At 47.7% G+C, this 144,179-nt stretch overlaps 2 protein-coding genes across 3 annotated transcripts in view; both read right to left on the bottom strand.

Annotated features, from left to right (window-relative positions):
- Nucleotides 1-24,413, bottom strand: part of LOC123762722 (solute carrier family 2, facilitated glucose transporter member 1) — a 366,608-nt gene extending 342,195 nt beyond the window's left edge. Inside the window, exon 1 of the mRNA XM_069332309.1 lies at nucleotides 24,090-24,413. Within this exon, the coding sequence (XP_069188410.1) occupies nucleotides 24,090-24,398 (309 nt within the window). The 5' untranslated portion in view covers nucleotides 24,399-24,413. The remainder of the gene's footprint in view (nucleotides 1-24,089) is intronic.
- Nucleotides 24,414-33,575: 9,162 nt separating this feature from the next.
- LOC123762721 (probable serine carboxypeptidase CPVL) lies at nucleotides 33,576-142,370 on the bottom strand. Of its 2 annotated transcripts, none has more exons than XM_045749434.2 (10): nucleotides 142,266-142,370; nucleotides 136,772-136,986; nucleotides 128,006-128,125; nucleotides 113,179-113,362; nucleotides 90,795-90,941; nucleotides 88,422-88,496; nucleotides 76,040-76,206; nucleotides 54,208-54,315; nucleotides 51,607-51,753; nucleotides 33,576-35,873 (listed from the first exon to the last, which is right to left on the bottom strand). In XM_045749434.2, exons 2-10 carry the CDS (start codon nucleotides 136,946-136,948, stop codon nucleotides 35,577-35,579), a joined length of 1,422 nt encoding a protein of 473 aa, XP_045605390.1. In that variant the 5' UTR covers nucleotides 136,949-136,986; nucleotides 142,266-142,370; the 3' UTR covers nucleotides 33,576-35,576. The 2 variants fall into 2 exon arrangements, with proteins under 2 accessions (XP_045605390.1, XP_069188409.1); XM_069332308.1 differs by lacking the exon at nucleotides 142,266-142,370 and adding an exon at nucleotides 139,556-139,572.
- Between the last annotated feature and the right edge of the window lie 1,809 nt (nucleotides 142,371-144,179).

The raw sequence follows: 144,179 nt of genomic DNA, 5'->3' as shown, positions 1-144,179 counted from the left end.
TGCTCCACAGGTGTTCACAGGTCTGGTGCTCCACAGGTGCCCACAGGTCTGGTGCTCCACAGATGCCCACAGGTCTGGTGCTCCACAGGTGCCCACAGGTCTGGTGCTCCACAGGTGCCCACAGGTCTGGTGCTCCACAGGTGTCCACAGGTCTGGTGCTCCACAGGTGCCCACAGGTCTGGTGCTCCACAGGTGCCCACAGGTCTGGTACTCCAGAGGTGCTCACAGGTCTGGTGCTCCAGTGGTGCCCACAGGTGCCCACAGGTCTGGTGCTCCACAGGTGCCCACAGGTCTGGTGCTCCAGTGGTGCCTACAGGTCTGGTGCTCTACAGGTGCCCACAGGTGTGGTGCTCCACAGGAGCCCATAGGTCTGGTGCTCCACAGGTGCCCACAGGTCTGGTGCTCCACAGGTGCCCACACCAGAAGCAGTGTACGGGTGTCGGTGTATCCTCTTGAAGCTCCGTAATTTAAAATTAGATATATCAGATTGGAGACAAAAAATATCAAACTGGTGCTCATCTGATATTCGTATTGATATTATTATTGTTGTTGATGCATTTATTGCACGACATTGTTGTCAGTGCGCCGCTGTTCTCGTCTTGTGATTCTTGGGGCAAATTGTTGATTCTTGTTAAAACTTGGATATTTGGCAGCTGTATGGTGGGGGCGGAGCCTAGCTGTGACGTCACGCATGCTCTTATGACGTCACCACCCGCCTCCTGACGTCACCACCCGCGGCCTGATGTCGCCACCCGCGGCCTGACGTCGCCACCCGCCTCCTGACGTCACCACCCGCCTCCTGACGTCACCACCCACCTTCTGACGTCACCACCCACCTCCTGACGTCACCACCCGCCTCCTGACGTCACCACCCGCCTCCTGACGTCTCCACCCGCCTCCTGACGTCACCACCCGCCTCCTGACATCACCACCCGCCTCCTGACATCACCACCCGCCTCCTGACGTCACCACTAGTCTCCTGACGTCGCCACCCGCCTCCTGACGTCGCCACCCGCCTCCTGACGTCACCACTCGCCTCCTGACGTTAACACCCGTCTCCTGACGCGTTCACCCGTCTCCTGACGTCACCACCCGCCTCCTGACGTCACCACCCGTCTCCTGACGTCAGCACCCGCCTTCTGATGTCCCCACTGGCAATCCCAATCATTATGGCCGAAGAGGAGGAGGACGAGGGAGAGAATCAGTAATAGCGAGAATCCGTCTTGGATACAAATATCCACGGAGATATGGAATGGAAACAACAGTTGATCAGCGGAGTTGCAGAATCTGTGGTGAGAGTGATGGACACCGCCTTGACCACTATCTACGTGAATGTGAACACCTGAGAGACATTAGAAGTATGTGTAGAATAATAAACCCCACATTGTTTGAGTTATTCTCAAAGTAAAAGATTCCCCCATTTTGCACCGGCAAGATAATGTAAGCTTTTAAGGGTTGACAGATGTTAATCTTCTTGTTTGAGGAGCTGTTCACTTGAGACAGTTAAGGAAGTCCCAGCTGTGTCAGGGAACAAGTGACAGGATGAACAACCCAGCGGGTTTTCTTCCTATTGGGGAGTGTTGTACATGCTGCTATGGCGGTGTGTCCACTCACAGGATGAGTGGTGCTGCCCAATACTGTCACTATGGCGGTGTGTCCACTCACAAGATGAGTGGCGCTGCCCAATACTGTCACTATGGCGGTGTGTCCACTCACAGGATGAGTGGCGCTGCCCAATACTGTCACTATGGCGGTGTGTCCACTCACAAGATGAGTGGCGCTGCCCAATACTGTCACTATGGCGGTGTGTCCACTCACAGGATGAGTGGCGCTGCCCAATACTGTCACTATGGCGGTGTGTCCACTCACAAGATGAGTGGCGCTGCCCAATACTGTCACTATGGCGGTGTGTCCACTCACAGGATGAGTGGTGCTGCCCAATACTGTCACTATGGCGGTGTGTCCACTCACAAGATGAGTGGTGCTGCCCAATACTGTCACTATGGCGGTGTGTCCACTCACAGGATGAGTGGCGCTGCCCAATACTGTCACTATGGTGGTGTGTCCACTCACAAGATGAGTGACGCTGCCCAATACTGTCACTATGGTGGTGTGTCCACTCACAGGATGAGTGGCGCTGCCCAATACTGTCACTATGGCGGTGTGTCCACTCACAGGATGAGTGGCGCTGCCCAATACTGTCACTATGGCGGTGTGTCCACTCACAGGATGAGTGGCGCTGCCCAATACTGTCACTATGGCGGTGTGTCCACTCACAGGATGAGTGACAGCTGCGTGTCTGGCGTCACGTATTGGTGTGCGTGTTGGGCTGTGTTGAGTGCGTGCGTGCGCGCATACACCAGAATATTAACGTGCCGCCCTCACCTGACGGCCCAGGTGCCAGGAGTTACCTCACTGGTGCTATCACGGGCACCACCTGGCACACACCACCTGGCACACACCACATGGCACACACCACCTGACACACACCACCTGACACACACCACATGGCACACACCACCTGGCACACACCACCTGACACACACCACATGGCACACACCACCTGGCACACACCACCTGGCACACACCACCTGGCACACACCACCTGGCACACACCACCTGACACACACCACCTGGCACACACCACCTGACACACACCACATGGCACACACCACCTGGCACACACCACCTGGCACACACCACCTGGCACACACCACCTGACACACACCACATGGCACACACCACCTGACACACACCACCTGACACACACCACATGGCACACACCACCTGGCACACACCACCTGGCACACACCACCTGGCACACACCACCTGGCACACACCACCTGACACACACCACCTGGCACACACCACCTGACACACACCACATGGCACACACCACCTGGCACACACCACCTGGCACACACCACCTGGCACACACCACCTGGCACACACCACCAGGAGGGCTCCTCTCAGCGACCATGGACTTGTCATCATGCTCGACTCCTCAACACTGCCACCACTCGTGTCTGGTTTGGACACACCTGCCTGGCCGCACATCTGGTACGTTCCCCATACTGCCAGTGGTGTCCGACCCAGGAGGATACAGTGGAACACCGTCTTCACTGCCCTAAGTTTCCTAGCGCTCGCGTCAGACTACACAGCGCCGTTCGCGTCAGACTACACAGCGCCGTTCGCGTCAGACTACACAGCGCCGTTCGCGTCAGCCTACACAGCGCCGTTCGCGTCAGCCTACACAGCGCCGTTCGCGTCAGCCTACACAGCGCCGTTCGCGTCAGCCTACACAGCGCCGTTCGCGTCAGACTACACAGCGCCGTTCGCGTCAGCCTACACAGCGCCGTTCGCGTCAGACTACACAGCGCCGTTCGCGTCAGACTACACAGCGCCGTTCGCGTCAGCCTACACAGCGCCGTTCGCGTCAGCCTACACAGCGCCGTTCGCGTCAGCCTACACAGCGCCGTTCGCGTCAGCCTACACAGCGCCGTTCGCGTCAGCCTACACAGCGCCGTTCGCGTCAGACTACACAGCGCCGTTCGCGTCAGCCTACACAGCGCCGTTCGCGTCAGACTACACAGCGCCGTTCGCGTCAGACTACACAGCGCCGTTCGCGTCAGACTACACAGCGCCGTTCGCGTCAGACTACACAGCGCCGTTCGCGTCAGACTACACAGCGCCGTTCGCGTCAGCCTACACAGCGCCGTTCGCGTCAGACTACACAGCGCCGTTCGCGTCAGACTACACAGCGCCGTTCGCGTCAGACTACACAGCGCCGTTCGCGTCAGACTACACAGCGCCGTTCGCGTCAGACTACACAGCGCCGTTCGCGTCAGACTACACAGCGCCGTTCGCGTCAGACTACACAGCGCCGTTCGCGTCAGCCTACACAGCGCCGTTCGCGTCAGACTACACAGCGCCGTTCGCGTCAGACTACACAGCGCCGTTCGCGTCAGACTACACAGCGCCGTTCGCATCAGACTACACAGCGCCGTTCGCAGGCTGAATGTTCCCCGCCTTATGGTTCCCGTTCTCCTTGACGAGGCAGGTGCGGGAGACGAAGCGATAGGCCAACAGTGATTCTACCTCACTGCTAATTATCCGACTTAAACCCCACGTCTTTTTGTTTTTATGGGCATATATAACTATTAGATAGGTTAGTTGGTTAACACCCTTAACACCCTTACTCCCTGGGGTATACCTTACTCCCTGGGGTATACCTTACTCCCTGGGGTATACCTTACTACCTGGGGTACAGCCTTACTCCCTGGGGTACAGCCTTACTCCCTGGGGTATACCTTACTCCCTGGGGTATACCTTACTCCCTGGGGTATACCTTACTACCTGGGGTACAGCCTTACTCCCTGGGGTATACCTTACTCCCTGGGGTATACCATACTACCTGGGGTACAGCCTTACTCCCTGGGGTACAGCCTTACTCCCTGGGGTATACCTTACTCCCTGGGGTACAGCCTTACTCCCTGGGGTATACCTTACTCCCTGGGGTATACCTTACTCCCTGGGGTATACCTTACTACCTGGGGTACAGCCTTACTCCCTGGGGTATACCTTACTCCCTGGGGTATACCATACTACCTGGGGTACAGCCTTACTCCCTGGGGTATACCTTACTCCCTGGGGTATACCATACTACCTGGGGTACAGCCTTACTCCCTGGGGTACAGCCTTACTCCCTGGGGTATACCTTACTCCCTGGGGTATACCATACTACCTGGGGTACAGCCTTACTCCCTGGGGTACAGCCTTACTCCCTGGGGTATACCTTACTCCCTGGGGTATACCATACTACCTGGGGTACAGCCTTACTCCCTGGGGTACAGCCTTACTCCCTGGGGTATACCTTACTCCCTGGGGTACACCATACTACCTGGGGTATACCATACTACCTGGGGTATATCTTACTCCCTGGGGTATACCATACTACCTGGGGTACAGCCTTACTCCCTGGGGTATACCATACTACCTGGGGTACAGCCTTACTCCTTGGGGTATACCTTACTCCCTGGGGTATACCATACTACCTGGGGTATATCTTACTCCCTGGGGTATACCATACTACCTGGGGTACAGCCTTACTCCCTGGGGTATACCTTACTCCCTGGGGTATACCATACTAAATGGGGTATACCTTACTCCCTGGGGTATACCATACTACCTGGGGTACAGCCTTACTCCCTGGGGTATACCATACTAAATGGGGTATACCTTACTCCCTGGGGTATACCATACTACCTGGGGTATACCTTACTCCCTGGGGTACACCCTGGGGTACACCCTTACTCCCTGGGGTATACCATACTACCTGGGGTATACCTTACTCCCTGGGGTACACCCTGGGGTACACCCTTACTCCCTGGGGTATACCTTACTCCCTGGGGTATACCATACTACCTGGGGTATACCTTACTCCCTGGGGTATACCATACTACCTAGGGTACAGCCTTACTCCCTGGGGTATACCATACTACCTGGGGTACAGCCTTACTCCCTGGGGTACACCCTTACACCCTGGGGTACACCCTTACTCCCTGGGGTACACCTTTACACCCTGGGGTACACCCTCACACCCTGGGGTACACCCTTACACCCTGGGGTACACCCTTACACCCTGGGGCACACCCTTACACCCTGGGGTACACCCTTACACCCTGGGGTACACCCTTACACCCTGGGGTACACCCTTACTCCCTGGGATACACCCTTACACCCTGGGGTACACCCTTACACCCTGGGGTACACCCTTACTCCCTGGGGCACACCCTTACTCCCTGGGGTACACCCTTACTCCCTGGGGCACACCCTTACTCCCTGGGATACACCCTGGGGTACACCCTTACACCCTGGGGTACACCCTTACTCCCTGGGGTACACTCTTACACCCTGGGGTACACCCTTACTCACTGGGGTACACCCCTACTCCCTGGGGTACACCCTTACTCCCTGGGGAACACCCTTACTCCCTGGGGTACACCCTTACTACCTGGGGTACACCCTTACTCCCTGGGGCACACCCTTACTCCCTGGGATACACCCTTACACCCTGGGGTACACCCTTACTCCCTGGGATACACCCTTACACCCTGGGGTACACCCTTACTCCCTGGGATACACCCTTACACCCTGGGGTACACCCTTACACCCTGGGGTACACCCTTACTCACTGGGGTACACCCTTACTCACTGGGGGTACACCCTTACTCCCTGGGGTACACCCTTACTCCCTGGGGTACACCCTTACTCCATGGGGTACACCCTTACTCCATGGGGTACACCCTTACACCCTGGGGTACACCCTTACTCCCTGGGGTACACCCTTACTCCCTGGGGTACACCCTAACTCCCTGGGGTACACCCTTACACCCTGGGGAACGTCCTTACTCCCTGGGGTACACCCTTACTCCCTAGGGTACACCCTTACTCCCTGGGGTACACCCTTACTCCCTGGGGTATACCCTTACTCCCTGGGGTACACCCTTACTCCCTGGGGTACACCCTTACTCCCTGGGGTACACCCTTGCTCCCTGGGGTACACCCTTACTCCCTGGGGTACACCCTTACTCACTAGGGTACACCCTTACTCCCTTACTCCCTGGGGTACACCCTTACTCCCTGGGGTACACCCTTACTCCCTGGGGTACACCCTTACTCCCTGGGGTACACCCTTACACCCTGGGGTACACCCTTACTCCCTGGGGTACACCCTTACTCCCTGGGGTACACCCTTACTCCCTGGGGTACACCCTTACTCCCTGGGGTACACCCTTACTCCCTGGGGTACACCCTTGCTCCCTGGGGTACACCCTTACTCCCTGGGGTACACCCTTACTCACTAGGGTACACCCTTACTCCCTGGGGTACACCCTTACTCCCTGGGGTACACCCTTACTCCCTGGGGTACACCCTTACTCCCTGGGGTACACCCTTACTCCCTGGGGTACACCCTTACACCCTAGGGTACACCCTTACTCCCTGGGGTACACCCTTACTCCCTGGGGTACACCCTTGCTCCCTGGGGTACACCCTTACTCCCTGGGGTACACCCTTACTCCCTGGGGTACACCCTAACTCCCTGGGGTACACCCTTACACCCTGGGGTACACCCTTAATCCCTGGGGTACACCGCGTCACACACCCAGGTACATACACCCAGCCCGTCCTCCTGTTTGGGTGGTACTTAAGGTACATATACCATGCTAGAAAAGGGTCAGAAACCAGGAATAAACAGGTTGTGGGCGGCAGGCAAGACATCAGAGAACTCCGGCCTCACGGTCAGGTAACCAGAGGTATGAGTTGATAGCGGGCCAGGCGCTCGGCCAATCAACGTTAATCTTACTGGGACGTCATCGGCGGGCGCCGAGCTCAGGGATTGGAGTACCCGACCACGACGGTATATAAGGGAAGTACCCCACCACGACGGTATATAAGGGAAGTACACCACCACGACGGCATATAAGGGAAGTACCCCACCACGACGGTATATAAGGGAAGTACACCACCACGACGGTATATAAGGGAAGTACCCCATCACGACGGTATATAAGGGAAGTACACCACCACGACGGTATATAAGGGAAGTACACCACCACGACGGTATATAAGGGAAGTACACCACCACGACGGTATATAAGGGAAGTGCCCCACCACGACGGTATATAAGGGAAGTACCCCACCACGACGGTATATGAGGGAAGTACACCACCACGACGGTATATGAGGGAAGTACACCACCACGACGGTATATAAGGGAAGTACCCCACCACGACGGTATATGAGGAAAGTACACCACCACGACGGTATATAAGGGAAGTACACCACCACGACGGTATATGAGGGAAGTACACCACCACGACGGTATATAAGGGAAGTACCCCACCACGACGGTATATGAGGGAAGTACACCACCACGACGGTATATAAGGGAAGTACACCACCACGACGGTATATAAGGGAAGTACACCACCACGACGGTATATAAGGGAAGTACCCCATCACGACGGTATATAAGGGAAGTACACCACCACGACGGTATATAAGGGAAGTACCCGAGCACGACGGTATATAAGGGAAGTACACCACTACGACGGTATATAAGGGAAGTACACCACCACGACGGCATATAAGGGAAGTACCCGAGCACGACGGTATATAAGGGAAGTACACCACCACGACGGTATATAAGGGAAGTACCCCACCACGACGGTATATGAGGGAAGTACACCACCACGACGGTATATGAGGGAAGTACACCACCACGACGGTATATAAGGGAAGTACACCACCACGACGGTATATAAGGGAAGTACACCACCACGACGGTAAATAAGGGAAGTACACCACCACGACGGTATATGAGGAAAGTACACCACCACGACGGTATATAAGGGAAGTACACCACCACGACGGTATATGAGGGAAGTACACCACCACGACGGTATATAAGGGAAGTACCCCACCACGACGGTATATGAGGGAAGTACACCACCACGACGGTATATGAGGGAAGTACACCACCACGACGGTATATAAGGGAAGTACACCACCACGACGGTATATAAGGGAAGTACCCCACCACGACGGTATATGAGGGAAGTACACCACCACGACGGTATATAAGGGAAGTACACCACCACGACGGTATATAAGGGAAGTACCCCACCACGACGGTATATGAGGGAAGTACACCACCACGACGGTATATAAGGGAAGTACACCACCACGACGGTATATAAGGGAAGTACACCACCACGACGGTATATGAGGGAAGTACACCACCACGACGGTATATGAAGGAAGTACACCACCACGACGGTATATAAGGGAAGTACACCACCACGACGGTATATGAGGGAAGTACACCACCACGACGGTATATGAGGGAAGTACACCACCACGACGGTATATAAGGGAAGTACACCACCACGATGGTATATGAGGGAAGTACACCACCACGACGGTATATAAGGGAAGTACACCACCACGACGGTATATAAGGGAAAGTGATCCACAAGAACATTAAGGAGTGGAGAAGAGGAACCTAGTGAGTGATCCACAAGAGGAGCCTAGTGAGTGATCCACAAGAGGAGCCTAGTGAGTGATCCACAAGAGAAGCCTAGTGAGTGATCCACAAGAGGAGCCTAGTGAGTGATCCACAAGAGGAGCCTAGTAAGTGATCCACAAGAGGAGCCTAGTGAGTGATCCACAAGAGGAGCCTAGTGAGTGATCCACAAGAGGAGCCTAGTGAGTGATCCACAAGAGGAGCCTAGTGAGTGATCCACAAGAGGAGCCTAGTGAGTGATCCACAAGAGGAACCTAGTGAGTGATCCACAAGAGGAACCTAGTGAGTGATCCACAAGAGGAGCCTAGTGAATGATCCACAAGAGGAGCCTAGTGAGTGATCCACAAGAGGAGCCTAGTGAGTGATCCACAAGAGGAGGCTAGTGAGTGATCCACAAGAGGAGCCTAGTGAGTGATCCACAAGAGGAACCTAGTGAGTGATCCACAAGAGGAACCTAGTGAGTGATCCACAAGAGGAGGCTAGTGAGTGATCCACAAGAGGAGCCTAATGAGTGATCCACAAGAGGAACCTAGTGAGTGATCCACAAGAGGAACCTAGTGAGTGATCCACAAGAGGAGGCTAGTGAGTGATCCACAAGAGGAGGCTAGTGAGTGATCCACAAGAGGAGCCTAGTGAGTGATCCACAAGAGGAGCCTAGTGAGTGATCCACAAGAGGATCCTAGTGAGTGATCCACAAGAGGAACCTAGTGAGTGATCCACAAGAGGAGGCTAGTGAGTGATCCACAAGAGGAGCCTAGTGAGTGATCCACAAGAGGAGCCTAGTGAGTGATCCACAAGAGGAGCCTAGTAAGTGATCCACAAGAGGAGCCTAGTGAGTGATCCACAAGAGGAGCCTAATGAGTGATCCACAAGAGGAACCTAGTGAGTGATCCACAAGAGGAGCCTAGTGAGTGATCCACAAGAGGAGCCTAGTGAGTGATCCACAAGAGGAGCCTAGTGAGTGATCCACAAGAGGAGCCTAGTGAGTGATCCACAAGAGGAGCCTAGTGAGTGATCCACAAGAGGAGCCTAGTGAGTGATCCACAAGAGGAGCCTAGTGAGTGATCCACAAGAGGAGCCTAGTGAGTGATCCACAAGAGGAGCCTAGTGAGTGATCCACAACAGCATTACTTAAGTAATTTGCCTTGCTTAATAGGATGTTTATTGATACAATTTTATGTGCCAGGATGCATTTAGAGTATATATATATATATATATATATATATATATATATATATATATATATATATATATATATATATATATATATATTTATATGTGAAAGAGTTTATATTACACTGTGAAGAGAGATTGAAGTATAGTTTATGTGAAGAAAAGAAGCCTAATATTATTTGGATGATCTATGAGGCAAAGATTATAATAATAATAATAATAATAATAATAATAATAATAATAATATTTTATTTAGGAAAAATACTACATAGATGCAAAGTTGCAAACATTGATTTACTGAAGGTCTAGATTGTTTATTTTGAAGTTATAAGAGGCAAGCAGAGTCAAGGTACTCAAATTTTGGAGAGATCCGGAGGAGTAGCCTCATACTTGGGAGAGCTGAAGTGATACATCCTCACACAGATGGTACACCCTCACACAGATGGTACACCCCTCACACAGATGGTACACCCTCACACAGATGGTACACCCTCACACAGATGGTACACAGATGGTACACCCCTCACACAGATGGTACACCCTCACACAGATGGTACACCCCTCACACAGATGGTACACCCTCACACAGATGGTACACCCTCACACAGATGGTACACAGATGGTACACCCCTCACACAGATGGTACACCCTCACACAGATGGTACACCCTCACACAGATGGCACACCCTCACACAGATGGTACACCCTCACACAGATGGTACACCCTCACACAGATGGTACACCCTCACACAGATGGTACACCCTCACAGAGAAGGTACACCCCTCACACAGATGGTACACCCTCACACAGATGGTACACCCTCACACAGATGGTACACCCTCACACAGATGGTACACCCTCACACAGATGGTACACCCTCACACAGATGGTACACCCTCACACAGATGGTACACCCCTCACACAGATGGTACACCCTCACACAGATGGTACACCCTCACACAGAATGTACACCCCTCATACAGATGGTACACCCTCACACAGATGGTACACCCCTCACACAGATGGTACACCCCTCACACAGATGGTACACCCTCACACAGATGGTACACCCTCACAGAGAAGGTACACCCTAACACAGATGGTACACCCTCACACAGATGGTACACCCCTCACACAGATGGTACACCCTCACACAGATGGTACACCCTCACACAGATGGTACACCCCTCACACAGATGGTACACCCCTCACACAGATGGTACACCCTCACACAGATGGTACACCCCTCACACAGATGGTACACCCCTCACACAGATGGTACACCCTCACACAGATGGTACACCCTCACACAGATGGTACACCCCTCACACAGATGGTACACACCTCACACAGATGGTACACCCCTCACACAGATGGTACACCCCTCACACAGATGGTACACCCTCACACAGATGGTACACCCTCACACAGATGGTACACCCTCACACAGATGGTACACCCCTCACACAGAAGGTACACCCCTCACACAGATGGTACACCCTCACACAGAAGGTACACCCCTCACACAGATGGTACACCCCTCACACAGATGGTACACCCTCACACAGAAGGTACACCCCTCACACAGATGGTACACCCCTCACACAGATGGTACACCCCTCACACAGATGGTACACCCTCACACAGATGGTACACCCTTCACACAGATGGTACACCCCTCACACAGATGGTACACCCTCACACAGATGGTACACCCTCACACAGATGGTACACCCCTCACACAGATGGTACACCCCTCACACAGATGGTACACCCCTCACACAGATGGTACACCCCTCACACAGATGGTACACCCTCACACAGATGGTACACCCCTCACACAGATGGTACACCCCTCATACAGATGGTACACCCTCACACAGATGGTACACCCCTCACACAGATGGTACACCCCTCACACAGATGGTACACCCTCACACAGATGGTACACCCCTCACACAGATGGTACACCCCTCACACAGATGGTACACCCCTCACACAGATGGTACACCCTCACACAGATGGTACACCCTCACACAGATGGTACACCCTCACACAGATGGTACACCCTCACACAGATGGTACACCCTCACACAGAAGGTACACCCTCACACAGATGGTACACCCTCACACAGATGGTACACCCTCACACAGATGGTACACCCTCACACAGATGGTACACCCTCACACAGAAGGTACACCCCTCACACAGATGGTACACCCTCACACAGATGGTACACCCTCACACAGATGGTACACCCTCACACAGAAGGTACACCCTTCACACAGATGGTACACCCTCACACAGATGGTACACCCTCACACAGATGGTACACCCTCACACAGATGGTACACCCTCACACAGATGGTACACCCTCACACAGATGGTACACCCCTCACACAGATGGTACACCCCTCACACAGATGGTACACCCCTCACACAGATGGTACACCCTCACACAGGTTGTACACCCTCACACAGATGGTACACCCCTCACACAGAAGGTACACCCTCACACAGATGGTACACCCCTCACACAGAAGGTACACCCTCACACAGATGGTACACCCCTCACACAGATGGTACACCCCTCACACAGATGGTACACCCTCACACAGAAGGTACACCCCCGCCCACCTTGTACAGCTTCAGCCTCCACATAGAGTGATCTATATATACCCTGGCCCGCCCTCCCTCACACTGCTCTGGCATAAACAATCCTCCACTCTTACCTACACTACCATGCCCCTACACCCTCCTCTCACACCCCCAGAGAGAGAGAGAGATATATTCAGGTAGTGTAGTCTAGATGTGTGTACTGGGGATCACAGATATTCTTCATCTGAGAGCAACATTATAGCTCCACTACCGGCTGGGAAGATGGCCGCCATAGCCTGGGCAGTTTTTCGAGATTTGAGATATATACAAGAGTTGTTACATTCTTGTAGAGCCACTAGTACGCGTAGCGTTTCGGGCAGGTCCCTGGAATACGATCCCCGCCGCGAAGAATCGTTGTTACAACCAAGTACACATTTTACTGTTGAGTTAAACAGAGGCTACAGTTAAGGATTTGCGCCCAGTAAATCCTCCCCGGCCAGGATACGAACCCATGACAAAGCGCTCGCGGAACGCCAGGCGAGTGTCTTACCACTACACCACGGAGACTGGTAAACAGAGCACAGCTATGCTGATTTGCATTTCCTCGCTGTGTGTCCCTACCATACGCCTAGCCCTGCCACAAGAGCTACTCAGAACGAAATGTGTATGTAGCACGGGCTATAGTGAGCCCGTAATTGAGCCCTATAGTTTCTTGGTTCTGGTTGGAAGATTTATAGTAGGTAAGTTAGGCTAGTTGAAGTGAGGTGAAGGGATGAATCACTGAGGATGATGATGAATGGTGAGGTATGTTGGATGAGGTTGTGCCAAGACATGTGGGATGGGGGAGAAAGATGGCCGCTCCCCTTGGGAGCAGTGCACTGAGTTTGAATTTGAAGTTGTATTTCTATCTTCATTCTTCCTCTGTGATCTTCTTGTGTTTTGTAAGTGCCAGCGGCCATAAGGGGCTCGCACTGGCGACGAGGGCTCCAGTGGAGCAGTGGTGAGTGAGGAGCTCCTGGAGCACGTCCACTCTCGGCGGCGGCTGGCCAGCTTGTGTGACCCGCCTCACATTACCCACATGAAGGGGTCACTGGGCAGTATATTAAGCGACCACTCTTGTGAAGGAATGGCTGGGAAGGCAACTATCAGGAGGGAGCGCCAAGCCATTACGACTCTATAGCACCTGAAAAGATCACGATAAGGATTTGGGATGGGACGGAGGGGAAGGAATGACGCCCAACCACTTGGACGGTCGGGGATTGAACGCCGATCTGCATGAAGCGAGACCGTAGCTCTACCGTCCAGCCCAAGTGGTTGGACGGAATACCTAGGAAGCAGAGCTTTCTGTCACTCTGAAAAAAGGCCATTCAGCTAAGAGATGAAAGGTCTCAAGCAGGCGGGCGGTGGTTCCCACTGACCAGTCCCATGAATATGTTTATTGTTTGTGATGTGTGTCTATGTATGTATTAACATGATGTACTGAACGGGGTGAGAATAGCTTGAGCTACCTCATCCCTTTGTGTGTATTTGACCTCAATAAACGTATGACTAGGGAGTAATCTCTGAAAGGATTGTTTAGGAATCTCGAAAAGGCATATCTGAATGGCCGCATCATCAGCAAGTTCAGTTGAGAAAGGAGCAAAAATGTTATGTGAGAATGTGTGAGAGTAATAGTGGCTTTAGACATTGTATGTACTAGCTCTATCTATAAATCCATCAATCTTTGTAAAATCTCTTGTATGTATGTACCTTACCTAAATGTACCTTACCTGTACCTTTACAGTCTCCGTGGTGTAGTGGTAAGACACTCGCCTGGCGTTCCGCGAGCGCTATGTCATGGGTTCGTATCCTGGCCGGGGAGGATTTACTGGGCACAATTCCTTAACTGTAGCCTCTGTTTAACGCAACAGTAAAATGTGTACTTGGATGAAAAAACGATTCTTCGCGGCAGGGGATCGTATTCCAAGGACCATAGGATTAAGGACTTGCCCGAAACGCTGCGCGTACTAGTGGCTGTACAAGAATGTAACAACTCTTGTAATGTAACAAATAAACATTTATTTATTTTATTTATATTTATAGTAGTGGTGGTGTGGGAGAAGTGAGACGGCCACCCTAGCCCTCCATGCCACCCACCTGGGAACATGCCAACACCACACCAATGTTTCCTCAAATATTCCAAGAACAGTTGCTTGAAAGCAGTACGCCAAGTGTGAACCTCTAGCCTCTTGTCTAATGTGAACCTATAGCCTCTTGTCTAATGTCCTCTAGCCTTTTGTGTGAACCTTTAGCCTCTTGTATAATGTGAACCTATAGCCTCTTGTATAATGTGAACCTATAGCCTCTTGTCTAATGTCCTCTAGCCTTTTGTGTAAACCTTTAGCCTCTTCTCTAACGTGCTCCTCTAGCCTCTTGTATAATGTGAACCTCTAGCCCTTTTGTATAATGTGAAAATCTAGCCCTCTTCTCTAACGTACACCTCTAGCCTTTTGTATAATGTATATACACCTCTAGCCCCTTGTATAATGTTAATCTCTAGCCTCTTGTCTAATATGAACCTCTAGCCCCTTGTATAATATGAACCTCTAGCCCCTTGTATAATATGAACCTCTAGCCCCTTGTATAATGTGAATCTCTAGCCTCTTGTCTAATATGAACCTCTAGCCCCTTGAATAATATGAACCTCTAGCCCCTTGTATAATGTGAATCTCTAGCCCCTTGTACAAATTGAACCCTAAACCTCTTGTCTAGTATGAACCCTAAACCTCTTGTCTAGTATGAACCCTAAACCTCTTGTCTAGTATGAACCCCTAGCCCCCTTGTATAATGTGAACCTATAGCATTTTGTCTAGTGTGAACCCCTAGCCCCATATATGTGAATCTCTAGACTCTTGCCTAGTGTGAACATCTATCCCCGTGTATAATGTGAACCCTATTACTGCGCTCGTTAATATAATAATAACTACCAATTAAGATGCAGGCAAATCAGCAAAATAAGGTGATCCTCCACAATCACGTAACTAATAACAATTATGTGCCATATTTGCGATTAGGAACTTATTTGCAGTAACTATATTGTATCCTTCCGGCAGATCTTCAGTAGCAACCTGAAGAAATAGCGACATCTGCCTGTTGCAACAACACGTGAGACGTGACAAGGCCATAGCCACGAGGGTCATACCTGGCCGCCTGCCCACGTGTACCACACTTGTACCTATACAAGCCTCGAGGCCCCCTATACTAGGGGGCCTCGTAGCCTGGTGGATAGCGCGCAGGATTCGTAATTCTGTGGCGCGGGTTCGATTCCCGCACGAGGCAGAAGCAAATGGGCAAAGTTTCTTTCACCCTGAATGCCCCTGTTACCTAGCAGTAAATAGGTACCTGGGAGTTAGTCAGCTGTCACGGGCTGCTTCCTGGGGGTGGAGGCCTGGTCGACGACCGGGCCGCGGGGACACTAAAGCCCCGAAATCATCTCAAGATAACCTCAAGATACTGAAGCATTCAAATCAGATAAGGCGATTGAGTACTCAAACTAAATTAGTATAAATTTTCCTGTCATTCGATAATTCTCGATTGATAGGCTACAATAACTCGCCCTCCCCCCAAACTTGTGTAGGGATATGACTTGTGGGAGAATTTCAATCCATACATTGCTCTCAATAAAACATACACTCCAATATGCTATCGTAAGAAATAAAAATAATAATTAAATTTCAATTATATATAAGAACATTAATTAACTAATAATAAAAATAAAATCCCAATTCAAGATTCCCCACACCTCTAACCTCTTGTATAATGTGAACCTCTAGCCTCTTGTATAATGTTAACCTCTAGCCTCTTGTATAATGTGAACCTCTAGCCTCTTGTATAATATGAACCTCTAGCCTCTTGTATAATGTGAACCTCTAGCCTCTTGTATAATGTGAATCTCTAGCCTCTTGTATAATGTGAACCTCTACCCTCTTATATATGTGAACCTCTAGCCTCTTGTATAATGTGAACCTCTAGCCTCTTGTATAATGTGAACCTCTAGCCTCTTGTATAATGTGAACCTCTAGCCTCTTGTATAATGTGAACCTCTAGCCTCTTGTATAATGTGAACCTCTACCCTCTTGTATAATGTGAACCTCTACCCTCTTGTATAATGTGAACCTCTAGCCTCTTGTATAATGTGAACCTCTAGCCTCTTATATATGTGAACCTCTAGCCTCTTGTATAATGTGAACCTCTACCCTCTTGTATAATGTGAACCTCTACCCTCTTGTATAATGGGAACCTCTACCCTCTTGTATATGTGGACCTCTACCCTCTTGTATATGTGAACCTCTAGCCTCTTGTATAATGTGAACCTCTAGCCTCTTGTATAATGTGAACCTCTAGCCTCTTGTATAATGTGAACCTCTAGCCTCTTGTATAATGTGAACCTCTAGCCTCTTGTATAATGTGAACCTCTAGCCTCTTGTATAATGTGAACCTCTAGCCTCTTGTATAATGTGAACCTCTAGCCTCTTGTATATGTGGACCTCTAGCCTCTTGTATATGTGAACCTCTAGCCTCTTGTATAATGTGAACCTCTAGCCTCTTGTATAATGTGAACCTCTAGCCTCTTATATATGTGAACCTCTAGCCTCTTGTATAATGTGAACCTCTAGCCTCTTGTATAATGTGAACCTCTAACCTCTTGTATAATGTGAACCTCTAGCCTCTTGTATAATGTGAACATGTTGCTACTCAAACCTGAATCTAAATCATTTATATATATTATAAACAACAGAGGTCCCAGGACAGAGCCTTGAGGCACTCCACTTACAACATTTTCCCACTCTGACTTAACTCCATTTATACTAATTCTCTGTTTCCTTTGGTATAGCCAAAGCCCTTTGGTATAGCCCTAATCCAACTTAATATAGCACCCCCAATACCATGAGCCTCTATCTTTTTAATCAGTCTTTCATGTGGCACTGTATCAAGAGCTTTGGTAAAGTCAAGGTACACAACATCACAATCCTTACCACTATCAACTGCCTCAACTATACTGGAATAAAAAGGTAACAAATTTGTTAAACTTGAACGGCCATTTGTAAAACCCCTGTTGCGACTCATTTATGTTTTTCAAGAAGAAGACGAATTTTATTTGCAATTATCGATTCAAGTAACTTTCTCACAATAGACGTTAGGCTAATTGGCCGATAGTGTGACACAAGAGAATTATCTCCTTTCTTAAAAATTGGTAACACATTAGCAACCTTCCAAGACTCTGGCACTCTGCCTGACTATTGATTTATTAAATATGGTAGACAGTGGCTCGGAAAGCTCCTCTTTGCATTCTTTAAGCACCCTGGCAAACACTTCATCCGGCCCTGGGGATTTGTTTGGTTTGAGTTTAACTATTTGTATTTAACTATTTGAGTTTAACTATTACATCCTCCCTGGTAACTGCTAAACTAGTCAATCTGTCCTCGTCCCCACCCACATAGACTTGTTCGGCTGAAGGCATATTGTTAAGTTCCTCTTTAGTAAATACAGATATAAAATATTTATTAAAAATACTACTCATCTCTTCATCATTATCTGTTATTTGACCTGTCTCAGTTTTTAATGGACCTATCCTTTCCCCAATCTTTGTCGGATATAACTGGATAAATCCTTTAGGATTTGTCTTTGCTTGCTCTGCTATGCGAACTTCATAGTTTCTTTTTGCTTTCCTTATCTCTTTTTTAGTATTTCTAACCAGTTGTACGAATTCCTGTTCTAAATAGACTTCCCCATTCTTAATCCTTTTGTACCACGCTCTCTTTTTACCTATAAGGTTCTTCAGATCCTTTGTTATCCACTTTGGATCATTAGTATTCGAGCTATTCAATTTATATGGTATACTACATTCCTGGGCTTCGCTTAGAATATTTTTAAATAGGTTATATTTTTGAATCCACATCGAAAACCACTTTTACGTCACCTATTGCTGGGTTCACGTCTAGCTCCAATACCGGTCCACACCACATACCCAAAACTTTCCAATCTATTTGACCCAACAAATTTCTTAGGCTATTGAAATCAGCTTTTTGAAAATCAGGCACGTTAGCAGAATTTTCTTCTACAGATCTATTCCATTCCATGCTAAATCTGATTTCATTATGATCACTGTTCCCTAGCTCACTCCCTATTTCGATGTCCTTAATTTGTGTTTCCCTGTTAGTTAACACTAAATCTAAAATATTATTTTCCCGCGTTGGTTCCTTAATGTGTTGCGTTATAAAGCAATCGTCAATTAATTCTTGAAAATCTTCTACTTCATTATTCCCTGTTTTGTTCAACCACTTTATTCCACTAAAATTAAAATCACCCATGACATATATACTGTTAGATCTAGATGCTCTAGATATTTCATCCCATAGATGCTTTGCTTCCATTCTGTCTAAATTTGGTGGCCTATATATAACTCCTATTATAATATTATTTGCTTTTTCGTTTAATTCTAGGAAAATAGTTTCTGTGTGTGGCTCAGTTTTGATTCCCTCTTTGAGACTACATTTCAAATTGTCCCTTATATATTTCAATTGTTAGTTTGAACCCCCTCGGCTTAATGTGAACCCCTCCCCCTTGGCTTGGTGTGAGCCCCTTTCCCTTGGCTTAGTGTGAACCCCTTTCCCTTGGCTTAGTGTGAACCCCTTTCCCTTGGCTTAGTGAACCCCCTCCCCCTTGGCTTAGTGTGAGCCCCTTCCCATTGGCTTAGTGTGAACCCCCTCCCCCTTGGCTTAGTGTGAACCCCCTCCCCCTTGGCTTAGTGTTAACCCCCTCCCCCTTGGCTTAGTGTTAACCCCCTCCCCCTTGGCTTAGTGTAAACCCCCTCCCCCTTGGCTTAGTGTGAACCCCCTCCCCCTTGGCTTAGTGTTAACCCCCTCCCGCTTGGCTTAGTGTGAACCCTCCCCCTTGACTTAGTGTGAACCCTCCCCCTTGGCTTAGTGTGAACCCTTAGCTTAGTGTGAACCCTTCCCCCTTGGCTTAGTGTGAACCCTTCCCCCTTGGCTTAGTGTGAACCTTTCCCCATTGGCTTAGTGTGAACCCTTCCCCCTTGGCTTAGTGTGAATCCTCTCCCTTGGCTTAGTGTGAACCCTTAGCTTAGTGTGAACCCTTCCCCCTTGGCTTAGTGTGAACCCTTCCCCCTTGGCTTAGTGTGAACCTTTCCCCATTGGCTTAGTGTGAACCCTTCCCCCTTGGCTTAGTGTGAATCCTCTCCCTTGGCTTAGTGTGAACCCCTCCCCCTTGGCTTAGTGTGAACCCTTCCCCCTTGGCTTAGTGTGAACCCTTCCCCCTTGGCTTAGTGTGAACCCTTCCCCCTTGGCTTAGTGTGAACCCCTCCCCCTTGGCTTAGTGTTAACTCCCTCCCCCTTGGCTTAGTGTGAACTCTTCCTCCTTGGCTTAGTGTGAACCCCCTCCCCCTTGGCTTAGTGTTAACCCCCCCCCCCTTGGCTTAGTGTGAACCCTCCCCCTTGACTTAGTGTGAACCCTCCCCCTTGGCTTAGTGTGAACCCTTAGCTTAGTGTGAACCCTTCCCCCTTGGCTTAGTGTGAACCCTTAGCTTAGTGTGAACCCTTCCCCCTTGGCTTAATGTGAACCCTTCCCCCTTGGCTTAGTGTGAACCTTTCCCCATTGGCTTAGTGTGAACCCTTCCCCCTTGGCTTAGTGTGAACCCTTAGCTTAGTGTGAACCCTTCCCCCTTGGCTTAATGTGAACCCTTCCCCCTTGGCTTAGTGTGAACCTTTCCCCATTGGCTTAGTGTGAACCCTTCCCCCTTGGCTTAGTGTGAACCCCTCTCCCTTGGCTTAGTGTGAACCCCTCCCCCTTGGCTTAGTGTGAACCCTTCCCCCTTGGCTTAGTGTGAACCTTTCCCCATTGGCTTAGTGTGAACCCTTCCCGCTTGGCTTAGTGTGAACCCTTCCCCCTTGGCTTAGTGTGAACCCTTCCCCCTTGGCTTAGTGTGAACCCTTCCCCCTTGGCTTAGTGTGAACCCTTCCCCATTGGCTTAGTGTGAACCCCTCCCCCTTGGCTTAGTGCGAACCCTTCCCCCTTGGCTTAGTGTGAACCCCTCCCCATTGGCTTAGTGTGAACTCTTCCTCCTTGGCTTAGTGTGAACCCCTCCCCCTTGGCTTAGTGTGAACCCTTCCCCCTTGGCTTAGTGTGAACCCCTCCCCATTGGCTTAGTGTGAACTCTTCCTCCTTGGCTTAGTGTGAACCCCTCCCCCTTGGCTTAGTGTGAACCCCCTCCCTTTGGCTTAGTGTGAACCCCTCCCTCTTGTCTTAGTGTGAACCCCTCCCCCTTGTCTTAGTGTGAATCCCTCCCCCTTGGCTTAGTGTGAACCCCTCTCCCTTGGCATAGTGTGAACCCCCTCCCCCTTGGCTCAGTATGAACCCCTTCCCTTGGCTTAGCGTGAACCTCTCCCCCTTGGCTTAGTGTGAACCCCCTCCCCCTTGGCTTAGTGTGAACCCCCTCCCCCTTGTCTTAGTGTGAACCCCCTCCGCCTTGTCTTAGTGTGAACCCCCTCCCCCTTCGTCTTAGTGTGAACCCCCTCCCCCTTTGCTTAGTGTAAACCCCCTCCCCCTTGTCTTAGTGTGAACCCCCTCCCCCTTGGCTTAGTGTGAACCCCCTCCCCCTTGGCTTAGTGTGAACCCCTCCCCCTTGGCTTAGTGTGAACCCCTCCCTCTTGTCTTAGTGGGAACCCCTCCCCCTTGGCTTAGTGTGAACCCCTCCCTCTTGTCTTAGTGGGAACCCCTCCCCCTTGGCTTAGTGTGAACCCCTCCCTCTTGGCTTGTGTGAACCCCTCCCCCTTGGCTTAGTGTGAATCCCTCCCTCTTGGCTTAGTGTGAACCCCTCCCCCTTTGCTTAGTGTGAACCCCCTCCCCCTTGTCTTAGTGTGAACCCCCTCCCCCTTGGCTTAGTGTGAACCCCCTCCCCCTTGGCTTAGTGTGAACCCCTCCCCCTTGGCTTAGTGTGAACCCCTCCCTCTTGTCTTAGTGGGAACCCCTCCCCCTTGGCTTAGTGTGAACCCCTCCCTCTTGGCTTGTGTGAACCCCTCCCCCTTGGCTTAGTGTGAATCCCTCCCTCTTGGCTTGTGTGAACCCCTCCCCCTTGGCTTAGTGTGAACCCCTCCCCCTTGGCTTAGTGTGAACCCCTCCCCCTTGGCTTAGTGTGAACCCCTCCCCCTTGGCTTAGTGTGAATCCCTCCCCCTTGGCTTAGCGTGAACCCCTCCCCCTTGGCTTAGTGTAAACCCCTCCCCCTTGGCTTAGTGTGAACCCCTCCCCCTTGGCTTAGTGTAAACCCCTCCCCCTTGGCTTAGTGTGAACCCCTCCCTCTTGGCTTGTGTGAACCCCTCCCCCTTGGCTTAGTGTGAATCCCTCCCTCTTGGCTTGTGTGAACCCCTCCCCCTTGGCTTAGTGTGAACCCCTCCCCCTTGGCTTAGTGTGAACCCCTCCCCCTTGGCTTAGTGTGAACCCCTCCCCCTTGGCTTAGTGTAAACCCCTCCCCCTTGGCTTAGTGTGAACCCCTCCCCCTTGGCTTAGTGTGAACCCACTGCCCCTTGGCTTAGTGTGAACCCCTCCCCCTTGGCTTAGTGTGAACCACTCCCCCTTGGCTTAGTGTGAACCCCTCCCCCTTGGCTTAGTGTGAACCCCTCCCCCTTGGCTTAGTGTGAACCCCTCCCCCTTGGCTTAGTGTGAACCCCTCCCTCTTGGCTTGTGTGAACCCCCTCCCCCTTGTCTTAGTGTGAACCCCCTCCGCCTTGTCTTAGTGTGAAACCCCCTCCCCCTTCGTCTTAGTGTGAACCCCCTCCCCCTTTGCTTAGTGTGAACCCCCTCCCCCTTGTCTTAGTGTGAACCCCCTCCCCCTTGGCTTAGTGTGAACCCCCTCCCCCTTGGCTTAGTGTGAACCCCCTCCCCCTTGGCTTAGTGTGAACCCCTCCCCCTTGGCTTAGTGTGAACCCCTCCCTCTTGTCTTAGTGGGAACCCCTCCCCCTTGGCTTAGTGTGAACCCCTCCCTCTTGGCTTGTGTGAACCCCCTCCCCCTTGGCTTAGTGTGAACCCCTCCCCCTTGGCTTAGTGTGAATCCCTCCCCCTTGGCTTAGTGTGAACCCCTCCCTCTTGTCTTAGTGGGAACCCCTCCCCCTTGGCTTAGTGTGAACCCCTCCCTCTTGTCTTAGTGGGAACCCCTCCCCCTTGGCTTAGTGTGAATCCCTCCCTCTTGGCTTAGTGTGAACCCCTCCCCCTTGGCTTAGTGTGAACCCCTCCCCCTTGGCTTAGTGTGAATCCCTCCCCCTTGGCTTAGTGTAAACCCCTCCCCCTTGGCTTAGTGTGAACCCCTCCCCCTTGGCTTAGTGTGAACCCCTGCCCCTTGGCTTAGTGTGAATCCCTCCCCCTTGGCTTAGTGTGAACCCCTCCCCCTTGGCTTAGTGTGAACCCGTCCCCCTTGGCTTAGTGTGAACCCCTCCCCCTTGGCTTAGTGTGAACCCTCCCCCTTGACTTAGTGTGAACCCTTCCCCCTTGGCTTAGTGTGAACCCTTCCCCCTTAGCTTAGTGTGAACCCCCTCCCCCTTGGCTTAGTGTGAACCTTTCCCCCTTGGCTTAGTGTGAACCCTTCCCCCTTGGCTTAGTGTGAACCCCTCCCCCTTGGCTTAGTGTGAACCCCTCCTTGTCTTAGTGTGAACCCACTGCCCCTTGGCTTAGTGTGAACCCTTCCCCCTTGGCTTAGTGTGAACCCACGGCCCCTTGGCTTAGTGTGAACTTACTGCCCCTTGGCTTAGTGTGAACCCTTCCCCCTTGGCTTAGTGTGAACCCACTGCCCCTTGGCTTAGTGTTGCCAGGTCTTACGTCGATCACTTGAAGGTGAATTCTCCCCTCTAGTCATGACCTCTGGCTCAATGGCTGCCAATTTTGTGCATCACTCTTCAAAACTGGCCGTGACTCTACTGATACTCCGTGTCCATATAATCAGGGTCCTCAAGACTGGTACGGTATAGTCGCTCCGTGTCAGAGTTAGTTACGTACCCCCTACATGGGTACATTATAGCCACGTATCCCCCAGATGGGTACAGGAACAGCAGACAACAACAATCACGACAGGAAGAATAGACAGTAACCATCGCAGCAGGAACAGCACTGGTAATAGAACATTGACGAGACAATGGAGAAATAGTATTAGAGAAACTGCAGCAGCAGCAGGTGGGAGACTTACCTTGAGGCCGGAGCTGCTGGGGGCGGTGTCGTAGAGATTAGCCGTCATGTCGCAGGTGGAGGAGGCCAGGGAGGAGGAGGCGGAGCCCTGGGAGCCCCGGGTCCAGTTGGTGTCGGGCACCTCCAGCAGGTTGAGAGACGGGTCGTGCGGACTTGTGAAGTCGTCCATGTCCAGGTCGGCCAGCAAGCGGTCCGGGGACATGCCTCGTGCCGGCGACCCTTCAGGAGAGTCAATGGGCGACAATCCCCGCACAGGAGACTCCTCCGCGATCAGAGGGTGATGAGGGACGTTGGAACGCGTATTAGACATGACGACGGCGGCACAGGTGGTTAGCGAGAGTAATTAAAATATGCGTTGACCGGTTGTTAGGCGTCACTCTCCAGCAGGAGTAGTATACCTGAGGACGTGAGACACTCCGGCGGCGCTCGGGGTCACCTGCTTAGCACGAGACAAGACGCTTCTAACTTATAATTATAAATAATGTGTATGACTGGTTAGACAGGTGGGTGATGGCACAGAGGTGCGGTGCGGGTGGCTGAGAGTACGAGCGACCACTGCGGGTGTCTGCGTCTGCTTACTGCCCGGGTGACCGGCTCTATGCCAACTCCCCTTCACTGGGCTGCCCCTTTCCCCTCTGGCCCGCTACCCTCTCACCTTCCGGCTACGTACCCCGGCTCCTGGGGCCAGATTCACGAAGCAGTTCCTCAAGCACTTACGAACCTGTACATCTTTTCTCAATCTTTGGCGGCTCTGTTTACACTTATTAAACAGTTAATGAGCTCCGAAGTACCAGGAGGCTGTTTAAAACAATAACAACAGTTGATTGGCAAGTTTTCATGCTTGTAAACTGTTTAATAAATGTAACCAAAGGTGTTAAAGATTGAGGAAAGATGTACACGTTCGTAAGTACTTGCGTAACTGCTTCGTGAATCTGGCCCCTGCTCTGCCCAGCACCAAGCCAAAGTACGTCAAAAGTAGGTTAATGTGGAAACAACTTTAGGATGAAAGGTGTTGCCTAACGCTAGTCTAATGCTATTTCCACCGGGTTGTGTAAGGACCGGTCCCAGGAGGGTGTCGACGGTCACACATCTTTACTTCATTCTAGAATTCCTAAAGATAGCGATTGAGCGACGACTATGAGAGAGGCGTGTGAGGCAAGTCGAGTGAGGGTGAACACAAACAAGTTTTATGTATATCCCGTGACATATTGACTACAATCACGTACAGGCCTACACCACCTGCAGCAGGCAAACTCTGGGTAGTCTGCCAAGACCCAAGCCTTACTTAAGCTAAGCAATATATAGTGTTAAACAAATTTCATTTTATTAATTTTTGGCTAAATATAGTAGCCTATCCCACACACTTTCGCAACATTTAGGTATATCTGTATGTTTGCAGCTGTCAAATGCTAAGACTGCACTCCTCGCAGGATGGTTGATCATACAGAGGCATGTGATCAGTAACCCACCACTCTTAACTTTGGATACAGTACGAGGATTTTCTCTAGAATACAAGTGAATTAATAAAAATACTGCAGATACCTCACACCGGCAGGTCCAATGACTGGCGACCCCATAATATAGTATGTGAGATTATGACCCAGTTCATGCTCACAGAGTTTGTATATGGATTGCTCACGGTTGAGAGATCCGCCCCTTGTAGCCACCTGACATAGGTAAGGGCAGTCCTGCCTGATCCTGACAGCCAGTACATCGCACTCTGGCGCACTCTTTTGTGGTGCTCGTATACCTAGATTTCAGATCTAAACAAATCATAGCTTTTTATACTGGTACTTTCTTGTCTTCGAGCGATTATGATTTCTCTCCTATCAGACCTGAATGTTTGGAGCAATATTGTCTTAATATCATAGATGGGGGATACCTAGGTCTAGTTCAACTTTATTCTTGTTGCATACTAGGCTTCTGCGTCTGTGCCATGGTGATGTGTTATATGAGAGATGGAATCCATATCAAATATATTTTAAACCCTTTATTCTGTGCATTGAGCAGGTTATTTATATTTGCTAATATGAAGTTTTTGCTCTCTGTCTTGCAGAAGTCCTCAAATGCTTGAAGAGCAGACTTTGAATCCTAGAAAGCAACATTTCTTAGTGTGAACAAATCCACAAAGGCTGTGATGAGGGTTCGAATCTGCGTCCGAGAGGATCCCAGATGCGCCTTAGTCGACTGTGCCAAGACATGCAAAATTGCAACCGGGAGTGCCACTGCCCTCTCGCGGATCCTGTAGCCTCTCCGAGACACAAACCAGAGTTTTACACAATTCCCCCATGCACCCGGGCTCTGTCAACAAGCTATTCCACCTCTTCCCCCCCTACTTCATTACACACAGAAATCACAATAGCGAGATGCATCTAATGAACAAATCCACAAGGCATTTGTTCAAATCCATAAATCCCTCGTGGATTTGTTCATTTGATGCATCACGCTATTCTGATTTATGTGTGTACTTCTACGTGTGATTTTTAGCGTACTAGTAGCTAGGCATAGTGCAGGAAGCTCAGTTAGTGTAGAGTTGAACTAGTTGTTTAGTCTGACACATAGTTTGTGTATAAATATTATTTCCACAAACCCTACAGGCTGCTGCTGAGCGTCCTGGCGACGACTGCACTCAGCCACCAGAGTAGACTCAGTGCTCGTGAGGTAAGAGTTTTATGACAGAGAAGGCGATTGTTTCAAATGTGAGAGCTTCTTGAAGAGCAGGATTCTCATTGGCTTTCTTGGTGTTGGGTGTGTATGGTACTTAAATGGTGAGGTAGAGATAAAGAAGGATATCAGTGTTAAGTAGATAACATTTAAAAGGTGTGTTCAAATTTGTGAAAAATTTTACTTAATCATTTATCATACAATGAGTGAGTTGATCTGCTAGTATCACTCAACAGAGTATTTTTGGCACAAAATAGTTTATCTTTTAGCAATGGTTATGTCGGATTTCTCATGACTTTAATGCAAAAGGTGGTGTTGACTTGCAGGATTCTCTCTAGTATGGATGGAAGCTTCCGTTCTTCCCTCATGTTACAACCCGTCCTCGACTCAAGTCCATTACATTCAGCGGTCAACCCCACAGACGCATTCATATATTTTAACATGCTGTTCATTCAAAACGGGAATTTTCTCAAGTATAAATTAATATTATAATATATTAGCATATTGTGTATATATAGGCATAGCTTAGGTTAGGTTAGGTGTTTAGGTTCTGTTGGCGATTATTTGTATTTGTAGTACGTGGGTGGAGCATTTATAGCATTGTGATTCGAACAAAATTCGTCAGTGAAGCACTTGTTCCGGATATGTTCGAACGTCAGCAGTTGTGAGTCGTGTGTAAACCGCTTTTCATTCATAAACAGGGGGTTTGGCGGGTGCATGGAATCACTTTTGGATCTTTGTTTGGAGGACGGGCTGCATGTTAATGGTTCATATGCAACCTTGGGCACCAAGAATCATCCTCATGGCTTCATTTTATATTACTTCTACTTTGTTCACAATAGAGGTGGTGAAATTAATTAAGTGCAAGGTACGCAATTAGGGATCTAATGAACATCATGTAAAAATACTTTAGCTACTCCAGAATATTTAACATTGATACAATAGTCTTATCAGTAAGTGATTTCAGTGGTTTAAGGCTTTCCAAGAGTTTAACCACCACTACCCACCTAGACCCGTCCTGTGAGTGAGGGCAGGTATACGGAAGTCGCACACACACACACACACACACGCACACTCATCCTCTAGGTGGGCAGGAAATTCTCATAAATTTTCAAAACGTTATGAAAAACGTTAAAGTGTCCTTTCCTAACCTCTGCGCGTACGCCGGACGACTCAAATAGAAAACGGAACAGAACGTCACTTTTGTGAGTCGATTTCATTTCAAATTACGTCCAAATTTGGCCATAGTGCGCATACGAGCCAAAAGTGACGTTATTTTTAAGAGGACGGGTTGATTGAGATACATTACAAGGATTTTGAGTAATATGTAATTTGGGACGCAATATTTGTAAATATCTTAAATACTAGCTATAGAGTAGGCTCTATAAATTCTTGGATAGTGTTCATATTAAATAACATGGCAACAAGATAATGGAGAGGGCGAGAGAGTGCAGTTTTGTTGGCAAAATTAACATTTGGTCAAAAATTACCTCAACAGTCGGTGGTAACTCCCAGAGACACTCACACCCGAGCCTAAGCCGAGCAGTAGTAATACTTAAATGCTTGATGATCGTATGAAGACGGGGACAGGAAGCCAGGGGCTAGTCAGTGATTCGCAAACCCCCTACCCCCTCCACCCAATTAGTCCTGAGGACGAACTAAGTGTTAAACTGAAATTCTGTATTGTCTTGACTTCTTCGTCTTTGGCGAGGTGATTCGATGGGTTTAAACCCAATGGGTGATAAAGAACATACAGATTATTCTCCTACATTGTGGCTTGATGAGCTTAAAGTTTGTAGCCCTTGAGTGAGTTAATCTGCAACATTTAAAGAAGTGGTTTGGATTAGTATCTTCCAAGTTGTTTAAGATGTTAAACAATTCAATGAAATCAGGTTTGTCGTTTCTGGTATGTAGTGTCAAGGTTCTCACCCCTTCCTACTTTATATGGTTAGGGCCGCTCCCACGGGTCTTCGCCCCTCTGTACGCCACTGCTCGCCCCGGGGGCTCCCCAGTCTACCAAGGGCTGGCCTTATATGCCCCTAGCCCACCTGTCTCCCAGCTAAACCTTCCTGTCTTGACACTGGGATACTCTCTCTTAGATATCGAGTCTATTCCAGGTCGCCAGCTGGGTGTTCATGCTCGTGTCCCAGCAACACGTCAGTGGTCTCTCTCATTAGTTGTCTTAAAGCAAGGATGCAATCTCATGTGCAATGTGAGGTGACATAAATGGTTTCACTCAAAATAGCCCTAGAGAATGGAGGCTCACACATTGGTAACATTAAAAGTTTACTGAAGAAAACATATAAACTTGCATAAGGAAATACTACATAATATAGGTGGAATTGTCCGGTGGCTGCAACACGCCTCTCGTCGCGCCTCAGGCAACACGATCAGCTGGACTATTCAAAGTTTGTTTCTGACCTCTTGAAAATCCAGCCATTTCCAGATACACTAACGTCACTGCATCTACACATTTATGTTCACACACAGACATGATCACAACCTACAAAATCCTCAGAGGAATCGACCGGGTAAACAAGGATAAACTATTCAACACTGGTGGGACGCGAACAAGGGGACACAGGTGGAAGCTGAGTACCCACATGAGCCACAGAGACGTTAGAAGGAACTTTATCAGTGTCAGAGTAGTTAACGGATGGAATGCATTAGGCAGTAATGTGGTGGAGGCTGACTCCATACACAGTTTCAAGTGTAGATATGATAGAGCCCAGTAGGCTCAGGAACCTGTACACCAGTTGATTGACAGTTGAGAGGCGGGACCAAAGAGTCAAAGCTCAACCCCCGCAAGCACAAATAGGTGAGTACACACCAACTCCTGCCTACATGAGCTCCTAGCCTAACACTCTATCATATAGACAATAAATGGTAACAAGAAATGTTCACGATATACAGAATATCCTAGCTCGCCTAGATCAAAGGGGTAAAGGGAGGGATAATTATCTACCTTAGTTCATTCCGTTGCGAAGCCGACTCGTCCTCTGGCGAGGGATGTTGAGGTTCCTGGTCCTGGCGTCTGGTCTTCCGTTGATCAGTTTCCCACACACACACACACACACAAGTTCCTCAGTCATCCTTGTTGTAGCGCGTCTTCGCTGTCCTCACACCCGGCAGGCATGGCCCTCCTCCTCTTCTTTGGGGTGCTGGAGACAGGTACCTGCACCGTCGTCCTCTTCCTTCTCTCACTGGCACTGTAGACACAACTTGCAGTCCAGTACGGCTTCCCCTTTCCTCACTTAAAGTAGATTTGGCCCGGCCGTCACTACTCGCTTGATATGTAGAACGTGGTCCGCTGGGCGTCCCAGACGTCTCCAGCGCAACGTTTGTCCCTGCTACAGACTCTTGATAATAGAGCTCCTGACTCTCTAACCCGGCCAATCCTTGCTTCTTGGCCCTCCGCGGATGTCGAGTGACCTTCCAGAATGTCCGTAGTATCAAAGCGATGCTTAAATCCATTGGTAGGGGCTCTCTAGCCTCTAGATCCGGAGCTCACTAGAGCGCGCCCACACTCTATGACGGTCCGTGACGTACTCTGCCCGCCCGGGCGCCAGCCGCCCCGGGAGCCCTCCTCCTCGTGACGTCACACCGCCTGAGGGCTCTCGTCATTGGTCCCTTCCGGCACATGACCCTACCTGGCCAATCAGGTGCCGGCAGGCGCCGCGACGCTTTGGCGGGAAACAGAGTGGCCCGGTGCCATTTTGTGGCACAAAAGGGCGTAAGCCCCTTGCATAATCAAACTTAAATGGCAATTTTACAGTCAACCTGATAACGCTCCACACTCTCACACATATGAAAATATTCCCTGAATATCAGAGAACGCTCTGGTTATGGAGATATGACTCTTTGAGTTGGGTTAGGAGAAATATAAGGGTGAGACACCGTCACAGTAGGCCTATGTCTGTCCTATGTCTAGTGTTAGTCCTTTCTGGCCTGTTGTCGTCGTGAGGGGGCTTGGTAGGCGGCTGCTGGAGTGCTATGCTCCACGAGTCAGTCGTCTGTCCTTTTGTGGCCTTATGCTCCTGCTGCTGTCTTCACCAATTGCCCAGAAATCTTTTCCTTTTTCTTGTGTTTCATTTTTCTCCCCCCCCCCCTCTTTTCCTTTCTAATCGTCATTTCCTGCCGACCTTTTGCCAGTCTTGATTATTTTTTCGGACTTCCTTCTGTTTTGATGCCCGGGTGTTTGAGGAGGCATACTCTCTCACCCATAGAACTGTAGTACTCAGCGTCTCGAGTGAGGGGACCCTTTTATTGTCAATCCTCCTTTCGTTGCTGAACCCGATCTCGACGGACTGACGGTTCTTAAGGTGGCGATTGTGGGGCGTATACTCACTATACTCCTCTGCCGCAGATCTGGATGAAGATCCGCAAGAATGCAGGTAAGTTCGTTCCAGATGTCTCGCCGGTTCTTCACCTCCGTGGTACTCTTGTGGCAGACCCAGTGACGGTCGCGACCGAACTGGGTTCCCACTTTTCTTCTGTTAGCTCTGGTTCTCATCTTCCTCAATGATTCCTTATTCGTAAGCCCATTCTTGAATCTCATCCTTTAGATTTCCACCCTCATCTCTGCCTTCCCTATAACGATCCCTTCTCTCTCTCTGAACTTCAGTCTGCCCTGGCCCTCTGTGGTTCTATGGCAGCAGGCTTGGATGACGTTCATTATGAGATGCTTCGCCATCTCCCTCCTTGCACGTCTCGGTATTTACTGAGTTTGTATAACCAGGTCTGTGAGCCGTCGTCAGTCCCTGAGGACTGGTTCGATGCCGCTGTACTTGCTATTGGGAAACCGGGGTCTCTCCGGACATGCAGCTTTCTCACATATACTGTGTGTATATATATATATATATATATATATATATATATATATATATATATATATATATATATATATATATATATATATATGTCGTACCTAGTAGCCAGAATGCACTTCTCGGCCAACTATGCAAGGCCCGATTTGCCTAATAAGCCAAGTTTTCCTGAATTAATATATTCTCTATTTTTTTCTTATGAAATGATAAAGCTACCCATTTCATTATGTATGAGGTAAATTTGTTTTATTGGAGTTAAAATTAACGTAGATATATGACCGAACCTAACCAACCCTCCCTAACCTATCTTTATAGGTTAGGTTAGGTTAGGTATCCGAAAAAGTTAGGTTAGGTAGGTTAGGTAGTCGAAAAACAATTAATTCATGAAAACTTGGCTTATTAGGCAAATTGGGCCTTGAATAGTAGGCTGAGAAGTGCGTTCTGGCTACTAGGTACGACATATATATATATATATATATATATATATATATATATATATATATATATATATATGAAATAATGCTAAGGAAAAAAAAAAAATATATATATATATATATATATATATATATATATATATATTTATATATATAAATATAATATTTATATATATATATATATATATATATATATATATATATATGAAATAATGCTAAGGAAAAAAATATATATATATATATATATATATATATATATATATATATATATATATATATATATATATATATATATATATATATATATATATATATATATATATATGTCGTACCTAATAGCCAGAACGCACTTCTCAGCCTACTATTCAAGGCCCGATTTGCCTAATAAGCCAAGTTTTCATGAATTAATGTTTTTTCGTCTACCTAACCTACCTAACCTAACCTAACCTAGCTTTTTTTGGCTACCTAACCTAACCTTACCTATAAATATAGGTTAGGTTAGGTTAGGTAGGGTTGGTTAGGTTCGGTCATATATCTACGTTAATTTTAACTCCAATAAAAAAAAATTGACCTCATACATAGAGAAAAGGGTTGCTTTATCATTTCATAAGAAAAAAATTATAGTAAATATATTAATTCAGGAAAACTTGGCTTATTAGGCAAATCGGGCCTTGAATAGTAGGCTGAGAAGTGAGTTCTGGCTACTAGGTACGACATATATATATATATATATATATATATATATATATATATATATATATATATATATATATATATATATATATATATATATATATATATATATATATATATATATATATATATATAATGTGTGTGTGTGTGTGTGTTCTTTATCCATTTTTTCCTCATGTCCCTTTCTATTATTTCCAGTTCCTTCCTCTCTAATCACAAGTTGGATGTACTCACCTAATTGTGCTTGCGGGGGTTGAGCTCTGGCTCTTTGGTCCCGCCTCTCAACAGTCAATTAACTGATGTACAGGTTCCTGAGCCTTTTGGGCTCTATCATATCTACACTTGAAACTGTGTATAGAGTCAGCCTCCACCACATCACTGCCTAATGCATTCCATTTGTCAACTACTCTTGACACTAAAAAAAAAAATCTAATGTCCGGCTTATTTGGGCATTCAATTGCCACCAGTGTCCCCTAGTGCATGTTCCCCTTGTATTAAATAATCTGTCTTTATCTACATTATCAATTCCTTTGAGAATCTTGTATGTGGTGATCATGTCCCCCTAACTCTTCAGTCTTCCAGTGATGTGAGGTTCAATTCCCGTAGTCTCTCTGCGTAGCTCATACCCCCCCATGTGTTTGGTGACTATAGTCTAGACTTTTTCTTTCACGGTGAGCTAGTAACAACAACTTTGCTTTGGCAATAGCCAAGCAAATAAACTGAAAAATTTGGCAAATGTATGATGTGTTAATAAAAACTATTTAGTTCAAGAGCTATGTATTTAACATTGTCTAACATATACAAGCACTGAAGGCATACCATGAATCAATATTCTACATACTGAGAGGAAATGATAATGATAATCATATCAAAAGATAAATGGTCTTTAATTTTGTGTCACATGAAAAATTTAATCAATTTCATAACATATTTAAGTAAAAAATAATTTTATATATAATCTAGGAACCTTAAAGCTATAAAGTTTACATCTTAGCTTAAATGATTTAAAAACATGTTATAATGCAGTGTGCAATCAGAAATTATGCTAATTTTGTTTTAAACTATATTTTATACCCAACTGTCATTTTTACATTGCTATGGCAATAAACAGTAGTTCTTTATTTCATATAAAAATACAATATCAGTGATCTAATTTATTTTTGTGCCATTAAATTTAATGCAATTTTAAAATATTAAGATAAGTTAAGCTGGTAATAAACACTCAAGGCATACAAGAAAAACTTGTTTATATGACTGATATGATGTATTTTAATACATCAAACTTTACTATACTATACTGAGATTCAACATACCAGGTTAAAATCTTTATATTTTTATTTCTACCACCTTGAGGAGTATGTCATGGATGTTCAACCCAACAGTACAATAATGACTTATTGTTTAATATTAGCGGCTCAAAAAACAGGTTATTGATTATTTAATTAATAGTAATATAAACTTCAGGACTGCATCATTCTGGGAACATAACTGAAAAGAACAAATCCACAAGGGCCGTGATGAGGGTTCAAATCTACACCTGAATCATCACGCCATTGTGATTTCTGTGTGTATAACTGAAAAGCATTGATGTGAGATGTGCACATGTAGGTGGGATGTGTACATATAGGTGGGATGTGCACATGTGGGTGGCATCATGACAGCTGATCATTTTCTCCACTGCCATGTATGAGGGATGTCACTGATTATTTTAAAAAGTAACTTCTTCAGTAGAGTGCTAATTATTATTTCATGTCTGTTTAACAATGCTAGAGTCAACGAAGATAAATTACACAGTAATTTTTCAAGAGACATTTTGAATCATAAATTTTGCTGAATGATTTGTATTGTGAAATGAACACTTCTATTAAGAAGTGCCCGAAACGCTATGTGCGTTTAAAGTTCCGCTATTGCCAAAAAAACATTGATATTGCCCGAAACGCTATGCGTACTAGTGGCTTTAGGTATTGTATATACTAGCTCTATCTATAAATCCAACATTATGTTTGTAAAACAACTACGTATGTACTTTCCTGAATAAACTTTACTTACTTACTTCTATATGGAAGTAATGATGTCACTTACATGACTCACCTGTTACTGTGATCAGTGCAACACTAAATACTGTATTTATTGGCACTTAATGCAACAAAAGAGAATTAATCTATGGAATTAGTTTGACTGCATATTACATGTGACTTTATTTTTCTTCTGACTTTGATTGGCTTGGAGTGCTACATGCTTTCTGCCCAATTGGCATCTTTGAAATACCAATGTCCTTGTCCTTGAAATTTTTGTGTTTTTCTTTCTGTGGTTCTACTGCATGTGTATGTATACACACATGCATACACAGTATTTAACACAGGATTTAACCTGTACACAGTATTTAAATTTAAAAATAATTTTATATGCAAATCATGTCTGTCAAAAGAGAAACTACTGTAAGTATCTGTCTTGGAAACGTTTAGGCAACTCACATTCTCATTTCAATAATACTGTGTAATTCTTAACCTTATTAACTTTGAATCAAATCCATTAAGTTTCCATAACTCACTTGAATTAAGACAACCACAAAATATAAATTAGCACAAATACACAAAAGTACATCACATTTGATTACATTTATTACAAGTATATGTCTCTATTGCTGCTGAACGAAGCAGCAACACTAAGTCTGGTCAACCAAGTTAATTATAAGATGCATCCAATAGTAGAACCAACCTCTTGCCTGGGGGTAAAACAGCATACTTCATCTTAAAAGACAAAACAAAAATCTAGCAGCTTGATGCAGAACCTAAAATTCAAATGCAAAAAAAAAAAAAGGCTAAAATCTCAAAAGTGCTGTATTGAGCTTTAATTTTAATAAATCAGTGCTTAATGAGATGAAAAAGATTTGACTGATGTGAATCGAGTAATCATGTCAAACGCCCACTGTGGCTGGTCGTGAGGTATCATATGCCCAGCATTGCGAACAAGGACTTGAGCAAAGCCAGGAACCTCTCTCACATAACCAGCAACAGTGCCATTCACACGCCACACAAAACGTGGTGCTTCTTGGTACTTGGCAGCATTCTTCCATTTCAAGGAGTTAAGGAAGTTCTCAGTAAGTGTATATGCAATGATCACATCCAGCTGGCCATTGTATATCAATACTCTGTAGTTATCCAGCAACTGTGGAGAAGAATACAAATGACTACATGCTTATTATAAGAATTTCTGAAAAAAAATTAATGGACATTTAAAAACATCATTGATGGATATGAAGGATTTTTTCTTAAAGGACCATGGGAAGCAACAATACGTTCAGGAAGATATCTGTAAGTGAATTTACAACAAATCTGCTGTTACTTCAAAACCATAGTGTTCCAGAACCCATGCTGAATGCCATGATACAAGAATAATAAATCCAACACTAAACTGCCTTAGTAAATATAGTCATGTTCAGAATTTAAGCCGTGAAATAACCTAGCATACAAACATAACCACTCAGTTTGGAGACGGGCAACAAAAAAAAATTAGGAAAGGCAGTGGCATTGCTGTGCTGATGAAAGAACACCTAAAGGTAAACAAAATAATGATTGCCAATCCACGAGAAGTTGACATAATAGCACTAGAGATCTGCAATTAGGATGATAAACTATCATAAATACATATAGTCCACCGCCATGCAGCACATGGTCAAAAAGGGAGCTAGATAATAAACGTGAGGGTCTCATAACAATAATGAGAGAGATTATAGCGGGATTTGATGAAGATAAATCCCGACTGTTGGTAGCCAGCGACTTCAACTTGAAATCCATAGACTGGGAGGCATATGAAGCTAGAACAGAGGATTTTTGGACTTATAGATTTGTAAACCTCATCCTGGAAACATTCTTGTTTCAACATGGTAAACAAGCTACGAGGATGAGGGAAGGGGATGTTCCCTCCATGCTGGATTTGATATTTACCAGGAAAGAGGAAGAGGAAGAGATATTTGACATTCAGTACCTTCCTCCCTTGGGTAAAAGTGACCATGTCTTTTTGGGAATAAAGTATGCAATGATTATAATCTGGAAGAAAATGAGGTTGAAGCAGTTGAAAAACATGATTTCAAGAGAGGTCATTATGGGTATCTCAGACATTTCTTTAAGGAATTTGACTGGAAAAACTTGCTGTTATGACATGAAGTAAATGCAGAACAAGGAAACAGGATTGGTTCAACAGAAATTGTGAGAGGGCCAAAGACCAAAAAACACAAAATTGGAATCAATAAAGGAAAACACATACATACAAGCGATACAAAGATACGAGAAACAACTACACAACAGTGAGGAGAGAGGCAGAAAGAAATTTTTAAAAAGGAATTGCGGACAAATGTAAAACAGAACCAGGTCTATTCTATAAATTCATAAACAACAAATTGCAGGTAAAGGATAATATTCAGAGGTTGAAAATGGGAAACAGATTCACGGAAAAAGAAAAGGAAATGTGTGAAACGTTAAATGAAAAGTGCCAAAGTGTGTTTGAACAAAATGAAATCTTCAGGGAACCAGACACAATAAGAATTCCAGAGAACAACATAGAGCACATAGTGGTGTCTAGAGACGAAGTGGAAAAAATGCTCAAGGAGCTAAGTAAGAACAAAACAGTTGGTCCAGATGAAGTTTCACCGTGGGTTCTGAGAGAATGTGCACCTGAGCTCAGCATTCCACTTCAACTGATTTTTCAGGAATCCCTGTGTAATGTATCAGAAGCAATGTATCGGATTGTAGGAATGTCACAAGTGGAGTACCACAGGGTTCAGTTCTTCCACCGGTAATGTTCACTGTCTACATAAACAATCTACCAGATGGAATACAGAATTATTTAAACATGTTTGCTGATGATGCTAAGATAATAGGGAAGATAAGAAACTTAGATGATGGTCATGCCCATCAAGAAGACCTGGACAAAATAAGTATATGGAGCACCACTTGGCAAAGGGAATTTATGTGAATAAATGCCATGTTATGGAATGTGGAATTGGGAGAACATAGATCCCCACACAACCTATAAATTATTTGAGAAATCTTTAAAGAAATCTGACAAGAGAAAAAGATCTAGATAGAAAACTGTCACCTGAGGACCACATTAAGAATATTGTGCGAGGAGTCTATGCTATACTTTCTAACTTCAGAATTTATTTTAAATACAGAGCACCACTTGGTTTCCGAACTTTAGTTATCCGAAACTTCCAGTTTCCCGATTAGGATTGGGGAGTCATGCTACCCGAACTGGGTGGGAGATGGTCCAGTTTGCCCACTGTGACTTCACAGATTCACGGCCTATTATTCCTATTATTTTGAATTGTCATAAGGCTGGAATGTTTATTCTGTGCTTTTGTTTTACATATCTGCACAATCAAGAAACATCTGTGCACCATGTTGGCTCCAAATGCACGCATTGCGTCAGTGATGGCTGACTGGTGGGTGGGTGGATGGGAGAGCTTAGGTGGGAGGCAGTATGAGAGAGGGGGGAGAATCAGTGAGAGAGGGGAAGAATTAGTCAAAGGGAGGGAGAGATGCTGGGAGGTAGGAGGAGGGGGGGAGGCCTGCCAGCGAGGTGAACCACATGACCTTTGAGAGAGAGTGTGTATGGGTTGGAGGGGGTGTCGGTGGTGGGGGGTGGGACCAGCTGACTAACCATGCAGATGACACAAAAATCAGCATGAAAATTACCTCTGCTGAAGACATTGAAAAACTACAAGCAGATGTCAACAAAGTTTTCGATTGGGCAGCAGAAAATAACATGATGTTTAACAGTGATAAATTTCAGGTACTCAGGTACGGCAAAAATGAGGATCTGAAACATAATACAGGGTACAAAACACAATCGAATCTTCCCATGGTAGAAAAACAGCATGTCAAGGATTTGGGAATAATGATGTCCGACGATCTAACGTTTAGGGAGCATAACCAAGCAAATATCGCGTCAGCCAGAAAAATGATCGGATGGATTACGAGAACTTTCAAATCCAGGGATCCCATCACAATGGTTGTACTCTTCAAGTCACTTGTGTTGTCCCGTCTCGAGTACTGCTCAGTACTCACTTCCCCCTTCAGAGCAGAAGAGATTGCTGAAATAGAGGGAATACAGAGAACATATACGGCACGCAAAGACGATATAAAACACCTAAATTATTGAGATCGTCTCAAAGCTCTCCAAATGTACTCTCTAGAAAGGAGACGAGAGAGATACCAAATAATATACACATGGAAAATGCTGGAGGGTCAGGTCCCAAATCTACACAGTAAAATAACAACGTACTGGAGTGAACGATATGGAAGAAAATGCAAGATTGAACCAGTGAGGAGCAGAGGTGCCATAGGCACAATCAGAGAGCACTGTATAAACATCAGAGGTCCGCGGTTGTTCAACGTCCTCCCAGCGACTATAAGAAATATTGCCGGAACAACCGTGGACATCTTCAAGAGAAAACTGGACGGTTTTCTAAGAGAAGTTCCGGATCAGCTGGGCTGTGGTGGGTACGTGGCCCTGCAGGCCGCTCCAAGCAACAGCCTGGTGGACCAAACTCTCACAAGTCGAGCCTGGCCTCGGGGCCGGGCTTGGGGAGTAGAAGAACTCCCAGAACCCCATCAACCAGGTATCAACCAGGTAGGGAGAGATGCTAGGAGGTTGGCAGGGAGGGAGGGAAGTAGTGAGAATTAGGGAGGGAGGGGAAAGGCAGGCAGGCAGGCAGGCAGGCAGGCAGGCAGGCTGGCTGGCTGGCCTGCCAGCGAGGTGAACCACGTGACCTTTGAGAGAGTGTGTATGGGTTGGAGGGGGTGTCGGTGGTGGGTGTCGGTGGTGGGGGAGGGACCAGCTGACTTCGTAAGCCTAACCATACTGACAAACCTGTGACCCAGAATTGTTTCTTAAATGTACATCATTGTATATTTTTGGCAGGCAGGCAGGCAGGCTAGATGGCAGGCAGAAAGGGAGGCAGACTGGATATGGCAGGCAGAGAGGGAGGCAGGCTGGATGGCAGGCAGAGAGGGAGGCAGGCTGGATGGCAGGCAGAGAGGGAGGCAGGCTGGATGGCAGGCAGAGGGAGGCAGGCTGGATGGCAGGCAGAGAGGGAGGCAGGCTGGATGGCAGGCAGAGAGGGAGGCAGGCTGGATGGCAGGCAGAGGGAGGCAGGCTGGATGGCAGGCAGAGAGGGAGGCAGGCTGGATGGCAGGCAGAGAGGGAGGCAGGCTGGATGGCAGGCAGAGAGGGAGGCAGGCTGGATGGCAGGCAGAGAGGGAGGCAGGCTGGATGGCAGGCAGAGAGGGAGGCAGGCTGGATGGCAGGCAGAGAGGGAGGCAGGCTGGATGGCAGGCAGAGAGGGAGGCAGGCTGGATGGCAGGCAGAGAGGGAGGCAGGCTGGATGGCAGGCAGAGGGAGGCAGGCTGGATGGCAGGCAGAGAGGGAGGCAGGCTGGATGGCAGGCAGAGAGGGAGGCAGGCTGGATGGCAGGCAGAGAGGGAGGCAGGCTGGATGGCAGGCAGAGAGGGAGGCAGGCTGGATGGCAGGCAGAGAGAAGCAGGCTGGATGACAGGCAGAGAGGGAGGCAGGCTGGATGGCAGGCAGAGAGGGAGGCAGGCTGGATGGCAGGCAGAGAGGGAGGCAGGCTGGATGGCAGGCAGAGAGGGAGGCAGGCTGGATGGCAGGCAGGGAGGGAGGCAGGCTGGATGGCAGGCAGAGAGGGAGGCAGGCTGGATGGCAGGCAGGCTGGATGGCAGGCAGAGAGGGAGGCAGGCTGGATGACAGGCAGAGAGGGAGGCAGGCTGGATGGCAGGCAGAGAGGGAGGCAGGCTGGATGGCAGGCAGAGAGGGAGGCAGGCTGGATGGCAGGCAGAGAGGGAGGCAGGCTGGATGGCAGGCAGAGAGGGAGGCAGGCTGGATGGCAGGCAGAGAGGGAGGCAGGCTGGATGGCAGGCAGAGAGGGAGGCAGGCTGGATGACAGGCAGAGAGGGAGGCAGGCTGGATGGCAGGCAGAGAGGGAGGCAGGCTGGATGACAGGCAGAGAGGGAGGCAGGCTGGATGGCAGGCAGAGAGGGAGGCAGGCTGGATGGCAGGCAGAGAGGGAGGCAGGCTGGATGGCAGGCAGGATGGCAGGCAGAGAGGGAGGCAGGCTGGATGACAGGCAGAGAGGGAGGCAGGCTGGATGGCAGGCAGAGAGGGAGGCAGGCGGGATGGCAGGCAGAGAGGGAGGCAGGCTGGATGGCAGGCAGAGAGGGAGGCAGGGATAGTCATGTGGTTAAACCGCATGACCTTGAAGAGAGAGTATGGGATGTTAGGAGGGGGGGTGTTGGTGGTGGGGTGGTGGGGGAGAGACCAGCTCACTCCCGAATTTTAAGCCTAACACACTCGACCCGTTAGCAGGATGGCAGGGAAGGAGGCAGGCTAGCAAGCTGGCAGGATGTTCCTGCAGGCTGGCAGGATGTTCCTGCAGGCTGGCAGGAAACATCCAGAGGATGGTTGCCAGACGTCTTAATAATCAGCTAGGAACAATTAAGGACTTTTATAAAGCGGATCAGGACTTCACTTATTGGTGAGTACAAACAAAATAAGGTCGCATTTACGCTATGAACCTGTCGATTTTTTCCCCTAAAGTTTTTTCGTATTTTTTCGTTTTTTTTTTTTTTTTTTTTTTTTTTACATTTCTAGTTTATTTTTGCCCTTTATTTCTCGTTTACGAACATACATGTTAACCGACGGGTCTCGTCCCCAAGGGGTTCGGAAACCAAGTGGTGCTCTGTACATGGATGGAGAAATACTAAAGAAATTGTTCACGACTTTTTTAGATCAAAGCTGGAATATGCAGTGGTTGTATGGTGCCGTATCTTAAAAAGCACATCGACAAACTGGAAAAGGTGCAAAGACATGCCATTTAGTGGCTCCCAGAACTGAAGGACAAAAGCTATGAACTATCCGATAGATATATCGGATACGAACTGATAGCTACCCTATCATTGCTAAATAAATAGGCATTAAATATGCAAAACTAGAAGATAGAAGACAATGAGGCGACATGATCACTGCGTACAAAATAGTAACAGGAATTGATAAAATTGATAGGGAAGAATTCCTGAAACCCGGAACTAAGAACAAGAGGTCATAGTGTTCAACCCTTGTGTTGCTAAGGGCAATTTGGCGTTTGACACCCACTGGCGCATAATAAAAAAAAAATTCTTAACCTGTTAATTTGTGTTCCCTGATCACGGGAAAAATAATAAAAAAATCGTAAGTGGCATATTTTGGCCGCAATTGGTTGGGGAACTCAAAAAAACAGCGTTGAATGTAATGAAACTCCATTTTCTGAGTGAGCCCCAGAGGCTCCCTGGAGCTTATCGGGCTAATGTATGTTATATTAGACCGGGACATTAGCTAAGGAGTTCAGACCTACCAGGGACCAGCACAGAACCTGGCCCCTTCAAAGAGGTTTCAGGGAGCAATGGCCCTGGAAAACCCTCTTGTGGTTGGGGTTTTCCTTATCTGCCATCGACCGGGATCAGGCACCCAGAAAGGTAGGCATGACAAAACAAACCCCACATGGTAAAACACTAAATAAAAAAAACGAACAGAGAGGTAGAAACTCCCTACAATCCCAAGGAAACGAGCAAACATCACACTTTACTGCCGCGCCGATCGTCTGTGCAGCCCTCCCCGCCCCGAGAGGGGGAGGGGGGAGCCCTGGCCAAACCAATCAAGCATCAATAACCCAAGAACCCCTCCGGAAACCAGCCGTCTCGACCGTCGCCAGGACGGAGAAAGGCTGCACATGTACAAATCTACCGCCAGTACCAAGAAGCAGAAACCTGAACTGAAGGGGCTACCACAAACTGAGGAGAAGATAAGAAGGCACCCTGATCAAGGACTAGGACTGCGCAGGCAATGCATGAGCAGGCCGGAGGTGAAACAAAACACGAGAAAGCGTACGAAACGGGGCAGATGTGATGTCCACCCCGAACGCAAGCCGGAGCGGCTCCGCCAGCGCCGCACAAAACGAGGCAACAATAAGAAACATCAATTTACTGTAGTCCTGAAAACCCAAGAAAGGACAAGACAACCCGATGCGAAAGAGAAGACAACGTACAAAGAGCAAGAAAAAGTGCATAGAAACACCAGGAATGTCATACTGTCGCCAAGACGAAGCTCGCAGGTGGGACACCATCAACAAGGCCACCTGAACACCACAAAGATGGTGATACTCGCGTCAAAATACCAGACGCGAAGACCCGAGGAGGAAACTGCAGGCCGGAGGAAACGACCCGAAATGCCCACGAATTCGTGGGACCAGGTGAGAGCAAACAGCGCGAGCCTCCCCCCTATCACCCCGTCAATGAGGCAACCCGCGAAAGGGTCAACAACCTTTTCAAGAACCCAACCGACGCTGAGAGAATGTCTATCGCAGTGGACCAGACGCCGACGGCTCCAGAGGAGGTACCGGCCCCGAATCTGGCACTACTGGCTTACGACAACCGAAGGAACCCCGAGATCTGACACGACCCTTCCGGGCAGGACCTCCATGATCCCCCCGGAGAACCTACAGGACCGCCAGGAATTTCATACTGCCGTCTAGACAAAACTCTTTGACAGTCGACAAAGGCCGTCAACTAAACGAAGTCGCCTGCAGAAAATGCACCACCGCTGACTCTGCAAACAGCAACGGACAAAAAAAAAGGGGGGATGAAAATCTATCAGAGCCCAAAACGATTCCAAAAAAATGGACGAGCACCGCCTGATAGCATGCGAGGCGAGAAGTGAAGAACAGACACCGCCTCCCTCAGAAACGGTGCATACAACCTCACCAAAGCAGCTGGCACCCGAGCTGCTGAAGCAAGCCCACCAGACCCTGGCCCGGAACCCAGATCCTCCACACCCAGCACGAGACAGTCCGAAGACAGCTCCAGCAGGGAAAAGAAGCGCAAGACCGAGGCCAAGTGCCCATGGGTGCACAAATCCTCGGCCATCAGGGATGCTAAAAGGAAGGGAACCTGCACGTGAAGTCGCACCTGACCGACTTTATAAGGAAAGACAGGGGCGAACAAGAATGCCTAGAGGTGCTCCAACTCACCTCCCGGAAAAACTGAACGACTGTAGGCAACTCTCGCTATTCAAGTGCGCAGTCCTACAAAATGAATGCCAAGCTCCCCATGAAGAAAAAGCAGTCTGCCAGCCAGGAAGACTCCGGCACCTTGTAATGCACCCAATAAGGAAATGAGGAGCCAACTCAAAAAGAAGGCGGCTTCAATATTGAGGCATAATCCGGGTCTCGCAGGAGGTAAGCCACAATGGGCCTCCCACACCTTCCTCAGTGGGATGCAGGAAGCCAAAAACCTCCAGAAGAAGGGAACCGAAGAACCCAAGGGAACTTGGAACCCAGGGAGGAGTCAAACACATAACAAAATCATACAGGGAGGGGGGATAGGAAAACCCCTCCCCCCTGTAACAACAAGCCCCACACTGAGGGTACCAAACACCCAAGCAGGGACCAGTGGGGCCCAGGCCCCCCGAAGTCAACTCCTCCCCAGCCCCGGAATCCTCCACGTCAGGACCCGGGGCTGAGCCGTCCTCCAAACCCTCTGCCTTTGGAGAAAAAGCAGAGTCCACCGGAAAAGCAGGGATGAAGGGGGCTCGCTGGCATGGCCCAAAAGCTCCGGCAGGAGGACCAGGCTCAAATGCCTCCGCCACCAAACCGGAAGGGGCAATCCCCGAGGCCGCCTGAGCCTCACTACCAGTATAAATCAGCGGGGCATCCAGAAAGGCAACCAACCTCGCACGTTGCTGCAATCTAAACCTTGCATGCAATGCTAAAGCTGCCTGCACCCGAATATCAGTCTCAGTTGACTGGGTGAATGGAGTACAAGCAAAGAACACCACTTACAGGACTACGGGTCATAGGTGTCATTGACACAACAAGCAGCATGGCAGAGGCAGACAGTGAGTGTCACCCTGAGACAAGGGGACAGAGCAACCTTCAAACTTGCACAAGGTGAGGTGGAACTCAAGGTCTCCTACAATGGATCACTGAGCCCCAATGGGGGTTTCCAGGGCCCTTAGACTGACTGCTAAGGGAAGCCCAGGCGAGGTACTGCTAACCGGTTATCTCAGAGCTACCAAGCAAACAATCTAAAAGCTGAACCCCCTGCGACATGTGCAAGTATGGGGACCTAGTGGAGGGCCACTAAAAACTTACTAGTGGTCCTACCGCCACACCTGGCAGACCCCCCGCCAGGCAAAACAAAACAAAAACAAAAGAAAAACCCTGCACAAGCACGTCTCCAGGTGAACAGAACTGGTCTTTATGCATATATCAGACAGCTGCACAGTACCTCGCGCCCCAGCCAGCAACGAAACTACCTCCTGCCCAAGGGAAAACAGGAGTAAAAACCACCTCAGCTGAATCCCCAAGAGCAGGCAATCACCGAGCAGCGACAGAACCACACAGAGGTAGCTGCTCCTAAACGGCTCATGGAAAATAACCCGAGCTGCAAAGGCAGTACTTACGGGGCACCTAGGGAAGGTAGCCCTAGGTGCATGAAGCCCCAGTACTCATGTGTTACTCCTGGCTCACACACCACAATACAGAGCAACAACACCGCACTGCGCAAAGAGTGGAGCCAGAGCGATCGACCGTTCGACCGTTCACCAACACAACAGCCTTTGAACTGAGGAGAGTTGCCGGCGTGGAGGTCTGGGACCCCCCCCCCCGTCCCTCTCCCAGGGAGGGGGGGGGGGGGTGTTGAGCAGACGGATGCACGGCAGTTGTAATGACGTCATGTTTGTTTCCCGTTTTTGATTGGAGAGGTCTGTTTGCTTTTTCGGCTTTCGGTTGGCAATATTTTGGCCAACAGTAGTTTGTTTTTAAATTCCTACCTTTCTGGGTGCCTGACCTGGTAGATGGCAGACAAAGACTGCTTCCAAGTACACTGGGGGGGGGGGGGGGAAGAATGTCTTTAGGCCATTGCTCCTTGTGCCTCTCTTGAGGGGGGCCAGGTTCTGACTCTGGTCCCCGGTAGGCTTAGAACTCCTTTGATTGACTGTTGCCACTGTGTAATATATACACATCAGCCTGGTATAGCTCTGGGAAGCCGAAGGTGCTCTCCACAGAAATGAATGTCACTGCTCCGTGTGAAATAAATGTCACTGCTCCATGTGCCTCTTTAAGTGGACCAGTTTTTGGCACACTGATACTAAGTATTTTTACAGAACTCTGTAGCTGATGTGACTTAGTTGCTGTACGGCCGACCGGCTCCCAGGTAGGCGCCAAGGCACTGAACCCTGAAAAACCTGAAGAAGAAGAAACCAGTGACACAGCAACCAACGCAAAGTCCCCAGAGGCTAAACCCAGTGATCGCAAGAGAGGCGGAAGGGACATCTCCAAAGGAACTAGAACAGCCGACGAAGCCACACCCGATCTGGTGAGTAGACCATCATGGCAAAGTTCAGGCTCCTGCACAAACCCTAGAAAAAGAACAGACGAAGCCGGAAACGCAGGCGAAGCAGAGCCGCTGGAGGAAGAGACAGGGAAGCGGTCTGAGTGTTCCACACACGACCCAGCCAATACCGAACTTGAGAGGGAACCAGACGGGACTTCCACCAGTTCACCAGGAACCCGAACCCGGCGAGCTGGGAAAGAACCAAATCCCTGGCGAGCAGACACACAGACTGACTGGGAGCCCAAAAATGTGAATTGTCAAGGTAGGCCAAAACCCGAACACCTGACAGATGCAGGCGGGTTACCACGACCTGAGTAAGGTGTGTGAAAATGCGAGGTGCCAGATTCAAGCCAAATGGAAGGCAACGAAAGCAGTAACTTGATGCCCCACAACAAAACTGAGCCAGTCCCTGAACCTCGGATGAATTGGGACGAGCCAATATGCGTCCTTGATGTCCAGGGACACCATCCAAGTGCCTGGCTCCAACAGAAGATGGACCTGGAACAGAGTAGTCATCCGAAAGGAGGGGCATTAAACCCATAGGTTCAGAGGGAACAAGTCCAGAATGATTCGGAGGTCATTGCAGTCCCGTTTCGGGACCGGAAAAAGGCGGAACCCCACCTGAGAGATGAGGTCATTTTTACCATGCCCAAGCAAACCCACTCCGAGATAACAAGACAGCGCAGGAGAAGAGGTGTGCCCCACCAGCCCCGAACCCCTCGGAGGAGGAGGAGCCACCCAACGCCACCGCAGGCCACACGAAACGACCCAAAAAGCCCACAAATCGTGGGACCAGGCACGAGCGAACAGAGCGAGTCTCCCACCATTGTCCCATCAATGGAACAAACAGCGAAAGGGCAGACGCACCTTATGAGAACCTAAGCAACGCACCAGAGGATCCCCACGCCGACCAGAAGAAGACTGAACCGAAAGCTGCACCTGCCCCGAATCTGGCACCACCGGCCTACCATGATGGGAAGAGCCCCAAGCCCTGGCATGACCATTCCTGGAAAGGCCTTCACAAGGGCCCTTCCCCCTCCCCAGAGAACTAACAAGTCAGACATAAGACGGCAACTAGCCGAAGCCGCCTGCAGATACTGCACAACCACAGACTCTGCAAACAGCAGCGGACAAAAAGGCAAAGACAACCTAAGAGCCAGGGCCCAAGCGGATTCCAAGGAAGAAGCAAGCACCGCCTGCCAATAGGCGAGCCAAGAAGCAAAAAATCGTGAAACCACATCCCGCAGAAGCGGCGTGAACAGCTTCAACAATGCAGACGATGCATGCACCACCGAGGGCCCCGCACCAAACCCAAAAGCAGCCCCAAGCTCCTCCACATCCAACTCAAGCCAATCCGAGGACAGCTCGAGGAGGGAGAAGAAACACAGGCCCGAAGCCAGCAGGCCACGTCTACGCAAATCCTCTGCAACCAAGGCAGCCAAAAGGAAGGAATCTGCATATGAAGCTACATCACACCAACGTTCCACAGAAGGGACGGGAAGAACAAACATGCACTGAGATGCTCAAATTTGCCACCCAGGAAAACCTGCAACGCTGTCTGAGCTTCCTTCCACACGCATTCCACTCAAGTGCGCAGGACCGACAGAATGTGTGCCACGCCTCTAACGAGAAGAAGGGGCAGTCTGCCAACCAGGATGAATCCTGAACTCCATAACGAACCCAGCACGGACACGAAGATCTATACACATACATACTTTGTTTCCAGGCGTTATATGACAAAGAGTGTTGGGAAGACGGGACACCACGAGCATAGCTCTCATCCTGTAACTACACTTAGGTAATTAGAAAGGAACGCGGATCCATCCAGAAAGCATAATCCGGGTTGTGCAGAAGGTAAGATGCAAGAGCTTTCCGTACCACATGAGTCGGGACGTGGGAAGCTGAAAACCTCCAGAAGGATGGGACCGAGGAACCCATAGGATCATGGAACCTCACCCGGGAAGGGGTAGACGCCAAATCCAATTCGTACGAGGAGGGAGCGAAAGAGAACCCCTCGCCTTGTAACACCAAGCCCCACTCCGAGGGTACTAAAACCCAGGCAGGGTCCAACAGGGCCCAAGGCCCCCAAGTCAACCCCTCACCCACCTCAGGAACCTCACCCTGATGATCTGGGGCCGAGCTGTCGTACACCCCCCCCCCAACGCCTCTCTGGTCAGACCCAGAAGCTCTGGCTGGAGGACTAGGCTCAAATGCCTCCGCCGTAACTCCGGAAGGGGACTCCCCGAGACCGCCCAAGTCTCAACACCAACTAAACCCCTGCCCTACCACTGAAACCGTCAGATGTTTCAGTGCCGGCAGCAAGGGGGAGGGGGGGGGGGGGGCTGAATGAACCACTGAAGGAGAACAACAAGGAGGGACGGATGGAACCAAAGTTGAAGCGACACCCACCCCAAGTCCAGGCCCCTATAACCAAAACGGAGCAGCCTTGGGGCATCTGGGTAAAGCAACAAACCTATCACATTGCAACAACCTAAACTGCACGTGCAATGCCTCTGCTGCCTGCACCTTTAAATCATGTTCAGTACATGTAGGGTACATATCATGTACCCTGCATAGGCTTGCTAAAGGAAGCCCAGGCGGGTACTGCAAACCAACGCCCAAAACTACCGAACAACCTTCTAAAGCTGAACCCCCAGGATGTGTCCACTCACAGGGGCCAAGCAGGGGGTACCACCAAGAACACAGAGATGTCTAGAGAAAAGACCCCCAAGTATAAAAAGAGGCAACCAACCAAAGGCAGACCCCCCTCCACCAAGCAGGGAAACTAAAACAAAAGAAAAACCCTGCAAGAGGACAAATTACCCAGGCAAAACAGAGCCTGCTGCTACAATAGGTGAAAACTAGCTGTGCAGTACCCTGCACCTCCAACCAGTGATAAAAATACATCCTACCCAGAGGCAAGCAAGGACAACAAAAACCCCAGCTGACTCCAAGGGTGGCCTAGTACCACGCAGTAAAAGACACAACGGAGTGTAACGGTGTCCCACCCCTATATTTCTCCTAACCCAGCTTAAAGAGTAATATCTCCATAACCTGAGTGTTTTCTAATATCCAGGGAACATTTTCATGTGTGACAGTGTGGAGCGTTATCAGGTTGGCTGTAAAATTGCCATTTAAGTGTGATTTTGCAAGGGACTTACGCCCTTTTGGGGCACAAGATGGCGCCGAGCCATTCTGTTTTCCTCCAAAACGTTGTGACACCTCCCGGCATCTGATTGGCCAGGTGAGGTCACGTGCCAGAAGTAACCAATGACGAGAGCCTTTGGGAGGTGTGACGTCATGAGATGGAGGGCTTCCAGGGCGGCTGGTGCCTGGGCGGGCAGAGTAAGTCACGAGCTACCCTAGAGTGTGGACGCGCTCGAGTGAGCTCCAGATCTTGAGGCCAGAAAGCCTCTACCAGTGGATTTAAGCATCACTTTAGTACTGCAGACATCCCGTGGAGTGCCAGGAAGCAAGGATTGGCCGGGATAGAGAGTCAAGAGCTCTATAATCAAGAGTTTGTAGCAGGGGCAAACGTGGGGCTGAAGACGTCTGGGACGACCGGCGGACCACGTTCTACATATCAAGCGAGTAGCGACGGCTGGGCCGAATCTACTGGAAGTGAGGCAAGGGGAAGCTGTGCTGAACTGCAAGTGTGTCTACAGGGCCAGAGAGAGGAGAAGGAGGATGACGGCACAGGTACCTGACTCCTGTACCCCAAGTGAGAGGAGGAGGAGGAGGAGGAGGACCGTACCTGTGGTCATAGGTAACGAGTAACGTGAGCCTCGTTACCTATGTATTTGAGTGAGCCTCCATTCTCTAGGGCTATTTTGAGTGAAACCATTTATATCACCTTGCACTGCACATGAGATTGCATCCTTAAATTAAGATAACTAATGAGACCACTGACGTGTTGCTGGGACACGAGTATAAACACCCAGCTCGTGACCTTAGAGCAGACCAGATATCAAAGAGAGAGGGTCCCAGTGTCAAGACGGGCAGGTTCAGGTGTGTCACAGGTAGACTTGAACCTCTCCACTCGCTAGGGGTATATATAAGGCCAGCCCTTAGTTAACTGGGGGTGCCCCAGAGCGAGCAGTGGCACCTGGTACTGAGGGGCAAAGACCCGTGGGACGACTCCCAACCATAGGTAGGAAGGGGGTGAACCTTGACAGGAGGTAGGCCCCAAGGTGATTTGTGGAAGGTGGCCCCAAGCCCCAAGGAAAGTACTTACAGGGCACCTACGGAAGGAAACCCTAGGCGCCTGCAGCCTGAGTACTGTAGAAAATTACTCCTGGCTCACACAACACCGGTAGAGACAGACCAAGCCAAAGGGCACAGGAACTGAAAACAAAAACTGGAGCCAGAGGCACTCGACTAGCCAGTATCACATCAGCCAAGAACTGCCGGTTGGATTGCCAGCGAAGGGTCTTGGGGGCTCCCCCTTCCCCTGCTCGGGGAAGGGAGTGGGCGGTTTGCACAGACAGTGGCGTGGCAACATGTCATGCTCATTTGCTAATTTTCGTTGGGGGAGTTCTGTCCACTAGTTCGGCTTTCAGTAGCAATATTTTTCCCCGAATAGGGTTTTGTTTTGGGGCACCTACCTTTCTGGGTGCCAGACCCGGTCGATGGAAGGCATAGAATGCTTCCAAACACACTAGGGTTTCTATAGGCCATTGCTCCTCGTGCCCTTCTGAGAGGGCCAGGTTCTGGCTCGTGGACTCTGGTAGGCAAGAACTCCATGCACATTGACTGATGCCAGAAAGCTAATAGTGACATATCAGCCTGGATAGCTCTGGGGAGCAGATGGGGCTTCCCTCAGAAAAGCAGAAAAACAATTAAATTCTTTATAAAGAATTCAAGTGTCACTATGTGGGATACACTGGTAAACAAATGAGTGTGCCTCGCCCTGTGCCCAGCACCACGTGCTCACTTGACCCATACAAGTATCAATAGACGTTGTATTCCAAGGCAAATGTCGTACACCAATTTAAATTTTACGATGAATCTGACGTCGTATACCAAAAAAATCGGACTCTAGGGCAGTCATACACCAACATACCACTGTACATATATACTATATACGCTTACAATTCTTTGCCAATAAAAAAATACTGAATTTGTGTTAAAAAATAATGAAAAACAGCTTAAATTACATGAAATGGAAATGACCTGCATGGAGCGTATCTGTCTGTTCAAGCAGGTTTCTGAAGTACAGGTGCAGGTCTCACCTGGCATACACACTTTGCTCATAACTGGCAAATTTACCAAATTTGTTACAATAATTATGGATCATTCAAGTCATGTGAAAGAATCTATTAACAATGACTCCCTCTAAGTTGAGAATAAATTTTAGTGAATAAAGACTCCAATTCCATCTCACTAACCAATTTTTTAAGGAAAATGTAGAAGTAATCAAAAGCATGAGACTTAATAAGACACAAATATTACATTACCTCTTCAATCCATGGCTTAACACTCTTCATGATATCTTCTTCAAGATATGTCTCAACCAGTGAGCCATCATTGAACGTCAAGTTTCCAACATGGATGGCCTTGCGTACAGTAGTTTTGTTGATGAACAGCGTCCAATAATCCATATCCTACAAATATAATTTTATTTATAAAATCTATAAATATATATATATATATATATATATATATATATATATATATATATATATATATATATATATATATATATATATATATATATATATATACTGGGAGAATACTGTTGAATTCCCTATGCTGAGGTGACTTCATATTTGCCAAACAGAAGGGTTTAGTCTTTGCTGTAGCCTGCTGACACAAATGGGAGAATGCTTGGGCAATGTTCCTGGACTGCAGTGAGGACTGCTTTCCTTTTGACCGAGTTGAAAGCATTTTTAAAATCTAATTTTACTACTGCCTGGTCTTCAGTAAGAGAGCTAATGTAGGCTCGTGCAGCATGGGCCACGCTTTACAGCCTTGGGGGACTCCAAACCCCAGCTGGATGGGTTGCAGCATGGTGGCTACTTCCATTCGGATACTTCTGAGAGCAGCCCTTGCAACTAGGCAGCGAAGGGTATTACCAACGGCAATGGGTTTGACCCCCCCACCCCTACTTTTTCAGGGCACATAGGAATGCACCAAAGAAGAATGGTTTGATTTCATCAGGGATTAACCCGGCGAGGCAGTTGTTGACAAACATTGTGATTTCTGTCAGGAGCACTTCTGCAGCTGGGCCAAGAACAGGGGTTCACAATTTCCTTCACATGTTGAGGTCTGACCCCTGCGTAACCTCCTGAGGAGCCCGGGGGAAATGAAACAATAGCTTTATAAACCTCTGACTCCCGGAGGACGAGAGGTTCCTGGTTAGGGGGAACCCCTGACCTGTGGGGGAGGTCCCCCAACGGCCCTGAGGGGGTGTTTTTCTCTCAGTGCTTGGGCTGTGGTTTCATCCCTGGGCAAAATTTTGTCCTCACTTGTGATCAACCTGAGTGCCCCGACTGTATTGCCCTCTTCAATTTTCTTGCTGACTTGGGTACCTAATTTTCTGTTGTCACTGATTGTCGTACTTGGTCTGCCTCGGCAGTGTTTGGTGTGTTTGGGGAGGCGGACTAGGTTGTCAGCCCTAAGAAAATCCCTAATTGCTTTATTGACGGATGAGGCCAGTGTCTTGCCTCCTCTGTCTGGTACACCTAAGCATGCATTGCCAAAAAGTAACAGATTGTGCCAGGCTTTGATGGTATCAGGTGTATCAAGGTTATTTGACCCTCTGTTGACTTTTCCGTTGAGGTCCATGTATTTCCCGGCAGCAAATGGGCAAGAGGCCTTTGGGATGTGGGTGAGTGTCCTGGTTGACGTTGCTTTAATTGCCTCTAGCAGGTCGTCTGTTGCAATGTAATCTATTGCGATTTGTACTGGTGCAACAGGCTCCTGAGTGCTGCCTCCTCCCACGGGAGGCCTCCCTGACCCAGGACAGTCACCATGTTGGCGTATGACTCTGGAGACCGAGTTGATGCTGATGTTGCTCCCACAAACACTGCAGGTGCCTCTCCTTTGATTGGCTTCGGGAGGGGTGAGCTGGCTGGTAGCGGCCTCTTCTGCCATCCCCTTAGGTGAAGTGACTGTCACCTTACACTGGAGTATTTGTCTCTCCCTCCTGGCTGGGGGGAACGAGGTTGTCCTCTATACCATGCGTCATGTCTAGCCAGATGTCTGGGTTGGGTGGGCTCATGGAGTCAATCTATCGATTGACTGTTACCATGGTCTAATATATACTGTATACACATCAGCTCAGTATAGCTCCGGGGAGTCAAAAGGGTTCTCCACAGAAAAGAATATCATCCTAAATTCCTCCCTTGGAGATTCCATGAAATTCTAATCTATTGCCATCACTTTAATGCATTCATAGTTTTCTCTTCAGAATGAAAGAGATGTCTCATAATTTACAGTAAAGAGCACCCTTGTACATCAGTTGCCTAATGTGGACATGAAGATCAGCTAAGCAACACACAGTATGGCTGAAAATGTACAACCAATAAACTGAAGGGTGCAATAATCACAGACATCATGGTGATAACAAAGTTTTAAGACTTTTGAAATACTCAATATTAGAAACACTGTTGATACCACAAAAAACTTTAAAGAGAGAACTTGACAATATCTTCCGGTGCTTGCATAGCCAGGTTGAGATGATTATGCTTGCCGGCAGGCAGCAAGTAAAAACCACTTTACAAAAACCACAATAAGTAAATTGGAAGCCTGTTCTCATATCAGGCTTTAAGAATGACAACATGTCAGAATGATATATGGTTAATGTAAGTAAAAAATTAAACAAATTGTCATGAATACCAACCTTTCATATTCCTGGTCACTAATACAGCTAAGATATTAAGCAATAATATTGTCTAAGTTTGACAAGCGTGTCTGTGAAAAATATCTTAACGTTTTATGATAAAGTACCAGAAATGTACCCATCACTTTGTTTATGAAATTCACATCTTCACTCACTTTCAAGATACTATACTAGGTATTTTATACATTAATATCCAAAACAAATATTAACTGACCTTAGGCTCTCCATTGGCAATATAGTTGTAGTAGTTAGTAAGACCAGTTACATTGGTGAAGTATGATGGCTGACCCGATTTGTCTCCATTCAAAAGATCATCAAATACCTGCAAGTGATAAAAATTAATGGGCACATTATATATATATATATATATATATATATATATATATATATATATATATATTAGTATATTTTGGTAGCAGTCTTTCCTGTAGACATATATTATTAAATATGACCGAAAAGGTAAGATTAATAATTCTAACACGAATTTTCTCAATCTTTCGTACATTACGCTTCACTGTTGGAGGTAAATAAAAAATCACTTCTCCAAAATTCAAAAAATGAAATAAAAATGAATTTTGGAGAAGTGATTTTTGATTTACCTCCAACAGTGAAGCGTAATGTACGAAAGATTGAGAAAATTCGTGTTAGAATTATTAATCTTACCTTTTCGGTCATATTTAATAATATATATATATATATATATATATATATATATATATATATATATATATATATGTATATATATATATAATATATATATATATATATATATATATATATATATATATATGTATATATATATATAATATATATATATATATATATATATATATATATATATATATATATATATATATATATATATATATATATATATACTGTATATATATATGGGGTGTGAGTTTTCAGTTGCATATTGTCCTGGGGACCATTCAGGCTTGTTCGCACTTGTTCGCATATATATATATATATATATATATATATATATATATATATATATATATATATATATATATATATATATATATATATATATATATATACACACACACACACACACACATAAAATGAATTAATTCTTTACTTTAGCCAATTAAATCCGTACGCCTCCTGTTTTATTATAAAGAGTAGCAGCAAAAAATTACCAACTAAAGCTAAATTATGATAGTAACCTATATGGACTAATACAAAGATACCTGCTTGATGGGGTTTTGGGAGTTCTTCTACTCCCAAGTCCGGCCCGAGGCCAGGCTTGACTTGTTTGAGTTTGGTCCACCAGGCTGTTGCTTGGAGCGGCCCGCAGGCCCACATACCCACCACAGCCCGGTTGGTCTGGCACTCCTTGAAGAAAACTATCTAGTTTTCTCTTGAAGATGTCCACGGTTGTTCCGGCAATATTTCTTATACTCGCTGGGAGGATGTTGAATAACCATGGACCTCTGATGTTTATACAATGTTCTCTGATTGTGCTGTGATATGAGATCATAGATTCTAGAAACTTTCAGTCACCTTAATCCAAATTACTGGATTACCTTTCAATTACCTTTCGACCAAGCCTCCTATTTGGTAGTCTGGTCAACCAGGCTGTTCAACACTGCTGCTCACAGCCTGATTGACCAGATATCCTTCAATGTATTTATCAAGTTCCAATTTTAATACTGCGAGAGGTTGGAGACTTATACCCTTTTTTAACACCGGGTGTTGCCACAAATATATTTTCAATTATTTGTTTTATGTATTTCCAATGCAGTTTTATTTGTTTTTTTATCGTATATGATGCATATTTGTGTCCTTTACAATATGTATACAGTAGAATGTTCATATTGTTCCGTGGAACTGTGATACATGTGTCAGTAATGTGTCCACAATAAATGTTAATTGTCTCAATATTACCTGTTAAAAATTCACTAAAATTACAATATGTACAGTTTCACACACTATTTACACAGTAACACACTGTATTACACACTCAGTACTTCGGAAGTGAGTAATAATCAACGAAGTAGTCCACTGGTGCACAGCGCAACTTCGCTCTCAGTGTACCAGGTACAGATAAATTTTCGCTTCCTATTTCATCATTCTGTGTGCTTGCAAATAGAGCACTCACATACACCCTTGGCTTTAGTACTTGTAGGTTGTATGTAGCCAAGCTTGTAAAGCATAAGGTAGTATTGAAAAGATTATAGGAAAAGATCAATTTGTAAGGTAGTCTTGAAAAGATCGCTTTGTATGGTCCCACACAGGAAAAAATTCAGCTAGCCTCAAGAGTGTCCGTCAGTCAGGAAGAGATTCAGCTAGCCTCAAAGAGTGTCCGTCAGTTAGGCAGAGATTCAGGTATTCTTGAAAATATCTATGGAAAACACCACCATGGAAGCCGCTAACACTGTTCATCTATGCTACTTGTATCAGATGCATCATCACTGAACACAGAAAACGATTCATCTATGTATCATTTAAATAAATTGGAGATAGCATAGGATTGCAAGGGTGACGTGCAGAGCTACAACTGGATACGCTCGCTGTATTGTCCTCATAGGTGCTGTATCACTTGCATCCGACCTTTGTGTTAGGTCCTTATTGCACCTAGCTTCACCAATATTATGACCCTTACGTTCTTCAAACAATAAGGTTTAAATTTCACCGACAGAGCATTATCTTTCAACACTGCGTCGAACAGGTGTTTGGGAGCCAGAAGCGCGTGCACCACTCATGGTTGCTCATTCAGTACTAACTCAGCCAGCAGCCCTAGGGCATTCTGGGATTTTTTTCAAAGTTGGCTGCCTCTCACTGGAGGTCCTAAGAGACCATTTCGTACACAACCAACCTCGTACACATTTAGAATTGGTACCAAAAAATAAAAAAGAGTTTTCTCGGTTGACGCAGTTTCCCACCGACCGAGAATACTCGGTTGGTGCAGTTAAGTGGTTAATCGACTGAACTACAACATGGAAAAAAAAAAAAAAAGAGTTGAAATGTAATGTGTGTTATACCCTTTTTAATACTGTGAGAGGGTAGAGACTTATACCCTTTTTAATACTGCAAGAGGTTGGAGACTTATACCCTTTATTATACTGCGAGAAGGTAAAGACTTACACCCTTTTTAACACTATCGCCCTCAGACTTTGACTTCATGGGGCTAATGGTGCGGGCAAGTGTGCGGCGACGCCTAAATGTGTATACTTGTTTCAGTTTTCACACCTTAATTCTTGTGCTACGTCGTTCGTTTTGGTATCATTGTGTTCGCAATTAAATTCCCTACAGATGTATATGCATATGATGTCCAAAAGCCTGGTGAGACTCCCCACAGCAAAGCCTAAAGTCGGCAAAGTTACCCGTGAGTGCACAAAATCAGTAAAATATGTGTACTCGTTTCAGTTTTCTCACCTTAATTCTCGAGCCATGTCGTTCCTTTTTGTATCATTGTGTTAGCAATTAAATTCCCTGCAATTAAATATTCATATAATGTCCAAAAGCCTGGCAAGACTCCCCCGCAGCAAAGCCTAAAATTACCCGTGAATGAGCACCAATATGCACACCACAACCTAATGTGTATACTCGTTCAGTTTGATAAAATCAATTTTCATGTTACAGCGCTCGTTTTGGTATCAAATTGTTTGCAATATAAAGGCGCACATTTTAGTACTAGTCTCATAATAATAGAGCAATAACTGGAATTTTAAGAAATATTTTAATTTTGGACGCTCATCATCAAAATTATTTATATCTTTCCAGTGTTCTGACATCAATTTTCATGTTACATCGCTCATTTTGGTATCAAATTGTTCGCGCGCATTTTAAAACTAGTCTCATAATAATAGCACAATCAATAGAATTTTAACAAATATTTTAAAATTTAAAATTTAGACCCAAAAACGTATTTATCTTTCAAGTGTGCTAACATCAAGTTTCGTGTTACATCTTTCATTTGGTATCAAATTGTGCGCATTCTAAAGGCGCTTATTTTGAAACTATCCTGAAGTTGTTCGGATAAAAAATTAATTTTATACAAATATTTTTGTGGTGGACACGAGTCCTGTCCATGGCTAGGACTCAAGAGAAAAAAAATGGACGTGATCGGTGTCCAAAGCAAGTGATATTGTTAATACTGCGAGAGGTTGGAGACTTATACCTTTACTGGGAGGAGCCCTGTCAGCTCCCCGGAGCTATCCAGGCTGAATGGATATGTATAACTGTCTTTCATCATTCAATGTGCATGGAGTTCTTGCCCAGGTTCTGACCACGAGCCAGAACCTGACCCCTCAGAGAGGTGTGAGGAGCAATGGCGTATAGAAACCCCAATGTGGATGGGAGCAAACTGTACCCAAATGGATCCATGAGTGTTGTCGGGGGTTGATCAGTCAGGGAGTTTAGTTAATAAGCACCAGGACTGACCAGTCCTTATAGACGATCATTGGTGCTCCCCTCCATCCCTCCTTCCGTCCCCTCTATCCCTCCCTCCATCCATCCATCCTTCCCTTCATCCTTCATTCCCTTCATGTGGCGCCCTTACCCGCCTGCGAGGCGTTCACTGTAGATGCCTTTCGGCAGGACTGGTCAAGGTGGGGGTACCTGTTCCTCTTCTCCCGGTTCAGCTGTTGCTTCGAGTTCTGGCTCGGTTGGAGTCCATTCCCAAGAAGAGTAGTCCTCATAGTCCCTTGGTGGCTGGCTCAGCTTTATTTTCAGACGCTGCTTGATAGGTGTCCAAACCCGGGGTGTTTTCCCACGGCTCCGCCTCTTTTGGCAGGTTGGACCGGTCCAGTACGTGGCTGGTTCGGCCTTCTCCTCGGCTCTTCGGGTCTGGTATTTTGACGCGGGTATCACCATCTCTGTGGTGATCAGGTGGCATCGTTGATGGTGTTCCACCTGCGAGCTTTGTCTCGGCAACAGTACAACGTTCCTGGTGTTTCTATGCACCTTTTTCTTGCTCTTGGTTGGTTGTCTTCTCTTTTGCATCGGGTTATCTTGTCTTGTCTTGGGTTTTCAGAACTACAGTTATTTGATGTTTCTTACTGTCGCCTCATTTTGTGCGGTGCTGGCAGAGCCGCTCCGGCTTGTGTTCAGGGTGGACTTCACATTTGCCCCGTTCCGTACGCTTTCTCGTGTTTTGTTTCACCTCTGGCCTGCTCGTGCGTCACCTGAGCCATCCTGGTCCTTGATCAGGGTGCCCTCTTACCTTCTTCTCCTCAGTTTGTGGTAGCCCCTTCGGTTCAAGTTTAGTTTTCATAGGCCATATTTTGTTGGCATGGGCCTCTGTGGGTCGAGTCAGGGAGCTTCTGGCTCTTCCGGTGCAGGGGTTTTCTGCTCTTTGGTACAGTTGGTAGGTTTGTATGTTTGCAGCCTTTCTCCGTCCTTCTGGCGACAGTCGAGACGGAAGCTTTCTGGCAGGGTCCTTGGATTATTGATGCTTGATTGGTTCGGCCGGGGGTGTGTCCTGTGTTGTCCGGTTGCGCCTCTTTGCCGTTACCTGCGTACCACGTCTCGGGCTGCGTTTTGGGGTGATCCGGTTCCCCTCGTTCCCTGTTTCAATGCTCGGGTCTCCCAGGTCGTCCTCAGAGTTTTTAAGTCTTCCAGCCTGCAGTCTATCCTTCCGCCTGTGCTGTTCGGACGTTTGCAGCTTTCGCTGTTGTGTTGTTGACGTCTAGGGCTCATTTCGGGCGCGAGGATTTGTGGGTCACACAGGTTCCTGGCCATCCGTTCTTCATGCCTTGGGTCGCAGGTTGCAGCCTGTTGCCTTGGGTCGCAGGTTGCAGCCTGTTGCCATGGGTCGCAGGTTGCAGCCTGTTGTCTCGGCTTCGCGTTGTGAAGTTTGTGGCGACTGCCTCCTGGGTCAGCCCTTTCTTTTCCTTCTCTTTGGGTATGAAGCTCCAGGGAGCCGTAGGGGCTCCCCACAGAAAACCAGCGTTGAATGTAATGAAACGCCATTTTCTGGGCGAGCCCCGGAGGCTCCCTGGCAACCCTCCCTCCTACCGGTCGGCGTTTTTTTCGTGTTGGTTAAAGCTTAGCTTCCGAACTGATGCTAGGCAGCCAGCGTGGTGAGGTCCGGGGCTCCCCCCTCCCCATCTCGGGGCGGGGAGGGCTGCACGGACGATCGGCGCAGCAGTAAAGTGTGATGTTTGCTTGTTTGCTTGTTTTCTTGGGATTGTAGGGAGTTTCTACCTCTCTTGTTCCATTTTCTGTTTTAGTTTTTTACCATGTGGGGTTTGTTTTGTTATGCCTGCCTTTCTGGGTGCCTAACCCCGGTTGATGGCAGATAAGGAAAACCCCAATCCCAAGGGGGGTTTTCCAGGGCCATTGCTCCCTGAGACCTCTCTGAAGGGGCCAAGTTCTAGCGCTGTCCCTGGTAGGTCTGAACTCCTTAGCTAATGTCCCGGTCTAATATAACATACATTAGCCCAATGAGCTCCAGGAAGCCGTAGGGGCTCACCCAGTAAATGGCATTTCATTACATTCAACGCTGGTTTTTTGGGTTGTTATTTTTTCTTGATTTCATTTCAACACATATTGACCTACAAACTTGACATTCTTGAGAATGAATGCCAAACAATGTTTATTAACCACTGTGGTGCGCTGAGTTTATTGTGACATTCCCCCTGTGCACAAAAAATCGAGTGTTCATAAAATTTTGTTTGTTCTTTGTAAAATGATAAATTCCGTTCCATGAACACATACATGTAAAAAAAAAAAAAAAATCCATTTACTTTGGCTGTGGGGTTATGGAGAAGGGGGGAAGGGGGGGGGGGCATCATGGGCTGGTTGCCAGTGCATGAAGCTCCCTGAGGTGGCCGCGTGTGCCACTCAAGCACCACAAGTTGGCACACATATATTTTCAATTATTTGTTCTGTGTATTTCCAATGCGGTTTTATTTTTATTTTTTTATCGTATGACGCATATTTGTGTCCTTTACAATATGTATATAGTAGAACATTCATAATGTTCCATGCAACTGTGATACATGTGTCAACAATAAAACCAGCGTTGAATGTAATGAAACGCCATATTCTGGGTGAGACCAGGAGGCTCCCCGGACTTATACTGGGCTGATGTGTATATATTAGACAGTGGCAACAGTCAATCAAAGGAGTTCTAAGCCTACCGGGGACCAGAGCCAGAACCTGGCCCCCGTCAAGAGAGGCACGAAGAGCAATGGCCTAAAGACACCCCCGTGTTATTGGAAGCAGTCTTTGTCTGCCATCTACCAGGTCAGGCACCCAAAGAGGTAGAATTCTCAAAACAAACTACTGCTGGTCAAAAATTGCAAACCGAAAGCCGAACTAGCAAACAGAACTCCCCAATCAAAAACAAGGAAACAAACATGACATCACCACAACCGCCGCGCATCCATCTGCGCAACCTCCCCCTCCCTGGGAGGGGGGACGGGGAGGTCCCAGACCTCAACGCCGGCAACTTTCCTCAGTTCAGAGGCTGAGTATCAAAATCGCAAAAAAATGCCAACCGGAGGGAGGGAGGGATGCCAGGAAGCCTCCGGGTCTCACCCAGAAAATGGCGTTTCATGTTTCATTACATTCAACGCTGGTTTTCTGTGGAGAGCCCCTTTGGCTCCCCGGAGCTACCTTACCAAAGATAAGAAAAAAAGGTACCCACCTAGGAGGCAGTCGTCACTCACTCCTCAACTCAAAAGTCGAGACAACAAGCCGCAACCTACGACTCAAAGCTATACACGCCCGAGAAGGACTAGGAACGTTAACAAGGTCATGTGCAGCCAGGACCCTGTTCGACCTTCAATATCCCCGTGCCCAAAAGATAGGCCAGGACATTACCAAATCAGCAGCCGAATGCCAAACTTACAAACGGCGTGGGCACGGGGAAAGACCACAGGCTGGCTGGACCGAATAATCCTGAGGACAACCTGGGAGACCCTGCGCCTTGAAATAGGGAGGGGGACACTGGTTCACCCCAAAGCTCGTTCTCTGCCACCGAGGCTGTAATGCACAAATAACAGCGAAGTGCCACAGACACAAAACAAGACGCACCCCCGGCCGAACCAACCAAGTATCAACAACTCAAAGACCCCTCCAGAGAGCAGCAGACTCATTCTTCGCCAGAAAAGGAGACGACTGCAAATGAAGAAATGACTACCAGGACAGAAAGAGTAGAAACCCCTGCGCCGGAGGAGAGCATGAAACACTCCGACCCGACCCTCAGAGGCCAATGCCAACAAGAAAAAGAGCCGTAGAAAAAGTCCTGAGCCGAGGGGGCTACCCCAAACCGAGAAGAAGAGAGAAGAGAGCACCCGGTGCAAAGACCAGGACAGCTCAGGTGGTGCATGAGCAGGAAGGAGGTGAAAACAACGCCGGAGAAAGCTTGTGGAACGGAGCAGAAGTGAAATCCACCCCAAATGCAAGCTGCAGCGGCTCTGCCAGCGCCACCCGAAACAAGGCGACAGTATCTGGCATAAAAAGATGGTCCTGAAACAACCAAGAGAGAAAGGACAAAATCGACCAGAAATCGAAGACAACCTACAAAGAGAAAAGTGCTGAAAGACCGCCTGGAAATCTCATACTGCCGTCAAGACAAAACTTGCAGGTGGGACATCAACTAAGCCATCTGATCGCCATACAAGTGGTGATAAACCTGTGTCAAAAAGATCAGACACGAGAAGCAAGAAGATCGAACCAGCCACGTACTGGAAAGGACCGATCTGCTGAAAGAGGCGGGAGCTGCGGGAAAACCCTCGGGTTCGGACATCGTGCAAGAAGCGCCTGAAACCAGGCTGGGCTGACCACCAAAGAGCCAACAGGACTACTCATCCCTGGTAAGTCTCTCTAAGCTAACCAGGACCCGGAGCAATAACCGAACTGGTGGGAAGAGGGACAGGTAACCCCAACTCGACCTGTCCAGCCGACCCCGAGGGCCTCGCAGTCTGTGAAGGGCGCCTCGACCAAGTCGATGCGAAGAGGTCCACCTTCAGGTGCTCGTACGTCCGGCAGAGCCAACTGAACGAGTCTGTGTCGACCGTCCATTCCGTGGATAGGTGAATGAACCGAGACAGGTCATCCACCAGGAAGTTTAACACCCCCTGAACGTGAACCGCCAGGAGAGCCAAACCCCGAGAACACAGCAGACGAGTCACCTGAAACGACCAGCCCCAATGAGCCAAGGACTGCATCGAACAGTCGCGATTAAGACAATGAACCACCGGGGAACAGTCCAAATGGAGCCGGATCATTGCTCCATGAACAACACGAACCCTCTGAAGCGAATGCCACACCACTGCGAACTCCGGCGCTGTGCTGTGAGCCTGACGGAAGGACGGACCCCACTGACTCTGGCCGGCCTGGTGAGCACTGGTCACAAAACCCCAGCTGAAAGATGAGGCATCCGTGAATACATCGAGCGAGGGCTCAGGGAGGCATCAGGGTACAGAACCCTGAAAAACCCTCAGAGGAAGCCAGTGATGCAGCATCTGACACAAGGCTCCCGGGATCCGAACACAGCGATCATGAGAGCGGTGAAAGGGACGCCCCCGAAGAAACCAGAACATCCGCCGAAGCCAGATCCACCCCAACGGGTAGACCAGCACATCTAGGATCAGGCTACCGCACAGCCGCCCAAACAACCGACGTGTGACCCGGGTGCCCTCCAAAAACAGTCGTAAGCGGGACAATAGCCGCAACAACGCCGCCAGAGGGAGACAAGAAAACAGTTTGAGACTCCCACACATGACCCAGCCCACTGCAAACCTGAGAGGGAACCAAATGGGACTTCCTCCAGTACACCAAGAACCCAAACCCGGTGAGCTGAGAAAGAACCAAATCCCTGGCAAGCAGACACGCAGATTGGCTGGGAGCCCATACCAACCAATTGTCGAGGTAAGCCAGAATGCAAACAGGTCACCATGACCCAGTTAAGGCGTGTGGACACGCGAGGTGTCAGATCTAAACTGAAAACGAAGGCAACGAAAGCAGTAAGAGTGTCACTCCACAACAAAACCGAGCCAGTCCCTGAACACCAGATGAATCGGGACGTGCTAATACACGTCCCGGAGGTCCAGAGACACCATCCAGGCACCTGGGGACAAAAGCAGCTGGACTCAAGACAGAGTAGTCATCTGAAGGAGGGGCAAAAGACCCAGGGATCAGACGGGACAAGTCCAGTATGAATCACAGATCTGCCCAGTCCCGTTTCGGAACTGAAAACAGGTGGGAAACCCACTCCAGGATGACCTGACCGAGCGCAGGGGAAGAGGCCTGCCCAACAAGCCCCAATCCCCCTGAAGGAGAAGGAAATAAGCAAGCCACCGCAGGCCAGAGAAAAAAAGACCCGAATTGCACACGAATCATGAGATCAGGCAAGAACAAACAGTGCAAGCCTCCCCTCTATTGCCCCACCAACAGCGCGAACCGTGAAAGGGCCGATGACCACTATGAGAGCCTGACTGACGCTCAGAGCCAATGACCCCACATGAGGGCCAGTCCTGAATCTGGCACTACTGGCTTACAACGACCGAAGCCCCGAGACCTGGCATGACCCTTCCGTGCAGGACCTCCACGGTCCCTCCCGGAGAACCTACCAGTCCAATATAGGCTGTCAACTAGACGAAGCTGCCAGCAGAAAATGCACCACCACAGACTCTGCAAACAGCAATGGACAAAAAGAGGATGAAAATCTATGTGCCAGGGTCCACTTCTATACTTCCCTTCACCTATGCCTCTCCTTCCTCTTTACTCCCCCCCCTCCCAAAAAAAGGGCCCAAGACTATTCAAAAAATGGAGGAGCACCGCCTGTCAGCATGCGAGGGGAGAAGCGAAGAAAGGATACCGCCTCCCTCAGAAACGGCGGATACAACTTCACCAAGGTAGCCGGCGTCCGAGCTGACGAAGCAAGCACACCGGACACTGGCCCAGAGCCCAGCTCCTCCACACCCACCACAAGCCAATCCGAAGACCGCTCCAGCAAGGAGAAGAAGCACAAGACCGAAGCAAAGTGCCCACGGGCGCTCAAAGTCTCGACCACCAGGGATGCCGAAAGGGAGGGAACTTGCACGTGAAGCCGCACCTGGCCAACATCAAAAGGAAGGACGGGGGTGAACAAGCACGCATTGAGGTATTCCAACTCACCCTCCAGGTACCTGAACAACTGTAGGCAACTCTCGCCATGCAAGTGCGCAGTTCGACAGGACGAATGCCAAGCCCCCAACGAAAGAAAAAGCAGTCTGCCAGTCAGGAAGACCCTGGCACCTTGTAACGCACCCAATAAGAAAAAAAGGAGCCAAACTGAAAGAAGAAGGCTTCATTATCGACGTGCAATCCGGGTCTCGCAGGAGAAAAGATGCAAGGGCCTCCCACACCTTCTTCGGTGGGATGCGGAAAGCCAAAACCTCCAGAAGGAGGGAACCAAAGAACCCAAGGGAACTCGGAACCAAACCCGGGGGAGAAGTCAAACTCATAACAAAATTGTACAGGGAGGAGGATAGGAAACTCCAATCCCTATAACAACAACAAGCCCCTTGCCGAGGGTACCAAACACCCAAGCAGGGACAAGTGGGGCCCAGGCCCCACCAAGTCAACTCCCCAGCCCTAGAATCCTCCACGTCAGGACCCGGGGCTGAGCCGTCCTGCAAATCTTCTGCCTCTAGAGAAAAAGCAGGGATGAAGGGGGCCCACTGGCTTTATCAAAAGCTCAAGCAGGAGGACCAGGCTCAAATGCTTGCGGACCGATCCGGAAAGGGCAATCCCCGAAGCCTAACACAGTGGGGCAGCTGCGGGGTATCCAGAAAGACAACCAACCTCGCACGTTGCTACAACCTAAACCTCACACATTGCTGCAACCTAAACCTTGCATGCAACGCTAAAGCTGCCTGCACCCAAATATCAGTCTCAGTGGACTAGATGAATGGAGTACAAGCAAAGAACACCACTCACAGGACTCCGGGTCATAGGTGTCACTGACGCTAACAGGCAGCATGGCGGAGGCAGATGGTGAGTACTACCCTGAGACAGGGGGACAGAGCAACCTTCAAACTCGCACAAGGCGAGGCGGAACTCAGAGGTCTCCTACATTGGACCACTGAACCCCAAAGGGGGGTTTCCAGGGCCCTTAGGCTGACTGCTAAGGGAAGCCCAGGTGAGGTACTGCTAACCAGTTATCTCAAGAGCTACCAAGGAAACCACTAAAAGCTGAACCCCTGTGATGTGTGCAAGCATGGGGACCTAGTGGAGGGCCACCAAAATCCTACAAGTGGTCCTACCGCCACACCTGGCAGACCCCCGCCAGGCAAAACAAAACACAACAAAACAAAAACCCCGCAAAAGCACAACATCTCCAGATGAACAGAACTGGTCGCTGTGCGTGTATCAGATAGCTCAGTACCGCCTTCAGCCAGCGACAAAACTACCTTCTACCCAAGGGCAAACAGGAGTAAGAACCCCTCCAGCTGAACCCCTGTGGGCAGGCAATCACCAAGCAGCGACAGAACCACACGGAGGTACCTGTTCCTGAACGGATCATGGAAGATAACCTTGAGGCTTCAAAGGCAGGACTTACGGGAAACCTAGGGAAGGTAGCTCTAGGCCCATGCAGCTCCAGTAATCCAGTAATCTTGTATTACTTCTGGCTCACACACCACCAACACAGAGAAATAACACCGCGCTGCAGCACTGCGCAAAGAGTGGAGCCAGAGTGATCGACCATTACCAACATAGCCTCTTGAACTGAGTAGAGTTGCCGGCGTGGAGGTCTTGGACCCCCTCCCAGGGAGGGGGGGGGGGGTGCACAGACGGATGTAATTACCTAAGTGTAGTTACAGGATGAGAGCTAAGCTCGTGGTGTCCCGTCTTCCCAGCACTCTTTGTCATATAACACTTTGAAACTACTGATGGTCTTGGCCTCCACCACCTTCGCACCTAACTTGTTCCAACCGTCTACCACTCTGTTTGCGAAAGTGAATTTTCTTATATTTCTTCGGCATCTGCGTTTAGCTAGTTTAAATCTATGACCAATTGTTCTTAAAGTTCCAGGTCTCAGGAAATCTTCCCTATCGATTTTATAAATTCCTGTTACTATTTTGTATATAGTGATCATATCACCTCTTTTTCTTCTGTCTTCTAGTTTTGGCATATTTAATGCCTCTAACGTCTCCACGTAGTGGTTGTGGTGACATCATGCGCGGCGGTTGTGGTGACATCATGTTTGTTTCCTTATTTTTGATTGGGGAGTTCTGTTTGCTATTTCGGCTTTCGGTTTTGAATTTTTGACCAGCAGTACTGAAATTTGTTTTGAGATTCCTACCTTTCTGGGTGCCTGACCCAGCATAATGTAGTCTTGAAAAGATTATAGGAAAAGATGAATTTGTAAGGAAGTCTTGAAAAGTTCGCTTTGTAAGGCACTCACTGGAAGAGATTCAGTCATTCTGGAAGAGATTCAATCAATCAGGAAGAGAATCAGCTATTCTTGAAAATATCTATGGAAAACACCATCATGGAAGCCGCAAATACTGTTCATCTATGCTACTTGTATCATCCCTGATCCCAGAAAACAATTCATCTATGTATCATCTATGAAAATTGGAGATTACATGGGTGGGCAAGGGAGGCACTCTGAGCTACAACTAGATATGCTCGCTGTATCGTCCTCGTCTGTGCTGTATCACTTGCATCTGAAATTTGTGTTAGTCCTATTGAGTCCCTAGTCCTATGAGCCAGAACCTGGCACCCTGAAGAGAGGCACAAGGAGCAATGGCCTAAAGACACCCCCGTGTAATAGGAAACACAATATACTTAGCTCTTGTCAATATGGCTTCAGACCCAAAAAAAGCACTAATGATGCACTTATTAGTATGATTAACTTGATACATGCAGCTCTTGATAAAAATGAGTTCCCTGTTGGGTTACTTGTGGACCTGAGTAAGGCTTTTGACACTGTCAACCACCAAAACCTTCTTCTTAAATTACATCATTATGGAGTCAGAAGTCACTCCCTGCAATACTTTAGCCCTTAATAAATACAGTATATAAATATATATATATATATATAGGACAAATGCCTAAAGGTTATGGATCTCTTGAAGCTCCTCCGCTTCTGGACAGGAACCGAGGACGCAGCAAGCATTTCCCCTCTGGATCGCCACACTGAGACGCTGAAACAAAAAACTGGAAGCCCTTGGGTCTCTGGTGACGTCAATGAGCTTGGAACCCAATTCCTTGAGAAATCCCAAGGCACTCTTGCCCCAGGGACCATGCGTCTCAGACGCTATGGGAACAAAGAGGTATTGACCTTCCAGTCGCCTGTACTTGAGTGATTTAGCTGTTTCCCTGTGGTTGGCCACGCCACCTGCTTGATCAGCTCCGAAGTGTACATAGGTGTCAGCCAGGGTGGATACACATGTGTAGTCCCACACCAACTGTCTACCCTCCTTCCATGAGTATATGGTGATGCCATCAGGGCGAAGTGCGGGGAAATCCGGGTTTTGGACCTCTAGGATGCGAGGTTCTCTCTCCGCTGGGCACCTAGCTGAGACGAGGCTTCTCTTGATGATGTCATTGACCTCGTTGTGTCTTGCCTGCCAGCCCTTTGTGCTTCCGCAATGCAACCCATGCAGTCCATATTGGTCTGCTTCCATCCTGTTGCAAATACACTTGTATTCAGTGTGAATTGGGGCACCAAGGCGGAGGGCCACTGCTACACGAAGAGATTTTGGATCTAGGCGCGTGCCCATTGCTGACATGGGTACTGCCAAGAGGAAGTCTCCTGCATGGGGGGCATGCACTGCTCTGAGGCGGGCTTTCTCCTTGTCTGATGTTGCGACGCTGAGCATGGCATCAGCTACTTTTTCCACTAGAGGGTGGTCCCAGCCAGACTGTTTGTGTTGTTTTGTTGGCTCTATAATGGTTGCTGGGGCTGCAAGAACATCCCACTGATTTGAACATTCAGTGAAAGCAGGATCGTGTATTCCTGCTAAATCTCTCAGGGTTGCAGGTAAAATATCTCTGACAAGGTCAGAGGTCGTGCGATGCATGGGAGGAGGAAAGGAAGGCTGGTAGAGTAATTTGGGAGGCTGTGCGGACACCAAGGCCGCCGAGTCTTACAGGAAGGGTTGCTTGCTCCCACTGAGTCGTCCAATGGCAGGTTCAGGACTTTCACCAGCATGGACCTCAGAAGGGTGTCATACACATTTAACGTAGGGATGCTGTAGGATGGAGAACATCTCAGAAAGTAGGTCAACTTAGGGAGAGACAGGCATCTTGTGAGGAGAAAGAGAGCATCATGGGCATCAATCTTGTCAATCCTGTCCAGCATTCTCTTTAGGTCAGTGATTTTTGCAGCCAGGACCTCCTCGATTGCTCGTGGGCCAATGGGGGCACCCAGGAGAGTGCAGTCCGGTGGCTCGACAACGAGAATGAAAAAAAAAATATATATATATATATATATATATTTATTGGTGTATACTGGCAGCAGGTTTTCTTTCAAACATGTTTCATTGAATATGACCGCATATTCTGTATTTATTATTTTCTGGTTTAGGGCTTCTATCCCTCTAACTATTTTCTTAGCATCAGGGCTTAATTGAAATAGGAGTTCTCCAAAACTCATTTTCGTACTTTTAAGGTGAAGAAAAGAAGTGATTTACTATAGAGTGTATTACACTTATTTGTATAATTTGCACGACGTTTCGAACCTCCATGGTTCATTCTCAAGTGAACAGATCTTACAATACTAGTTGATTTTATACCCGCATTAGGTCAGGTGATAATACAATGAAGGTGAAAACATGGGGGGATACATAAGGGATAAACATAGGGGCTGCAGAAGGCTTATTGGCCCATACGAGGCATCTCCTATCTACACACAAAGATTAATCCAGTGTAATTGGCCTGTTATGTTGGACATTGTCTTCTGTGTTGGCATCGATATGTTCTTGTCTTGTCCTTACTCTCATGGTGGGTAGAGTAAATAGTTCCGTGATTTGGGTGTTCATGGTAGGTCGCTCTATTCTTATGTGAATTGCCTCAAGAATTTGTAATCTTCTTGAATCTTGGGTTTTGTCTATTATGCAAGTATTCTTGTTCAACATTTCTCTTGTTAGAGTAATGTCATGGGCTTGTCTCATGTGATTCCTAGGGGCACCAGATTGAAGATGGCATGTCAAACGCCTCGTCAGCTTGGTCGACGTCATACCTATGTACTTACATTGAAGGTTACATCCTTCGTGGGGGCAAGTGTACATGTATACAACGCTTGACTGCTGTAGAGGGTTCTCCGTCGGCTTCGGGCTGTTTTTGATAAGGAGTTCGGAAGTCTTCTTGGTTTTGTAGAATATTATCAGGTTTATGTTTTGGTTAGGAGTAGTGCTTTTTACTCCTTTACGGATTATTTCTTTCATTATTCTTTCCTCTTTTATATGTTCACTGTGCATGGTTGATTTGTAATATAATTTTATTGGGGGTGTTGTGGTTTCTGTTCTAGGTTCTGAATTATACCAACGGTCCAAGTGTCTTCTTATAGCAGCGTTTATTTCCGCGTTGCTATATCCGTTGTTCACCAATACCTGAGTTACTCTTTCAAACTCTCTACTCACGTTGCTCCATTCAGAGCAGTGGGTAAGCGCTCGACGAATATAAGCATTGAGAACACTGGCTTTGTATCTTTGGGGGCACTCACTTCTACCGTTCAGGCATAATCCTATGTTGGTGGGCTTGGTATATACGTTGGTGCTTAAAGAGGTTCCTGTTTTTGTTATTAGTACATCCAAGAATGGCAGACTGTTATTTTCACTATTTTCATGTGTAAATCGGAGTACTGACTCTCTCTCTAGGTGTCTTTTTAGGTCAATTAGTTCATCTGAGTCTTTTACTATTACGAATATGTCATCTACATAACGGCAGTATACAGTTGGTTTTTGTCTGCTACTGAAGACCCTGTCTTCGATGGTTCCCATATAAAAATTAGCAAATAAAACTCCAAAGGGGGAGCCCATTGCTACTCCGTCTATTTGTAAATACATGTCTCCTTGTGGACTGATGAAAGGGGCTTCCTTTGTACATGATTCGAGAAGACTTTTCAAGTGTGGCTCAGGTATGTCTAATTTGGGGGTGCTCTTGTCTCTGTATACTCTGTCCAGTATCGTTCCAATGGTTGTGTCGACTGGGACGTTGGTAAATAGGGATTCAACGTCCAGGGAAGCGATGATTCCATCGGGCTGGGTAGATTTGATCAATTCTAGGAAATCTGCTGATGATTGTAGACTAAACTTACTTGGAGTGTATGGAGTTAGGAGTTCACTGAGTTTCTTTGCCAGGTGATAAGTTGGGGTTGGTATTTGGCTGATTATAGGGCGTAGTGGGTTACCTGGTTTATGCGTCTTAACATTGCCGTAGGCATATCTTAAGCCATAGTCGCCTTGAAGTTTATTGAAATGCACACTACCTTTCTTTGCGTTGATTGCTGTAATTGTTTTGTTTACTTTCCGCTTAAGGTCTTCTACGGGGTTCCTCGTGATTCGTTGAAATTTGGAGTCGTCACTTAGGATGTCGCTAATTTTGTTCATGTATTCATGGGTAGGAATCAATACATATGCTGCTGTTTTGTCGGCTTTTCTTATTGTTACGTCTTTCAGATTTTTTAGTTGTTTCGCTGCTTCTTTGAGTCGTGGGGTTAAGATTGTAGATGAATATGTTCCTCGTTTTTTCCCTGCTTCTGCAAGTAGTTCAGCTTGAAGTGTGTCAGTGGTGATGACTTTTTTGTTGTCTTCTAGCTTATGGATATCGTCCAGAAGCATTTCGATTTCCAGGCGTTTTTGATGCATCTTTGGTTTAGATAAGAATTGACAATTTAGACCAAGATTTAAGAGGTCTCGTTGGTCCTGGGTAAGATCATAAGAAGTCAGGTTAAAGTAGCCATCTTTAGGACGAGGGATTTTTAGCTGTCCACCGTTTAGGGATGTTAACTTACGGAGTGTCTTTGTTTCTACAAGAGTTTTATGTTGTTGTTTCAGGTTAAATAGTTCACTGTTGATGGTTTGCTTGAGTTGGATAGGGATGTCGTACTGGGTCCATTTGTTTAACAGATGCTCCGCCTTTATAGAGCAGGCGGAGCATCTGTTAAACAAATGGACCCAGTACATATATATATATATATATATATATATATATATATATATATATATATATATATATATATATATATATATATATATATATATATATATATATGTTCTCAATGCTTATATTCGTCGAGCGCTTACCCACTGCTCTGAATGGAGCAACGTCAGTAGAGAGTTTGAAAGAGTAACTCAGGTATTGGTGAACAACGGATATAGCAACGCGGAAATAAACGCTGCTATAAGAAGACACTTGGACCGTTGGTATAATTCAGAACCTAGAACAGAAACCACAACACCCCCAATAAAATTATATTACAAATCAACCATGCACAGTGAACATATAAAAGAGGAAAGGATAATGAAAGAAATAATCCGTAAAGGAGTAAAAAGCACTACTCCTAACCAAAACATAAACCTGATAATATTCTACAAAACCAAGAAGACTTCCGAACTCCTTATCAAAAAGAGCCCGAAGCCGACGGAGAACCCTCTACAGCAGTCAAGCGTTGTATACATGTACACTTGCCCCCACGAAGGATGTAACCTTCAATGTAAGTACATAGGTATGACGTCGACCAAGCTGACGAGGCGTTTGACATGCCATCTTCAATCTGGTGCCCCTAGGAATCACATGAGACAAGCCCATGACATTACTCTAACAAGAGAAATGTTGAACAAGAATACTTGCATAATAGACAAAACCCAAGATTCAAGAAGATTACAAATTCTTGAGGCAATTCACATAAGAATAGAGCGACCTACCATGAACACCCAAATCACGGAACTATTTACTCTACCCACCATGAGAGTAAGGACAAGACAAGAACATATCGATGCCAACACAGAAGACAATGTCCAACATAACAGGCCAATTACACTGGATTAATCTTTGTGTGTAGATAGGAGATGCCTCGTATGGGCCAATAAGCCTTCTGCAGCCCCTATGTTTATCCCTTATGTATCCCCCCATGTTTTCACCTTCATTGTATTATCACCTGACCTAATGCGGGTATAAAATCAACTAGTATTGTAAGATCTGTTCACTTGAGAATGAACCATGGAGGTTCGAAACGTCGTGCAAATTATACAAATAAGTGTAATACACTCTATAGTAAATCACTTCTTTTCTTCACCTTAAAAGTACGAAAATGAGTTTTGGAGAACTCCTATTTCAATTAAGCCCTGATGCTAAGAAAATAGTTAGAGGGATAGAAGCCCTAAACCAGAAAATAATAAATACAGAATATGCGGTCATATTCAATGAAATATATATATATATATATATATATATATATATATATATGTATATATATATATATATATATATATATATATATATATATATATATATATATATATATATATATATATATATATACATATATATATATATATATTTTTTTTTTTCTTATAACTTTGTTAATTAGCCTTGAGGAAGATTCAAACCAACTCACTTGGTACTCCCAATCTAGCTAGCGCCCAAGACCACCACACCACAACGTGGTCAAAAGCAGTGCAACTTGAGATTCCAATGAATTCTTTAAAATTCCTGAGGTTTACAACCGAAGCCCAATTGGGGTTTTAAGCATTGTCCCCATGCACTCTGGCTAATGTCTAGTAGTTCTTCTTCAAGACTTTTCTGTCAAATGCACAATAAAATCGCATTAATGAGAAAATCAGTAGGAGCAATGAGAAGGATTCGAACCCACTCACTTGGTTTGGAATCCCAGGTTGCATTACTTTTGGCCATGTTATGGCATGGTGTTCTAGGGTGCCAGCTTGGGAGTACCAAGTGAATAGGTTCGAATCCTCCTCGTGACTCCTACTGATTTTTGCATTTAATACATCACATTAATGTGATTTCATTAACACTTTGCTGTAATTTAATGGAGAGACCTACAGACAACTAAAGGAGACGGTGATAGAAGCCTCAAACAGCATTGCGATTGCAGAAATCTTTGTCCGCACGGTTTTTGAAATGGGGAGGCAACGCTTTACTCTGGCGCCACTAGTTTGCCTAAGTATGTATCTATTATGTACATTGATGACTTTTTGAGATTATGACAGGAGGCAACCAGTGCCTAAACAATTTCTTCACATGGCCAAACTACATACACAGTAATTTGAAGTTTGCCTTGGAAACAAGTGAGGCCAGCTTGTTTTCTTTCTGGATATGTTGGTCTGTCTAAATAGGGATAGGAGACTGCAAAAAACAATTCATTACAAACCCACTAACCTACATTCCTATCTACTTTTATCATCCAGCTACCCACCCACCAGCTTTAAAAAGAGCGCTGCGCTATTCTAGGGCCATCCTTCTTAAAGAATTGCAAGTGATAACACTAAGCTACAAGAGGAACTCTCATCCCTGTTGGAATATTTCAGACGAAGAGGATACGACTCAAAAAATCCTAGAGGATTCCAGACAGAAAGTCGGACAAAAAGAAAGACAGACCCTGCTACAAGAAATAGAGAAGAAACCCTATGGAGAGACTCATTCTCCCAACTTTATACATTCCAGGTTTGGAGGGCCCACTACAACTTGAGCTAAACAAACTATGGATGTAGTTGTCCGACACGCATACAGGAACCACCTGGCTTGGCATAGGTTCCCTGGGGTGCCACCCATGACAGCCTGAAAGAGGAGTCAGTCAACAAAGGAGTCCTTGGTAAGGGCTAGACTTCCAAGGGCTAAGCTTTTTTACAATTGGTGTGTCAGGGATGAAGAGGTCCCATAACTAACTAGACACACGTCCTCTCATAAGTCGAGCCTGGCCTCGGGCCGGGCTTGGGGAGTAGAAGAACTCCCAGAACCCCATCAAGCAGGTATCAAGCAGGTACACATGAAGTTATGCTAAATTTGGAAACAATACACTAAAGCAAATGCCCCCATGCCCCCCACAGAACATGTCCAAGGATGGCCAGCATTTAGCTTGAAGCTTTGGGGGCTTTCCCCATGAGCTGGCATGACCAGAAGCACAACAAGTTGATGTGACATCAACAGAAGAAACAGAACTGACTTGGGGGGGCCAGCTGGGAGCTGGGGCCGAGCCATCTGGTGGTGATAATCGGTACTAACGAGTTTCGTACTTGTTTGAGTAAATCCCTTGTTCCTTGTGACTCATTTGCAGTAGCTGTTTGCCAGTTTTTCAGGGCTTTGTTTTCTGTGAACCTTAGAGTTGTCTGCAAAAAGCTGTGCTGACTTTCTTGAGACTTTTTCTGGTGAGATGGTAAACTGTCACCTGCTCCCTGCACCTCTGAGAGGAGGGGGAGGGGGGCCAGGTTCTGGCTCAGTTTCCAGTAAACCAAACATACCTTCATACTAAAAGGTCACAGATTCAGCCACTGTGACCTTTTAATAGGGACCAATCTCAGGAAGATAGAAAGCCACACAGGGGCTCCCACCAGAAAAACCATATCTATCTCTGGCTGACCTCCAGAAGGATCATTCCCCAACACTAAAACCCCCTAAAAAGGATGTTCAGCATTCAATGACTGCAGAGTAGAATTTTGGTAACTACAAGACCATCACCAGATGTCATCACTTACACTGTCATCAGAGTAGCAAGGAGCTCCACGCCCCCGATGTATCCTCACTTTCCACCAGCACTTGCCTCACAAAGCTGATGCATAAAATGTAAAACTTACCATTCTGTCACTCAAACAAAAGAACAGTAGATATTTTAGTGTCGCAAATTAAATTTGAAACAACTGTTTAGATGATGGAAAGTTTTAACATATATCATGAAGCATAGGATCATGAGCAATAAGAGTGATGTGGATTCAGTGTAGAAGAAAAGTGATTAATAAAGTAGGAAATGATATCAGTAGTGTAATATAGATTCTTGTAACACCAACATTCACTGAGTGAATGTGAGAGTAAAGCTAAACTAGCACGAAAATGTGAGAACAGAGATAAGGAAGAAAATCTTGAGATGAGTGCTTTGAAGAGAAAGGAATATTAACAGACAAAATGATCTACAGTACCTTGAAGGCTTCGAGCCACTGCTGCTGATTGATGTAAGTTACAACCAGTTGACTCTGTTGCTTGAAGTACCTTTGATCAATCTCATCAATCAATCCAACATAATAAAGGAAGTCCCCATAATCAACCATTGTAAGTGGATCACACAGACCATCACCTATTGCTATTCCTGAAAGACATAAAATATACTTACATTATTGAATTAAAAAACTTCATTACTGATTATATATTATTAAGAACAAAATACAGATGTTAAAGAATATATAATAACCAGATAAAAATCCAATGTTGAATGTAATGAAACACCTCTTCCCTGGAGGAGCTCCACTAGCTCCCTGAAGACATTTTCCGGAGAGTGCTTCATACCAAAAGGTCACATAATTTGAAGTTAGTTCTTGTCGGAAAAAAAAAACATCATTTACTAAAATTTAATTATATATGCAGATAATATTTCTGCTAATTATGTACTGTACTAACAAATTAACCTAAAGTATATTCTTAATTCATTCAAAGAAAACGAGTCCAGTGGAATTTTCCCTGGAAGAAAACGGGGATAACATTGCCACGTCGCTATTAACCCTTAAAACTGCGCAACGTGTCATATGACGTGTTGAGTAACTAACGCAAAAGTGCGCATCACTTCATATGACGTTTTGGAGTACTATACTATGCAAGATTTAAACGGCCCGCGGATACACAGGGTTCACATCACCTTCCTCAGGGCTCTTGTAAACAGGTGTCACTTAAAAAAAAAATCGGGGGCAACATTCCCGGGTGTGAAGGCCTCAGTACTGAGTGAGCCACCAAGGCTGGTGCACACAGCATGAGCTCACAGCACTGCTGTTCAGCTTGTGACCACAGCATTACCTAAAAATGTAAAAAACAAGCGCTGAATGTAATAAACGCCATTTTCTGGGTAAGCCTGGGAGGCTCCCAGGAGCTTATCGGGCTAATGTATGTTATATTAGACCAGGACATTAGCCAAGGAGTTCAGACCTACCAGGGACCAGCGCCAGAATCTGGCCCCTTCAGAGAGGTTTCAGGGAGCAATGGCCCTGGAAAACCCCCTTGTGGTTGGGGTTTTCCTTATCTGCCATCGACCGGGGTTAGGCACCCAGAAAGGTAGGCATAACAAAACCGCACATGGTAAAAAACTGAAACAGAAAGCTGAACAGAGAGGTAGAAACTCCCTACAATCCCAAGGAAACAAGGAGACAAGCAAACATCACACTTTACTGTGGCACCGATCGTCTGCGCAGCCCCTTTCCGCCCCGAGAGGGGGAGGGGGGGGGGGAGCCCCGGACCTCACCGCGCCGACTGCCTAGCATCAGTTCGGAACCTAAGCTTCAACCAACATAAAAAAACGCCAACCAGTGGAAGGGAGGGTTGCCAGGTAGCCTCCGGGACTCGCCCAGAAAATGGCGTTTCATTACATTCAACGCTGGTTTTCTGTGGGGAGCCCCTGCGGCACCCTAGAGCTTCATACCCAAAGAGAAGGAAAAGAAAGGGCTGACCCAGGAGGCGGCCGCCACAAACGCCACAACGCGAAGCTGAGACAGGCGGCAACCTGCGACCCATGTCAACAAGAATGCACAGGAGCAGACACGCGCACAAAGAACAGGCAGCCAGGAACCTGCGTGACCCTCAAATCCTCGCGCCCGAAATGAGTCCTAGACGTCACCAACACAGCAGCAAAAGCTGAAAACGTCCAAACGGCATGGGCGCAAGGATAGACCGCAGGCTGGTAGACTTAAAAACTCTGTGGACGACCTGAGAGACCCCGAGCCCTGAAACAGGGGACGAGGGGAACCGGATCAACCAAAAGAGCATCCCTAGACACAGTACGCAGGTAACGGCAAAGAGACGCAACCGGACAACACAGGACATAGTCCCGGCCGAACCAATCAAGCATCAATAACCCAAGGACCCCTCCGGAAAGCAGCCGTCTCGACCATCGCCAGAAGGATGGAGAAAGGCTGCAAACGTACAACCCTACGACCAGTACCAAAGAGCAGAAACCTCTGTAACGGAGGAGACGGAAGTTCCCCGACCCGACCTGCAGAGGCCCATGCCAACAAAATATGGCCTATGAAAACCAAACTTGAACCGAAGGGGCTACCACAAACTGAGAAGATGATATGAGGACACCCTGATCAAGGACCAGGACGGCTCAGGTGATGCATGAGCAAGCCGGAGGTGAAACAAAACACGAGAAAGCATACGGAACGGGGCAGATGTGACGTCCACCCCCGAATGCCAGCGCCACATAAAACGAGGCGACAGTAAAAAACATCAAATAACTCTAGTCCTGAAAACCTAAGAAAGGACAAGACAACCAGATGCAAAAGAGAAGACAACCAACCAAGAGCAAGAAAAAGGTGCATAGAAACACCAGGAATGTCATACTGTCGCCGAGACGAAGCTCGCAGGTGGGACACCATCAATGAAGCCACCTGATCACCACAGAGATGGTGATACCCGCCTCAAAATACCAGACATGAAGAACCGAGGAGAAGGCCAAACCAGTCACGTACAGGACCGGTCCGACCTGCCGAAAGAGGCGGAGCCGCAGAAAAACGCCCTGGCTTCGGACTCCTATCAAGCAGCAGCTGAAAATAAAGCTGGGCCGGACACCAAGGGGCCATGAGGACTACTCTCCTTGGGAATGGACTCCAACCGAGCCAGAACCCGAAGCAACAGCTGGACCGGGACAAGAGGAACAGGTACCCCACCTCGAGCAGCCCTGCCGAAAGGCATCCACCATGAACGCCTCGCAGGTGGGTAAGGGTGCCACATAGACTGGGCGATGCCTAGACCACGCCAACCCAAAGATGTCCATGGCCAGGAGTCCATACGTCCGGCAGAGCCAGCGAAATGAGTCGGCGACGACTGTCCAATCCGTGAACAGAGGAATGAACTGAGACAGGCTGTCCGCCAGGATGCAGGACACACCCTGGACATGAACTTCACGGTTAGCCAAACCCCGAGAATCCAGCAAACGAGCCACTCGACGGGACCATCCCCAAAGGTCAAACACCTAAGAGAAACCCTGTGGTTCCAGCAAAGAACTGTAACAGAACAGTCTGAATGGAGCTGGATGGTAGAGCACCGACTGACCCGAACCCTCCGAAGCTCAAATCAGACAGCCACAAACTCCCGAACCATGCTGTGAGCCCAACAGACGGACAGACCCCACCATTCCTGGACGACCTGGTGAGCACTGGTCACAAAGCCCCAGCCGAGAGATGACTTGTCCGTGAACACATTGAGCGAAGGCTAGGGGAGGTGCCAAGGCACGAAACCCTGAAAACCCTAAAGAGGAAGCTTGTGACGCAGCACCAATACTAGATTCCCGGAGGACGAACCCAGCAATCGTTGGGTTCGTCCTCCGGATCTTGTGTTGGTGCTGCGTCAAGAGAGGCGGAAGGGAAGTCTCCGAAGTAACCAAACAGACGCCGAAGCCAAACACGACCCTGCGGGCAGACCAGCACATTGAAGTTCAGACTCCCCCACAACCGCTCGAGCCACCGCCGAGCAACCCGAGACCCCCTCATAAACAGCTGAAGGCGGGACCACAGCCACAGCAACACTTCTGGAGGGAAAGACAAGGAGTGGCCCAAGAGCCCGAAACAAGACCCAGCCAGGTAAGAACCCGGGATGGAAACAGATGGAACGACCTCCAGATCACCTGGAAACTGAACCCGGCTATCTGGACAGAACCACACCCCTGGCGAGCAGACAAGCGGACCAACTGGGAGCCCACACCAGCCAGTCGTCGAGGTAGGCCAGACACCGAATCCCAAGCCGACTCAGATAGTGCACCAAGATCCGGTAAAGATGCGTAAATACACCAAGTGTCAATTACAAACCTGGAAAGGAACGTGCCAAGAAGTGACCTGGAGGTCCTGGGCCACCATCCAGGCACCCGGCCCCAACAGAAGCCAGACTGGAGACAATAGTCCTCTGATGAGGGCATAGAATCCAGGGCGAAGACTGAACAAGTCCAGAAGAACCGCAGATCCACCAGGCCCGTGTCTGCATAGAGCAGACGGGAACCCCAGAAGGATGGGGCGGATCGACCACGTCCAACACACCACTAAGATGACATGACGAAGCGCAGGGGAAGAAGCCCACCCTGCCAGCCCCGAACCCCCCAAAGGGGGAGAAGCCGTCTGCCATCACCAGAAGCCGGAAGACGACTAAAAATGCCCACTAACTGCGGGACCAAGCGAGAGTCAACAGAGCAAGCTGCTTCCCCAGTGTCCTGTCAACAGCAAAGGAAACAGAGCCCCTTCCAAAAGAAAAAGTATATATATATACATATATAAATACACACACACAAGGTGTATTACACAGTGCTAAGAAATGCCAGGAAACTGCAGAGTGATGAGGTTGGCAAATCTTGGTCAATAAGACAAGACCTCTCCAAGGAAGACAGAGAAAAGCTGAAAATGAACTTAATTGAGGCAAAACGGCTAAATGGGGATAGAAATGAAGAAGACAGAAATTCTTTTTTTACAAAGTGACAGGGACTGGAAAGCTTGTGAAATGGTACATAAAAACAAAGCAACAAGATCAGTAGTGGAAGGGGGAGTAAAGAGCAAAGGAAAAGGGAACATGTTCCTGAAAATTGTATATACCAACATAGATGGAGTGAGGTCAAAAACTTTGGAGTTGCAAGATATAATCCAGCTTAGGGTCCCAGATATTGTTGCATTATCAGAAACGAAACTTGAAGGAAATATAATAAATGAAGTCATATTCCCAAGAGGCTACTCAGTTTGGAGACGTGACAGGAAAACTAGGAAGGGAGGAGGAGTGGCTGTACTGGTGAAAAAACACCTGAAGGTAAAAGAGTTAATATTTGAAAACCCTCGAGATATTGACATAATGGCATTGCAGGTCTGGAATCAGGATGATAACCTGATAATTGTAAATACCTACAGCCCACCAGCAAGCAACACGTGGACAAAGGAAGAACTGGATGACAAACGAGAGGGCCTCATAATGGTCATGAGAGATATTATTGTACAAGCAGATAAAGATAAATCACGACTGTTGATACTGGGGGACTTCAACTTTAGAGCAATAGACTGGGAGGCCTATGAAGCAAGAACGGAGGACTTTTGGACATGCAGATTTGTGAACCTCATTCTGGAGACATTCTTGTATCAACACATAAAGCAAGCCACAAGAATGAGGGAAGGAGATATACCGTCAGTACTGGATCTAGTATTCACCAGGAAAGAAGAAGAGATTTTTGACATCCAGTACCTTCCTCCCTTGGGAAAGAGTGATCACGTCCTGTTAGACATTAAATATGCTTTAAGATATCATCTAGAAGAAAATGGGGACATTGAAACAGTTGATAAACTCGATTTAAAGAGAGGCAACTATGGGGAACTTCGAAATTTTTTTAATGAGTGTAATTGGACAGAATTGTTGCTAGGCAGGGAAGTAAATGAAATGTATGCCAAATTTTTAAAACTATACGAGGAAGGCACACAAACATTCATACCAAAACAGAGATGCAGGACCAGAAAACAGGATTGGTTCGACAGAAATTGTGAGAGGGCAAGAGACCAAAAGACACAAAAATGGAATCAGTATAGGAAGAGGCCAAACCCCCAAACATACCAGCGATACAAAGATGCGAGAAACAATTATACAGCAGTAAGGAGAGAGGCAGAAAGAAATTTTGAAAAAGGGATAGCAGATAAATGTAAAACAGAACCAGGCCTATTCTACAAATTCATAAACAACAAATTGCAGGTAAAGGATAATATCCAGAGGTTGAAAATGGGAAACAGATTCACGGAAAATGAAAGGGAAATGGGTGAAACATTAAATGAAAAGTTCCAAAGTGTGTTTGTACAAAATGAAATCTTCAGAGAACCAGACACAATAAGAATTCCAGAGAACAACATAGAGTGGATAGAGGTGTCTAGAGATGAAGTGGAAAATATGCTAAAGGAGCTCGGGAGGAACAAAGCAGCTGGCCCAGATGGCGTTTCACCATGGGTTCTGAGAGAATGTGCATCTGAGCTCAGCATTCCACTTCACCTGATCTTTCAGGCATCCCTGTGTACAGGAATCGTAGCAGACGTGTGGAAACAGGCTAACATAGTTCCAATCTACAAAAGTGGCAGCAGGGAAGACCCCCTCAATTATAGACCTGTATCATTGACAAGTGTAATAGTGAAAGTATTGGAAAAGCTAATCAAAACTAAATGGGTAGAACACCTGGAGAGAAATGATATAATATCAGACAGACAGTATGGTTTTCGATCAGGAAGATCCTGTGTATCGAATTTACTCAGTTTCTATGATCGGGCCACAGAGATATTACAGGAAAGAGATGGCTGGGTTGACTGCATCTATCTGGACCTAAAAAAGGCTTTCGACAGAGTTCCACATAAGAGGTTGTTCTGGAAACTGGAAAATATTGGAGGGGTGACAGGTAAGCTTCTATCATGGATGAAAAATTTTCTGACTGATAGAAAAATGAGGGCAGTAATCAGAGGCAATGTATCGGAATGGAGAAATGTCACAAGTGGAGTACCACAGGGTTCAGTTCTTGCACCAGTGATGTTTATTGTGTACATAAATGATCTACCAGTTGGTATACAGAATTATATGAACATGTTTGCTGATGATGCTAAGATAATAGGAAGGATAAGAAATTTAGATGATTGTCATGCCCTTCAAGAAGACCTGGACAAAATAAGTATATGGAGCACCACTTGGCAAATGGAATTTAATGTTAATAAATGTCATGTTATGGAATGTGGAATAGGAGAACATAGACCCCACACAACCTATATATTATGTGAGAAATCTTTAAAGAATTCTGATAAAGAAAGAGATCTAGGAGTGGTTCTAGATAGAAAACTATCACCTGAGGACCACATTAAGAATATTGTGCAAGGAGCCTATGCAATGCTTTCTAACTTCAGAATTGCATTTAAATACATGGATGGCGATATACTAAAGAAATTGTTCATGACTTTTGTTAGGCCAAAGCTAGAATATGCAGCTGTTGTGTGGTGCCCATATCTTAAGAAGCACATCAACAAACTGGAAAAGGTGCAAAGACATGCTACTAAGTGGCTCCCAGAATTGAAGGGCAAGAGCTACGAGGAGAGGTTAGAAGTATTAAATATGCCAAAACTAGAAGACAGAAGAAAAAGAGGTGATATGATCACTACGTACAAAATAGTAACAGGAATTGATAAAATCGACAGGGAAGACTTCCTGAGACCTGGAACTTCAAGAACAAGAGGCCATAGATTTAAACTAGCTAAACACAGATGCCGAAGAAATATAAGAAAATTCACCTTCGCAAATAGAGTGGTAGACGGTTGGAACAAGTTAAGTGAGAAGGTGGTGGAGGCCAAGACCGTCAGTAGTTTCAAAGCGTTATATGACAAAGAGTGCTGGGAAGACGGGACACCACGAGCGTAGCTCTCATCCTGTAACTACACTTAGGTAATTACACACATGAGTATGCATATGCACATACACACATGTGCACACACACACAGTGTACACATGTACATGTACATGATTACACACACACATACACGTGAAAAGAAAATTACAAGCCGCCGACCAGTGCGCAGAGAGCACCACGCCAGCCAGGCGAAGAAGGCACAAAACTGCATCAAAAGGCCCACCTTGACAACAAAACCCAAAGCCCCGGCACGACCACAACATATGCCAAGACCCAAAAAGATCAGCCTGCAAACCAGGAAGACCCCGGAACCCCAGAAGGCAGAACCGGGTCACACACGAGAAAACAAAGCCCCTTGAACCCACAAAAGGGGCCCAAGAGGAAGAAACCTCCGGAACGAAACCAAAGAACCCATAGGAACCCGGAATTGAACCCGGTGGGGGGGCCCAAACCACCACATTTGCCGGCGCAGATAAACCACAGAAAGGCAAAGCACAGCCCCCAGACAGAATCCCCAGGGAAACGGTCAAAACAGACCGAAAACCGAGGGACAAGGTGTGGGAACAAGCATAAACAGACAGGGACACTGAGCCCAAACCCTAGGGCCCAGACCCAAAACAGATAAAACTGAAATCCTGGTGTAGAGTCAACACCCAAACATTCCCAGAAGAACAGAAGATGGGCAGAAAATACCAGAAAAGCAGAGAAACGACAATAGGAGAATAAAACCCCTGAAAAGGTGAAAAAACTCACCCAAGACGCTCACTCACACACCCAGATGCATGTAAACAAACCGCAACGCCGCCTTGGTGGCCACACCAAGAAACCGACAGAAGAAAATGGCCACCAGAACAGGGGGCTGTGACCGACACAAAAGATACGAAAACACGCCAGCAAAAATGGGAAGCAAGCAGACTGGATGGGCGCAAAACTCCGCCCAGAAGCAGAAAACCCCGGCAGGGGCAAACAGCCCCAGAACTGCTAGCAGGCATCCCCCACAGCCCCGGGACCCCCCACAACAGAGGCCCCGGAGCAGAGCCGTCCTCCAAGCCCTCTGCCGTTTAAGAAATGGAAGAGTCCATGGGAAAGGCAGCAAGAAAGGGCAACTGGTAAGACCCAGAAGCCTTGGCAGGAGAAACAGGCTCGAAAACCTCCGTCCCCAACCCAAACAGAACAGCCCCCGAAACCACCCGAGTCTCGGCCCCAACTAAACCCCGCCCCGACCCCGAAACCCACAGATGGTCCAGAGCCGAGAACAGGGAGGGGAAAGGGGCGAACAGCACCTAACCAAAACGGGGCGGCCCTAGGGTATCCGAGTGGGAAACCAACCTAGCGTGTTGCAGCAACCTAACCTAGCTTGCAACACGGATGCCGCCTGTACTCTGAACAGTAATAACATCAGGAGAGTACTGGAGAACAAGCAGAGAATATCTCTCGCAAGATTCCAGGTCTAGGTATCAGGGACCCAACAGGCAACATGACGGAGGTAAAAGTGGCGACTGTCACCCGGAGAGAAGGGCACAGCAACCAACGAACCCGTACATGATCGGTTGGAACCTGGAAGACACATTCAATGATCCACCGAGCCCCGACGGGTTTCCAGGGCCCGTAGGGTAACAACTACGGGAAGCCCGGGCAAGATGTTGCTAACCTGGTTGATACCTGGCTGATACCTGATTGATGGGGTTCTGGGAGTTCATCTACTCCCCAAGCCCGGCCCGAGGCCAGGCTTGACTTGTGAGAGTTTGGTCCACTAGGCTGTTGCTTGGAGCGGCCCGCAGGCCCACATACCCACCACAGCCCGGTTGGTCCGGCACTCCTTGGAGGAATAAATCTAGTTTCCTCTTGAAAATATCCACGGTTGTTCCGGCAATATTTCTTATGCTTGCTGGGAGGACGTTGAACAACCACGGACCTCTGATGTTTATACAGTGTTCTCTGATTGAACCAGTTAAAACCAAAAACTAACAAGGGGGTAGAGGACTACACTGAAAACACCAGCGATGTGTACAATCACAGGGGAATAGCAGAGGGCCACCAAACACTACCAGTGGAACTATAACCACACTAGGCAGACCCCCGCCAGGCAAATGAAAAACCCAACAAAAGTACACCGTCCCCAGAGGCAGCAGGAACCGGTCGCCGCTTAGGTGGTAGGTCGCGCAACATCTTGACGCCCTAGCCAGCACAATACCAGTCCCTTCCCAAGGCCAAACAAGAGCCCCAAGCCCCAGTTGGCCCTAAGGGCGAGGTAAATGCAGAGCAGCAAGAACCTCTACGGGAATGGTTCCCGAACGCCCCAGGGAAGATAACCCTGTCACGCAGGGGCAGTACTCACAGGACGCTTAGGGAAGGAAGCCTCTAAGCGCATGCAGCCTCGGTACTGATGAGGAACACCTGGCCACCGCACAACACAACACACGGCAGTGAACACCACGAAAGGCAAACACCGCCTAGGAAACTGAGGCCAGAGAAGCGTCTATCCCGGTTGACATTAGCTTACGAACTGATGCTAGGCAGCCTGGGTGGTGAGGTCCGGGGCTCCCCCCTCCCCCTCTCGGGGCGGGGAGGGATGCGTGGACGATCGGCGCGGCAGTAAAGTGTGATGTTTGCTTGTTTCCTTGGGAATGTTGGGAGTTTCTACCTCTCTGTTCAGTTTTATGTTTTAGTTTTTTACCATGTGGGGTTTGTTTTCTTATGCCTACCTTTCTGGGTGCCTAACCCCAGTCAATTGCAGATAAGGAAAACACCAACCACAAGGGGGTTTTCCAGGGTCATTGCTCCCCTGGAACCTCTCTGAAGGGGCCAGGTTCTGGCGCTGGTTCCTTGTAGGTCTGAATTCGTTAGCTAATGTCCCAGTCTAATATAACATACATCACCCCGATAAGCTCTAGGGAGCCATAGGGGCTCCCCACAGAAAAAACATATTTACTACAAGTTTCAAGCAGCGAATGCATATACAGTGGAACCTCTATTAACGAGTTTAATCCGTTCTGGCACCGAGCTCATTACCTGGAAAACTCGTCTTAAGAAACAAATTTCCCCATTTAAAATAAAGGAAATAAATTTAATCCATTCCACTCCCAAAAACATCCATACTTGTATGACTTTTTTATGTAAATATAATACTGCACATGTAAATATAAATGTTTTGTTGTAGTGTTTTAATATTTACTTTACCTTATGAAGAGTCATTGCTAGCTGGAGGGAGACGATGGAGAGGTGGGAAGGAGGAGAGGGGTTATGGTGTGGAAGGAGAATCCACCTCTGAGTCAGGCGGACTCTCTCTTCTTGGGAATTTCACCCAAATTTCATTTCAAATGTCACACAAGGATGCGTTAGACCAGCACCAAATAAAACACTACGTCGATTACACTCGTTGTGTCAACAATATAATAGTCTTACCACGAAGATACAATACAATGCCGTTTTCTCAAATAGGCAATGTGGTTATTAAAGAAAACAGAAATTTCATGGCAAACATGTATACAATCCCCGAGTCGATCGGATAAGAATTGGATTTTATAGAAATATTTGCTCAAATGACGCTTGAGCGCGGTGTTTGGGTGCATTCAAGAGAAAAAAGTGTGCCACGTTCAAGCGACATATACCTGCGAAAGTGATAACACTTTCATAAAGTGTTATCACAAAGTGATAAATTAATTAAACATTTTCACACACCGGGTTGTCACTGCTTTATCAGAGCAGCTTTTCCAAGAATGCGTTCACCTTTTCAAACATTCCAAACACTTCCCTGATCTCAGTGGAAGAGGCAGCATCCTCCCTTACCTCCTCATTCCCTTACTAATGGTGTAAATTGTTGATGAGGACCTGCCATACTCCCTTGTGAGATCAGTCACACAGACACCACACTCATGCTTTGCTATAATTTCCTTCTTCAAATCCACAGTAATTGTGTCTTTCTTCCTCTTGACAACACTATCTTTAGCAAGCAGCTTCTTTGGAGACATCGTGTGTTACAAATTGTAGTCGCAAAACCACTAAAAACCCAAAGAAAAGCTCAAATAAATCCAGAGGGATGCTTGTCGAGTGCGATACAACAACAACACTGGCGTCAGAGGTGTCCGAGAATTTGCGAGAACCCGCGAGATGCTAGGAAGCACCATGTGGTTTTGCTCGTTAATAGAGGTGAGCTCGTCAATAGAGACAAATTTGCTGCGAGTGGCTTGCTTGTTACTGGAAAAACTCATTAATAGAGCCACTCGTTAATCGAGGTTCCACTGTATAGTTAAACACGAAGGCCGCCTCTTGACGAAACTCTCCTGCTAAAATGTTTTGTTATTATAAAATCAATCCTCCATGTTGTGTAGTAGAGAAAAATTGAGTTATATCCAGTTTACGTAAAGCTACGAGTGGTCGATAGCCCTCGTAGCGCGACGGAGCATACCTACGAAGATTTTCCTTCTTAAATGTTTACCTGAATACTGAAGTAGCCGCTACGAAAGTGCTAAGAGGGAAAAACATTCGTAAGAGCCTTCGTGAATCTGGCTCGTGGTCCCTGGTAGGCAAAGAACTCCTATGACTGATGACTCCAAACTAATATAGCACTATATCACTTCGGATATGTTGACCAGACCACACACTAGAAATTGAAGGGACGACGACGTTTCGGTCCGTCCTGGACCATTCTCAAGTCGATTGTGAATGGTCCAGGACGACTTGAATCCACAATCGACTTGAGAATGGTCAAGGACGGACCGAAACGTCGTCGTCCCTTCAATTTCTAGTGTGTGGTCTGGTCAACATACTTCAGCCACGTTATTGTGACTCATCGCCTCACTTCGGATAGCTTCAGGAAGTCTCCGGGGCTCACCCTGAAACTAGTGTTTCATTACATTCAATGCTGTTTTTTTTTAAAGGCATCAATTCTTTGTGGAAAAAACAAAAAACAGAAATTCCTTCCAATATACCTTTAAGATTGATCTTCAGCTTTGCTGTGGGATTTTCCGTGTGAATGGTATAAGCCAAGGCTGGAACATACTTTCCTGAAATAGTTAATATAAAATATTAGAATTTAAAACAAAAAAATATTACAACTACATCTATTACATACTAGATCAAATATTGTTTTAAATTTATTTTTCATTATTGATATTTGTAATTTTCTTAGTATTTTTCACAGAAACAGTTGCAAAATATTTGGAGGCTAAATTAAAGTCCGTCCCCAACCTGAACGGGGCAGCCCACGAAACCGCTGAGTCTCGGCCCCAATTAAACCCTGCCCCGACCCCGAAACCCGCAGATGGTCAGGAGCAGCGAACAGGGAGAGAAAAGGGCGAACAATACCTAACCAAAACGGGGCGACCCCGGGGCATCCGAGTGGGAAACCAACCTAGCGTGTTGCAGCAACCTAAACCAAGCTTGCAACGCAGATGCCGCCTGTACTCTGAACAGTAATAACATCAGGAGAGTACTGGAGAACAAGCCAAGAACACAACTCGAAAGACTCCGGGTCAAGGTGTCAGTGACCCAACAGGCAGCATGACGGAGGTAAAAGTGGCGACCCCTGAGACAAGGGCACAGCAAATAACGAACCCGCACAAGACAACTTGAAACCCAGAAGACACATTCAATGGTCCACCAAGCCCCGACAGGGTTTTCCAGGGCCCATAGGATAACAACTACGGGAAGCCCGGGCAAGGTGTTGCTAACCAGTTAAAACCCAAAACTAACAAGGGGTAGAGGACAACACTGAAAACCCCTGCGACATGTACAATCACGGGGGCCTAGCAGAGGGCCACCAAACACTACCAGTGGAACTACTCTGAACTATGCCTAGAACTCTACCCACATCGACTGATGCCAAAGTTAGGGATATCCATATCAGCCCGAATAGCTCCGGGGAGCCATAGAGGCATCCCTCCAGAAAATGGAGGGAATAATTTTTTATGTACACTATAGAGTTGTCATATTACTGTATACTAATGAACAGTACTTGGGATAAGGCAGGGCTGTTCTAAATACATGCAGCTCGAGGTGAAAAACCAAATCCAAGCAAAATGTTAGACTTGAAAAACTAGCTCATAAAGCAAATACCAAATTTGAGAATAGCACATAAGCAAATAGCCCCCCACAAGACAAGTGTTCGAAGGTAGGTTTACACCTAGCTTGAAAAGTGGGACCAGCAACTTGGGGAGGTCTGAATGCAAGGACAGCAGCAACAGGACTGAGGCTCAAGTGGCATGGAAGCTGGGAGATCCTAGTGGTGTTGCCATCTGCTGGTGACCATCCACAACTTTGGGGGGGATACGAAGGGGGGGGGGGAGTTGCCCTAGTTTTCTGAGTCATTTGGCTGCTTTTATGGAACATTCCCTTTGAACCTTGTAGTTGACTGTATTGCTTCACTGGCTTTCTGATAACAATTCCCTGCTTCCTATACCTGGTTACCTGGTTGATGGGGTTCTGAGAGTTCTTCTACTCCCCAAGCCCAGCCCGAGGCCAGGCTTGACTTGTGAGAGTTTGGTCCACCAGGCTGTTGCTTGGAGCGGCCCGCAGGCCCACATACCCACCACAGCCTGGTTGGTCTGGCACTCCTTGAAGGAAATAATCTAGTTTCCTCTTGAAGATGTCCACGGTTGTTCCTGTAATATTTCTGATGCTCGCTGGTAGGACGCTGAACAACCGTGGACCTCTAATGTTCATACAGTGTTCTCTGATTGTGCCCATGGCACCTCTGCTCTTCACTGGTTCTATTCTGCATTTTCTTCCATGTCGTTCACTCCAGTACGTTGTTATTTTACTGTGCAGATTTGGGACCTGTCCCTCCAGTATTTTCCATGTGTATATTATTTGGTATCTCTCTCGTCTCCTTTCTAGTGAGTACATTTAGAGAGCTTTGAGACGATCCTAATAATTTAGGTGCTTTATCTTGTCTATGCATGCCGTATATGTTCTCTGTATTCCCTCAATTTCAGCAATCTCTCCTGCTCTGAAGGGGGAAGTGAGTACTGAGCAGTACTCAAGACGGGACAACACAAGTGATTTGAAAAGTACAACCATTGTGATGGGATGCCTCTATGAAGGGGTCAGATTCTGGCTCTGATCCCCTAGTAGACCATACATTGCTCAGAATTGGTGTTACTCAGTAAGAGGCAGTGGAGGGAGCTACCTCAGTGAGCTTGCTTCAGGGACCCGGTGTTTGGCGGCTCTAGAAATGATTTACTTATTACTGAACTGTTCATATTCATTTTATCCAGTTGTATTTATGAAAAATAAGATAAAAGTACTAACACACATAAGTACACTGGACCTCAATCCTTTAATTTAGCTTGGGAGCACCTTACCTGCATAAGATTCTCCTGTGACGTAGAAGTCATTGCGCTGCAGCTCAGGAAACATCACAAAGAACTGCACAAGGGCATTATACAGGTCTCTGCCCACATCAGTCTGGTTCCTAGCATATCCAGCAGCATTTTTTGTAAAGCTGAATCCTGTTGATAAAAACCCACAGAACGTCATAAAAATTATGATTTAGTTTACAAGAACATAATTTAAAAACAAAAGAAAGTTGTAATAATACTGTACTGTCTGAAGATATCAAAGGTGGGCACAAAATCCTTTTGCAAGGAGAATATTCTAATACTGTACCTTACTTTTTCTTTTCATTTGCAGGTAGTGCATTAATTTGAGACAAGTGAATTAACCTTTAAACTGCGCATCCTTTGAGGTCAATTTGCAAAAAATATTCGAATTATGTAAAAATTACTTTAAAATGTTAAAACAAATCTCCAATTTATTGGTTTCAGAGTCGTGAAACTTTCATCAAAATATTTTCAGAAATTGATTTTAGATTAATTTTTTAAAAAGAAAGTTTTGTTGATAAGAAGAGCTCCTATTAACTGGAACCGAGGGATAATGCAGTAATAAAGAGATGCAAACACCTGTCCAACACACAAAGAAGAATAGTAGTAAGAAGTGCTCACAAAGTGGATATGCAGCTGGGACCCTGTATATCAGATGCATTGCTTCTGGCAGTATGGGTTCGAGTCACTTCTGGGATGTGAGTTTTCAGTTGCATATATGCCTGGAGACCGTTCAGGCTTGTTCGCATATATATATGTGTATATGTACATAATATATATGTATGTATGTGTATATAAGTATGTATACTTTTTCTTTCGGAAGGGGATCTGTTCCCTTTGCTATTGACGGGGCGCTGGGGGGGAGCGGCTTGCTCTGTTGACTCTTGCATGGTCCCGCAGTTGGTGGGCGATTTTGGTTGTCTTCCCGCCTCTGGTGGCGGCGGCGGATGGCTTCTCCCCCTTTGAGGGGTTCAGGGCTGGCGGGGTGGGCTTCTTCCCCTGCACTTCGTCATGTCATCTCAGTGGGTGCGTTGGACGTGTTCGATCCGCCGTATCCTTCAGGGGTTCCCGTCTGCTCTATGCAGACACGGGCCTGGCGGATCTGCGATTCTTCTGGACTTCTTCAGTCTACACCCTGGAATCTATGCCCTCATCAGAGGACTGTTGTCTCTGGTCCGGCTTCTGTTGGGGCCAGGTGCCTCGATGGTGGCCCTGTACTTCCAGGTCAATTCTTGGCACGTTCTTCTCCAGTTTTCCGGGATTGGTGGGGTGGTGGGGTTTCAGGCTTGCCGGTTTTGTTGCCTTCCCTAGTTTGTAATTGGCATTTGGTGTATTTACGCATCTTTACCGGATCTTGGTGCCCTGTCTGAGTCTGCTAGGGATTCGGTGTATGGCCTACCTCGACGACTGGCAGGTGTGGGCTCCCAGTCAGTCCACTTGTCTGCTCGGCAGGTATGTGGTTCTTTCCAGATCACCGGGCTTGGTTTCCTGGTGATCTGGAGGCCGTGCCATCTGTTTCTGTCCTGGGTTCGGACTTGGCTGGGTCTTGTTTAGGGCTCTTGGGCCGCTCCTTGTCCTTCCCTCAAGAAGTGTTGCAGCGGCTGTGGTCCCACCTTTGGCTGTTCAGGAGGGGGTCCTGGATTGCTCGAGCAGTTGTGCGGGAGTCTGAACTTCGACATGCTGGTCTGCCCGCAGGGTCGGGTTTGGCTTCGGCGTCTGTTTGGTTCCTTCGGAGACTCCCCTTCCACCTCACTTGCAATCAGTGGGTTCGTTCCTCCGGGGATTTTGTGTTGGTGCTGCATCACCAGCTTCCTCTTTGGGGTTTTCGGGGTTCCATGCCTTGGCACCTCCCCGAGCCTTTGCTCGATGTGTTCACGGACGAGTCATCTCTCGGCTGGGGCTTTGTGACCAGTGCTCATCAGGTCGGCCGGGGATGGTGGGGTCTGTCTGTCCGTCAGGCTCACAGCACGGTTCGGGAGTTCGTGGCTGTCTGGTTTGAGCTTCGGACGTTTCAGGTCATCTCGTTTGCTGGATTCTTGGGGTTTGGCTAACAGTGAGGTTCATGTCTGGGGTGTGTCCTGCGTCCTGGAGGACAGCCTGTCTCAGTTCTTTCCTCTGTTAGCGGATTGGCCAGTTGTCACAGACTCGTTTCGTTAGCTCTGCCGGACGTATGGACTCCTGGCCATGGACGTCTTCAAGTTGGCATAGTCTAGGTGTCGCCCATTCTATGTCGTGCCCTTACCCGCCTACGAGGCGTTCGCAGTGGATGCCTTTCGGCAGGACTGGTCGAGGTGGGGGTACCTGTTCCTCTTTTCCCAGTCTAGATGTTGCTTCAGGATCTGGCTCGGTTGGAGCTTATTCCCAAGATAGTGGTCCTCATGGTCCTTTGGTGGCCGGCCCAGCTCTATTTTCAGACGATGCTTGATAGGTGTCCGATTCTGGGGTGTTTTCCCGCGGCTCCGCCTCTTTCGGCAGGTCAGACCGGTCCTATACGTGACTGGTTCGGCCTTCTCCTCGGCTCTTCGAGTCTAGTATTTTGACGCGGGTATCACCATCTCTGTGGTGATCAGGTGATTTTGTTGACGGTGTCCCACCTGCGAGCGTCGTCTAGGCGACAGTATGACGTTCCTGGTGTTTCTATGCATCTTTTTCTTGCTCTTTGTAGGTCGTCTTCTCTTTCGCATTGGGTTGTCTTGTCCTTTCTTGAGTTTTCAGGACAACAGTTATTGATGTTTCTTACTGTCGCCTCGTTTTGTGCGGCTCTGGTGGAGCTGCTCCGGCTTGCGTTCGGGGTGGACGTCACATCTGCCCCGTTCCATACGCTTTCTCATGTTTTGTTTCACCTCCGGCCTGCTCATGCGTCGCCTGAGCCTTCCTGGTCCTTGATCAGGGTGCCTTCTTATCTTCTCCTCAGTTTGTGATAGCCCCCTCGGTTCAGGTTTCTGCTCTTTAGTACTGGTGGTAGGATTGTACATTTGCAGCCTTTCTCCATCCTTCTGGCGATGGTCGAGACGGCTGTTTAAAAAACCCAAGAAATGCTAGGCAGCCAGTGCGGTGAGGTCCGGGGCTCCCCCCCTCCCCCTCTCAGGGTGGGAAGGGCTGCGTGGATGATCAGCGCGGCAGTAAAGTGTGATGGTTGCTTTCTGGGTGCCTAACCCCGGTTGATGGCAGATAAGGAAAACCCAAACCACAAGGGGTTTTCCAGGGGTCATTGCTCCCTGAAACCTCTCTGAAGGGGCCAGGTTCTGGCGCTGGTCCCTGGTAGGTCTGAACTCCTTAGCTAATGTCCCGGTCAAATATAACATACATTAGGCCGATAAGCTCCAGGGAGCCGTAGGGGCTCCCCACAGAAAACCAGCATTGAATGTAATGAAATGCCATTTTCTGGGTGAGACCCGGAGGCTTCCTGGAGCTTATCGGGCTAATGTATGTTATATTAGACCGGGACATTGGCTAAGGAGCTCAGACCTACCAGGGACCAGCGCCAGAACCTGGCCCTTTCAGAGAGGTTTCAGGGAGCAATGGCACTGGAAAACCCTCTTGTGGTTGGGGTTTTCCTTATCTGCCATCGACCGGGATCAGGCACCCAGAAAGGTAGGCATGACGAAACAAACCCCACATGGTGAGAAACTAAAACAAAAAACCGAACAGAGAGGTAGAAACTCCCTACAATCCCAAGGAAACAAGCAAACATCACACTTTACTGCCGCGCCGATCGTCCACGTAGCCCTCCCCGCCCCGGGAGGGGGAGGGGGGAGCCCCGGACCTACTGTGCCAGCTGCCAAGCTTCAGTTCGGAAGCTAAGCTTCAACCAATGCATAAAACTGCCGACCGGTGGGAGGGAGGGTTGCCAGGGAGCCTCCGGGGCTTATCCAGGAAATGGCGTTTCATTACATTCAACGCTGGTTTCTGTGGGAAGCCTCTATGGCTCCCTGGAGCTTCATACCCAAAGAGAAGGAAAAGAAAGGGCTAACCCGAGAGGCAGCCGTCACAAACTCCGCAACGTGAAGCCGAGACAACAAGATGCAACCTGCGACCCAAGGCAACAAGAATGCACAGGAGCAGAAGCGCATAAAGAAAGGGCGGCCCAGAACCTGTGCGACCCTCAATTCCCTGCGCCCAAAATGAGCCCTAGATGTCACCAACACAGCAACAAAAGCTGCAAACGTCCGAACAGCACGGGCGCAAAGACAGACTGCAGGCTGGAAGACTGAAAAACTCTCCGGACGACCTGGGAGACCCAAGCCCTGAAATAGGGAACAAGGGGAACCAGATCAACCAAAGCGCGTCCCCAGACATGGTACGCAGGTAACGGCAAAAAGCACAACCAGACAACACAGGACGCACCCCCGGCCAAACCAATCAAGCATCAATAACCCAAGAACCCCTCTGGAAACCAGCCGTCTTGACCGTCGCCAGGACGGAGAAAGGCTGCACACGTACAAATCTACCGCCAGTACCAAGGAGCAGAAACCTGAACCGAAGGGGCTACCACAAACTGAGAAGAAGAAGGCACCCTGATCAAGGACCAGGACAGCGCAGGCGACGCATGAGCAGGCCGGAGGTGAAACAAAACACGAGAAAGCGTACAAAACGGGGCAGATGTGACATACACCCCAAACACAAACCGGAGCGGCTCTGCCAGCACCGCATAAAACGAGGCAACAGTAAGAAAATATCAATTAACTGTAGTCCAGAAAAACCCAAGAAAGGACAAGACAACCCGATGCGAAAGAGAAGACAACGTACAAAGAGCAAGAAAAAGTGCATAGAAACACCAGGAACGTCATACTATCGCCAAGACGAAGCTCGCAGGTGGGACACCGTCAACAAGGCCACCTGAACACCACAGAGATGGTGATACCCACGTCAAAATACCAGACGCGAAGAGCTAAGGAGAAGGCCGAACCAGTCACGTACAGGACCGATCCGACCTGCTGAAAGAAGCGGAGCTGCGGGAAAACGCCCCGGGTTCGGACATCTATCAAGCAGCGTTTGAAAAGAAGCTGGGCCAGCCACCAAGGAAACCATAAGAACTGCTCTCGTGGGAATGGGCTGCAACCGAGCCAGAACCCAAAGCAACAGCTGGGCCAGGAGAAGAGGAACAGGTACCCCCACCTCGACCAGTCCTGCCGAAAAGCATCTAACGTGAATGCCTCGCAGGCGGGTAAGGGCGCCACATAAAATGGGCGACGCCTAGACCACGCCAACTCGAAGAACGTCCATGTCCAGGAGTCCATATGTCCAGCAGAGCCAACGAAACGAGTCGACTACGACTGGCCAATCCGCGAACAGAGGAATGAACCAAGACAACTTTCCGCCAGGACGCAGGACACACCCCGGACATGAAATTCACGGTTAGCCAAACCCCAAGAATCCAGCAAACGAACCACTCCAAGGAACCAACCCCAAAGGTCAACACCTAAGAGAAACCCTGTGGTTCCAGCAAGAACCACCAGAGAACAGTCCGAATGGAGCTGAATGGTAGAGCACCGAGTGACCCAAACCCTCCGAAGTGCAAACCAGACAGTTACGAACTCCCGAACCATGCTGTGAGCCCGACGGACGGACAGACTCCACCATCCCCGGCCGACCTGGTGAGCACTGGTCACAAAGACCCAGCCGAGAGATGACTCGTCCGTGAACACATCAAGCCAAGGCACGGAACCCCGAAAACCTCAAAGAGGAAGCTGGTGACGCAGCACCAACACAAGATCCCTGGAAGAACGAACCCAACGATTGCAAGAGGCGGAAGGGGTGTCTCCGAAGGAACCAACCAGACTCCGAAGTCAAATCCGACCCTGCAGCAGACCAGCTTGTCGAAGTTCAGACTACCGCACAACCACTCTTAACAACCCAGGACCCCCCTCATGCACAGCCGAAGACGGGACTACAGCCGCAGCAACACTTCTGGAGGGAAAGACAAGGAGTGGCCCAATAGCCCTAATCAAGGCCCAGGTCCGAACCCAGGTCGGAAACAGATGGAATGGCCTCCAGATCACCAGAAAACCAAACCCGGCAATCTGGAAAGAACCACACCCCTGGCGAGCAGACAAGAAGACCGACTGGGAGCCCACACCAGCCAGTCGTCAAGGTAGGACAGACACCGAATCTCAAGCAGACTCAGACAGGGCACCAAGATCCGGTAAAGATGCAAAAAAGCAAAAAAAAAAAAACAAGTGCCAATAATTGACCTGGAGGTCCAGGGCCACCATCCAGGCACCCAGTCCCAACAGAAGTCAGACAGGAGACAACAGTCCTCCGAGGAGGGCATAGAAACCAGGGCACAGACTGAAGAAGTCCAGAAGAACCGCAGATTCGAAGGCCCATGTCTGCAAAGAGCAGACGGGAACCCCAGAAGGATGGGGTGGATCGACCACGCCCAACGCACCCACCAAGATGACATGACGAGGCGCAGGGGAAGAAGCCCACCCCGCCAGCTCTGAACCCCCCAAAGGGGGAGAAGCCGTCCACCACCGCCACCAGAGGCCGGAAGACAACCAAAAGCGCCCACCAACAGCAGGACCATACGAGAATCAACAGAGCAAGCTGCTCCCCCAGCGCCCCGACAACAGGAGGAAACAGAAGGAAACAGCCCCTTCCGAAAGAAAAAGTACATATATACATATCATGTATATACACATACACATACACACAAGGTATGTGACACACACACACAGCGTTATATGACAAAGAGTGCTGGGAAGACGGGACACCACGAGTGTAGCTCTCATCCTGTAACTACACTTAGGTAATTACACTTAGGTAATTACACACGTGCATATGCACATACACATGTCCACACACACAGTAATTACCTAAGTGTAATTACCTAAGTGTAGTTACAGGATGAGAGCTACGCTCGTGGTGTCCCGTCTTCCCAGCACTCTTTGTCATATAACGCTTTGAAACTACTGACGGTCTTGGCCTCCACCACCTTCTCACTTAACTTGTTCCAACCGTCTACCACTCTATTTGCGAAGGTGAATTTTCTTATATTTCTTCGGCATCTGTGTTTAGCTAGTTTAAATCTATGACCTCTTGTTCTTGAAATTCCAGGTCTCAGGAAGTCTTCCCTGTCGATTTTATCAATTCCTGTAACTATTTTGTATGTAGTGATCATATCGCCTCTTTTTCTTCTGTCTTCTAGTTTTGGCATATTTAATGCTTCTAACCTCTCCTCGTAGCTCTTGCCCTTCAGTTCTGGGAGCCACTTAGTAGCATGTCTTTGCACCTTTTCCAGTTTGTTGATGTGCTTCTTAAGATATGGGCACCACACAACAGCTGCATATTCTAGCTTTGGCCTAACAAAAGTCATGAACAATTTCTTTAGTATATCGCCATCCATGTATTTAAATGCAATTCTGAAGTTAGAAAGCATAGCATAGGCTCCTTGCACAATATTCTTTATGTGGTCCTCAGGTGATAGTTTTCTATCTAGAACCACTCCTAGATCTCTTTCTTTATCAGAATTCTTTAAAGATTTCTCACATAATATATAGGTTGTGTGGGGTCTATGTTCTCCTATTCCACATTCCATAACATGACATTTATTAACATTAAATTCCATTTGCCAAGTGGTGCTCCATATACTTATTTTGTCCAGGTCTTCTTGAAGGGCATGACAATCATCTAAATTTCTTATCCTTCCTATTATCTTAGCATCATCAGCAAACATGTTCATATAATTCTGTATACCAACTGGTAGATCATTTATGTACACAATAAACATCACTGGTGCAAGAACTGAACCCTGTGGTACTCCACTTGTGACATTTCTCCATTCCGATACATTGCCTCTGATTACTGCCCTCATTTTTCTATCAGTCAGAAAATTTTTCATCCATGATAGAAGCTTACCTGTCACCCCTCCAATATTTTCCAGTTTCCAGAACAACCTCTTATGTGGAACTCTGTCGAAAGCCTTTTTTTAAGGTCCAGATAGATGCAGTCAACCCAACCATCTCTTTCCTGTAGTATCTCTGTGGCTCGATCATAGAAACTGAGTAAATTCGATACACAGGATCTTCCAGATCGAAAACCATACTGTCTGTCTGATATTATATCATTTCTCTCTAGGTGTTCTACCCATTTAGTTTTGATTAGTTTTTCCAATACTTTCACTATTACACTTGTCAATGATACAGGTCTATAATTGAGGGGGTCTTCCCTGCTGTCACTTTTGTAGATTGGAACTTTGTTAGCCTGTTTCCACCCGTCTGCTACGATTCCTGTACACAGGGATGCCTGAAAGATCAGGTGAAGTGGAATGCTGAGCTCAGATGCACATTCTCTCAGAACCCATGGTGAAACGCCATCTGGGCCAGCTGCTTTGTTCTTCCCGAGCTCCTTTAGCATATTTTCCACTTCATCTCTGGACACCTCTATCCGCTCTATGTTGTTCTCTGGAATTTTTATTGTATCTGGTTCCCTAAAGATTTCATTTTGTACAAACACACTTTGGAACTTTTCGTTTAGCGTTTCACACATTTCCTTTTCATCTTCCGTGAATCTATTTCCCATTTTCAACCTCTGAATATTATCCTTTACCTGCAATTTGTTGTTTATGAATTTATAGAATAGACCTGGTTCTGTTTTACATTTGTCCGCAATCCCTTTTTCAAAATTTCTTTCTGCCTCTCTCCTCACTGCCGTGTAGTTGTTTCTCGCATCTTTGTATCGCTGGTATGTTTGGGGGTTCGGCCTCTTCCTGTATTGATTCCATTTTTGTGTCTTTCGGTCTCTAGCCCTCTCGCAATTTCTATTGAACCAATCCTGTTTCCTAGTTCTGCATCTCTGTTTTGGTATAAATTTTTTTGTGCCTTTATCATATATTTCACAAAACTTGCCATACATCTCATTCACTTCCTTGCCTAGCATCAAGTCTGTCCAATTATACTCACTAAAAAAATTTCTAAGGTCACCATAATGTCCTCTCCTGAAGTCTGGTTTTTCAACTGCTTCAACCTCCTTATTTTCTTCCAGCTTATAACGCATTGCATACTTTATTCCCAAAAAGACATGGTCACTTTTACCCAAGGGAGGAAGGTACTGAATGTCAAATATCTCTTCCTCCTTCCTGGTAAATATCAAATCTAGCATGGAGGGAACGTCCCCTTCCCTCATCCTCGTAGCTTGTTTAACATGTTGATACAAGAATGTTTCCAGGATGAGGTCTACAAATTTACAGGTCCAAAAATCTTCTGTTTTAGCTTCATATGCTTCCCAGTCTATGGATTTCAAGTTGAAGTCACCGACTATCAACAGTCGTGATCTATCGTTATCCGCTCTCGCTATAATCTCTCTCATTATTGTTATAAGACCTTCACGTTTACTATCTAGCTCCTCCTTTGACCATGTGCTGCTTGGCGGTGGACTATATGCATTTATCATCATTAGTTTATCATCCTCATAGCAGATCTCTAGTGCTATTATGTCAACTTCTTGTGGATTGGCAGTCATTATTTCCTTCACCTTTAGGTGTTCTTTTACCAGCACAGCAACGCCAGTGTACACATGTACATGCGTACACACACACACACACACCTATGAAGCAAGAACGGAGGACTTTTGGACATGCAGATTTGTGAACCTCATTCTGGAGACATTCTTGTATCAACACATAAAGCAAGCCACAAGAATGAGGGAAGGAGATGTACCGTCAGTACTGGATCTAGTATTCACCAGGAAAGAAGAAGAGATTTTTGACATCCAGTACCTTCCTCAATTGGGAAAGAGTGATCACGTCTTGTTAGACATTAAATATGCTTTAAGATATCATCTAGAAGAAAATGGGGACATTGAAACAGTTGATAAACTCGATTTAGGGAGAGGCAACTATGGGGAACTTCGAAATTTTTTTAATGAGTGTAATTGGACAGAATTGTTGCTAGGCAGGGAAGTAAATGAAATGTATGCCAAATTTTTAAAACTATACGAGGAAGGCACACAAACATTCATACCAAAACAGAGATGCAGGGCCAGAAAACAGGATTGGTTCGACAGAAATTGTGAGAGGGCAAGAGACCAAAAGACACAAAAATGGAATCAGTATAGGAAGAGGCCAAACCCCCAAACATACCAGCGATACAAAGATGCGAGAAACAATTATACAGCAGTAAGGAGAGAGGCAGAAAGAAATTTTGAAAAAGGGATAGCAGATAAATGTAAAACAGAACCGGGCCTATTCTACAAATTCATAAACAACAAATTGCAGGTAAAGGATAATATCCAGAGGTTGAAAATGGGAAACAGATTCACGGAAAATGAAAAGGAAATGTGTGAAACATTAAATGAAAAGTTCCAAAGTGTGTTTGTACAAAATGAAATCTTCAGAGAACCAGACACAATAAAAATTCCAGAGAACAACATAGAGCGGATAGAGGTGTCCAGAGATGAAGTGGAAAATATGCTAAAGGAGCTCGGGAAGAACAAAGCAGCTGGCCCAGATGGCGTTTCACCATGGGTTCTGAGAGAATGTGCATCTGAGCTCAGCATTCCACTTCACCTGATCTTTCAGGCATCCCTGTGTACAGGAATCGTAGCAGACGTGTGGAAACAGGCTAACAAAGTTCCAATCTACAAAAGTGGCAGCAGGGAAGACCCCCTCAATTATAGACCTGTATCATTGACAAGTGTAATAGTGAAAGTATTGGAAAAGCTAATCAAAACTAAATGGGTAGAACACCTGGAGAGAAATGATATAATATCAGACAGACAGTATGGTTTTCGATCTGGAAGATCCTGTGTATCGAATTTACTCAGTTTCTATGATCGAGCCACAGAGATACTACAGGAAAGAGATGGTTGGGTTGACTGCATCTATCTGGACCTTAAAAAGGCTTTCGACAGAGTTCCACATAAGAGGTTGTTCTGGAAACTGGAAAATATTGGAGGGGTGACAGGTAAGCTTCTATCATGGATGAAAAATTTTCTGACTGATAGAAAAATGAGGGCAGTAATCAGAGGCAATGTATCGGAATGGAGAAATGTCACAAGTGGAGTACCACAGGGTTCAGTTCTTGCACCAGTGATGTTTATTGTGTACATAAATGATCTACCAGTTGGTATACAGAATTATATGAACATGTTTGCTGATGATGCTAAGATAATAGGAAGGATAAGAAATTTAGATGATTGTCATGCCCTTCAAGAAGACCTGGACAAAATAAGTATATGGAGCACCACCTGGCAAATGGAATTTAATGTTAATAAATGTCATGTGATGGAATGTGGAACAGGAGAACATAGACCCCATACAACCTATATATTATGTGAGAAATCTTTAAAGAATTCTGATAAAGAAAGAGATCTAGGAGTGGTTCTAGATAGAAAACTATCACCTGAGGACCACATAAAGAATATTGTGCAAGGAGCCTATGCTATGCTTTCTAACTTCAGAATTGCATTTAAATACATGGATGGCGATATACTAAAGAAATTGTTCATGACTTTTGTTAGGCCAAAGCTAGAATATGCAGCTGTTGTGTGGTGCCCATATCTTAAGAAGCACATCAACAAACTGGAAAAGGTGCAAAGACATGCTACTAAGTGGCTCCCAGAACTGAAGGGCAAGAGCTACGAGGAGAGGTTAGAAGCATTAAATATGCCAAAACTAGAAGACAGAAGAAAAAGAGGTGATATGATCACTACATACAAAATAGTAACAGGAATTGATAAAATCGACAGGGAAGACTTCCTGAGACCTGGAATTTCAAGAACAAGAGGTCATAGATTTAAACTAGCTAAACACAGATGCCAAAGAAATATAAGAAAATTCACCTTCGCAAATAGAGTGGTAGACGGTTGGAACAAGTTAAGTGAGAAGGTGGTGGAGGCCAAGACCGTCAGGAGTTTCAAAGCGTTATATGACAAAGAGTGCTGGGAAGACGGGACACCACGAGCGTAGCTCTCATCCTGTAACTACACTTAGGTAATTACACTTAGGTAATTACACACTTGAAAAGAAAATTACAAGCCGCCGGCCAGGCAAAGAAGGCACAAAACTGCATCAAAAGGCCCACCTCGACAAAACCTCAAAGTCCCAGCACGTCCATAACACATGCCAAGACCCAAAAAGATCAGTCTGCAAGCCAGGAAGACCCCGGAACTCCAGAAGGCAGAAACCGGGTTTCCCAGGGGGTCCTGTCTGGGGGCTGTGCTTTGCATTTCTGTGGTGTTTCTCCGCCTGCAAAATGTGGTGGTTTGGCCTCCCCCTGGTTCGAATCCGGGTTTCTTTGGGTTCGTTCCGGAGGTTTCTTCCTCTTGGGCCCCTTTGTGGGTTCTGGGGGCTTTGTTTCTTCGTGTAATTACCATCCTGTAACTACACTTAGGTAATTACACGAGGAAACAAAGCCCCCAGAACCCACAAAGGGGCCCAAGAGGAAGAAACCTCTGGAACGAAACCAAAGAACCCGGAATCGAACCAGGGGGAGGCCAAACCACCACATTTTGCCGGCGGAGAAAAACCACAGAAAGGCAAAGCACAGCCCCCAGACAGAAACCCCTGGGAAAAAGGTCATAACAGACCGAAAACCGAGGGACAAGGTGTGGGAGCAAGCATAACAGCCAGGGGAAACCCCTGAAAAAAGATGAAAACTCACCCAAGAAGCTCGCTTGCACACCCAGTCGCACGTAAACAAACCGCAACGCCGCCCTGGTGGCCACGCCGGGAAACCGGCAGACGAAAATGGCTGCCAGCAGGGGCTGTGACTGACGCTAAAGATACAAAAACACGCCAGCAAAAGTGGGAAGCAAGCAGACTGGATGGGCGAAAAACGCCGCCCAAAAGCAGAAAACCCCGACAGGGGCAAACCGCCCCAGAACTGCTAGCAGACATCCCCCACAGCCCCGGGAACCAACAACAGAGGCCCCGGGGCAGAGCCATTCTCCAAGCCCTCCGCCCTTAAAGAAAAGCAAGAGTTCATGGGAAAGGCAGCAAGAAAGGGCCGCTGGTAAGACCCAGAAGCCTTGGCAGGAGGAACAGGCTCGAAAAATCTCCGTCCCCCAACCCGAACAGGGCAGCCCCCGAAAACCGCCCGAGTCTCGGCCCCAACTAAACCCCGCCCCAACCCCGAAACCCGCAGACGGTCCGGAGCCGGGAACAGGGAGGGAAAGGGGCGAACAGCACCTAACCAAAACGGGGCGGCCTCGGGGCACCCAAGTCGGAACCAACCTAGCATGTTGCAGCATGGATGCCGCCTGTACTCTGAACAGTAATAACATCAGGAGAGTACTGGAGAACAAGCAGAGAAAATCTCTCACAAGACTCCGGGTCAAGGTGTTAGTGACCCAACAGGCAGCATGACGGAGGTAAAAGTGGCGACTGTCACCCGGAGACAAGGGCACAGCAACCAACGATCCCGTACAAGACGGGTTGGAGCCCGGAAGACACATTCAATGATCCCCCGAGCCCAGACAGGGGTTTCCAGGGCCCGTAGGCTGACTGCTACAGGAAGCCCGGGCAAGGTGTTGCAAAACCGGTTGGGGATAGCACTGAAAACCCCTGAGAAGTGTACAATCACAGGGGCCTAGCAGAGGGCCGCCAAACACTACCAGTGGAACTATAGCCACACTGGGCAGACCCCCACCAAGCAATTGAAAAAAAAAAAAAAAAAAAAAAAAAAAAAACGCAAAAGTACACCGTCTTCAGAGGCAACAGGAACCGGTCGCTGCTTAGGTGGCAAGCTGTGCAACACCTTGACGCCCTAACCAGCACAATACCAATCCCTACCCAGGGCTAAACAAGGGCCCCAAGCCCCAGCTGGCCCCAAGGGCGAGGCAAATGCCGAGCAGCAAGAACCTCTACGGGAATGGTTCCCGAGTGCCCCAGGGAAGATAACCCTTTTACGCAAAGGCAGTACTCACAGGGCGCTTACGGAAGTCAGCCACTAAGCGCATGCAGCCCCGGCACTGAGGAGGTACTCCTGGCCACCGCACAACACAACACACGGCAGTGAACGCCACACAAGGCAAACACCGCCTAGGAAACTGAGGCCAGAGAAGCGTCTATCCCGGTTGACATTAGCTTACGAAATGAAGCTTGGCAGCCGGCGCAGTAGGTCCGGGGCTCCCCCCCCCCTCTCGGGGCGGGGAGGGCTTCACGATTGGCACGGCAGTAAAGTGTGATGTTTGCTTGTTTGCTTGTTTCCTTGGGATTGTCGGGAGTTTTCTACCTCTCTGTTCGGTTATTTGTTTTAGTTTTTACCATGTGGGGTTTGTTTTGTCATGCCTACCTTTCTGGGTGCCTAACCCCGGTCGATGGCAGATAAGGAAAACCCCAACCACAAGAGGGTTTTCCAGTGCCATTGCTTCCTGAAACCTCTCTGAAGGGGCCAGGTTCTGGCGCTGGTCCCTGGTAGATCTGAACTCCTTAGCTAATGTCCCGGTCAAATATAACATACATTAGCCCGATAAGCTCCAGGGAGCCGTAGGGGCTCCCCACAGAAAACCAGCGTTGAATGTAATGAAATGTCATTTTCTGGGTGAGACCCGAAGGCTCCCTGGAGCTATACTGGGCTGATGTCCATATATTAGACCGTGGCAACAGTCAATCGAAGGAGTTCTAGGCCTACTGGGGACCAGAGCCAGATCTTGACCCCCTCAAGAGAGGCACGAGGAGCAATGGCCTAAAGACAGCCCCCGTGTAATTGGAAGCAGTCTTTGTCTGCCATCTACCAGGTCAGGCACCCAGAAAGGTAGGAATTCCAAAACAAACTACTGCTGATCAAATAATTTGCAAACCGACAGCCGAACTAGCAACAGAACTCCCCAATCAAAACTAAGGAAACAAGTATGACGTCACCACAAATGCCGCGCATCCGTCTGCACAACCCCACCCCCTCCCCGGGAGGGGGATGGGGGGGGGGTGTTTGTGGTGACATCATACTTGTTTCCTTAGCTTTGATTGGGGAGTTCTGTTGCTAGTTTGGCTTTTGGTTTGCAAATTATCTGATCATCAGTAGTTTGTTTTTTAATTCCTACCTTTCTGGGTGCCTGACCTGGTAGATGGCAGACAAAGACTGCTTCCAATTACACGGGGGCTGTCTTTAGGCCATTGCTCCTCGTGCCTCTCTTGAGGGGGCCAAGTTCTGGCTTTGGTCCCTGGTAGGCCTAGAACTCCTTCGATTGACTGTTGCCACGGTCTAATGTATACACATCAGCCCGGTATAGCTCCGGGGAGCCAAAGGGGCTCTCCACAGAACAAATCGTAGGTGACATATTATGGCCATAATAGGGTGGGGAAGTCTGGCAAAATTGGGGCATTGACGGAGCAATCGTCGGAGGCGTCTGCTCCGCCCGAGCTGTCAGGCGGGAGTTGCCACAAAGATATTATTATCTAATTATTTCAATGTCACTAATTGATTTTTTCTCTGTGATTTTGCCAAAATATTATTCAACAGTGTGTGGTGTGATATATTTATATAATAAAATGTGTGAATCATTGCTATACTCAAAAGTATTGTATGCATAGTAGTGATCCAATTATTATGTTCATAAAACAATAAACAAATAGTTTTGCTGTTATTATACTATATACACAAGTTGAATATAGTGTAATGTGTATAAGTATAAGTTTAGTGTATATAAGTATCTCCATGTTTTGTTCATCATAATGAACCACTAACTTGGTATGGTGAATCAAAAAGCAACGAGGAGTGGCTACCACGCCAGCCAGCCAGCCAGTCCCCAACACTCCTCCTCCCAACATACTACTTTTATTTCACTATATACAGACATTTGCTTTTATTCACTAAATACAGATGTTATATATAAGCATCTACCTCTTTTGTTCGTCATAAATGTACAACTAAGCAATAAACTCTATACACATGTTATATATAAGTAACTACATTTGTGTTCACCATAGTGAACTACTAAGCTGGAATGGTGAGTCCAGACAATAAAAGGTGGCCACACAGAGTCAGAAGACAATGCCATCTCCCTCCCTCCCTCAGCCTAACTCCTTCCACCATACAGCACAGCGCTAATTATCACAACAATCATGCAATTATAAGAATCCTGGTTATTTTTATCATAGTCAGGGGGTCTTCTGTAATACTATCATCGCTAAATAACACCTGTTACATATAATTTTTACATATAAAAAAACCAGCGTTGAATGTAATGAAACGCCATTTTCTGGGTGAGACCCGGAGGCTCCCCGGAGCTTTACCGGCTGATATGCTAATGTCAGACTTTGGCATCAGTCATGTGTATGGAGTTCTAGGGCCTACCGGGGACCACGAGCCAGAACCTGGCCCCCTCAGAGAGGCAAGGGGAGCAATGCCCTATAGAAACCCCCGTGTGGTTGGAAGCATTCTATGTCTGCCATCAACCGGGTCAAGCATCCAGAAAGGTAAGCATTCCAAAACAAACCCCTATTCTGGTGAAAATTGCTACCTAAGCCGAACTAGTGGATAGAACTCTTCAACAGAAAACAAGGAAACTAGTATGACGTCATACGTCACCGCGCCGCTGTCTGCGCAGCTCCCCCCTCCCCGGGAGGGGGAAGGGGGAGCCCCAGACCTCCCACGCCGGCTATCCACCCATCAGTTCTGAGGCTGGATGTCAAAACACGCGAAAAACGCCGACCGGAGGGAGGGAGGGTTGCCGGGGAGCCTCCGGGTCTCACCCAGAAAATGGCGTTTCATTACATTCAACGCTGGTTTTCTGGGGGGAGCCCCGTCGGCTCCCCGGAGCTAACTACCCACAGAGGAAGGTCAAAGGGACAAAACCGGGAGGCGGACACAACGCACCCCCCAAGGAGGCGAGACAACCGGCAGCAAACGCCAACCCAAGGCACCACAGCCCCGAAAATCCCGGGAACAACACGAGAACCACGAGCAGCAAGGCCCCTGCACGAACACCAAAAATCCATGCCCGAAAGACTGCAAGGCCACGTCGCCCAGACGGCAGCGAAGCCACGAACGCCACAGGCATGAGGGAAGAACACAGGCAGCTTAGCCGCAAGAACACGGCTGACCACCCGGGACACCATCACCCGCGAAACGGGAAGAACAGAACCGGACCAACCCAAAACGCACTCCGGACCCAAACACCGTGGCACGCAAACAACAGCGGAGGGCCGCCACTGAACACAAAAACGACACACCCCCGGCCCGACCAACGAAGCACCAACAAACCCTGGACCCCTCCAGAATGCAGCAGCCCCACCCCGCGCCAGAAAAGATGGAGACTGCTGCCATCAAACAACCAAAATGCTAAAACCGAAGGAGCAAGAAAACTCAGCGAACTGACCCCCAGAGGCAAAGGCCCAAAGGAAAGAGCCGACGAAAAAACACACTGGAACCGAAGGGGCACTACCAACCGAGAAGATAGAGCACGCTGACCAGAGACCAGGATGGTGCAAGCGGCGCACGAACAGGCCGGAGGTGAAACGACGCACAAGACAGCTGACTAACGGTGCAGAAGCAACACCAAGACCGAAAGCAAGCTGAAGCGGCTCCGCCTGCGCCGCACGAAAAGAGGCGACAGTATGTGGCAAGACGACGGCCCCCAACCCCCACGAGAAAACCAAGCCGAGAGTAAACCAAGCTAACCAGAGTAACCACCTAAGAAGGGACAGGAAAAGGAAGGACCGCCAAAATACCCATACTGCCGCCAAGAGAAGCACGCAGGTGGGACACCTACCACGAAGCCACCCGACCACCAACCGGAGGCAAGACCACGAGGCAAAACATAAGCAGCCCCGACAAGGCTCCCCCGAGCCCAGGAAAAAGGCGGAGCCACGAGAAGATCTCGGGCGCGACCACCGAAACCCAGGCGGCACAAGGAGATGGAACGTCTGCCGAACAGAAAAACTCCCCAAAGCATGCAAGCCCGCCAGGAGTTCAGAAACGACGGGTCCGACGCGAGACATCGCAAGAAACCCCCCCCCAAAAAAAAACAAAAAAAAACAACAACAACCGGCAGGGCAAGCTAGGAAAACCAAAGAAGGCGGAAGGGTCGCCGCCAGAACAGGACCCGAACCAAGGGGCACGAACAACTGCAACAGACCGAGACAAAGAAGCACACCACAGGACACAGGCTGACCAACGCCTAAGAACACACGCAGAACATCCCTGCTGCAGAGGAGGCAGGAAGAAAGAGCAGAAGCACAAAAAACCCCAGGAGAACAACCAGGGGTGGACAATCAGGCAGGGACAAAAACCCCACGCAATCCCCAGGCACAAAACGACAGCAAAGTGCCACTCCACAACTGGACACAGGAACAAGGACACGCCACCGTGAAACACAGTACCAATGCACACGTGCAGCAGTAGCAACAGGCACCACTGCAACATGCAACATGTAAATAGCAACTCCCCTCTGCAAAGGCAGAGAACGGAGCAGGCAGACCCCAGACAGGGCCAACGGAGACACGACAAAACCCTGCAGGCCCAGAAACCTGCACCAGGCGACCGACGGCGGAGAAACCCCGCTCGATACCTGCTGGATGAGGTACTGGGAGCTCTTTTACACCTGAAGCCTGGCCCAAGGTCAGGCCAGACCAGCCAGAGGATGGCCCACCAGGCAGCTGCTAGGAGCAGTCCACCAGCCCACATACCCCCACAACCAGGACGGGCCGGAACTGCCATACGAAAACAGGCCAGTGCGCCCTGGAAGTCCACGGACGAACCAGCAAGAAGGCTTATGCTCGCAAGTAGGTCGTGCAACAAGCACAGACCACCGATGGTAATACAGTGTTCCCCAAAAGTGCCAATAGCACCACTGCACTCCACTGGTACTATCCCGCAAGTTCTACCAGATAGGCGGGACCCAAGAGCCAGAGCTCAAATCCTGCAAGCACAGCCAGGAGCCTCACCAGGTGAGTACAGAACCAACCCTACAACCCCCACACCTCACAACATTAAAAAAAAAAAAAGGAGGGTCCCCTGAATGACCCCAGCATGGGTTGGACATGCACATGAGGGGGACAGGAAGGGGTGATAAAGGGACAGTCACTGGTGTGCGAACGGTCTCAGTCGTACAAAAATATACCTAAATAAAGACAGGTATATAAACACCGCCGCATCCAGCGCCCGGCCAAAAGACGCCAGACCGCAGAAACTCACCTGGCGAATGGTGGCATGAACTTGACACGACTCAACCGTGCCCAGAAGAACTTGGGAGCACCGCCAGGTGAAGACGCCAGAGCCGGACCCTGCTGGACCCGCAGGAGAGCAGGGAGAGGCAAAGGAGGCGGTCCACACCCATGACACAGGGAAAACCGCGGTGTCCTCCCCACAACTGGGAACCAGGACACCCCCGGCGCGAAGGGGCACATACCGCAGCCAGGGAGAAGAACGAGAGGCGAAGCACTGTAGCAAAAAAGGGAGCAAAACCCCAGCACTGAAACACCGCCCAGACCAAAACAAACTCCACGGCGCATGCGCACAACACGCTGGCCGAACCGCACACCCTCCCTGCAGGAAGGCGCCAGCCAGGACTACTGCACGAGAAAAGTAGCCAAAAGAGGAAGCAGGAACAATAAAAGCGGCCAAAGAAGCAAAGAGCCCAAAAAGGAACCCAACCGGGCGACAAGTAGCCCAACCGGGCGACAAGTAGCCCAACCGGGCGACAAGTAGCCCAACCGGGCGACAAGTAGCCCAACCGGGCGACAAGTAGCCCAACAGGGCGACAAGTAGCCCAACAGGGCGACAAGTAGCCCAACAGGGCGACAAGTAGCCCAACAGGGCGACAAGTAGCCCAACAGGGCGACAAGTAGCCCAACAGGGCGACAAGTAGCCCAACAGGGCGACAAGTAGCCCAACAGGGCGACAAGTACGAGGAGCCGACAGACGTTCCAATAATGCGGGAAGTAGCGAAAAACCTTCCCGTACCCTCGAGAACACAGAAGCCAACACTAGTCCCGAAGGCACACGAAGGCGCACCCGAGATCAGAAGTCACGCAGAACCCCATCGAACGGGGAAACATGACAAAACACCGTCCCAAAAAGGGGGGAAGGAAACATCCACCCACAGGACGGAACCAACCGACTCAAAGGCCAAGGAACCGAGCCCGGGGAGGGGCCGACGTCCAACAGCACGTACGGCGAGTGGGGAGGAAAGACCCCACTCTGCGTAACCACAAGCCCCGCCTAGAGGGGGATAAAAACCCCTACGGGGTCTAACGGGGCCAAGGCCCCACCAAGTCAGCCCCTCCCCAGCCCCGGGAACCTACACGACAGGCCCCGGGGCCAAGCCGTTCCCCCAAAGCCCCGGCCGTACCAGAAAACTGGGGCAGCCGTGAAAACACTAAGGAAGGGAGCCCACTGGCAGACTCATACAACACGGCTGGAGGAACAGGCCCAAATGCCCCCGTCACTACCCCGGAAGGGGAATTCCCCGAGACTGCCCGAGTCTCAACACCACCAAAAACCCCGCCCCGAACCTACAGACGGTAAGGAACCGGATGCAGGCAGGAAGGGTGAACCAGGGGAAAGACAAGGGGGCGTGGATGGAACCGAAGCAACCAACACCCCCAAGTCCCAAAACGAACTACAACGGGGCAGCCCCGGGGCTCCCGGGGAGGAAACCACGAGAACGTTGCCACCACCAAGGCTCAAGTGCAACGCCCCTGCTGCCCGCACCCGCTTTGTTAGCACAACTGGGTAACCGAGCCACAACGAGCAACCAAACTCGCAGGACTCCGGGTCGAAGGTGTCACCGACCCCACAGGCAGCAGACGGAGGCAAAACAGAGAGTCACCCAGAGACAAAAGGTGAGAGCAACCCTCAAACTCGCTGGAAGCGAGGGGGGGGACTCTGGGGTCACATCCATCGGACCCGCGCGCCCCCAGGGGTTTCCCAGGGTCCCGAGCGTTTACTTTAAGAGGACTCGCGCTCAGGTAATCCCAGGCACGGTACTGCTAACCGGCACCCAAAGCTACCAAACAACTTTCTAAGAGCTGAACCCCCGGGACGTGTACACTCACGGGGACCTAGCAGGGGGTACCACCAGAAAATACTCAGAACACAAGGGACACAAGGCAAGAACGAAGGCAGACCCCCCCACCAGGTAGATAAACAAAAAGAAAAAGAAAACCCCACAAGAGGACAGCGTACCCAAGCGGAACAGAGCCGGCCGCTATGATTGGTAAAGACAAGCTGCACAGTACCCCGCGCCCCACCAGTGCAAACACTGCCCCTTACTCTAAGGCGAACAAGGGAGACAGAACATCCGAGCACACAAAGAGCGGCCGAAAACCAAGCAGTAAACGGCCAAGCAGGGGCAGGACCCAAGGAACTTGTGGAAGGTGGCCCCAAGCCCCAAGGGCAGTACTTACAGGGCACCTAAGGAAGGGAACCCTAGGCGCATGCAGCCCGAGTACTGAAGAATCACTCCCGGCTCACGCACCACCTAGAAAAACAGACACCACACTCTAGGTACAGTGCTGAAACAACCACTGGAGCCGGAGCACATAACCATTGCCTATAGCATCAGCCAAAGAACTGATGGGTGGATAGCCGGCGTGGGAGGTCTGGGGCTCCCCCTTCCCCCTCCCGGGGAGGGGGGAGCTGCGCAGACAGCGGCGCGGTGACGTATGACGTCATACTAGTTTCCTTGTTTTCTGTTGAAGAGTTCTATCCACTAGTTCGGCTTAGGTAGCAATTTTCACCAGAATAGGGGTTTGTTTTGGAATGCTTACCTTTCTGGATGCTTGACCCGGTCGATGGCAGACATAGAATGCTTCCAACCACACGGGGGTTTCTATAGGCCATTGCTCCCCTTGCCTCTCTGAGGGGGCCAGGTTCTGGCTCGTGGTCCCCGGTAGGCCCTAGAACTCCATACACATGACTGATGCCAAAGTCTGACATTAGCATATCAGCCGGTAAAGCTCCGGGGAGCCGACGGGGCTCCCCCCAGAAATGACCACAGGCAATGCTGTGGTCACAAGCTGAACAGCAGTGCTGTTAGTTCATGCTGCGTGTGCCAGCCTTGGTTGCTCACTCAGTTCCGAGGCTCTCACACCCGGGAATGTTATCCACGATTTTTTTCCAAGATGGCGTCTGTTTAATATCAGCCATGGCTGGACTATAGCTGCCCCTATCCCTCATTGGGCATTTAAAATCGTGTGCTAGATCCTCATTCGCATATGTACAATGTGCGAGATTCCATGACAGTTACTCCCTACATACATGTATGTTTTGTGCAGTTTAAGGGTTAATGCCCTATAATGAAGGAATGACTCACAGGTGCAGGTAAATATCTGCCAGTCAGTCAGTCACTGCTAGTACAAGTTATACTTATGACTTATCTAAATTCTTTGTCTCTCCTAAGCCTCACATAACTTAGAGATGCTAAGTTATCCATTTCATACTATGCTTTATGTTCATATACTGTAAATAAATACTACACTCACCTGTGCCAACTGGATTATCAATGTAAAGGACATTATGGTTTGAGTTCCAGGAGTAGTTCCGCGGCAACATATGCAAGCTGGAATCAATGCTGAAAGGTCCGTGTTCAGTAAACAAGCCAAAGAGTGAGGAACCGCCAGGTCCCCCTTGAAGCCACAGCAGCACCGGAGCATTAGCCGACCCAGTCTGAGACGGGACATACAGTACTTAATGGAATTATGTTGACTATGGAATTTCAAGAACTGAAGACAATGAAATATGCTGGTAACATCCAGTGCTAAAAACAACTATACTCATGTAATCATTATCTTGTGCTCAGGTCTGTTGGGCAAAATTTTTTTACTCTGAAATCACAACTCATCCTAAAATAATAGTATTTATAGCAACTACAGTGGCACCTCGACTTACGATTGCCCCGACTTACGATAATTTTGAGACAAAATATCAATTTAAATCAGCAAATGCGACTCGACTTACGATAATTTTGAGACAAAATATCAATTTAAATCAGCAAATGCGACTCGACTTACAATAGTGTCATCGACTAACGATATTTGTTGATACAGATTCGAGTCGACCAAGCGCACGGTTCCCGGTCACACGGGCCGACCTGCCTCAGTTTACTAGAGCCGCCCGCTTAGTAATGATCACGCTTATAAGAAATTCTTTTTTTTTTTGTGATATTTTGCTTTTTGAACATAAACTGATTATTATGTATCATGCCATGGGTCCCAAGAAATCAGTGGAAAGGTTCAACATATGAAAACACATGTGAGGATGACCATAGAGGCAGTACAGAATATCCCTTTCTCAAATATTAAGAAAATGTGTACAGCACGGGAAGAACTGTAAACTTTTGCTGAAACGACTCACCCAAATCAAGCTGCAGTAGGCCGTTGCCTTAACCTTTTCAGTGACACTATGATGCATCACTACAGACAAATGTTAAAACGAAGGGAAAAACAAGTGTCGCTAGACAAATTTTTAATGAGACAAACAAGCACTGAACCACAACCAGGTCCTAGTGGTATGCAGGCAAAATGTAGGAGTGAGTGTGCCCCAGAGAAATCATCACTGCCTGATGTTATAATGGAAGGGGACTCCCCTTCCAAACAGTAACACCTCTCCTCTTTCCCCTCATCATCATCTTCCATACGCCATTAACCCTTAAATGGTGCATAGCTATATACCATTTGACACCCACAGGTGCATACCAAAAAAAAAAAAAAAAAAAAAAAAAAAAAAAAAAAAAATTCTTCCTAACCTGTTAATTTGTGTTCACTGATCACGGGAAAAATAATAAAAAAAATCGTAATTGGCTTATATTGCCCACTATAGGGCGGGGAATTCTGGAAAAAATCAGGCGCTGACTGAGCGTGCGTCCCAGGCGGTCTGTTGATCACCAGCTGTCAGGCCAGAGTTTCCACAAAGAGATAATTACCTAATTATTTCAATGTCTCTGATTGATTTTTCGTAGTTTTTTTGCTGTAATATTATTCAATAGTGTGTAGTGTGATATATTTATATAATAAAATGAGTGAATCATCGCTGTACTCAAAAATATGGTGTGCATATTGTTGATTCAATTATGTTCATCAAACAGTGAATAAATACTTTGTCGGTTATTACACTATATACACAGGTTATATATAAGTATCTGCATGTTTTGTTCAACATAACGAACCACTAAGTTGGTATGCTGAGTGGCAGTGGCAGTGGCAGGCAGTGACTGGCTGCCACTGGCTGCCACTCCCTCCCTCACCTCACCTCACCCTGACTTGCCACCATTCTCCACCCACCATACTGTTTTTGCTTTTATATACAGACGTTATATATAAGTATTTACATGTTTTGTTCACCATAACTGTACATCTAAGCTTGTATGGTGAGTAAAGGCACAAAGACGTAGCTACACACACAGTCAGCTGGTGGCGGCCGCCCTCAAGGCCAGACGCACTAATATTTCTCCTACAACAATACTGTTTGTGGTGTTATTACGCTATATACACATATTATACATAAATATCTACCTGTTTTATTCACCATACTTGTACAAGTAAACTGGTATGGTGCCCAAAGACCATCGTGGTCATCAGTAAACAACATGGTAAGTCCTGCAGACGACGCTCCTCCCTCACCAAAATTGCGGCTCCCAACCTCCTACTCTCGCTGTTATCTCACACTATACACACGTTATATATAAGTATCTACATTTGTGTTCACCATAGCGAACCACTAAGCTGGTATGGTGAGTGCAGTCAATAAAAGGTGGCCACACACACTCAAAAGACAACGCCACCATCCTCCCTCCCACAGCATTACTCCTCCCTCCATGGCGCACAGCGCCAAATATCACCACAATCCTGCTATTATCAGAACCCTGGTCAGTTTTATCACAGTCAGGGTCTTCTGTAATAACCTCATCGCTACATACTGTAATAGCATGAACAAGTATATTATGGCATTTTTAGGCGATGCTATGGTCACAAGCTGAGCAGCAGTGCTGTGAGTTCATGCTGCGTGCGTCAGGCTTGGTAGCTGACTCAATACTGAGGCCCCTAACACCCGGGAGTTTGGCCCACGATTTTTTTTTTAAATGGCGTCTGCTTACAAGAGCCCTGATGAAGGTGTGGTGAACCCCGTGTATCCGCGGGCCGTTTAAATCTTGCGTAGTACTCCAAAGCATCACATGATGCGATGCGCAATTTACTGCAAGTCGGTCAAAGCATCATATGATGCGATGCACAATTGAAGGGTTAAGAGTCCTCCATAAAGTTAAGATAAACATATGTACTGTAGTTAGAGAAAAACATTGTATTCAGTATAAAATGTATTTTTTAGTTAATATTTTTGGTGGTGTGGAACGGATTAATTCAATTCCCTTTATTTCTTGTGGGAAAAATCATTTCGACTTACGATATTTCAACTTACGATACGTCTCTGGGAACGGATTACCATCGTAAATCGAGGCCCCACTCTATATGGTAAAATGTAAAAAAAATCCAACATTGAATGTAATGAAACGCTATTTTTTGTGGGAAGCCCCAGAGGCTCCATGAAGCTATATGAACTGATATGTGCTATATTAGTTTGGGGTCATCAGTCAGTGGAGTTCCTAAAGCCTACCGGACACCAGCACCAGAACCTTGTTTCCCTCAGAGAGGTGCAGGGAGCAATGATGTATGACCACTCTACATTTAGAGTACAGTACAGTATGTCGTATTCTGCCATCGACTAGGGTGGGCATCCAGTAAGATAGGCAAGCCAATACAAACAACTAGCTAGAAAACTGTGAACTACAGAAAATTGCGAACTACAGCCCGAAAAAGCAAAGAAACTCCCATTAAAAGAAAGAAATTAACCCTTAAAGTGCGCATCACGTCATATGACATGTTGGACGTTGTTCCAGTCAACTGCGCATCACGTCATATGATGTGTTGGAGTACTACGCAAGATTTAAACGGCCTGCGGATACACGGGGTTCACCACACCTTCATCAGGGCTCTTGTAAACAGACGCCATTTAAAAAAAAAATCGTGGACCAAACTCCCGGGTGTTATTGGCCTCAGTATTGAGTGAGCAACCAAGCCTGACGCACGCAGCATGAGCTAACAGCACTGCTGTTCAGCTTGTGACCACAGCATCGCCTAAAAATGCCAAAATATACTTCTTCATGCTATTATGTAGCGATGATATTATTACAGAAGACCCCTGACTGTGATAAAACTGACCAGGGTTCTGATAATAGCAGGATTGTGGTGATATTCAGTGCTGTGCGCCATGGAGGGAGGATGGTGGCGATGTCTTCTTGGCGATGTCGATGGCGATGTCGCAATAACTTGCCCGAAACGCATTGCGTAATAGTGGCTTTAGGCATTGTATGTACTAGCTCTATCTATATATCAATCCATTAATGTAACATCACTTGTATGTATGTATGTACCTTACCTGAATAAACATATTTATTTATTACTTATTTATTTATTTCTGACTGTGTGGCCACCATTTATTGACTGCACTCAGCATACCAGCTTAGTGGTTCGCTATGGTGAACACAAATGTAGATACTTACATATAACTTGTGTATAGAGTGTATAAACAGCAAGAGAAGGTTTGGAGCCGCCATTTTGGTGAGGGTGGTGGCATCGTCTGCACGACGCCACCGTGCAGACGACGGTGGTGTTTACTGGTTACCACGATGGTCTTTGGGCACCATACCAGTTTATTTGTACAAGTATGGGGAATAAAACAGGTAGATATTTATATATAATGTGTGTATATAGCGTAATAACACCACACAGTATTGTTGGAGGAGAAATATTAGTGCGTCTGGCCTTGAGGGTGGCAGCCATCAGCTGACTGTGTGAGGTCCTACGTCTTTGTGCCTTTATTCACCATACGAGCTTAGATGTACAGTTATGGTGAACAAAACATGTAAATACTTATATATAACATGTGTATATAAGATATATAGCGTAATAACACCACACAGTATTGTTGGAGGAGAAATATTAGTGCGTCTGGCCTTGAGGGCGGCAGCCATCAGCTGACTGTGTGAGGTCCTACGTCTTTGTGCCTTTACTCACCATACAAGCTTAGATGTACAGTTATGGTGAACAAAACATGTAAATACTTATATATAACGTCTGTATATAAGATATGTAGCGTAACACCACACAGCATTGTTGGAGGAGAAATATTAGTGTGTCTGGCCTTGAGGGCGGCAGCCATCAGCTGACTGTGTGAGGTCCTACGTCTTTGTGCCTTTGCTCACCATACAAGCTTAGATGTACAGTTATGGTGAACAAAACATGTAGATACTTATATATAATGTCTGTATATAGTGAATTATAGAAAAAACAGTATTGTGGGAGGAGAATGTGGGTGAGTCAGATGACTGGAGGGAGGGCGGGAGTGGCTGGCTGGTACACGGCGGTCACTCCTCGTTACTTTTTGACTCATAATAGCTACTTAGTGGTTCGTTATAGTGAACAAAACATGCAAATACTTATATATAACCTGTGCTTATAGTGTAATAACCGACAAAGTATTTGTTCACTGATTGATGAATATAATTGAATCAACAATATGCACACCATATTTTTGAGTACAGCAATGATTCACTCATTTTATTATATAAATATATCAAACTACACACTATTGAATAATATTACAGCAAAAAAAACTATGAAAAATCAATCAGAGACATTTGGGAGCCGGTTGGCTGAGCGGACAGCACACTGGACTTGTGATCCTGTGGTCCCGGGTTCGATCCCGGGCGCCGGCGAGAAACAATGGGCAGAGTTTCTTTCACCCTATGCCCCTGTTACCTAGCAGTAAAATAGGTACCTGGATGTTAGTCAGCTGTCACGGGCTGCTTCCTGGGGGTGGAGGCCTGGTCGAGGACCGGGCCGCGGGGACACTAAAGCCCTGAAATCATCTCAAGATAACCTCAAGAAGATAGACATTGAAATAATTAGGTAATTATCTCTTTGTGGCAACTCCGACCTGACAGCTGTTACGGTGCCCTCTCCTATTTCTTTCGTTTGCCGGCTTAAAGAGTCATATCAGCTCTCCCTACTGATTCTCTGAGGTTCAGGGAGTCTAATGATATATGTGGCGACCAGACCGGCTGCCAGTTAAGGCATGGAAGTTATATTATAAGTTGTAAATAAAGGAAAATTGGCGCCCTGTTATAAAATGAAACAGTATCCCCTACGGCAGATGTGACCTTTTGGAAGGGACATTAGTCGATCGCGGATTGGTCGACGTAGGTCGCGGGCGACAAATCAGGGCCCGCCATGACGTCACCGAGTGCCCCGGGCGGCGCCAACGTCAGAGTTGTACTGACCGTGGAAGCGACAGGACGCGCCTCGGTCTGCTCTCAGGGATTGGAGGCTCTGCAAGCCTTGTTCAGTGGATTGAGCTGGCCTGCGCAGCCTACCACCGTTATTGGAGACCCTGCGCTTCTGGGAAGCAAAAGAGGAACCAAGTTCAGTGAGCAGAGAAGTGCCCAAACTTGGAAAATAGTCGGCGACGACGCTGGGCGGCGCCGCTGGCTGGACGTTGAGGTCTGGAAGGTGGGCGAGCAAGCTAGCTGTGACTGGGGTCACATCCACTGAGAATCTTGGAAGGACGACACCGTGCCTAGGACAAGGAGCGACGCCCTGTGGGAGAGGCGAGTGTGGGGAAAAATAGTGATTAGCTCAGCGCCCATCGATGAACCAGGATTGGGGCAGCTGAATCTCAGGGATTGGAACGGCGACGACGCGAAGGCTTCACGACACCTGAGGACCTGTGGAACGCCCTGGATCGTCGAGGATTGACCCAAGGAAGCGTGGGAACCTCACACCATCGAGGGACAGGCGTCGTGAGCCAGGAGTGTAAGGTAGATCATTTTTCCCTCCCATTACCCCTTGTATGAGTAGGCTAGTTAGGCCACAATATTTACTCGTGTATGTGGCAGCAAGACTTTATTACTTTAATAGTAGAGTAGGCTGCAAGGCAGCTTGTGTCCAGGACTGTCAGGGAGGACAGTGTGTGTGGATGGCAGGACAGGGAAGAAGAGGTGCCGACGTGGTGAAGAGGCCCTCCTGTGAGAGTGTGAGACTCCGGTCTTCCTGCCCATTTGAAGGAGTGTTGGAGGTCGTGGAAGAAGAGGCTGACGATCTCCAGACTTATTATCCATATTCCCATATTCATGTATTACTTGTGATTGTGTGTGTGTGTTCATGTAATTTGCGTCAGTAAATCCACACATTTTATTACTGTGTTTGAGTGTGCCTCCATTTGTGATATTTCTCTATGAGCATACATTTCTGGCTACAAACGATATATGATACACCCACTGAACTGCATTGCTGGGGTGCAGATATAATAACCCAGCTGGCGACCTTGCTAAGAGGAAGATAGAGAAGACAGGCGGGAAAGGAGTTCCTGCAACCTTTTTTTGTCTGGCAGGCAAGACTCAGGGAGGTTATGGTTATAGGTAAGCCTGAGTCTTCCTTCACTCCCCCACGGGTCTAGGCCGGAACTGTTAACAGCAGTTTCCCCGTGGTTGACTGAAGGGCTTCCAGGGTGAATCAGTGGCACCCCTTTGTGGTGGAAGCAAAGACCTGCGGAGGTGGGCATTGTTGGTCCTATCTTGTGTGACCAAGGAGACTCCGGTGAATCCAGGGAGTCGGAGGGGCTGAGTATTTGGGCCCTTTGAGCCCCTAGCAGCCGAGTGTTAGCAGAGCCCCGGACCGCCCACCCCCACGTGACACAGCTGGCGAGCAACAGACCACCTGGGACGCATGCTGAGTCAGTGCCTATAATTTGCCAGACTTCCCCGCCCTATAGCGGGCAATATATGCCACGATTTTTTTATTATTTTTTCCCATGATCAGTGAACACAAATTAACAGGTTAGGAAGAAAAAATATTTTTTTTTTTCAAAATGACATGCGCCTGTGGGGATGACAGGATATTAAATCCCGAGCATGTTAAGGGTTAAACAGAAAAAATTAAACTGGTAACCCTGCCGTCAACTAGTACTTCCGCTCGTTAGCATATCTCCCCCTTATATGGGGAGGGGAGAGCCCGCCTAGGCGAGTCGGGTTCCATGCCAGCCCATTGCCCTGTCTGAGCTCCATAACCCCTTCACGGGCCCCAAATGGCCACCTAAGACACGTTACCAAAAACTTCGGACTTCCGTACATCACGGGCACGAGGGTAGACCGCAGGCTTGCTGCGGTCTTGCTGTCTTTAATGATACAGCGAACAGCTGGATACACGAGCCCTGGAACAGGGAACCAGGGAATCCGGAACCACCTAAAAAATGTCCACCGGCTCAGAACTGGTGGCACGCAGGCAGCAGCAGAAAGCTGCCACCGGACACAATACATGATGCACCCCTGGCTGAACCAACCTAACAAGAACCACCACAGACCCCTTCGAAAGCCCGCTGTCTCATTCTACACCAGAAAAGAAGGCAGCAACTGAACAAACCAACCACCCAGACCAAAGTAACAGAACCCCCAGCACCGGAGGAGAGCATGAAGTTCCCCCTCCTCGTGCACCAGAAGCCAAGGCTAACAAGAAGGCGGCCTTACGAAAGCAATCACCAACCCAAGGGGCCACCACAAAACGAAAAGAAAGAAAAGAAAGCACCCAAACCAAAGACCAGGAAGGCTCAGGTAGCGCAAGAGTAGGCTGGAGGTGAAAACTTGTGGAACTTGTGGAATGGAGCAGAAGTAACATCCACCTCGAACGTAAGCTGGAGGAGCTCCATGATGCGCCATGCGATATGTAACGACAGTATATGGCATGAGACGCCAGTCCAGAAAATGCCAAGAGAGAAAGAACAAAACAACCTAGTCTGAGATCAACAAAAATCCTTGAAGAGAAAGGAACTGACAGAAAGACCACCAAGAGTATGTGGCAACAGTATGTGGTCTTCCAGACCACATACTGTCACCTGGAAGACCACAGGTGGTACACCATCAAAGAAGCCACCCGAACTCCATAGAAATAGCGATACACCCACATCAGAAGGACCAGATGTGAAGTACAGAGCAGGAATGGAAATTAGCTAGGTGACTCACTGGCCCAATCTGCCAGTAAAGGCAGAGCTGCGGAGAGACGCCCGGGTTCGGACACTGAGCAAATAGCACCTGGAACCAAGACCGGGCTGGCCACTATAGCCAGGATAAGAACCCTTCCCTGAAAGGATTCTAAGTGAGCCAAGACCTGGAGCAACATCTACCGCGACACCCTCGCAGGCAGGGAACGGCACCATGGACTATGGAAAATACCGAGCCCATACCAACGCGAAGAGATCCACCTCTGAGCAGCCGTACACCCGGCAAAGTGAAAGGAAGGAAGCGGCATCGACTGGCAACTCCAAGGAAGGAGGAAGGATCCTTGACAGACTGGCCGCCAGAACAATGGACAAGCCCGGAATGCGAACTGCACAGAGAGCGAAACCTCGATAACACAGTAGAAGCTCAACCCAAAGGACCACGAACCAAGGCTCCCTCCAGGGATAAGAAACAACGGGGAAGCAGCCCGAATGGAACCAAAACAAGTGGCCCTGAGGAAGCCGAATCCTGCTGTGTTATCGAGGTTTCGCTCTCCGTGCGGTTCGCATTCCGGGCTTGTCCATTGTTCTGGCGGCTGGAATGCGCCAGAACACCCGGCAAAGTGAAAGGAAGGAAGCAGCATCGACCGGCAACTCCAGGGAAGAAGGAAGGACCCTAAACAGACTGGCCACCAGAACAATCGACAAGCCCGGAATGCAAATTGCAGAGGGCGAAACCTCGATAACACAGCAGAGGCGCAAACCAAAGGGCCACGGACCAAAGCTCCTCCCAGAGACAAGACAAGGAACAACGGGGGAGCAGCCCAAATGGAACCAGAACAAGTGGCCCTGAGGATGCCGAATCCTGCTGAGCGCCTGCCATACAGCCGCAAACTACCGCACCTGGCCGGGAGACCGACGAAGGACCGCCCCCCTGGTGACCCTGGGTTCGACTGGCGAGCGCCAGTCACAAGCACCCAACCACGAGACGAGGCGGCCATGAATACATCGAGTGAGGGAAGGACAAGGTACCATGGCACCGAAACCCGAAAATTCCGAACAGGAAGCAGGTGATGCAGCAACCAACGTAAGGACACCAAGGTGTGAAGCCAACAGTCGTGAGCACTGGGAAGAACTCCAAGGAAGCATTACAACCCAGAGGACCAGAAAGTCACGGCCATCACGTTTCTGCAAGCTGGGCAGCACAGTGCACCCCAACCAGCAACAATCACTCCCTATCAAGAGCCAAACAAAAGTATCGAGACCTAAGCAGACCCCCAAGGGTGAGGCAGAAACCCAAGCAGCTGCTACCTCTACAAGATTGGGGACCTATGGACCCAGTAAAGATAACTCCAAAGAACATCAAGGGGTGTACTCACAGGGCGGTTAGGGAAGGGAGTCCAAGGTGCATGCAGCCCTTGGTACAAACTCCTGGCTTCTGCCAATTCACAGCAGGAACACCAGCAGAGTGAAGCCAATCAGACAATTGATACCAGAGCAGACGTCCACCCCATGTACAGCTTCAGCCGACAAACTGGTGGTTCGTCTGCCGACTCTGTGGGCTCGGTCTTCCCCCAGAGAGGGAGGGGGTCAGCAAAAATGAGTGGCGCGCGGTGTGATGACGTGTTGCTTGTTAGCCTATTTTTCTTTGGAGGAAGTTTCTACCCTCTGTTAGGTCTCAGGTTGCAAATTTTCGACCAGGCAATACTTACGGAGCACTCTGGGAAGGGTACCCAGGGCGCATGCAGCTGGAAGTACCAAGAACACCTGGCCACCACACCACTACTAAAGTTCAACTCAGGAAAGTGTAAAGTAATGAAATTAGGCGAAGGGAGAAGGCTGAACACAAGGTACCATCTGGGAAGTGAAATCCTGCAAGAGTCAAATAGAGAGAAAGATCTGGGGGTTGATATCACACCGAACCAATCCCCAGAGGCCCACGTCAAAAGGATATCATCAGTGGCATATGCTAGATTGGCCAACATAAAAACTACCTTTAGAAGCTTGTATAAGGAATTGTTCAGGAACTTTTATACCTCTTATGTCAGACCAATCCTGGAATATGCGGCTCCAGCCTGGAATCCATACCCAGTTAAAAAAAGACAAAGTTTGAGAAGATTCAGAGGTATGCCACCAGACTAGTCCTGGAACTGAGAGGTATGAGCTATGAGGAAAGGCTAAGGGAACTGAACCTCATATCCCTGGAAACAGAAGAGTAAGGGGAGACATAATAACCACCTACAAAATTCTCAGAGGGAATTGGCAGGGTGGACAAAGACAAACTCTTTAGCATCCGTGGAGCATGAACAAGGGGACACAGGTGGAAACTTAGTACCCAGATGAGCCACAGAGACATTAGAAAGAATTTTGTCTGTGTCAGAGTAGTTAACAAATGGAATGCATTAAGCAGTGATGTGGTGGAGACTGACTCCATACACAGTTTCAAATATAGAATTGATAGAGCCCAGTAGGCTCAAGAATCGGCACACCAGTTGATTGACTGTTCAAGGGCAGGACCAATAAGCCAAAGCTCAACCCCTGCAAGCACAAATTGGTGAGTACAACTAGGTGAGTACAGACACAGCTGGCACAGTTGCACAGGGCAAAATCCAGACAGGAAAGCGAGGCCAGAGGTGACAAGTGACCGCCAAGCACATCAGCTGAGAATTGGGCTGGAAAAGAGCCTTCTCACCTGGGCAGGCTCCCCCTCCTCCCTATGAGGAGCAGGAGTACTAGATGACAGCACGGTTGCCACTTTTGGTTATTTTCCATTAAATTTCTTTCTAGCTACTCCTAGCTACTAGGTTGCATTATCATGGAGTTCTTAGGCCTACCAAGGACTGGAGCCAAAACCTGGGACCTTCAAAGAGGCACAGAGTGCAGATGACACTCTGCCACCTCACCAGAAAAGGCATACAGAAAGTCAGTTAACAAGCAACTGCTGGATTCAAAAAGAGGCCAAAGCCTCGCAACCTACCTAATGAACTCCTCCAACTATGTGAACAAATAATTGAAACTACTTTGCACTCATTCACCACCTCCTCACTCAATTGGGGAGGGGGGGGTGGGATATGGAGCTAACAATATCCAAGGGCCCAAGACCTCAGTTCCGGAAATCAGAGACCTAACTACCCACAGAGATGGAAGAAAACATAGGGTCACCACTTATGGTGACTAAGTGTTGGTCTTGGCCAAGAAGGCCAGACCAGGAAGGAAGGAGAACCGCATGTGGTCAAAATGAAGACGAGACACCAGGCCAAGAGAAAGAACCCAAGGCCCCCCTCAAGGAAGCGGAGTTCCTGGAACATCTTGGTCAAGGCCACCAGGGTCGAAACCACAGGCTTTATGCTGCACCCAAAGCAGACCCCAGTGAAGCCAAGTCCTTACAGAGATACTCAGTAAACCCCTCCACAAGGACCCAAACCCTTGCCAGGTGCAAACACACCCTGGGATCATCTGCAATACAAGCCCTGGAAAGCACAGGCATCTGCACGTGAAGCTGCCACTTGCCCACAATTCTTGGGAAGCCCTGGATCAAACAGGCAGGACTGAAGCAAGGCAAATTGAGCCCCGCACAGAAACTTCTGAAAGACGAAGCTGACCTCCTGCCAGTCAAGTGCATGGGAATGACAGAACCCTTGCCAAGACTTCAAAGAAAGTTGAAGGGTGTTAGCCAGCCATGATGAGCCCGAGACTTCAAACTGTAATGAAAAAGAGATAACCCGATAACTTTGTGGAGGTTCAGGGAATCAATGGCCCCACGGCCTGGTCAGCAGACCTCCCAGTTAGTCGTCTGGTCAACCAGGCTGTTGGATGCGGCTAGTCGCAGCCTAAGGTATGAATCACAGCCTGGTTGATCAGGTATTCTTTGGAGGTACCGAAGCAAATCCACACAAACCACCAAAGGCATGGCGTGGGAGGATGGAAACTTCCAGAAAAAGGACGAATCCGAGCTGCCTAACAGGGCCTAGAAATGAACTCAGGGTGGGAGCAACTGAACGATCTTAACTCATACATGGTAGGGGGGATAAAAAAAAAAATGATTCCCTCTGCAACAAAAGACCCTCGGTAGAGGAAGCCAAACACCAATCAGGGCTGAAAGGCACCCTAGGGACACTCCTCAGGCTCCTTCTCAGTTCCAGAGGCCTGCCACAGAGGCCCCAGGGACACAACCAAAGTCCTTGGCCAACACCTGAAACAGGAAAGTGTCCTCGCAAGGAGAAGGCTCAGGGCAAGGAGGCAGTTGTGAAGGCGAGTGCCCTGAAAATCTGGCAGAACTGAAGGCTCAGCTACCGCCGCCACTGCCTTAGAAGAGACCACAACCCCTGAAGAAGGCACCCCAAGCTAATTTCTAACCTGACTCTGAAACCCTCAGGTGCTTCAGAGCCAGAATGAAGAGGAAGGAAGACCAGAAGCAGGGTAAACCACACCTGCAGGGAAAAGAGAAAGAGGAGGTATGGACTGAGTCCAAGTGGAGATCAACACCTCCAATTCTGGATCCCTAAACACCACAAGAGGCAGCTCTGGGGCTTCTAGCCAATCAACATATGGTGAGCATTTTACATGGGGCAAACCTGGCCAATTAAGCAGCAGCTGCCTGGTATGCCTGAAACTTTAAGGTGAAGTTCCATCAAAGTAGAGAGCCCAGTGAAAACACACCTCACAGGACTCGAGATCGTAAACATCACCAACCCAACAGCTAGCATGGCGGGGACAGAAAGAAGGAGTGTCATCAGGTGGCAAAAACAATGAACACCCCGTCAAACTCGTAAATTGCAAAACCTAGCTAGCTGGGCTGCTAAAAATGGACCACGACAAAGACTAGAAAAGATTTTTAGGGGCCTGAAGAAAAATCATGCAGGAACTCTAGGCACTGGCCACTCGCCAGAGGAACAAACACTAACCATAGCCTAACCACCAGCTACAGACGACAACCACAGTGTGTCATGTAGACAAGCGCGCGAACCCCCAGTGTGCCCCAAGCACAAGCACAACCAAAAATTGCCCCTAACCAAGGGCCCAACAAAGGACACAAGACTCTTGAACAGTCCAAGGCAAGGCCCCCATCCCAGTGGACTAGCTTACTGGACTGGTCTCACTGGGACAAATCCCCAAACACTTCAGAGAAAGTAAACACTGGTTGTGAAAGGGCAGTGTTAACAGGTAGAGAGCAAAGAAAACCTTGAGCACATGCAGCTCAAAACACACAAAAAGCCAAGCCCCCCACAACAAGCCAGAAACAAAACACTACAAGTCGGTGTGGAGACATCAACATCAGGAACAGAACTGATGTGGAGAACTGCTACAATCTATTTTGCAGTCTCCGTGGTGTAGTGGTAAGACACTCTCCTGGAGTTTCGCGAGTGCTTTGTCATGGGTTCGTATCCTGGCTGGGGAGAATTTACTGGGCACAAATCCTTAACTGTAGCCTCTGTTTAACTCAACAGTAAAATGTGTACTTGGTTGTAACAACGATTCTTCGCGGCGGGGATCGTATTCCAGGGACCTGCCCGAAACGCTACGCGTACTAGTGGCTCTACAAGAATGTAACAACTCTTGTATATATCTAAAAAAAAAAAAAAAAAAAAAAAACTAGCTGGGAGCCAGGGCCAGGCCACCTGGTAATGGAAATTTACACTAACGAGTTTGAGTTCATTTGGGTCATTTGTTTCCATGTGACTTATTTGTGGTAGCTGTCTGGCGGTTTTGAGGCCTCATTTTCTGTGAACCCTCCATTTGTCTGTAAAGCTGCAATGACTTTCTGGAGGCTTTCTATAGTGAGGTGGCAGATTATCACCTGCTGTTCTCTGTGCCTTTGTGAGGAGGGGGGGGGGGCTAGGTTCCGGCTCTGGTCCCCCGTAGGCTAAATAAACTGTGGCTCATGTGACCTTTTAGTGTGAAGCAATATCAGGAAGATAGCTTCATGGAGCCATAAGGAGCTGCCTTTAGAACGAAAAAGAACAAAAAGTTTTAAGATAAAGTTGAGTAAGGACTTTATAAGAATTATTTTTTTTATAGAAGTTAATGGGAGGGGAAAAAAGGGAAGGTACTGTAATTAGTGAAGGTGTGGGATGGGGGAGACAGGGAACTGTGTTAACAAATGTGCATGTTACAAACAGGTTGAGTGAATATTTCAAGTATAACTTATAACAAACAGTAAAGAGAAAGCATAAGTCCTTAGCATTGTGTAGCATCAGGGAGCTGCTGAGCGACTCTCAAAAGAAAATTGATAATTACTAAAAACTAAAGCAAAATCTTGTGGGTACTTACCCTGGCTGAGAAGAACCAGAAAAAGAGATTGGAGTCGTACGCCTTGTTGACTGTTAGAAAGCCGGAGAAGCTATGTCCATGGCGGTGTCCAAGCTTGACGTGGCTCAAGGTCCGTGCCTCCTGCAACGTTTACAGTTAGAAAAACACTAAAACATGCAACAACAATCCAATGTTATAGTTATTCTAAAGAAATTATAATGATATGATTGTAAGGATGATAAATGTTGTGAGTAGATTATATTTAAGTAAATCTGAGGGAAGGAGATAAAAAAAAAATTAAGAAGACAGGCAAATACTTTAATACATTAAGTACGCAGAATGTTTACAGAGCATTGGATGTGGTACAGCCTGGGGAACAAGACTGGGTAGAAGAAGTTAGTGAAATGTGAATGTTTGCCATGAAATTCTGGAGCCTATCAAGCTCATGTTAAAGCTTTGTACAGTAGTCTGTTTTTTAACATGTTTTAAAAACTCGTAATGTGCATATAAAAAATTTGGAACTCTTTAATATTTTAATGATTTTCAGCACAGCTCTTTCAGGATGATACTATATTCATACTGTTACTCATTGTCTCTGTTCACCAGAATTAAATCTAAAATAATATTGTTTTAGGTTTATCAACATCATCATAGGCCCAAGACTATTCAACATGCTTCCACTATACATACCATGACGGGAAGAACCCCGAGCCCTGATACGACCCTTCCAGGAAGGCCCCCCACAAGTTCCCAGGAGGACTAAGAAGTCCGACATAGGACGGCAACTAGCCGAAGCTGCCTGCACATACTACACAACCGCAGACTCTGCAAACAGCAACGGACAAAAAGGTGAAGACAAGTTAAGAGCCAGGGCTCAAGCAGATTCCAAGGAAGAAGCGAGCACCTCCTGCTGACACACGAGTCAAGAAGTAAAAACCACGAAACCGCATCCCGCAGGAGTGGTGCAAACAGCTTCGACAATGCAGACGACGCATGCACCACCGAGGGCAACACACTAGACCCAAAGGTGGCCCCAAGCTCCTCCACATCCAACTCAAGTCAATCCGAGGACAGCTCGAGGAGGGAGAAGAAACGCTGGGCTGAAACCAGCAGGCCACGTGTATGCAAATCCTTTGCAACCAAGGCTGCCGAAAGGGTAAAAGTAGAAAGCATATAGCTTTATATGCCAACCTGCATATAAAGCTGCATTACACCAACAACCTGCAGAAGGGCAGGGGCGAACAAACATGCTTTGAGATGCTCAAATTCGCCCCCAGGAAAACCTGCAACGCTGTCTGAGCCTCCCTCTACTCAAGTGCGCGGGATGGACAGAATGTATGCCAAGCCTCCAACGAGAAGGGCAGACAGTCTGCTAAACAGAACGACTCCGGAACTTCATAATAAACCCAGGACAGACACAAAGATCCATACACGAAGTAACGGGATCCAACACGAAAGTATAATCTGGGTCACGCAGGAGGTAAGCCGCAAAGGCTTTTCGCACCACATGTGACAGGACGCGAGAAGCCTTCCTCCAGAAGCACACGCCCGAGGAACCCACAGGATCAAGGAACTGAACCTGGGGAGGGGGTAGATGCCAAATTCAATTCATATGAGGAGGGAGCAAAAGAGAACCCCTCTCCTTGTAACACCACGCCCTGCTCTGAGGGTACAAAAACCCAGGTGGGGTCCAACGGGGCCTAAGGCCGTGTTGCAGGAACGAGGGGGGGCCCATTGGTCAGACCCAGAAGCTCCGGCTGGAGGACTAAGCTCGAATGCCTCCACCGCCACCCCAGAAGAGGCTCCTCCGAGACTGCCTGAGTTTCAACACCAACTAAATCCTGGTTGGAGATGGTGGAAAGAGTGGCTGGCCGACCATGGCGACGGATGGTGGTTCGCACAGCATTTCTCCCATGGACATTTCCGATCCCTTTGAGGGTTTTCAGGACCTGTTGTCCCTTGACACGCATTCCGGCCACGACGTTTTCCCAGTCTTGGGGGGATCCCGAGGGTGTTTTTCTGGACAGTAAACATCATAGTAAGGGTAATAGATTTGATGCAAAATGTCGCCTGTGTCCTGCGGTGCCCTGTGACCCCCCGCAACCTCTGTCTCCACGCCCTCCCAGTCAGACGAATTCTCCTGGCCTACGTACGTTCATCATCGCCTTTGATGCTAATACACCCGCTGATCGGAGCGTTTTTGGAAATGGTAGGGCACGAAGTCTTTTCTCTCAAGCCGTTTCAGAGTTTTTTAAGATCAAGGTGCACGATTTCAGGCCAAATAAACCCAGGAACTTGATTGCAATGGAACACGCTTCCTCCCGGGACTTGCTGCTTTTGGACGTTACTGATATCTGTGGTTACAAGGTCCATGGTTATACGCCTCTGGGTGACCGTTTGGTACAATATGTGGTCCGGCATGTTGTTAGTTATGAGATCCCAGACTGGGACCCCATATAAATGTTATGGATCATGGAGAAGACCCCCCACTGTAGTGTTATGAGGGGAAGTAACCTTCAGCATCACTGGAACACATAGCCTGGCAAAATATCAATCAATGTTCTAGGGGAGTGAAAGGCTAGCAAAAAAAAACAGCGTTCAATGTAATGAAACTCCATTTTCTGGGTGAACCCTGGAGGCTCCCAGGAGCTTATCAGGCTAATGTATATTATATTAGACCGAGACATTAGCTATGGAGTTCAGACCTACCAGGGACCAGCGCCAGAACCTGGCCCCCTTCAGAGAGGTTTCAGGGAGCAATGACCCCTGGAAAACACCCTTGTGGTTGGGGTTTTTCCTTCCTTATCTGCCATTGACCGGGGTTAAGCACCCAGAAAGGTAGGCATAACAAAACAAACCCCACATGGTAAAAAACTAAAAAAAAAAATGAACAGAGAGGTAGAAATGCCCTATAATCCCAAGGAAACGAGTAAACAAGCAAACATCACACTTTACTGCTGCGCCGATTGTCCGCGTAGCTCTCCCCACCTCGAGAGGGGGCCGGACCTCACTGCGCTAGCTGCCTAGCACCAGGTCGGATACTAAACTTCAACCAATGCAAAAAAAAAAAAACGCCAACCAGTGTGAGAGAGGATTGCCAGAGCGCCTCCGGGGCTCACCCAGAAAATGGTGTTTTATTACATTCAACGCTGGTTTTCTGAGGGAAGCCCCTACGCCTCCCTGGAGTTTCAATACCCAAAGAGAAGGAAAAGAAAGGGCTGACCAGGGAGGCGGCCACAACAAACTCAGCAACGCAAAGTCGAAACAAGCAGCAACTTGCAACCCAAAGCAACACAAAAATGCACAGGAGCAGACACGCTCACAAATGAACTGGCAGCGAGGAACCTGTGCGACCCCCAAATCCTCGCGCCCGAAATGAGCCCAAGACGTCACCAAACATGGCAGCAAAAGCTGCAAACGTCCAAACGGCACGAATGCAAGGATAGATCGCAGGCTGGTAGACTTAAGAAAACTGCGGATGACCTGGTAGACCTAAGCCCTAAAACAGGGAACGAGGGGAACCGAATCAACCCAAAGCACATCCCCAGCCATGGCACGCAGGTAACGGTGAAGAGCCGCAACAGGACCACACATGTCACACCCCGGGCCAAACCAACCAAGCATCAATAACCCAAGGACCCCTCCAGAAAGCAGCCATCTCTACCGTCACCAGAAGGATGGAGAAAGGCTGCAAGCGTTTAAACCTACCACCAATACCAAAAGATCAGAAACCCCTGCACCGGAGGAGAGCCGGAAGCTCCCCGACCCACAGATGCCAATGCCAACAAAGTATGGCCTTCGAAAAACCAATCTTAAACTGAAGGGGCTACCACAAACTGAGGAGAGGAAGGATAAAAGGGCACCCTGATCAAGGTCCAGGACGGCTCAGACGGCACATGAACAGGCCAGAGGTGAAACAACACGAGAAGCGTACGGAACGGGGCGGATGTGACGTCTACCCCGAACACAAGACGGAGTGGCTCCGCCAGTGCTGCACAAAAGAGGTGGCAGTAAGAAGCATCAATTACCAGTCCTGAAAAACCCAAGAAAGGACAAGACAACCTGATGCGAAAGAGAAGACAACCTACAAAAAGCAAGAAAATGGCGAATAAAAACGCCAGGAATGTCATACTGTCCCCAAGACAAAGCTCGCAGGTGTGACAACATCAACTAAGCCACCTGATCACCATAGAGATGGTGATATACCCGCGTCAGCAGGGCAAACGCGAAGAGCCGAGAAAACCGAACCAGTCACGTACAGGACCAGTCTGACCTGCCAAAAGAGGCAGAGCCTCGAGAAACAGACCCCTCCGGAAAACAGCAGACCCAAACATCACCCAAAAAGAAGGAGACTGCAACAAATGAACAACCTACCACTAGGACCAAACGAGGTAGAAAAAAGACAGGTGCCGGGGGAGAGCTGGAAACTTCCCGACCCGACCCCCAGAGGTCAACACCAACAGAAAAAGGAGACCTGAAAAACAAAACAAAAAACACACCAAAAATGAAGGGATCACAACAAACCGAGGAGAAGACAGAAAGAAAATAGACCACCCATGCCAACGACCAGGACGGCACCGAAGCGCAGGCCGGAGGTGAAACAACACAAAACACAGTAAGCGGAACGGAGCAGAAGGAACAGCAACACCGAATGCAAGCTGGAGCGGCACTGCAAGCACCACCCGACACGAGGCAACAGTACATGGCACCAGACGACAGTCCTGGAACAACCCCGAAGGGAAGGGCAAGACAACCCTATCAGAGACCGAAGAACCCTTCGTAGTGATAGGAAAACCGGAAGGACCGCCAGGAAACTACACACTGCCATCGAGACAAAGCATGCAGTCGGGAGACCAACAACGAAGCCACCAGTGCCCACACAAGCGACGAGAAACTTGAGACAAAAACCCCAGATGTGAAGACTCGAGGGGAAGAATGAATCAGCCTCATACAGAGCTGGACAGATCCACAAAAAGAGGCGGAGCCACGGGAAGACCCACAGGAACGGAAAACGAGCAAAGCAGCGCCCCCAACCAAGGCTGGCAAAGAATCAGAAGGAACGGCCGCTAGGAACCAGGAACCAAATTCCAGCAAGCTGGAAAGGAACCAATCCGGGAGAGCAGACACGCCCTGTCTGGGAGGAACCTTCTCCCCTCCAGGACCCCTGAAGGACCAACAAGGCTGAACACCGAAGAGCCAGGGCCCAGACAGAGGCCAACGAGGAAAACAAGCACCACGAACTAAAGAGCGAGACACGAAGCGAAAAACAGCGACCTTGCAACCTGAAGGAGCAGCACAACCAGCTCCAGCAGGGAAGAATGACGCACACGTCTCTGAGGTATACATGAGGAGAACTACACAAGACGTGTACTGCAGGAAAACAAAAATGTACGTACCTGAAAAGGAACAAAAAAAAGTCGTAGCCAGAACCAGAATCTAAGCTACCCCTGTCCTAAAGGAACAGGAATGGCATGAGTGGTTGACCGGAAGTCTACAACCACCCACAGACATTACAACACAGAAGCTTGCAGGGAGATACAAGGAAAAAGTGAAAGAACTCAGTTCCATAACCGAACACTGGGGCAGTCCAAAATCAGGGAACTGAACATAAACAGAGGCCCACCCTAGCACCTAGCATCAGTATAGCCAATAAGCAACGACCAAGATACAAAACCATGTGTAGCATAGAGGGAGAAAAAGCGGAAATAGGCAATGAACAGACCCGAATTACAGACCAAGCACCGACAGCTAGGGACAAATGCGTACAACGAATATGACGAACAACGAAGATCCAGGTAGCAATCAGTAACGCAATGTACACAACCAACCACATCGTGTGTTGTGGTTGGTCGCACATACATAGTGAGACACCATGGATATAAGGGTGCAGCCAGGCACCGAAGATAGGCAAGGAAGGAGTGTCCCGAGATCAGAGACAGAGTCAATGAATGAGTACACAGAAAGCACAGACTGAGGAAACGAAGGAGTGTCCACATATCGAGAAAAAACCGCAGGCGCTGAAAGACTAAACAGAAAGCACCAAAATTCGGGGCTGTGCCCCACAGTACAACTAAGAACAAGAAACACAGACAAGTAAAGTCACTAAGACACACGCAAAGTGTCCAGGCAAAACATACAACACCTAACCGAAAAAGCAAGAACCAGCGCCTGGCCAACAGTCGCCAGACAGTACAATCTCACCTGAAGAACAGAGACAATACCGTGTCATGACACAGCTGAGCTGTACAATGTACCAGGAGCATCCCTAGTGCAGAATGTCCAGTGGTGCGTGCCTAGTAGGAGAAGATGAGGTGCATGCAGTACAGAGGCGGAGGAGGCACCACTCGGAGCTGCCCCCACAATCACAAGCTGAGAAAAGAACTAGAATATTGCTCCACACATAAAATCCAGAGCACCCCAAGTATGGATCCACCCCTGGTGGGTGGATCCATACTCGGGATCCACCAGGATCCCCTGGTGGGTGGTGGATGTCGCAAGCTGGAGCTGGAGCGGCTCAGGCCAGATCCGAGCGATAAAAAGCGACAGTACATGTATTAGGCATGAGCTTCTGATCCAGCAAAGCCAAAAAGAGAAAAGGAAAAACAACCTGGCCCAAAATCAACGAAAACCTTCGAAGAGAAAGAAAGTGAAGGAAAGACCGCCAAAACACCTCATACTGTCACTGGGAAGAAGATTGCAGGTGGAACACCATCAAAGAAGCCACCTGATCACCATATAAATGGCGATACACACATGTTGGGATAAACCAGACGCAAAGTGCAGAGAAGCATGGCAAACCAGCAAGGTCACTGGCACAACATGCTGAGGCTGAGCCACGGAAAAACTGCCCACTTTCGGAAACAGAGCAAGCAGTGCCTGAAACCAAGGCTGGGCCGACCACCATGGAGCCAAGAGAACCACTCATCCTCAATATGAATCCAGCTGAGCCAGAACCTGAAGCAACAGCTGAACCTGGGAAAAGAGGATCAGGAACCCCCACCTCAACCAGTCCTGCCTTAAAGCATCTACCGCAGGGGCTTTGCAGTCGGGGACCAGAGCCACGTACAGTGGGAGACACTGAGACCACGGCAACACGAAGAGGTACACTTCTGGGTGCCTGTACGTCTGACAAGCCAAAGGAAGGAGGTGGAGTCGACTATCTACTATGTGGAAACAAGAATGAAGTGGAACAGGCCATCTGCCAGGATGATGGACGCACCTGGAATGTGATCGGCATGGAGAGCTAAACACCGAGAACTCAGCAGAATTACCCGACCAGCCCCAAAGCCACGAACCGAAGAAACCCCCCCCCCCAGGTAGAGGCAATGAACCACGGGGAGTAGTCCAAATAGAGGTAGATCACTCAGCCCCGAGGAAGCCAGATCCGTCGCAGCACCTGCCACACAGCAGCACCGTACTGTGAGCTCGAAGGGAGGATGGCACCCAATGCCCCTGGCCGGCCTGTGGAGCGCTGGTCACAAAGCCCCCACCGAGAGATGAGGCATTTGTGAACACATCGAGCGAGGGGAAAAGGATGGCGCCATAGCACCAAACCCCAAAAACCCGAAGAAGGAGCCGTCATGGCCACCGAACCCCAAAAACCCAAAGAGGAAGCCGGAGATGCAGCAACCGACTCAAGGACACTGGGGTATGAACCAGACGCCAGTTTTTTTTTTTTTTTTTTTGGGGGGGGGGGGAAGGAGGATAAACGAAAATGGGGGTGATAAAAATAACAATTTGGGGGTGGGGATAAAAAATAAATTTATGAGTGGGGATAAAAATGAACCCAACAGCTAAAACGGCTGTAATACTGACAGGATACCATGGGCCGTAGGCCTGGGAGCCAGTCGAGCATACAGGTCATGGTCGCTAGGCACAAAATCGGTGCCCATAAAATAATGAAATCACGCTAATGACCACAGTCTGTGAACACAAGACTGAGGTAATAATATACAGAACTACCACAGTCTTGTACACAAGATAAGACTGACCTGGGAACACAAGACTGGGAGACATAACAACCCCCACAATTTCTCAGGAGAACGGGCAGAGTAGAAAAAGATGGATGAATCAATACAATTGGTACACCCATAATGGGACACAGGTGGTAACTGAGTACCCAAAGGAGTCACAGAGGCATAAAAAGGAACTTGTCCAGAGGCAGGGTAGTAAGGAAAGGAAATATAGGAGGCAGTGATGAGAAGGATGCAAACGTAGAAACGCAGATCAAGAAACTTAGGAATGTGCACACCAGTAGAATGACGGGTGAGAGGCGAGCCCAAAGAGTTGAAGCGCAAGCACAATTAGTAGAGTACAATGAAGCGAGTACAAACTTACCAAAATTTACTGACGACACCTCGATAGTGATGAGGGAAACACACACCAATTCACATACCTCCCCCACCCCTTTCATAGCAGACATAACCCACACCTCACAAAATATGTCACACAAAAGTGAGCAACTGAGTTGCAGATAAGAACAAGAGTGCATTAACTAAATGAAAAACGCCCAAAAAAGTGAGAAAAGAATGATTGACTTTCAACTGCCCAGGCGCCATAAGCAGAGTGGGAACAACAAACCGCAGATGTGGGATAATTACACATTAGAGTGATTACTCTCTGTGTAATAATAATAATAATAATAATAATAATAATAATAATAATAATAATAATAATAATAATAATAATAATAATAATAATAATACAAAATACAAATATATGACCCTTTCAATAAGTATTTAACTTCCATTTCTCATGCACAAACATGAAGCTCTTCACTGTTCATACCTTAATTTTACCAGCTTCCAGCAGTGGTGTTAAGAAGAGAGGGCTCCCAACATCATCCCACAGAGACGGAGGAACAGTCAAGTTTCCATGATTAGGGAACATATTAAGGAATGGTCCTCTGGCCTCGACAACAACAGCAGCCACTAGAGCTACTACCACTAAATGCCAATTCATCATGTCCTATTTACGAGTACCAGCACTTTTGAAGTTTAAATCTGAAATATATTTTTATCATTATGAATGGTAAATACTGTATGTTAAGTTATTTTTTGTTAACTTTTAAAACACTAATTTTATAATTGATCTAGTACAGTACTTTATTTTTATCTTTAAAAATTTTAAGAACCCAAAAATAAATCCAGCATTTAATGTAATAAAGCTTTCTTTCTGGTGGGTCCTCAGTGAACCCACCACCCTGAGCTACCCACCTGGGAGCCACCAAACCTTGGGTATCACACCATGTTTTTATTTATTTATTTATTTATTTATATATATACAAGAAGGTACATTGGGATTGTGAGGATACATAGTAGTATTTACATTCTTGTAAAGCCACTAGTACGCACAGCATTTTGGGCAGGTCCTTAATCTAAGAAAATTTTAAGTAGGTAAATATTTGCAAAATTTATAAAAATGATAAAAGTTACATAACAAGAAAAAAATAAAAGATGGGAGAAAATTGTAGGTATATTAAAGCACATAGGTAGCTCAGATTGATTGCAATGACAGCTTGAATGGTAGTTTAACAAAAAAATTAGTAGGCACAATACAGCATATGGCTAGCACATAAAAGAAGACAGCAACACAATGAAAAAGTTGTTTGGGTTAAGTACATAAAGATTGGGAGATTTGGTAACACTAGGTACAGAGCAAATTTACAACTCAGTGTAGGAAACTACTAAGATGAAATTAGGTACTTTTTGTTTTTGTTTTTAAATGAGGCAAGAGTTTGACAGCTTTTCAAATCACTAGGGAGTGAGTTCCATAGACTAGGTCCCTTAATTTGCATAGAGTGTTTACACAGATTAAGTTTGACTCTGGGGATATCAAAGAGATATTTATTTCTGGTGTGGTGATAATGGGTTCTATTACATCTGTCCAGGGAGAATTTCAGAGCATGGTTTGCATTTAAGAACAGGGTTTTGTAAATGTAGTTGACACAAGAGAATGTGTGGAGGGAGTTAATATTTAGCAAGTTCAGGGATTTAAACAAGGGAGCTGAGTGTTGTCTGAAAGCAGAGTTAGTTATTATTATGATAGCAGATTTTTGCTGGGTGATGATGGGCTTAAGGTGGTTTGCAGTGGTAGACACCCATGAACAGATACTGTAATTAAGATAGGGGTAGATTAGTGCATAATATAGTGAGAGGAGAGCAGAGTTAGGAACATAATATCTTATTTTGGAGAGTATACCAACTGTTTTAAAGACTTTCTTAGTTATGTGTTGAATGTGGATACTGAAGTTGAGTCTCTTGTCTAGGAATAGGCCAAGAAACTTTCCATCATTTTTATTACTGATGTTAATGTTGACTATCTGTAGCTGAATTGCAATCGATAATTTCCTTCCAAATAAGATGTAGTAGGTCTTTTCTATGTTTAGTGTTAGTTTGTTGGTTGACATCCATAAGTGGACTTTTTTTAATTCATTATTCACAACATTATTTAGTGTATGTGGGTTGGGGTCTGAATAGATGAGGGTAGTATCATCAGCAAATAATATAGGTTTAAGAATATTAGAGACATTAGGCAGATCATTGATATATATAAGAAATAGAAATTCTACGCACAATTAGAGCCTATCAAAAGCCAGGACGCAACGCAGACCCCCCTCAATAGAGGAAAGAGGAGTTTGAGAGTTCTATACCACAACAGCAAATCCAAAGGGAAATCACCAGAAAAAAAGAGCACAACAGAATAAGCAACAACATTGGCAACCCAAACAAATCATGCATCCGTTCATTAACAACTGTTAAGCAACCACTGGTTAGCACACACAGCCCCGCTCTTGTGCCAGGTAAGTCCACTACGGGCTCACCATAGCCCGTGTTACTTGCCCCGCTCCTGTGCCAGGTAAGTTACAGGCTCACCATAGCCCGTGCTACTTGCCCCGCTCCTGTGCCAGGTAAGTTACGGGCTCGCCATAGCCCGTGCTACTTGCCCCGCTCCTGTGCCAGGTAAGTTACGGGCTCGCCATAGCCCGTGCTACTTGCCCCGCTCCTGTGCCAGGTAAGTTACGGGCTCGCCATAGCCCGTGCTACTTGCCCTGCTCCTGTGCCAGGTAAGTTACAGGCTCACTATAGCCCGTGCTACTTGCCCCGCTCCTGTGCCAGGTAAGTTACGGGCTCACCATAGCCCGTGCTACTTGGAACTTGTTCCGAGTAGCTGAATCTATAACAATAACCACACTGGTTAGAACACTCACCACCACATGGCGGTACCAAAGGCATTGACCAGCAAACTCCCTCATTCATGTGTCGCCCATGCAACAACCTTCAAACACCAAAGTAAAAAGAGAAGAGCTGAAATGGAGCTACCAAGGAATCAATCAGAAAAAGGCATAAAGCTCACCCACACCACAACAGGATGTGAAAAAAAGCAAAAACAGACCCTTACAAAAGCAATCAAGGCCCAAAGGGGTCACTGTAAACCGAGCTGAAGAAATGAACCACCTCACCTCTCACATCACTGGCTGCCATCCTCACCTCTCACAACACTGGCTGCCATCCTCACCTCACAACACTGGCTGCCATCCTCACCTCTCACAACACTGGCTGCCATCCTCACCTCACACAACACTGGCTGCCATCCTCACCTCTCACAACACTGGCTGCCATCCTCACCTCTCACAACACTGGCTGCCATCCTCACCTCACACAACATTGGCTGCCATCCTCACCTCTCACATCACTGGCTGTCATCCTCACCTCACAACACTGGCTGCCATCCTCACCTATCACAACACTAGTTGCCATCTTCACCTGACACCAACTGCCATCCTCTCTTCACACAATGCAGGCTGCCATCCTCTCACAACACTAGCTGCCATCCTCACCTCACAACACTGGCTGCCATCCTCACCTCTCACAACACTGGCTGTCATCCTCACCTCTCACAACACTGGCTGCCATCCTCACCTCTCAACACTGGCTGCCATCCTCACCTCCCAACACTGGCTGTCATCCTCACCTCTCACAACACTGGCTGCCATCCTCACCTCTCACAACACTGGCTGCCATCCTCACCTCTCAACACTGGCTGCCATCCTCACCTCTCAACACTGGCTGTCATCCTCACCTCTCACAACACTGGCTGCCATCCTCACCTCTCACAACACCGGCTGTCATCCTCACCTCTCACAACACTGGCTGCCATCCTCACCTCTCACAACACTGGCTGCCATCCTCACCTCTCACAACACCGGCTGTCATCCTCACCTCTCACAACACTGGCTGCCATCCTCACCTCTCACAACACTGGCTGCCATCCTCACCTCTCACAACACTGGCTGCCATCCTCACCTCTCACAACACTGGCTGCCATCCTCACCTCTCACAACACTGGCTGCCATCCTCACCTCTCAACACCGGCTGCCAACCTCACAACACCGGTTGCCATCCTCACCTCTCACAACACTGGCTGCCATCCTCACCTCTCACAACACCGGCTGTCATCCTCACCTCTCACAACACTGGCTGTCATCCTCACCTCTCACAACACCGGCTGTCATCCTAACCTCTCACAACACCGGTTGCCATCCTCACCTCTCACAACACCGGCTGTCATCCTCACCACACAACACTGGCTGTCATCCTAACCTCTCAACACCGCTGTCATCCTCACCTCACAACACTGGCTGCCATCCTCACCTCTCACGGCTGGACGCGTACAGTACGAGTCACTATACACGTACAGTACGAGTCACTATACACGTACAGTACGAGTCACTATACACATACAGTACGAGTCACTATACACGTACAGTACGAGTCACTATACACGTACAGTACGAGTCACTATACACGTACAGTACGAGTCACTATACACGTACAGTACGAGTCACTATACACGTACAGTACGAGTCACTATACACGTACAGTACGAGTCACTATACACGTACAGTACGAGTCACTATACACGTACAGTACGAGTCACTATACACGTACAGTACGAGTCACTACGCGTACAGTACGAGTCACTGAGGGAGATAATTGATCATCATGATTGATGGTGACGATTGAATACAGTGTCACATTGCATGTTGTTGTTGTTGTTATATATACAGCTACTCGGAACAAGTTCCAAGTAGCACGGGCTATGGTGAGCCCGTAACTTACCTGGCACAGTAGCGGGGCAAGTAGCACGGGCTATGGTGAGCCCATAGTGAAATTAGTCACTATTGGCTGTATAGTCTCAATGCAGTTGTTACTAGTATATATATATATACGTGCAGTGTATGAATATTTTATCCAGACGTCAATAAAGCGCAAGGTTCGGCCAATAGTTTTAACAAGTGTATAAAGTTGTACATTTTGGGATAATATTTATAATCAATAAATAGATTATAATTATTTTTTTAAATTAAACAAGCTATATGAAGTTTTCTAAAAATGATAATTAATAATGAAAATTATTAATTATCATTTTATATAAATATAATATATAATAAATTTCCTTTGTCAGGGACAGGAAGCTTTATCAAAGTCCCAATGAGTCAACTAGTCAGTGGTCGGCGACCTGTGGGACCTCACGGACCAGTAAGTGGTCTCGTGGACCAGTGGTACTGGTCTGTGAGGTCCGACTGCTCTATCCTGACCTTCCCCAGAATGTAACTAATCGTTACTCTTTTGACCAGACCACACACTAGAAGGTGAAGGGACGACGACGTTTCGGTCGGTCCAGGACCTGGTTCATTCGACCTGGACCACAATCGACTTGAGAATGGTCCAGGATGGACCGAAACGTCGTCGTCCCTTCACCTTCTAGTGTGTGGTCTGGTCAAATTACTTTAGCCGCGTTATTGTGACTCATCGCCTGCAATCGTTACTCTTATTTTATTATTTTTTTATGTCTATATATTAATATTATTTTTGTTGCTGATGCATATATTACATATTACTTTTACAGTATATAATATTAACGGCACATTTGCTGTTAATTAAGATGAAGAAAGATGATATATTCTACTTGATTAGGCCGATATATTAACGCCTTGGTTATATGTAGCCTCGGCGGGGACAGGGAAGACAGCGGCCTGTCGTGTAATCATCCCGGGAATGTGCTACAGCTGAAATTTCGTTGTGTGTCTGCGGGTTCAACCAGGAGACTGTTTCCTAGATGTATTACATAGACGCTACTGGTGAACACATTCCTAGTGTACTATACTCTCACTTCACTGGAAACTCCTGGCTGTTATAAGAGGCCGCCTGCTCTACTACAGCCAGATGGTGTGTGAACACCACCTGGCGAAGGTTGTACAGGAGCTATAATATCTTACCAGAGTGCCAGCAGCACCACCACACGCCTGCTTCCCGGCTCACACTGCCTCCACGCTCACTCACTCTCCCTCTCTTGACGACCACCACCAACCCCTGCCCCTCTCCCTAAGGAACCCACCCCCACCTAGCCGATCCCTGCCTTGACGACCGCCACCCTCCCCATGCCTCTATCCCCCCAGTCTCCCCTCCATCCCTTGACGACCGCCACCATCCCAGACCCTACCCCCACCCCGCCGCTCCCACCCTTGACGACCGATCCAATATGCGGAGATAGGCAGAATACTGGGACTTATGATAAATAGAACACTAAACATCCCCACGATGTATGATAATGATATGATAGACAGAATACTTAGGAACTACAAGAATTTTGCCCCAATGATTACCTACCTTGAGGTGCTTCCGGGGCTTAGTGTCCCCGCGGCCCGGTCGTCGACCAGGCCTCCTGGTTGCTGGACTGATCAACCAGGCTGTTGGACGCGGCTGCTCGCAGCCTGACGTATGAGTCACAGCCTGGTTGATCAGGTCAAGTGTTATGATTGTAACACTTACTATATTAATCTGCAATGTTAAATGTTGTATTGTGATTTGTGTATCTGTACTCACTGAATTTGTGCGCCCCTTGAGGGACTTGAAGTAGAGGAGGGTAGAAATAGCCTAAGCTACTCTATCCCTTTGAGATGTATTTTTTCTTGTCTCAATAAACATACTTGAACTTGAACTTGAACATCCCCACTCCTCCAACACCCCCGCCCCATCCTCCAACACCCCCGCCCCTCTTCCAACACTCCCGCCTCCTCCTCCCCACTCCTCCAACATTTTTTTTTTTTTGGGGGGGGGGAGGGAGTAAAGAGGGAGGAGAGGCATAGGTGAAGGGAAGTGTAGAAGTGGGAAGTACAGTGAGAGGTATGAAAGCAGGCGGGCTGTCCGCCTTGCTGACACGATGTGTGGGTGTTGGCAGCTAAGCTAAGCTAAGCTGGCGCCCTCTTGTCAGGGAGCTGTGAGTGTGTGAGAGGTTCTTCACATGTGTTTCACCATGTGAAATACTGGTCAGTATTTCATCTGGGAATTATGTACTGTGGGGCGGGGTTTTCATCTAGTGAATCGAGGCTCTTGGGCCACCAGCTGTGGGAGCGGGACGTCTCATCTTGGGCCACCATCTGTGGGAGCGGGGCGTCTCATCTTGGGCCACCAGCTGTGGGAGTGGGGCGTCTCATCTTGGGCCACCAGCTGTGGGAGCGAGGCGTCTCATCTTGGGCCACCAGCTGTGGGAGCGGGGCGTCTCATCTTGGGCCACCAGCTGTGAGAGCGGGGTGTCTCGTCTTGGGCCACCAGCTGTGGGAGCGGGGCGTCTCATCTTGGGCCACCAGCTGTGGGAGCGGGGCGTCTCATCTTGGGCCACCAGCTGTGGGAGCGGGGTGTCTCGTCTTGGGCCACCAGCTGTGGGAGCGGGGCGTCTCATCTTGGGCCACCAGCTGTGGGAGCGGGGCGTCTCATCTTGGGCCACCAGCTGTGGGAGCGGGGCGTCTCATCTTGGTCCACCAGCTGTGGGAGCGGGGCGTCTCATCTTGGTCCACCAGCTGTGGGAGCGGGGCGTCTCATCTTGGAGCAATCTTTCTAACATTGGGTCCTCTAACATTTCGATGGTGTTCCACACCCTGATGGCTTGGTGCTGCAGTCTGATGTTTATTGGCTGTATGTTCAGTTCATGGAGCTCCTGGATTGTCTGATCATATGGTGGACGGTGTTTTTCTGCTCTCCTTAGCGCCTTATTATGCACTGCTTGCAATTTCTGCCTGTTAGTTTTCTTTATGGTGTGTAGTGGTACTGGGGGATATTCTAGATGCGGCCGAACTAGAGCCTTATATAGGTGAATCTGAATGTTAGTACTGAGGCTGCGGAATCTCCTCAAT

This window comes from Procambarus clarkii, chromosome 27 (assembly GCF_040958095.1).
Source record: "Procambarus clarkii isolate CNS0578487 chromosome 27, FALCON_Pclarkii_2.0, whole genome shotgun sequence".
NCBI classification, from domain to species: Eukaryota; Metazoa; Arthropoda; class Malacostraca; order Decapoda; family Cambaridae; genus Procambarus; species Procambarus clarkii.
Note: the sequence above shows the minus strand (reverse complement) of the source record. Positions and strands in the feature narration are given on the sequence as shown.

Coding starts and splice junctions, on each gene's coding strand:
- LOC123762721 (XM_045749434.2), bottom strand. CDS start 136,948: ATGATGAATTGGCATTTAGTGGTAGTAGCTCTAGTGGCTGCTGTTGTT. Junction 90,942..113,178: donor TGATAATCCAGTTGGCACAG/GTGAGTGTAGTA, acceptor TTTTATCAACAG/GATTCAGCTTTACAAAAAAT. Junction 88,497..90,794: donor CACAGGAGAATCTTATGCAG/GTAAGGTGCTCC, acceptor TAACTATTTCAG/GAAAGTATGTTCCAGCCTTG.